Source organism: Ochotona princeps, chromosome 12, assembly GCF_030435755.1.
Source record: "Ochotona princeps isolate mOchPri1 chromosome 12, mOchPri1.hap1, whole genome shotgun sequence".
In the NCBI taxonomy this organism is placed as follows: Eukaryota; Metazoa; Chordata; class Mammalia; order Lagomorpha; family Ochotonidae; genus Ochotona; species Ochotona princeps.
In genome coordinates this window covers 35,284,627-35,428,805 of record NC_080843.1, presented here as the reverse complement: position 1 = coordinate 35,428,805, position 144,179 = coordinate 35,284,627, and positions in this window count along the sequence as shown.

Here is a 144,179-nt window from a genome sequence, read left to right as displayed (position 1 = left end):
TGTCTTGAAAGAGGGACTATGTAAAATCATGGATTTCTAAATATCTTTACACCGAAACCAATACTGGAATAGGTGGAGATAATTGGTTCAATGGGAGCATTGTTGACAGGTGAGGCTGGAGAACAATACAAAGGGATGAATGTTAGTATGTGCCTACTGATTCTATGGAAGACAAAGTTAACCTTTTTGGATAATTCCTAATATTATTAATGTATTAGTTCTGTTTTCTGAGAGATTCATTTAGGTTTTCCGAATTTCTTTTTCTGAAAGAATACATAATTTAGTAAAAAAATGTTTAAAAAGGATGGGATTGTAGGTAAGGCTGGTACTTTTTAGAGAGAGTTGAACAGGTGGTTGCTGTGTATCTCTATGTATTGTGGAGGACTGGAGTCAGAATGGGTCACTGTGATGCACACATACAGGATGGCTGGAAGCGTATTACATGAAGGAAGTGCAAGGGCAGGGGTTGTTAGAAGCTTGCCCTCCTAGAGTCAATAAACAAACTTCGTTAAATCTGTACTTGTATATAATATGGGAAATGACAATTTATATGTAGTGTTTTGTACAGATGCTTGTAACAGTCACAAAATATCATTACTTCACTTGAAATACAGTCACATACAATTTTAATAATTTCTCAGAGCTTCCTGTAAATGGTGACTCATAGGTCGTTCACATTCATACAAAGAAGTAAAGGACAAAATGTCTACCCTTTTCTGTGCCAGACACATGGCAGAAGAGGGGAGCCTTTTAAGTTCTATTGTTTTAAGTAAATGTAGGGGCATTAAAGGTATCTATTTGCTTATTTTCTTTCTTGAGGACTTTGGAAAGCCAGAAATTCCTACCTTCATAAGAAGACCATATTCAGATACATAGAGATTGAACTACAAATTTAAAAGTAACTTTCATTAAGCCCAAATACTATTTTACACAGTTTTTGCAGTTTTAGAATTTCCATGGTTAATTACACTTAGAAATACCTTTCCTCTTTAGGGAAGCAGGCTTCTTTAAACATAATTTGAATTCATCTTCAAATTTACCTTTCTATTAGAAAATTTAAAAAATATATAAAAATAAAATGTGTGCTTTAAGTCTGTATCGTGCCATAATTACTCTTCTTAACAGATAAGTATGTCTAAACCAGCATCATTAGCTATCAAGGTAAGTTGTAAACATTAAAACCAATACTTTTTTTACAATCATAATGTTAACACACTTATAGCAGGCCCCATGATGCTTACAAGAGTAACTAAATATAAAATAAATTATGATTAGTTCATAATTAAATGAATGTTAACATATTGATAAATCATTTCATGTTTATTTTCTCATTTTTTAGATGTTAAAATTAACACATATCTTGAAGTGCTAAATACTTCTAAGGTATAATAACCATTCATTTCTAATTAGAAATGTGTTAAACCACTAATAGTAAGAATTATCTTATCTCCAAATGTGATTTCACAACAGTATCAGTTCTATCCCAGCCCCTAAATGAGAAATTCTTAATGAATGATTTTTAAAATTTCAATCTCAAAGCCAAACACTGATTTTTGACTCATATTTAAACACAACGCCAATTATGAATGATGTCATAAGTGGCGAGGAGCTGTTTTCTTTTGAAAAGATTTATTTATTTGTATTTGAAAGGCAGATTTTTACAGAAAAAGAGAGATAGACTAAGAAGGTCTTCCATCTGTTCCCTTACTCCCCAAGTGGAAGAAAGGCCCAGAACTGGGCTGATCAGAGCTGAGAGCCAGGATCCTTCTCCCTGTGTCTCATCCAGATGCAGATTCCCTAGGACTTGACCCACTTTCCGCTGCTTTCCTCTCTAGCTTTAACTTGGGAGCCGGATTGGAAGTGGAGCAGCAAGAACACGAGCCATTGCCCACATGGATTGCTGGCACCACAAGGCAAAGGATTAGCGTGTGGCAGCCTCAACGAGCTGTTTGTTACTGAAATTCTTGAAGTGTTTAAAAACAGTTTCAGATATATGGATTTAGGATTGAACAAAAATGCTAACAGTATATTAAATGTACTAAAGGGAAGGTGAAAAAAATACGTACATGGGGGTTCAGGACCATGGTTCAATTGGCGAATCCTCTACCTTCAAGTGTTGGTATCCTATACGCATGCTGGTTTGTGTCCTAGCTGTTCCAATTCCCATCTGCATCCCTGCTGATGGCCTGGGAAAGCACTGGAAAATGGTGCAAGGCCTTGAAACCCTGCAGCTGCATGGGATATGTGGAAAAAAACACCTCGGTTTGAATTGGTTCATCTCAGGCAGTGTGGCCATTTGGAGAGTGATACAACTGACAGGAGCTCCTTCTCTCCATCTCTCCTCCTCTTTATAAATCTGCCTTTACAATAATTTTTTAAAGAATATTTACATGGGAGAGTCCAATATTAAATGACTCTTTCTCTTTGCAATCTAGCTGTTAGGAAGCAGTTTTTGGTGTGCTTTTGTTAATGCTTTAGATTATCAGGTAGATGTTTTCTTAATATTCATAATAGTCATACTTTGATAGTGTATGTTCACTATCATTCTGTGTGAGTACTTTGTATCGGATGCTTTTTGTCCTTGGAAACAAAATGCAATGAAATGGGTGATTTTGAATAAATATTATCCTTCCCCTGTTTACCATAAGATTTATAATTTTTTTGTATTTTATCTACTTTTATATTAGTAGTAGTTGTTCTTCTTACCAAAATTATCTATTCCATTATTGTGTATGACCTCAATAAAAATATATATTACCCATGGTGCTGCAGACATGGCACAGTAGGCAAAAGTTCAGCCTATTGTGACAACATCCCATATTAGTGCCAGTTCTTATCCTGGCTGCTCCACTTTCAGTCCAGTTCCCTGGTTGTAGACTGGGAAGGCAGCAGATATGCCTTCAAACCTCGAGCCTATCACTCATGTGATAGACCCAGAGGAAGCTCTCTCACCTGGCTTTGCACTGGCCCAACTCTGGCCTTTGTGAAACCAGGAAAATAGAAAGTGTTTAAGAAAATAAAATACATATCTCTCCCTCCCCTCCTCTCTCTCACTCCCTCTCTCTCACTTATTCCTTCTCTTTTTGTAACTCTGCTAAAATTGAAAGAAACTAAAAAAGAAGGAAAGAAAGAAAAAAGAAAGGAAGGAAGGAAGGAAGGAAGGGAGGAAGGAAGGAAGGAGAAAGAAAGACATAAAAATCATCCTTGTTATTTTAGGTACCAACTTATATTCAATATTTTAATAGTGTGCTTTAAGAATAAATGTGTTTTGGGGCAGGTGCAATGAATGACTCAATGGCTAATCTTCCACCTACAGCACTAGCACTCCGTATGTGCACAGGTTCATGTCCAGACTACCCCATTCCCCATCCAGCTCTCTGCTTGTGGCCTGCAAAGGCACTGGACGATGGCCCAAGTGCTTGGGATCCTATAACTGCTTTGGAAACCTGGCAGTAGTTCTTGCTTTCTGGCTTTGGATCAGCTCAGCTCAGGCTCTCTTTTGTGGCCACTTGAGGAAAGAGCCAGCTGATGGAAGATCCTCTGTCTTTCTTCAGTCTAATTTTACCTTTTGAACAAAAATTAATAAATCTTAAAAAGTGTATCAATTTATATATCTTCAAACAGTAAGTGCAGACTTCCATAATAAACGCATACCTATCTATATTCCTTCAGCAAGTTCAGGGTTTTCTTTAGTACTCGTGAAAAAGTGCTTCTGAGTATGGCATTGCAAATAAGCTGCCAAAATATACACCCATTTGGAACTGTATGAAAATAAAGTTCAAGTGATAAATCTTTAGAATCAGTGATTAAATTTGAACTGTATACCACCATGCTGTAGAAATTTTCACCTTTAAATTAAGGTAACTACTTCTTATTTCCTTTATTATTTTGCGTACCAAAGTCACAAACCATACAGCACAGGAAAAGATAAATGTTTGTTTCTTACTCTCTCAAATATTCAATTTATGACTATTTATAAATATGTAGTTTGGAGAAATTACTTAATTTTTGTATTTTTCTACTTTGTATAGCTTGAGTTTCCATTATATAGCTAAATAGCATGCTTAACTTTGAGAATAAAATATTCATATATAATCAAGATAAGCAATTCCTAAAGAATTATTTGTAGATGTAGAAAAAATTACAAAATTATTTAAAGAAAAATGCCACAAAACACAAATCAGTGTTTAATAATGGCTACAACAAAACTTCACATCACATCAACAGATTTCAAGACATATTATAAGGCTATCATATTCCGAGCAGTATGATATTCACACAAAGACAGGTAGATCGGTGCAGTAGGAGAGAAGCCCCAGAAATTATCCACAAATAAACAATCAATTAATCTTTCACAAGCAACATAAAGTCACATTCATAGAAAGGACAGAGTCTTCACCAAAGAAAATCGAATTTCTTTATTCAGAACTTTGCAACAAGACCACTACCTTACACCTAGAGGATCAAGGATCAACACCTAAGATTTGAAATCATTATTCTCCTTTTACGACAGGTCCACTATTCCACCTTTTTCATTAAGTAGGGCATATTTTTCCTGGCGAGTCCAAGACACTGAGACAGGTGTCCCGAGCATCACTGGATCCTTCAACCTGGGGCTCACGCACATTTGGTGCTGTAGCAGAAGTACAGAACTAGCTGGAAAACAACCCCAAACAAACGATGACAGCAAATAATTTCAGCCAGTGGAACCGATGGACATGGGGAGGGCGACATCATCCTTGGATCAGTGAAATGGACAGCATTTCAGAACTATCCAAATCACAGGGACAGAACCCTCAGACTATGCACACATTGAGACTCTGAGTTCAAAGGAGGTGGTGGTTCCTAATCCCTGGGTACTAGGATGTATGGAAGGGCGTGAGTGGCATTCCCCTTTATTTCTCCCCTTACCCTAGTAACAACAAGAAGAAATAGCAAATTTGGAAGCAGCGAATTCACCAATTTTCCCTAAACCTTGATCCTTCCCACCCTACTCAACTATGTAATCATCATTTTAAAAATAATGGTATTTTTAAAAAGATTTGAAATCATTAAATTACAAGATTAAAACATGGGAAGCACTCAATGCACTGACCTAGGCAAAAGCTTCTTGGATATTTTCCCAGCAGCAAGGCAATAGAAATAGACAAATGGCATTACACCAATCTAAGAAGCTTCTGTGTAGCAAAGGAAACAATTAGAAAATTGAAGGGGCAACAAACAGAATGGGAGCAAAGATTTGCAAACTATACATCATATAAAGTATTGATATACAGAATATGTGAGGAACTGAAGAAATTCAACAAACCCAATCTGATCAGTTTTCAAGGATGGAGATACAAGCGATCACGGGACATTAAAAAAAATTCGGATCACTAGTCATCCAGGAAACACTAACAAATATCACCAGGATCACTGTGAGTCTGATTAGAATGACTGATTCAAAAATCGAAAATAGACAAGGGCTGGTGAGAATGTGCAGAAAAAATACCGTCTTTGTACTCTATTGGTGGAAATATAAATTGCAATAACAGTTTTACAAAATAGTATGGATGTTTCTTAGAAAATTAAATGTATGTATCTGGGACCTGTCTAATCATCTGCCTGTGACACCATCATACCCTACAGGTGCTAGCTCATGTCTTGGCTGCTGCAGTTTCCATCCAGCTCCCTGCTTATGACCTGGCAAAGTAAGTAGTGGAGGGTAGCTGAAGTTTTTGGAAGACCCAGAAGAAGCTCCTGGCTCCTTGCATTAGGTCAGCTCAGCTAGCTTCAGCTACTGTGGCCATTTGAGGAGTGAACTAACAGGTAGGGAAAGACATCTCTGTGTCTCTCCTCCTTTCTATATCTTTGCAATTTTTAATAAAAATACAATCAATCTTTGTTAAACAAAAAGAAAAAATATGTGTTCATCCTATGATCCAGCTATTTCACTCCTGGGAGTGTATTCTATTTAAACAAAAAGAGCATAAGCATGAATTACCTGTACTCCCATATTTCAGGGGGCTCAATTCACAAAAGCTGCAATGAGGATTCAACCTTGATATCCACGAATTGATGCCTGCATAAAACATCACATGTGGTGACTTTAATTTCGGCATCAGAATGCCAGAATCTCATATATATATATATATATATATATATATATATATATATATATATATATGGCACAGAAAAACATTGAATAATGAACCGAGCTCTCCTTCACTGGGTTCCTGTCCAAATGTTCACAAGGCTGAAGAGCTAGAAGCTGAAACCAGGTCTCTGACATTGTTGATAGATACTCAAATATCGGAGCTTTCACCTGATGACTCAAAGGGTGCACCTTGATAGGGAATGAAAGCAGGCGCTAGAGCTGAGAATCAAGCCCAAGCACAGCATGATAAAATATGGATGTCTTAGTTATGCCAAAGACCCTGTCTGTGATCATTTTGGACTACACATGAAATAACAGCCTTTTTCTGCCTCAGTAAAATAACTGCCAAATACACACCTACTCTTGCAATCAGAGCCCAATTTTCTAAATTCTCACAATGAACTTCAAACAATATTGCAATCATAAAGATGATCATATGTAGTGTGTAGGCCAACAGGTCATACTGATTTAGATGTCAAACTGCAGAAAAGCTGTTAGGGTAAGAAACAAAAAATAAGCTCTATTATATTTCAGAAGTGATTTAAGTAGTTCCTTTCCCCAAAGAGAATAAATTGATTGAGCATTTAAAGATTATCTTAAACAACAATTGTAACAATATGCGGCAGGCCATTCAAGAATGTGCAAGCATAGCAAATGGTTGGATTTGCAGTAAAGAATAAAAAAGCCTGTCCATCTGTTAGCATTTTATATGTTTCATTGTTTTAAACATTTAGTTATTTGATTATTTGAAAGGCAGACAGAGAAGTAAATGCAAGGAGAAAGAGATTTTTCATTCACTGGTTCACTCCCCCAAAAGATATCACCACAACAGAGACCTATACCAGATAAAATCAGGATATAGGAACTTCAGTCTCCCTTGTGGGGGCAGGTGCTCAGGTGCCATATTCTGATGGCTTCTTGTGTGCATTAGCAGGAAGATGGATGGGAAATGGGGTGGTAGAAAGCTGAAGCAGCGCTGTCCTATGGGATGGCACCATCACAAGTGGCTGCTTAACATGCTGCTTCAGGACATCAGCCTCACCATGTTTGCCCTTTTAACTTCTGCAAAGAGAAAAGAGGTTACCTATTATTCCTTGCAAAAAAATTAAAATTGTATCACTAGTATCAAAAGACAATATATCTTGGATGTTCTTTTCTTCTGTTTCTTTTATTTTAAAGACAGAATTACAGAGAGAGGAGAGACAGAGATCACGCATATTCTGGCTAAATCACTGAATAGCCACAATGGTTGGATCTGGGCCTGTATGAAGCCAGGAACCCGGAGCTCCTTCAGGGCTTCCCTTGTGCATACAGAAACCCTAGGATCTAAACTGTCTTCTGCTACTTTCTCCAGGATACTACCAGGGACCTGAACTGGAAGTAGAGCGTCTGGGCTTGAACCTGCATCCATATAAGATGCACGTGTCACAGATGGAGTTTTAATGCAATGTGCTACAGCACAGGCCCTGCATCTTGGATTTTAGAGGGTAGCTATTTCATTGCTTTTATTTATTATTATAGTTTAATTTTCTCAAATATATAGCACATGTGTTCAATAATGTTATATGTATACAAAAATACAGTTACATGCATACTTGCATTAGGGGTTTTGCTACTTGTTCAGCAGTTCCTTCATTTTGTTTTACTGTCATTTCATTTTTTCAGACTGTTTTAAAACTCTGATTCAAGAAACGTTTTGATGACAAGAAAAATAAAGTATTGAACACTATTTTCAACTTGCAAAATGATATGGAACTTAAGGTAGTCTAGTGACCTTTCTTGAAATAACAATCTGTGTAACTGCAATCCTATATTACCAAATCTGCTGAATGAATTCCCAGTTCTATTTGCAATGCAGTACATTGACTTATCACAAAATATGAAGCAAATATCAAGAAGAAAATACCTTCCTGGCATTGTATGTGTAGCATTACCCTTTTTCCCTATAGAATAGCCCAGTATTACAAGAGAGAACATGAGCTATGCTTGAATAATGTATTTCTCTTACAAACTGTTTGTCTCCAATTAATGTGCAAACTCAAAAAATCCTTGAATGATACAATGAAGGTATTCACAAACAAGTTTTTAATATTTTTTTTAAGATTTTATTATTATTGGAAAGCCGGATATACAGAGAGGAGGAGAGACAGAGAGGAAGATCTTCCATCCGATGATTCACTCTCCAAGTGAGCCGCAACGGGCCGGTACGCGCCGATCCGAAGCTGGGAACCAGGAAACTCTTCCAGTCTCCCACGCGGGTGCAGTGTCCCAAAGCCTTGGGCCGTCCTTGACTGCTTTCCCAGGCCACAAGCAGGGAGCTGGATGGGAAGTGGAGCTGTCGGGATTAGAACCATATGGGATCCCGGGGCTTTCAAGGCGAGGACTTTAGCCACTAGGCCACGCCGCCGGGCCCAACAAGTTTTTAATATTAAAGTAATGATTAAGATAAGCATACAGCATGTGAAATAAAGTATCTATCCCAATACAAAACATTCACACTTTGTCATATAAAGATGATTTTACATTTCTGAATTCATAACATGAATGAATTTGAATAATATGCTGGTAACATATAAAATGAGAAATTAATCATTTTCTTTAGTCTTTGAAAATAATAGAAATTGAGCCTTTCACTATGTAAACCTTTTTATTTTTGGTTTTGTCTTTATATTTTTCTTGGTGTTCATTATAAGAAATTGTTCGGTAAGCATATAAGGCTAATCTTCCACCTGTAAGCAAGACATCCCATATGGGTGCTGGTTCATACCCAGGCTGTCCTATTTCCTATCCAGCTCCAAGCTTGTGGCCTGTGAAAACAGTGGAGGATGGCCCAAAGCTTGAGACCCTGTGCCCATGTCGAGGAACTGAAGACAATAATGGCTCTGAGCTTCTCTGAGCTTCTTGTGGCCTGGGAAAGCAGTCAAGGACTGCCCAAACCCTTGGGAACCTGAACCCACATGGAAGACCCGGAGGAGTCTCCTGGCTCCTGGATTCAGATCAGCTCAGTTCCAGCTGTTGCAGCCACTTGGGGAGTGAACCAGCGGATGGTATATGTTATTGTCAGAATCTGCTCCTCTCTATGTAATTGCCTTTTCAATAAAAACAAATTAAAATGTATGTTTAAAAAATCTATCGTGTTACTACTAAGTGCAGAAAGTATTTTGAACAGTCTCTGTGTATAAAATACGGTATGGGAGCTGTCATATACTTTACTATTCTGCTTCATCAGAACCCTGTCACATGTTTAGTGTAAATGGGGTATTTCACTATACCTGGTTAATGTTTTGATTCTTATAGTAAAAGACAATGGATCAAGTTAAAATTAAAAAGAATGAAATATCATCACTCAATTTATGAGTCATTATTATATTTTTCCAGTTATTAATATTTTTGTTAGAACTATATCTAAGGTCATCTCTAATAATTCATTCTTCAACCAGAAAGAAAACTCTGTCAGGATACTTATCGATTGTTTTTCTAATGGTATGTCATTATTTACATGAGATGTGTATGCAGTTCACACTGTAAAGACACCATGCTAACCCACAAATTTGAAAGACCAGAGATACTTCCAAATAAGGTTAAGTTTAATTCAGAATGCAAAAGGAATTTTCAGAACTTTCATGCCACTTCCAGGAGGGATTTTTTGAAAGTTTATTTTTTAAAGATTTATTTTTATGTTTTTATTGCAAAGTCAGATATACAGAGAGGAGGAAAGACAGAGAAGATCTTTTGTCTGATGATTGACTCCCCAAGTGACCGCAACGGGAACAGCTGTGCCAGTCTGAAGGCAGAAGCCAGGAACTTCCTCCAGGTCTGCCACACGAGTACAGGGTCCCAAGCCTTTGGGCCGTCCTCAACTGCTTTCTCAGGTCGCAAGCAGGGAGCTGGATGGGAAGCAGGCCTACCATGATTAGAACCAGTGCCCATATGGTATCACTGTGCATGCAAGGTGAGGACTTTAGCCACTAGGCTATAGTGCCGGGTCCTTGAACCATATTAAAAAATATGAATATTTTATTTATAATTCTAGGATGTTTACACAGCCATCACAGTGCCATTGAAATTGTAATTTTAGAGGCTCAGCACGGTGGCCTTGTGGCTAAAGTCCTCACCTTAAATGCACCAGGTTCCCATATGAGCGCCGGTTCTAATCCTACCTGCCCCGATTCCCATCTAGCTCCCTGCTTGTAGCCCGAGAAAGCAGTCGAGGATGGCCCAAAGCCTCGGGACCCTGCACCCCTGGAGGAAGTTCCTGGCTACTGGCTTTGGATCAGCGCAATACTGGCTGTTGGGGTCACTTGGGGAGTGAATCATTGGATGGAGGATCTTCTTGTCTGTCTCTCCTCCTCTCTGTATATCTGACTTTGCAATAAAAATAAAATAAATCTTTAAAAAATGGAAATTGTAATTTTGGTAAGATTGAAGTAATTTGATAGTACAATATTATAAAATATAAAAATGGACAGATGTATAAGATTGGATCTCAGTTTTTTAAATTACAGAATTATGGAGTTTAGATGTCAACTTATAAATATAAATTTTATTTTATAATGTAAAATTCACGTATTTTAGAAATATGAAACAATGCATCAGTGATGTGTAACTTTTTGGTAAACCTATATATGCCATAAATATTTTGAAAACTGTAAAGAAAATCGGGACTTTTTAGACAAATACTGACTAATGTCATCTTTAATAAAAGGAATAGTTATTTGTCAATTTAACACTTAATTGTCAAATTAAGTCCACTATCAGAACTCTTACTAGTATTATGATGACCCATGTAACATGCAATTTTACCAGGAAACTTAGTAATAGTTCCTTTTGTAAAAATAACCCCAGTGCTGTGTGACACTTTCCCTTTTTAATGAATTTTACCTCAGACATGAAAAAAATTTATACACATAGCTTTCTCTTTTGGAGGCAGTTTCCCAATGATATACTCATGGACTCTATTTGGATTCAAACACAAGAAAAATATGGCACAGCCAATGGACACTTCAAAAGGAAGAAAATCTAATCTCATTAATTTTTGTTTTAAAGTATAAATACATTCTTTCTTTTGCAAATGTTGAGTAAATGCAGTGTAAGTTCAAAACACAGGATATTGCTTCTTTTGTTGTGTTTTGTTTTTGACAAATACAATTGCTTGTGATTTATTTTTCTCCATTTTCATACAGTGTCTGCCAAACTAAAGAAGAAAAATTCAATAGCATTTTGGGGAGTTGTATTTTTCCATTCAATCTATTCAAATGCGCTATCAATGAGTTGCATGTTTTTATCCATTTTATCAAGCACACCCAAAGAAAAGTTTAATATCTAACACTTCCTTTTCTCCATTTATATTAATAGCACAGAGGAAGCAGGGGAATAAAGAAAAAGAGATGGAGATAGGGTGTCCTACACTAATAAAAGACCCACATTGTATTTGTCAGGATAGCATATATAGAAATTTTTATGGATAGGTCTGAATTGATCTCTGCTGTATGGAGGAACACAAAAATGCTAATACAGTGTGTTTCTGTAGACACAAAGTGATATAGTTCCTGTAACTGTAATATTTGAATTTAGCAGAATCAGTTGTTCCCAGAGTGTCACAGCTTAAATATTAAGAGAAAATTAACATTTTTAATGTGATGTTAAAGCATTTTGAGGTCTTCCGTGAGCATCCCTCATATTTTGATGCATTACTCATCTCACTGATGATGGAATAACATACAATAGTTCTGTACCAACTGAATAGTCCCATGAAGTTCATGCTGCCTCTCTGTGACTTAGGAGCAGTACATTTTACTATCAGTTTCTAGTGGAATCATTAATTTCTTAATTTCTATTTTTGAGTTACGATCTATAAAACAGTTTTCTGTTCGTTTCATACACTTGAAAACTGTATAATGACTCACCAGTAAAATTAAAGGTATTGGTACACGTTACAGATTAGTATTTAATATGGCAATGCACTCAAGTGTTTTTTTCAGTTTAGAACAATTTGTGCAAAATTTTGCTTCATACAGAAAAATCTTTTGATCCATTAAATGTATGTTAGCATTTGTAAATATAATGGATTATAGAATGAATCTCACATGTGAGTGAAACACTGTGTGATGCAAATACTGAACAGATTCTAGTCAAACTTTCTGATGAACATTGATGTTATTAGCATGGTGGAGTAAGCCACTACCTGAGACTCAGGTATCCCATGTTAGACTGCTGGTTTGATTTCTGGATATCCACTTCTGATCTAGCTCCCTAGTAACGCTCTTGGAACTACAGAGGCTTATTTGCTTAGTAATTGGACCATCAATCATGTGGGAAATTTAGATGAAGTTTCAGGCTCTTGGATTGTTCCTCACCCAGTCCTATACTTTGTAGCCAATTATGGAGTGAAATTGTGACATAAGATCTCTCTGTGTGCATCTGTCTCTTTATTTCTGTTTCTTCTTTTCTGTCTCTCTCACTCTGCATTTTCAATAAACAAATAAATGTTCAAAAGTAAAAGAAATCACATGCTACTTATTATTTCCCATGATATTCATCTTGCAATCAATGTGTCAAGAAGTCATTCATGATATTTGTGAAACAATACAGTGTAAAAATCATTCATAGGAATATATAAACCAAGCAGAATGGATTCTGATCAGAAAAAGAATGTGGCAAGATTTTATAAATGTGTGTCTGCTCAATGTAAGTCCTTCCTGTCCTAACTTTAAATCAATTTTGTTGAAATCTCTGCTTACTTAATTGAAAGAAGTGAAAATACATATTATACTGAAATGGTATGAGGATGAAATGCAATTCAAGCATTACTTGCTATATAAAAACATATAAATATATGGAGCTTAGTAATTTTTTAGTATTTGTGTTTGTTCAAAATCAGCAAAATGGGAGCCATTTAAGACTATGTACTCCTATTATCCACAGTTTCCATAGGTCAGGAGTAATGGCACAGCATACCTACGTCCTTCTGCTCACCTATTCAGATTGTCAAGAGAATTTATTCTCTTATAACTATGGAAAGTAAGTCTTTATTTTCTTTCTATACATTTTTAGGTAAAATCTGAAAATGTGAAATGTAATAATCATTGACTTTATATTTTGTATTATCTCCTAGATTTATACCCATATTTTACTAGTCTTTTATATTTTGTCAATTTTCCAGATGAAATTATTTTTGAAACTGAAATTTTAATTGTCCTGTGTAATTTCCTTGCAAACATTAATAATAATTTTCCTTGAAACGAAACCAAATTATGTTCACATTTATATAAAGGGCTTATGCTTATCACACCTGTAATGTAAGAGAGAAACGAAAGGCCATAGCAAATGGAGAAAATAATTTTTTTCCCACAATGATTAATGTATGTTTTTTGGAGATGAGTATACTTAAAGTACACATGAATTAATTAAAACACTGGAAGTAAGAAGAAAATGCTTGCTTGCAATGGCATCAGAAAAGTGGAAAATTCTCAATTCATTGAACATGAAGATATTTTTTAATTGATTTATTTGAAAGAAAAATACAAAGAGAGAAGGAATAGCAAAAAAAGGAAAAAAAAAAAAGAAAAAAGAAATCCATCTGATTTCTCACTCCCCAAATGGCTACAGAGCCAAGAGCTGGGCCGACATGAAGCCACTGGCCAGTGCTTTTATCTAGGTCTGTCGCATGGGTGGGGGAATACAAGTACTTGAGCTGTGTTTCATTGATTTACATCGCACATTAAAAGGAAGGTGGATGGTGCACACATTTCAGGTTTTTTTTTTCCTCTTGTTTAAGCAGGAGAGAAGGGAGAACAGGCCACTCCTTGTGTTCAAACTACATCAGAACCTAGGGATGGAGGAATGGTCATTCCATGATTACCACAGAGACCCTGATGTGGGGAAAAGTTTTCCCAGGGTGTTATTTGATCAGTTTTGATAGTTCTAAGTTGTTGGTTTCATTACTCCAGGACTAAAAATCTTTCTGAGGTCTATTAGGTGACAAAAATCTGTCTTAGCGCATCCATAGGCCAAAACACTTGCTGTAAAACTTGGCAAGGAGAATTGTCCAATCTGTTTAGCTTCTTTTTCTCTGATGAGCCACTCTGTAGCCCTGATGTAGAGTCTAGATGAGTTGGCTGTCATGTCCCCCATGTGTTTCTAGGCATGCTGTCCAATACAGAGGTATCATCTACTAAGGAGGCTCATTCCTGAAACATGCACTCCAAGATCAGAACACATATCCTGGTATTTCCTGTATGGCCAGTGTCTGAGTCCAGTAGTCTAGATAGAGAGTCCCCAAGAAATCCAAATGAAGTAACCTCAGACTTGACTCTTGCGTGCTTCAGCCAGTGCAGGATCAGTTACCGTCTATCAGCTGCACTGGGAATGCACAATCAGTGGATGCTGTTGCCTGGTCAGTTCAGCCAAATCCGTATCTCATGCCAACTGGTGGGTGCTATCACCCAGCCAGTCCACCACAGACTTAGTTGTTGGGAGCACTGCACAAGTGCCCTGCTCTAAAATAATGACTGGTTCAAGGCCAGAAGGCAGCAGGAAGACAGGAGGTCACAGGTGAGGCGGATCTGCCTCCTTTCCAGGGCCTGGCCAGTCAGGTAGCACCCAGTGGACCCACGGGAATGCAAGTGATGGGAGTGAGAGCTGAAATTGCTATGGCAATAAGTATAGTTATTGTTATTTTATAGGCTAGCCTGTTTTGCAATTTTTTGGAGCATAGAAAATGTAGCTGTTTCAGCCGCTTTTATAATTTTTAGCTAGAGGAATTAAGGATGCTTTTATTAAAGAAAAATGTTTTTGATTATTTTATTTATGGGGTTGCAGGGTCTATAGTTGTAGAGGGATTTAATATTTGTAATTTTTGCTTTTAGATTTATATTTTTTCCCTTGTAAACTATTTTCCCATTGAATAATGGGCAAGTTGTAGAAATAGAAATGTGGTAGGAATGTATTACTGATTAGCAGGTAATCGCATGTGCCTTGGCCTTGGAGTCCTGGCTGCCGCTCCATGGCTACTGTTGAAGAATCAATAATGGCTTGCTTTGAAGAATATGAATACAGTGTTTTAAAGAATTATCTCTGGGGACACCTGCTTAGCCCTGAAGTGCAGACGGAATGACTGAATGTCTGTACATGCCCCCTTAGTCTTGAAGTAAAAAAAATAGAACAATTAGTTGCTTGTGCAGAAGCTTGTGAGGTTTTAAGCAAATAAAAAGGACAGCTTTTTCTTGGGCGGTGGTGAGAACGCATCAAGTGTCAGTGTCTGTGTCTTTCTTTATCGCCGACTCCATGCACCCTTCCTGAGCTCCGAACTCTCGGCTGGAGCTGGACTCCGGCACTTAGTCCTTATGCATACAGACCAATGCCATGGCTTAGCACAGGTGACCCCAATAACTCCTGCTCCCAGAATATCACATTCAGCTTTTTGGCAAATAAGGTACTTCCTGATCGGCAAGACTCATGAAACACATCTCAACAAAGAGCAATATTCAATTTTCAGAGTCATTCCTTATGTATTTGAACCTTTCAAGTCTGTAAAAGTACCTGATTAAAAACAATTTCCAAATAGTAACCCTTATTTTCCAATCTCCATTTTTAAGATGTGACAACTAGTGTAAAATGCAATTCTTCATCTTTACGAAAAATTGCTTTCCCGTCCCTCATACTTTTAATATTTTATTAGTATCATTTTGTTCTTTAGTTTCTAAGGCTCAGAAATGAGTTTCAGAGCTGCTTTTATTATATTGGACATACAATTATTGTCTTAATTATGACAAGTATTTATGTGTAAGTTTTATAAAAATACGGGTCTTTTAAATGTTTAATGATCATAACGTATTTCAGTTACTACAACTTCTTTTCTGTGGAACTTCAATAATATCCTGCTGCTTTCCTTTCTTCCTTCTGCATCTGTATTGATTGTAAAGTCTAAATTCCTTGTCTCACATTTACCATACTGTCTATCATGGTAGTGTACATGTTTACGATTCAAAACCTGACAATTCCTTAATCATCTTTAAAAATCAAATTTGGTTTTGATTTACAATTCTTTAGCAGTTTTTTTTACTGCGGTATGCTTTTCCTCTGAAATTTCACAACTATTTTTAAGTTTCTGGTATGCTTTTCCTAAAACATTGAGGGGGTATTTATTAGACTAGTTCTATGCCAGGAACAGAGGTGACATTACATATAAATATATATTGAATAAATGAATAAAAATTAGATGGAAATATACATTTAGTGTGGTTTAGAATTTACAAACTTTTTTCACTCTTGGATGATTATTAAAATAACAGGCTTGACTTGAGGGATTCCATGCTGAGCTGGGTTCCATCTTAGATAACTCCCTGCCTGAGGGACTGTAACCCAACCAAAAACACACATCCTGCTTGGCAAGAATGCTGCAACCCCTGGCTAGGCTGTTCCAGCATGATTTGGAGAAGAAGGATTTTACCTGGTACAGCAACAAGGGCTTGCAAAGTTAGTGACTAATAATTTGTTCATCCCTAAGAGAGTTCTGTTCTGTATTAGCGCAGTGTGTTAGCACAGTCCCACTTCCATTCCCAGGTTGTGTTGCTTGCCTTTATTAACCCCACTGTTCTGCGATTTGGGTCCAGAGGTGGTCTTTGTACATGAGCCCACTCTCCATTGCCAGCAAACCTTAGCAGTGTGCGGCATTCCTCTGTATTGGTTCACTCAGAGACAACATTGTTGAACATATCCTTGGATGAGAGTTAACGATGATACAGCATAGGTTTCCTAACAATGACTAAAAAAAGTTCTACATTTCATTTATTTTATAAAAACAAACAAAAATCCATATTTTGTACATCCTTTATCTAATTATTACTTGAACATAGTAACATAATGAACTAATGGCTTACCTGTTTTCTACCTTCAAGTAATTGCATAATTTAGTTAAATTATTTAGTTAATAAACATGTCAAAATGAGTTATAAATAACTGTTAATAATATGTGAAGACAATCTAAAAGGAAACAAATTAATATACTCCTCTAACACTTAATTTTCAAAGATTTTTAGCAGTTTAAATCCATGCTTATGACTACTAGTGGCATGAAGATAAAATATAAAACTTTGAGCCACAATATAATGATGTGTACCCAGACTCAATCCAAATATTTGTGAATCAACTACTATCAGCTTCTCCCAGAAACCTACAGTGCTTTTATTGTACATGAATAGGAAATGATCTCATCTTCATGTGCCACTTCAAGACTCCTTCTGAGAACCATCTTGTCAGTATAGATTGGTGATCACATATTGTACATCACCAAGCTCTTCATTATACAACAACAGGATGTTAGTATTTAAGAAGGGTTAACACTGGGCTCAGCACAATGGCTCAATGCCGAAATTCTCACCTTCCAAGTGCCAGGATCCAAAATGGGCACACATTAATATCCTGGTTGCTCCACTTCCCCTTTGCTCCCTGCTGATGTCCTGGGAAAAGAGTAGAAAATGATCTGATTCCTTGGGACCCTGCACACACATGCGAAACTCGGAAGAAGCTCCTGGTTTCGGGTCAGCTTAGCCCTGGCTGCTGTGCTACTGTGGCCCTGTGGGGGAGTGAACCAGATAACTGAAGTGCTTTCTCACTATCTTCTCCTCTTTGTAAGTCTAATCTGCATTTCCAATAAAAACAAATAAATCTTTAAAAAGAAAAAAAAAGCAGAAGAAAAATAACATGGCCTCAAAAAATTTTACCACAGCATTTTGTAATCCTCAGTGCATTTAACAAGATTGGAATAAAATTTAGTTCACCTTTAAAAAGTAATCAGAGACAAAATAATTTCTAGACACTGAGAAAGAAGGTTATGGTGTATCAGTAACCAGCCTCAAGCGTCCATTGGTTAGAATTGGTCAAATTGGTAATTAAGGAATTTATTTTAAAAATGGGTTCCAAGTATTTTTATTCTTTTTTTTTTTTTACTTTTTAAGTTTGTTTTTATTATTATAATTTTACGATACAGTTCCATGGGCTTTGGGATTTTGTTTAAACCCTCCTCAAGCCCTCTCCTCCTCGAGTTCCCCCTTTATTATCACTATAGAATAGTTCTTCATAACACAGACATATGTCCATCATTGCAGACATGGACAATGGCAGAGAGTCCAGCATCCCATTGTCAAGATATAGTAACAGTTTCATTGGCAGTCCATTTCTGATCTGAAAGTAGAGATGCGTACTGCATTGTATCCTTACATCTGAATATGATATTCTCCTTTACACAGTTACTATAAATGCCCTTAAATGAAAAACTACAGTATCAACTACAAGAAGAAAAATAGAAATTTACAATGCTATGAAGCTAAATAACAAGCTACTGGATATCATTGTCTCCATTACAGAGTTACTGTACATCCCCTTAAATGAAAAGCCACAAACCAAAAATTTGGACTTGAAAAAAAAATCAATTGACATATAAAGGAATGCCAGTTAAATTCACAGGAGACCATTAATAGGAAACTCTACAGACCAGAAGACAATGGAGAGACATATTCCAGATTGTAAAAGCAATAAGTTGTTGGCCCAGGATAATGTACCCAGCAAAGCTTTTCTTTGTCTTTGAAAATGAAATAAAATTCTTCCACAGTTAAGAAAAGTTAAAAGAATATGCCTCTTCCAAGCCTGCCCTACAAAGTATACTTAAAGATCTTCCCTTGACAGAAGAGTAGCACCCGCCAAAACCAAAGATAAATATGAAGAACATCTCAGTAAAATAACACAAGACTAATGCAATGATCAACCCGTTGCTAAAATGACAGAACCAAATTATCACTCATTCATATTAACCCTGAATCTAAATGGTTAAACTCATCAATCCAAATTCATAGATAAGTAAACTATTAAAAAAACAAAACAAAACAAAACAAAACTCATCTGTTTGTTGCCTACAGGAGACACATCTCACCAACAAAGATCAGCGGAACTTACATCTCATAGATCTTGATTTTGTTGTTGTTTTTTTGTTTGTTTGTTTGTTTGTCTTCAAAACACTTTCTTTTTCATTTCATTACATTCTTCACTGACTGCTAGCTCATACAGCAGCATCATTTACTTCAAAAAGGTTCCTGATTTTCTTTCTCATTTCCTCAGCGACACATTAGTCATTCAGTAGCATGCTATTTAACTTCATGTGTTTTTAGTTTTTTTTCTTCCTGTTGTTTTTATTCTGTTTTTGATTAAAGATGTGGCTTTGTAGTTATAACTCTATAATATAAATGATATCCAGGGAATAGTTCAGAAAACTTAACAAAAATGCTTTTTTTTGGCCAAATAATCTATTGAAAATAATGGGTCCTGATAGTGAGGGAAATAGAATAACTGCAACACTACGTTATGGAGCAATGTATTGTGTAACTGTGCCATTTAAAAAATTTCATTTACTGGAAACTTTTTCTACTTGTTCATTCTTGACATTTGTATGAATATTTTAGTCATGAGAAAATAGGAATGATTACCATAGATACAGCTTTAAAATACAGCATATTCTACTATTGATAAATAATGGGGATTTTTATTATGCAGTGATTAAAAATCCTAAAGATGTACAGGCAATCCAACAATTTCCTTTATATTAGTGTATTTTAAAAAATATTTCCAAATTATATTCTAATATTAATTTGTTTTTTAAATTTTATTTAAGCTATTGAACTGAAAACCAGGCTGGCTGAAAGAGGTTTCTATCTATAAGTTTCTTGAAAAAAAAAATAGGGCAGGAAGTAGATTTTGGTAAAATTTTGTCTTGTCATCTCAGATGTTTGAAGTTATCTGAGAAAGCACAATACAGGAAAACTGATTTTGATCAAAAATAATATGACAAATTTTCACTTCTTTTGGCCAAATTTAAAAGCTCAGGTATTACTCATAGTTTCATCTCATTGCTCATATTCTGTATAATAATGAAAAATGTAAAAGAACAATAAACAAAATATATATATAGTGTAATTTATACCTGAAATTCACTTCATACCACACTGTTAGAGTGACCTTCTATTGGAAGTAATATAAAATCATGGACATAAATCTATATCAAAATACCACTTGGGGCAGTAAACTGGTAGATGGAAGATCTTTTTCTCTTTGTCTCTCTAACTTTTCTTTTCAAGTAAGTAAATATTTAAAAAGGCTTGAAAGTTGAAGAATCTTTGGAACTGGTGATGTAGTGGTGATGAGAGTGCAAGTTAGTCTAAATCCTTTGAAATGCTTTGACAGTTTCTGTTGTGTGAAGATATACATAAAATATGATGTGTCAATTTCATACTTTATTTCAACCAAAAAGGCGCACATATTCACATCAGAAAGCATATTAATTAAGATTTAAAGTAGATCTATAAATAATGGCTCAAGCTGAGAATCAATTTTAATTACTCTTCTCTAGCATAAATTTTCTTTAACTGTTGACTTAATTTTTACATGATGCATGAATGAAACCATTCTATAGAATATGTCATTATGACCCAAGTCATATGCCCAATGTCACATAACTTCACAGGACAAATGGATAACAATTGTTCCTGGCTGTTTAATATAGAGCCACGTTCCTCAAATTTTAAATCTTGTAAGTCAAAAAGTGTATGTTTAAATTAGAAAATATTGCAATAATGAATTATGGTCTTGTGAAACACTTTTCAAATACCACCACAATGCTAGATCAAATATCAAAAAAGAAAATATATTTTATTCTATCACATGGAGATTTTTCAGGCATTAAATAATAAGATAACTAAATGCTCATAGTTTAATTGTCTATATAGAGCTGTGAGTGCGTGATTATAAGTTTCATTTATTTATGTTTTTTTTCTCCTTCCTTTTTCATAGGAAACATTTATATCACTTAGAAGTACATTCATATCAGTGGCAACATATCAGGAAGTAAAGAGTGATAAGTTTCAAATCATGTTTGGAAATCAAGAGAGTCAAACAGCAGTGTAAGTTGGCACTAATCCTGAGTTCTAACAAATTCTGACAGCATAATAGCAGAAGGATTATGACATAAAAATTTATGAGTGTGGTATTTTAGGCATCAACAATAAACTTTGCTTATTTTTCAAATTAAAATTCATCTTATTGTTAATTATAGGATTGAATCACAAAACATTTATTTTTCTGATAAGAACAAAGCTCACCGACATAAATTACATTGAAATTTTACGTTAAAGATGTTTTTATTTAAGGTGAATTTCTGATGATAGTTTTTGTTGTTTCACTGCACAGATGATTACATGATTCATGAGGTAGCATGTTCTAGACTGTGTATATATTCAGAAGGTTTATAGCTATTAGACCCACTAGGCCTGTTGATTCTGCTTCTTCCTCTTATTTTATGATTCTCTATCTTGCTAATCAGTTTTGTGGTGACAAAAACAAATGAAGTTTGTCTTAACCCTGAGAATCAACAGGTTTTATCATACCATAGAAACTTTTCTATATTTGTTTAAATACCAGGTTCTTCTTAATTGGACATTCACTTTTTGTAATATGTTATGATAGTTATTTTCAACTAAGAAGATTAGGCTAAAATGTGGTCCTGTCTCCCCATTGGAGGTGCCATGATGAATTGATGAGTGTTGACATGATAGTAAAATGCAAATTTTATCTCCTTATGTTGGTATTAGCTTTTTCAGCTTTAGCTTAAAATTTGGTGTATATGTGTTTTAACATTGCTTCCTAAGCAATTTAAAGCTAGAAGAAACATCTCTTATTAAGGAGGACATTTGATTATTTAGAATGAATCCTGCTGGAGACAGTCCCCTGTATATGCTGAGGCAGTTGCTCTTGTAGATGATGTCTTTCCTGGTTATTCTGGAAAACGCCCTTAGGTATTGCAAGAGCTTCACGTCATAGATCTCGGTTACAGTTAGAAAATCTGACAGTAGTGGGAGCTGCCTGCAAAAAAGAGTAAAAGCTGAGCATGAAATCATGCTCGTTTCACAGCCTGGATTCTCCATGTCAAGAAATATCGCTTTATTGACTTTCAGGTTTGAAGGCCATGTCTCTGGCATAAACTTATTTTTCACAAATACAACATTATATTAATTGCTGTGAAGAAGATAGGTTTAATCTTTTTATAGGCATTTGCAAGCAAAGTATGATATTGGAATAAGAGCTCCTATTGATGAATTTGCTTTGGTTAGCTGTGGAATTATCCCATCAAACTCAATTTCTCACAGCACTTCTAGAACACCTTTGATGCAATCTAAGAGTTATTGAAATAATGTCATTGATTAAGACTTTTTGAAAGTGAAAACGTTATGGACTAAATTGTGCCCCTCTTTCTGAAATGCGCACATTGAAGTCTTAATTCCTCACAATGTGAGTGTATTATGAAGTAGCATTTTAAAAAGGGAGATTTAACTCATTTTAAGTGCAATCTCTAAACCAATGTGGCTGATGTCTTTAGGGGAAGAAGATATTTAGACATGAAACCCACACAGAGCAGGGGCTATGAAGGCATGGATGGAAGTTTTTCATGTGTAGATCAAGGAGAGACTGGAACACAACTTTTCCTCACAGTACTCAGAAGAAAATTTTGATCTGGGATTTCCATACTCTGCAGCTTTGAGAAGCAAATGACTGTGGCACCTTGTTACAAGAGCCCTTGCGGACTAGTGCAAATATTCACTATGGTAACAGCTACTGTAGACCTTAATCAAGATATTTTTAAAGAGGCATTAGCATTATAATTTGGAGTGTAATTCTGAACCACTAGCTTCTATTGCCCTAGTATGGGCAAAATTAGATAATCAAAAATGGAAAATATAAAGGAACTTTTATATCCATTCTGGAAAATATAAAAGGTCACCATAATAGTCAATCACTATTAAGGAATTTTTTGATACATAATTCAAGGTATATCAGTCTACGGGAAAGGCCAACCAACCCAATATCTTTGAGTAATGAGGACATCTGGCTGGATGAACTCTGAGATGAATTAAGGAGAATGAAGGACAATGAAGCCAATATCTAAGTAGAAATCTGTGAATCTCAGTGTGAATGTGGGCATCGGGCAGCTTACAATGATGGGGAGAGGAAATAACTTTCACTAAAAAACTTCACTTTATTTTTAAAGTGGCTTTAATGAAGAATAATTTCCATGTCACAACATTTATCTGTTTTAAGATAAACTGAATGATTTTTCCTGTGGCTATTGGACAATCTAATCCTGGAATAATGTAATCAACTCTAAGAAAGCTTTTATTAAGTGTTAGCTACTATCTTACCAATGAATGAGTTCAAAAGATGGAATATGTAAAGAATACATAGGATCAGTGTGAGTGCTTGTTCTTTGGGAATACTGGGTGACCTCACTAGCTTATACTCTCTCCAAAATTGTAAATTTGAAACATTGTTAATATACACTTTTAATAAAGGAGAAGACATTTTTCTAGAGCTTTTGTTTGGTTTTTGTGTGTCCTATTTGTGACTTCTGTTTTGCTTTATTTTTCTTTGGGGGAGCTAATGTGATTGTCAGTCATATGAATTTCCTTAACATATGACAGATGCGCTGCAGTCAGATCATAGTGCCCTTCTCCTGCACAAAGTCTTTACTTTTATTTTTGAATATTTAAATGGGACTTGTGTGTCCACTCTGCCAGCAAAAGCTTAGCAGCCAAGAAAGAGCTTTATAAGAATTAAGTAGACATATTGAAGACTGACTGAGATATAGAATCCTTTATCTGAATGAAGGCACTTTCCTGAAATCACCAGCAATGTGAACCGATGAATCTCATGGTTATGTTTGGGCATGTTTTGACTTGGCTACTCTCTGATTTAGACAATTTAAGCCATATGCCCATGACACAAATTTTGTAATAAAAAACTTTGAATCTGATTTTTAGCTACTGCATGTTACTTAATTTTCCTGTAATGATTATTCTATTAATCACTAAATATTTATCATGTGTCTTTTTTTATTAATCTGAAGTGCGATGTGTAACATTCATTATTTATTTACTCTTTAACTCTCATTTCCCTATTTAAAATTTTTCAGGTAAAATATAAGCCTAATGGGGGTAGCACTGGCTTTTCAGGTTACACATCCCCATGCTGCACTGACATCGCCCCTGAACACGGAATCCTGTGTTGGCTGCACCACTTCCTTTGGAACTCCCTAGTAATGCGCCTGGAAAAGCAACAGAAGATGGCCTGTGTACTTGAGCATGGAAATCCATGTGGGAGACCTTGAAGAAGCTCCTGGCTCAAGGCCGTTTAGACACTGAATCTACGGGTGAATGTTTTCTCTCTTTCTCTGTAGATTTGTGATAGAAATGAAATTGCAATATAACAAATGAATCTGTGTATGTGTGTGCCTTGTTGTCCTTATTCATCAACATCGGCATTAATGCTTATGGTAACAGGTAAACATTGCCTATCTCTTGGATGGTTATGAAACTAAAGTTATGTAAGCAAATGTCACCTTATTTACCATGAATACTCATAAATAGTGGATGCCACTGTGGCCAATGGGGGTAAATGATATGTATAATTCTTAACAAAGGATGAATGGAAGAAATGATTAGTTTTGTTGTCATTATTAAAAATCATTCAAAATTCAGACATATACTTATAGAATAATAAGCTACATCGTGTTCTCCATCTACTGAAACAACAGATAAACAAGTAAAAGTAATGTAAGACTGATACTAAGAATATGGCGCATGTAAATTATCCATAAGAAGAAAATTGCATTGATGTGACCTACTACCATCTCATACATATGACGGCAGGAATAACTGACCACTTTCATCCTGTGTCATGGATGGCCAAGATTATAGTTTGGATTAGTGAGTCACAGGTGTTTAGCAGTATCAGGATAACATACCCTTATCATGAGCAAAATTTTTAATGTTGGAATCAGAGCAAATAAGATATGCTTATTTTTACAGTCTTACAGAATTTAAACTGTTTCCCAAGCAGAATGCACCATTATGAGAGGGAATTCAATGCTTAGTTGAATTATGAAAGACTTGTAAGCTTTTGCCTAGTATTTATAAGAGGTGAGAGGGAGCATTTGGAAAAACAGTTGTTGTCAGAATATATCAAGAGTTGTTATTTGACGTTCCATGGAAGCACAGGAGCAACTACAAGTCATGTAGCAGCAATTATCCAGACGAAACTTGATAATTTCATTTCAAAATCCAGAAATTTGTATTTGCAAAATATATCCTCACAAATTATAATATATTCAGCTCTTCTCTGCCATTTGGTTTTTCCTCAAATTTCATGTCGTTTATTATTATTTTTCATGATACGATTTTGTAGGTACGGGGATTCTCTCCTGCATCACCTACTGCTTCCTTCCTCCCCAATCTTCTCCTCCCACGATTTTCGCCCATATTATTATAATAATATAGTCCTTTATCTACTCACAAGCCCGGCATTCTTCTATTTATTATTTTTATTTTTATTGCAAAGTCAGATATACAGAGAGGAGGAGAGACAGAGAGCAAGATCTTCCTTCTGATGGTTCACTCCCCAAGTGACAGCAATGGCTGGTACTGCACCGATCCAAAGCCAGGAGCCAGGAGCTTCTTCCAGGTCTACCACATGGGTGCAGGGTCCCAAGTCTTTGGGCCATCCTCAACTGCTTTCCCAGGCCACAAGCAAGGGAGCTGGATGAGAAGTGGAGCTGCCGGGATTAGAACCGACGCCCATATGGAATCCTGGAACTTTCAAGGTGAGGACTTTAGCCACAAGGCCATCACTCCGGGCCTGTACGTTCACTTTTGTAATGATACTCAAAATAAGTTAAGCATATTAAATTTCAATAAACTCAAAGAAAATTTTCCCATTGGGAGCTATAAAATCCAGACATATTTACAGATATTTCAGCTTGTAGCTGGCATTACATTGAATTGAACAGTTACCCAGCTCCCATAAATCATGGAGAAAAGAGCAAAAAATGGCTCAGGTATTGGGGTCTTGGCCACCCGCGTGAGATACTCTGATGAAGCTCTTGGATCCTGGTTTCAGCCTGGCCCCTTCCTAGTTGTGCAGTCTGTTGAGGACTAAAGCATAAGATAGGAAAATCCTTTCTGGTCTCCTCTCTCTCTGTGATTGTAAATGTCAAATAAAAATATAAATGATAAATGGAAAAAATAAGCAACGTAAGCTGATAAAGAAATGCGTGTATAAGCATTCAGGGGAAGATCACAGGTAATATTTTGGGTTTATCCACAAAGTGGCCTATGACTTCTCTCCAGTGATGAGGTCTCTATAAGTAAACCATGTGCCAGAAATAGATAATATACACAGATACTGCTGTGGCTGGCACCATGGTATATTAGGCTAAGCCTATGCCTGTAGCATTAGTATTTCGTGTGAATGCCATTGTTGAAAAACAAAATGTAATAAACTGAAAATCTCAAAAACTGTTATGTCTCAGCATATGTACCATTTTATATGTCATTAGTACAAATAATAATTTCACAAAATAAAATAAATGCTACTTATTTTTCCTTAGCAAAGAGAACATAAAACATTAGGGTTTATTGGCTGTCATTTATTTTCTTAAATGTTCTTAAAGAATAGTTCAGGCCTGTCCACAAATGTTCACACATAGAAAATAGGAAGGTTCCATAATGGAATTTTAGGAAAAAAAATATTTTCTTTCCATATAACTTATTTTTTAAAATCTTTTCTTTCTTCCTTTGCCTTTTTGTTTAGAATAATAAATATTCTGATTACTTATTTTTCATCTTAGTGCAGGAATTGAATGCCTATGCTCTTATATCCCTAAATTCACATAAGAAAGATCTGATCACACAACATGAATAAATGAATGATTGAATGTTAACTTCTTTTCAATCTTTTAACTACAGAAGATTCATTAAACTTACTCATAAAAGTATTTAAAGTCACTCCATCTTTGGAGAAATATCGACAGATGGACAAAATGTGTTCTGCAACTTGTACTGCCCTCAATAGAGAGACAATTTTAAATGTGTTTGAATCATGAGCAGGTAAGCTATGCAACTTCTTTGCTGATCTAAGCAAAAATTAGTAGGCAATTTTCCTATGTTAAGAGTGGAATAAAGAGAATTTTAGAATGAGTCATTTGAAGATCAGCCTGTTGTACCTTTGCGGCTTTACTAAAGTAAATCATTTTAAATTATGCTGAAGCATTAACTCTCCTCAAATCTCCTTTCAGTTCACAATATTGTAAGCTGACATAATTCAGGAAAATATATATAGTATTTTCTCTAAATGCTGAAAGTTGTTTTCAAGAATAGGTAAAGCTATTTACCTAATTTTCGAACTAAATTATATAAAAGCATTTTCCAATATTGCTGTCTACTTTGGCTGCTTTAGTGCTGGTTTTATTCCAACGTAGCATTGCCCGAAGGCTTCAAAATAGCTTTCAGTAATCTTAGAAAATGTTTGACATTTAAAAGATACGCTTACTGCACTATGAAGGCATGTTTGAAGAGCACACATTCTTGGACTGCAGTAAACATGAAGCTTGTGGAATTATAATGTAAATCATGCTTGACAGCCTCTTATTTTCTCAGAAATGAAAATTTGTTCTTGAGTAAAATATATAAGACATGAATCAGATTGTTTTAAATGCCCTCATATAGATTACATAGCTATTTGTACATTTGTTCAGTCAATGCTATGTTCAATATTCATGATCAGGCATAATAATAAAAAGAAAACATGGAGTTTAAAAGAAAATCTCTTCCATTTGGTGATCAGTTGTCAGACTTCTTATAATGAGAGTAACTTGACAAAATTCTGAAAGACTGAAAATTTCCGCTGTCTCCTAAAATTGCAGTTGTCTAGGAAATGAGTCTTATGGATAGAAAATGAATCCAGTTATGACTGATGCAACTCTCCTTTTGTCAAATTTTATTTTAGATGTTTGTCATGCTAGTGGTTATGAATGTTATGTTGCTAAGGACTGGCCTAGTGGCAGAGCAAGCTAAACCTCCTCCTGTGACTCCTGAACCCCATGAACACTCCGATTCCACTTTTGCTTAATATGAAGGAATAATCTAATGATGTGAATAATAGGATGTAGGATTAAATGAAACCACTCATAGTAACTCTTCAATCCATAGCTTTCAAATTCTTGATATTTGTAACAGCTAGCATAATACCTTTCACTGGTAGTAAAGTATCCTAACCCAGTGTCTTGGAAAATTTAGCAGTTGAACTACAACCTAATTTCAGAGAGTATCGTTACTTCATAAACACAGATCAGGGGGCTTGATCTCTGTCATGATAAATCCCAAAGCATTTCTCATACCCCGTCTTATGAAGTGTCTCCTGGTACAAAGTTACTATTTGTCAAGGAAGCATATTCTGCTATGGAAATGAAGGGCCAGGATATTTTTTCCATGGGACACCTTTTTACAATCTCATAAGAAAAAATAGAAATAAACAGATCAAACAGGGTGAAAGTGCAGCTGGAATGCCACTCTGAGAATCTCAGACTACACATGCAAATCTGAAGCTAAAAGTGCCATGTGAGGATTTTTTTTTTCTTTTTTCCTTCTCTTCTGTCAATATTGGCTTGAGTTGTCACCACAGTCAATTGATGGATTGCTATTGTAGAATTGTATACATTGAGGTGGTGCAGTTTTCCAAAACGTAGTTTGCACTTTTCTAATGCTAAAAGTTAAGCCTCCCGTACTGCTTCCTAAAAGCATTAGTACAGAGTTGAGCAACAATGTTTTCTTTGAGTTGACTGGGTGGCCCATTTTTAAGTCTCAGTCCACCACCCACTTCTTCAGAACAAGAGACTATCTAAAGCATATGTTGGTTTCTAAACAATTCCACAAGTGAATTTCCCCCCACAAATTCCCTAAGCCTAAAAGTACCTACCCATTTTGTCCAAATTTATGCTCACTTCCCTAGGGTACGAGTGATAAATGTCTGAATGAAAGGAATCATACAAAACCAACACCTCAACTGTGAAAAACCTGAAGATCCATTCTGGTTCCAGATTTCTCTATGAGACTGAAGTAACTCTTTTCACAAAACCATGTCTACTCTGTAAGTGGCAATGTAGGGACTATGTCCTATATAGCACAAAATGAATGAATGAATTAGTGGTTAAATCAATAAACAAATAAGATCCTATGTAAAAGATTCAGAGAAAAGTGGCTGTTTCCATGAAATATAACCTGATATACTTGTTCCGTGGCTAGTTTTGGGTGTTTCTGTTTGATTTCTCAGGAATCCATGTTCTTTATATACAATTTAGTAATATAGAACCTGTCATTTCTCTTTTTCCACAGGGAAATATCTTCTGACATTCTTTGTGCCTGAATAGTTTATTTATGTTTCTGTGTAACTGACTCCTCTTTATTTGGTGGGAGATGTGAAATACCCTGTAGTTCTGTGCTCAAACTTTTATTTTATGTGTTTTCATTCTTTATTTATAAACTACATATACAGAACTTCCAGTTACTGTATATACATCTAAAATCTAGATTTCGTCACTGTTAACAGTTCTACCTGGATGCATAATAGGTATTCAACTCAATATACTCAATATAATCAAAGCATGACATCAATGATATTGTTTCATTGAAATGTTCTCAAGATAAAAAACAGTTATCAACACAGCTCCAGTTTTTCACACCACAATAAAACCTGTCATTCACACTTGTGACTGTTGTCTTGATTCTCTATGCAAAATTTATTTTACATGATTATTAACTTCATTTCTAAACTCTAACCTAATTTTAACCTTTCTTTTAGCCATTAAAGCCATATTTGTTCTGAAATTCTGACTAGGTTGTATTTGTTCTTATGAATGTATTCATTCATATAAAAAACCTATCTTACATAGAAGAGCATTAAAATAACAATGACAGCTTTTAATTCTCTTGCTTACTTCAATTACTGTTTCAGTTTTGAATAAAACTCACATTTTTTATTGAATGGCGATAAGTTATCTGTTCAACTCACCAACTTTGACCTTTTTTATTTAATATTGACTCTGTTTCAGTCCTATAACCTTTTCATTTTCCAAGAAATGCAAGCTGTGATCAAGTTTCAGCCTGTGTAGAACAGAAAACAGTGTCTCAAATTCATTCTTCTCCCCTTTCTTCCTGTAATAGAACCACCTGGAATGCAGCAGTGATGTGCCTGGCAGCTACAAACTATCTTCACTATCTCTATATTGAATTGTACTGTAATGTATAGAGATACAAAGACTAATGTAATGTAAACAGAGGTAGTATACATCACTTTTACAGCTGTCTCTCTTTTACCCATCACAGTTTCCATGTAATGATGAAGGAACGAACTGACAAAGATAGGGCCAAACATTAAGATCTGGACTTATTCAAAAACAAAAAGCAAAAAACAAAGCTGACTTTACTTGAATTTACTTTGTCAAGGTCTTTTTTGTCTTGAATACTATTTCCTCAAATATTGGCATGCCACTTTTTGTTTACTTACATCTTTGAATAAATATTCTATTGCACAGAACTTTTTCTGGCCCTTCTATCTTTTACAAATATCCTTAGTCACCAATAATTGAAATTGCTTAGTTATTTCATTTTATCCTGTGGTGTAAAATAATTAACAGAGGAAATCTTACACCCCTTTTCTATCCCTGCTAATCCAGCATCTGTTGCAACTCCAGAGTAAAAACACAAGATATTATTACAGGGCAATAATCTTTTTTTTAAAATATTTTCTTAATTATGTAGTCATTTAAGCATTCATTTAGATTTTGAATTGTTTTGATTTATTCCTAAGGAATAATGGATAACTTGTTTTGAAAAACATCTACACTTGTTCCTTATCATTATTATGAATACTTCAACGTATGAAAAACCAACAAAAAATTCTTATGGAGAGTTTGTGAGTCACTTAGATTTAGTTTAATGTTTTTAATAACGTAATTATTTTGTACAGCTTAGAATATACTGTATCTTATATAAGAAAATATTAAGTATTGCTATACAATTTTTCTGTAATGCAGCACTGAAACTTCAAGGCAGAATCTATTTGTCTGAGACCTTTTGATGAAATTGCTCATTATGTCATACAGAGAATAAAATGTTCCACTATTTGCTATCACATACAAACAATAATCTGTGTAACAGAATGCTGATAATGGCAAAAAGAACACAACCAGGAAACAAAAAACAAACTAGCCTTGGCAAAATTAAATGATGAATAGGAAGCAACAACCGCAAAGTCAAATCTGATATCTAGTAATTTGTTCAGCAAGTACTTTTTCATAGGAGAATGGAGAAAAGAACTCAGTATTATGGGTTAATTTTATCCAAATTATGCCTTAAGCAAGGACCTAAATGAAGACAAAAAATTCCCATAATATTTTATGAAATTGCGCAAAATTAATCACTATCCTTTCATATATTGTATGTTATAAATAAAATATCAAAGAAGAAATGGAGAATACATCCAGAAAATAATAAAGCTAAAGGCATTAAAATTTGTCTACAATTGAGTGATTATGTCTTGTACAATTAATTCATAAAATATGTGACAGCTGAATGGCTTTCTAGGCAGTAGATGCGGACAGTAGTTACATGGAAGTTTGCAAATCTAATGACATTCGGTGCAAGAGACAACTCAAGGGCCGTTCACTTAAATGCCTGCAATCTGGTCAGACATTGGTGAAGAAATAAAAGTTTGGTCCCACAGAAGTCTTTTCTACACTTGGCTTTGCTCTGTATCTCTCTTGCACTTTTTTCAGACCCAAAATCTCAGTGTATTAAAGCACTTAATACAGGACTGTTTCCTCCTTGTGCACATTTCATAAGATTCAGATACAAATTAGCAGAATTTGTATGAGCTAGCTTCAGAAGTCTTCCAGCCTCATACCTGTTCCATTTTATTCATAGATAAACAGGACATGAATAAATTCTGTATTTTAAAGAGGAATACATTCTACAGTCATGGAGAGAAACAACAGGTGGCAAGACAATATATAGTTTATTAGCATGTATGATATTCAGTTGGCTTTAAGGTGCTTTTATGAGCTATACTCTATGTTATACTCAGATCTATTTATTAAAATGTGCTTCGCTTGGTTCACCAATCATAGTTTAGGATATGTTTTCTTCTGTGTGTTTCATTGAAAATATTTCATACTAGTATAATGATTATCTTCAGTTCAACAGAATATTCATAACATTTCTATTATCTGCAAGTAATTTCTCTTTTTTAAGATTTGTTTATTTTGGGGAGCCAAGGCGGCGAGGCCTAGCAGCTAAAGTCCTCGCCGTGAAAGTGCCGGGTTCCCATATGGGTGTTGTTCTAATCCCAGCAGCACTGCCTCCCATCCAGCTCCCTGCTTGTGGCCTGGGAAAGCAGTTGAGGACGGCCCTAAGCCTTGGGACCTTGCACCCATGTGCTAGACCTGGAAGAAGCTCCTGGATCCTGGCTTCGGATCAGCGTAGCACCAGCCATTGTGGTCACTTAGGGGGGTGATTCAATGGATGGAAGATTTTCCTGTCTCTCCTCCTCTCTGTATATCTCACTTTGAGATAAAAATAAGATAAAACACACACAAAAAGGTTCATTTATTTTATTGCAAGCTCATATTTACAAAGTGAAGGACAAACAGAGAAAGATCTTCCATCCACTGGTTCACTCCACAAATGGCTACAATGGTCACACCTAAGCCAATCCGTAGCTAGGAGCCAGCAGCTTCTTTTATGTCTTCCTCACAGCGGCGGGGTTCCAAGGCTTTGGGCCATCATCCACTGCTTTCCCAGGGCATAAGCAGTGTGCTAGAAGGGACACCGAGAAGCTGGGGTATGAACCAGTGCTTATACGGGATCCTGAAACTTGGATGTATAAGAGCAGCCTGTTAAGCCATCTCACCAGCCACTGCAAGCAACTTCTTTTACTGTAAAATCGGTTATAAACTTTATTAAATTGAGTGAAATTTAATTTTGCATCAGTTTCTACTTTTGACTGAATGAAGCTCTGCAGAATAGTGGTTCTTGATTCTAAGAGTGTTATCAAATATTTAACTGTTGCTTGAAGTTTAACTGCAACTAGTGTAATATTTGTATCTTTTTTTAAGATTAATTCATTTTTATTGCAAAGTCAGATATGCAGAGAGGAGGAGAGACAGAGAGGAAGATCTTCCATCCGATGATTCACTCCCCAAGCGGTTGCAACAGCTGGTGCTGCGCTAATAGAAGCCAGGAGCTAGGAACCTCTTCCAGGTCTCCCATGTGGGTGCAGGGTCCTGAGATTTTGGGCCATCCTCGACTGCCTTCCCAAGCCAGAAGCAGGGAGCTGAATGGGAAACAGGGCTGCCGGGTTTAGAACTGGTGCCCATATGGGAACCTGGCACATTCAAGGCGAGGACTTTAGCTGCTAGGCCACTGCACTGGGCCCGTATTTCATTTTGCTTTTTGAAACACTGTGAACAGTTGACTCCAGGCTTCCTTACATGTGTCAATCCCCTGTCAGTTTCCATAGCTAAATTTTTATATATTTAGGAGGAATTTTACTTAAACAAAGCAATTATCTGTTATAAACAAAGCAGTTATCTTCTCCATCATTGAGGAAGCCAAAAATTAATTTTCATGACAATAATAAAGAAGACACATGCTTTGGGTTATATCAATTTCAAATGTGGGTTTTTACTCATTTTCTGTATTATCTAATCATTTTTATACAATATCTGCCATGAGATTCAACATCTTCCGTATCTATTTTGGATGAAAGAGTTAAATTTAACTACAATGAATTTGATCTAAGCCAATTTTTTTGCCTAGGTTTTAAGTCTGCTATAAACCAATCTTCAAATATAATAAACAGTACCCAAGTTTGAAATGCTAATAAATTGTAAGTAGTCACCCCGTGTGCACATCAGCCGTTAGCCACCCAACAAACCCATTCTCTCAGCAACCTGTTTCTGGGTGTGTGTGCATGTTCGGCCACATATTTGTACTGGTCTTCTTTCCTTACACCTATTATAAGGAAGTAATTATTACTGCTACATAAGGAGAGAAGTGGGGAAGCTTTCTCCAGCTTGAGGAATTCAGTAGAGCGTTTTTGAGTGATTTCCTCAATTAAAAGGTGGGTATAGAAGTTGTCCTTTGTGAAGATTCAGAGTCAATGTACTTTACAGGGCATAGACTACAGACAAATGTGGGGTGTGGTGAAGAGTATAAAGAGTTGCAAAACAGGAAGATAACACATAAGTAAGTAAGATAATTTGTTCTGCTGTGATCTTCTGCTTTAAGGATGTTAAAAGCCCATTAAGTTTCTGCTTAGAAGCATCACTAACAGAGTGGATTCAGTGCCAAGAACCAACAGATGTGGATTTCTGCTTGCTGTCTGCACTGTTGACACCATGTCCTAAATCCTGTTACTCAATACACTCTAGAGGATATTTTCCAGTGCAAGGTTAGTTCCCTACCTGTTTGCTTTACTAACTTGCTGAACCACATTCAGATGCAAAATGAAAAGATTGAGATCAATACATTAGGAGCTAATATCCCCTGTGTTGATTCTCAGTCAATGCTCAATGCAGCTAGTTAGAAATGGTCCTCTTTCCTGTTCTCTTTTTAAAAGATTTAGAATAATGCCCCATGTGGCTTTGCACTAGGTCTCCAAAAAGATTAAGTGTCTGTAGCCCCCAATTGTAGTACTCAGCTAACACTCCTCTTCTGTCCTTTCTTCTTTCCATGCTTCTTCATTCATGCTTCTTCATTTATTTGAAAATTTTTCCTGACCTCGAGACCTAGCTAAATTATCTGCCTGTAGGACTTATTTGCAGAGTCTGCTCATAACTGTTTATACACACATGTATATACATGTGCATGCAATGTATATATGTATGTACATCTGCATGCACATACATGTGTTTGTATATTATAGTCTATTTAGAATATGAGCTCTGCAAGGACATCATACACATGCACACATTACATATTATATATTCTTGGATTAGTGAGAAACAGTTGCTAATAAGCCTAATTCATACAATGCTCTGCTTGTTTACATGAATATCTGATTTTATTCATAGCAAATGTTTCAGTTACAAAATTATTGTGTAAATGAAACTGTGAACCAAAAGGTGGTAATTGGGCTTTTTCTTTAAGATGTGCATATACCAGTGAAAGATTTCAGTCACAATATCAAGTACAAGACAGCTGTAAGCCAAAGCACAGTTTCTTGTGAAGATATCAATCTTGCTATATGACTGATGAGGAAAAAATTCGGAAAATGGAAATAAAAACATTTTCATTCCTATGTTGTTTAGTCTCATTGTAAGAAAAAGTTAATAATAAATAATGTGATTTAGACATTAAGCATGAGCAACACAGTTGCATTGTGAACTGTATTGATGTTACATTTCTAATTTAAATGTTTGTACATATAATCATCATTAGATTAAATTGCTTTACTTAAAATTACATCGTGCCATGGTTGCTGCACATACCGATTTTGAAACAATACTAGTAGCTCTTCAAAACATTAACATTTTATCCCAATTTACAATATTTCGCATATATTCTATATAGTTTTATAATGTATATATTTTATTGCAATGTGGTGGACTATTTTTGTTTTTTTTTCCTATTTTTGATAATGTTTATGTAGTTGATCAAGGTGGGAAGGACTGAGAATTAGGAAAAAGTGGTTATGATCATTGTTTCCAAATTTTCTATTTCTTCTTGTTTCTGAAGAAAGGAGGAAGATAAGCAGAGAAGCCATACCCAGCTTCCTGACTGCCCTGGTACCCAGGGATTGGGAATGGCCACCCAATAGCAACCCGGAGTCTGATGTATCCCAGCCATAGCCTTGTGTATGCCAACAGAGATTGCAGTTCCACAGGGGCAAGCCCACATACTCCCACATATTATGCCCCCAGACCTGATTCTCCCACGTGCTAGTTAGTATCACGGCCCAGCCTAGCATCACCCGTTCCCTGTTTCAACTCTCACTGGTGGATATTGTGATCTGGCCCCGTCAGGTAGCCCCCGAGCCCTAGTTATAGCGTGTGACAGTGAATGGAATTTGCTGATAATTGATGTTAAGTGTCGCAGCTCAGGTCTCCCATGTGTGCTGACACTTTGTTCTGACTGTTAAATGTCCTCCTGTTCCCATTCCAAGCCGCTCATTCTCAGCTCCCTCACTTACCTGCACATACAGTACCTTTGTCTAAGAAAGTCCCTCAGTAGTAATTCCTCACATGAACTCTAGCCATGAACTCTCAGGTCCCTGCTCTCTTCCCCTTGTGCCGTCCCCCAACTCCCTGTGAGCCCATACCCTGAAGTCCCCAGAGGGGTTGCCAGGGGACCCGAGGGCTTCACTGGCACCATTGGCACCTGGACTGTCCACCTGATGGCCTGGGAGAGGTCCCTGGCCACGCCAGACACAGAGACCTCCCTCAGCAGCAGCCTTATTGTGTATATCTAAAATTATCTTGTAATTTCCCATATATTTACATCAGCCTAAGAAAATTCTGGTTTAATACATAACTAAATAAAGGTTTTAGTGGAATTCAATTATATATGGAAGAAAAATAGGTTATATATCTATTTTATTCATATTCAGTATAACTTCAGATTATTTAAAAAACACATTTAATTATATCTATATATTAGTAAGTATAAATGTTGATTAGTTCATAATTTTGCTCTATTAGTTCTTGCTTCAAATTTTTTTCTTTTTTATTATTATTTTTGTTGCAAAGGCATATATACAGAATGAAAGAGAGACAGAGAAAAAGATCTTCCAACTACTGGTTGAGTTCCCAAGTGGCTGCAATAGCCAGAACTGAATTGATCTGAAGCCAGGAGCCAGGAGCCTCTTCTGAGTTTCCCATTTGTGTGTAGGGTCCCAAGGCTTTGGGCCGTCCTCTACTGCTTTTCCAGGCCACAGCAGGGAGCTGGATGGGGAGTGAAACAGCTGGGACAGGAACCGGCACCCATATGGGATCCCGGCACATGCATGGGTGAGGATTTAGCCATTAGGACTGGTGCTGGACCTTCAAAATTCTTATCATTACATTCACAGATCTTTGCAGGGTGTACAATATTCATCGCAAGTTTTTTTGGTTCATCATTTTCAAGAGCTACATAATAAACATAATAATCGTACCAACTTATATGTGAAGACAACACAATTTATTGTTATAAAAACCCTTTAACAGTTTGACATACAGAATTATTTTTGAAAAAAAGAGAATTTTTTGGATAACAATAAAACATTTACATCTATGAAATCAGGAAAGCTAATAGTACAGAAATGCATTTTTTTCACCAAGATAGAATTCTTTGTGTTGCACGAACCAAATTAGTCCAGATGTCATTTTTAAGGCAGCACTAAGATTGCTCTAAGAAATTTCGATGTATATGGGATATAAATGGTCACTGATTTCCTACGGAAATTGCTTATTTTGGAATTTCCGATGCTGCTGACATGTATTTCAGTTGCTTTCATTTTTTTTAAGGATTTATTTGTTTTTATTGCAAAGTCAGATATACAGAAAGCAGAGACAGAGAGGAAAACCTTCCTTCTGATGATTCACTCCCCAAGTGACCACAAAGGCCGGTGCTGCGCCGATTTGAAGCCAGGAGCCAGGAACCTCCTCTTCCAGGTGTCCCACACAAGTGCAGGGTCCCAAGGCTTTGGGCCATCCTCGACTGCTTTCCTAGGCCACAAGCAGGGAGCTGGATGGAAAGTGGAGCTGCTGGGATTAGAAGCGTTGCCCATATGGGATCGTGGCACGTTCAAGGCGAGGACTCTAGCTGCTAGGCCACAGCGCCAGGCCCTTCAGTTGCTTTCTTGATCTCCACTAAAATTGTATAACTTGTTCAAACTTGGACAGACAGGACCAAAAATATCGTCTTTATTACTGGAAAGTTCTAACTGAAAGGAAGTATTTTACATCAGTTAGTCAAGTGCCTTTACTAAAATTAAAAATTGGAATTAGTTACATATATACAACATGAGTTAACTTACTGGACTGGAGGCAGTAATTGCTGGGTGCTACCAGTTTTAGTGCGCCTCAACCCTGGATTAATGATAGGTCTGCATTTAATCAGAGATTTGTTTGTGCTTCTGTGATGTTTTCCCATAGGTTACGCATTTATTATATTCCATCAATCAAATGTCATCATGACTTAATAACTGATTTAAAAAAAAAGAAACTATGGTGGAAGTTTTCATTTGGACACTTTTAAGTTTATGTCAAAGAAGCAATGGAGTTTCCAGACAATCCTATAACATCTAATGATGGCTCAGAATCTCTACATAAACGCTCATTGACCTCAGTGTGAGCTGAGGCTGATTCCACAGGGCCAGGGCTGCCACCACATATAGTGTAAAATGTACAAAAGCCACCGAAGGCATTTTCTTAGCAAGTGTTCAATCAGAATATTGCATTGGCTTACTATTTTCTTTAGATGAAGAGAAATATTGATAAATAATAATTAAGATAACTTATTCAAATGTTCAAGCAGCTTATGAAATAAATGTCATGGAATTGAATAAAGCATTGGAAATTTGTTTTTACTTATTTTATTTTGACCTAAACATTCTCTTCTCATAATTAAAACCAACTTCAGAGAAAAATGATCTTAATCTTGAAGCTTTTTGGTCATGCAGGACTTTGGAAAGATTTAGGTGTGAGTCCCATTGCTATTCCCTCCTATTTGAAAGCTTAAAATAAAATGTTAAGCATGTTTCCCCTACAGTCTCTTAGTTGTGACCTCAAATCAAATCAGGAACCATTTCCAAGAGTTTTGTGGTATGTTTTGTTTTGTTGTTATTCTTTGTTTGCTTGTTTGTTTTTGATTTATGGATCAAATTGAAATAAATTCCCCAGATATTCTGTATCTTGCAAGCTGTTTTGCATTTTACAAAAGCACAGAGACAGTGAAAACTAACAGCCTCTCCCCACTCCCTGCCACATCTACACACAGATACAGGCTAGAAATACGGATTCAGTGAAAGAAGTCTATTCATTATACAAAAAGTTGACTGAAGGAGAGGTAAAAAGATTTCAAAGATTAGAGACAAGCATGGTAAAGGCTCATTCCCAGGAGTTAACCCTCAGTTTTTCAAGAAAATGGAAAAATGTTGTCAGACAAATTTCAGAATCCTGATGGATTTTTCATAGTTGTTGGAAACCAAACCCTACATTTTTTTTTAACAAGATTAACTACTGTGATCTTCTGTCTCTCACTCCTTTGTATATTGAGGGTAGAGAGGAAAACACTGGATTCTAGTTCACAGATCTTCAAGTTGGGAGGAACAACTTTGAGAAAGCAGGGATTTGTTTAAAAGTTGTGAGATCCTGATTCTTAAATCTGATTACACAATCATGTGAGACATGTTGAGGGCTTTAGGGAAGTCCGATGTTGTTTTTAAAAGGCAAGCGTTGTAAATATGCATGTTTGAGAATGTGTATGTGTGGTGGGAGAGTTTATGCTTGAGGTGTTTGTTGAAGGTGATGTTCTGCTCGGAAGATAAATGAAGGAACACAGTAAATCCTTTGCAATCCATCCTGTTGAAAAATGATCTCAGCTTCCTCTTTTATTGAATTTTGGTAAGGCTGGTTAAGTTTTTTGGTTGATGAGATATTTTCGATAAGATGTTCTCACATTTGCAGTGCAAAGACATTAGATAACTCCTTGTTCCTATGAAAGCCTCTTGAAATATTTTTCTCTGGGAATTGTGAGCCAGCATGGATGTTGCTTGACTTCTCTGAGATTGCCTTGCTGGAGGGCCATTTTAGGCACTTTATTTAACAGATTAGCAGGATGAATTATTCTCGCCAATATCATTAAGGCTACAGATATCTGAGCAAACGAGTACTGAACTTTGAAGACCATCCCATCTGGCACTACAGCCCTCTGCCCTGCAACACGTGTCAATGCCCAATAAAGCAATATACCTCAGTGATCTATCTATGCTTAATCCACAACATTCTGGAAATTAGTATAAAATGTTTTCTGTTAAGCCACAAATACAATGATGTGTAATGCCACAAAAAAACACCTGTGATACTTGTTTCTTCCTAAGTAAAAAATATATAATTTTCCTACAATCCACTGATAATGTATTACACTTGTTTTTGCACAAAGTGTTCTTGTTGTTTTCACTCTACTCTACTGATCTCATATTATAATGGTTTTAACTTTCCTTTCTTGGTCAAAATGGACCAGCATTGTGGCACAGCTGACATCTCGTATAGATATCAGTTAATGTGCCACCAGCTGCACTCCAAATCCAGCTCCAAATCCTGGACCTCGGAAAGCAACGGCGCTGGCCCAAGTCCTTGAGCACTGACCACACATTGCAGAACTAGATGAAGGTGTTGGAAACTGGTTTCAGTTTGCTTTGGCATCTATTTGAGGAGGGAACTAGTGGGAGGAAGAACTTTCTATCTCCTCTCCTTCTAGCTGTGCCTTACAAATAAAACATTTTAAAAAATCAAGTTACAATGATAAATCTGATTATATCGAATGAACATAAGAAGCACATTTCAGATATCATTGTATCATGGGATTTCTTAACTATTTTCATGGATTTAATTTGGTATGCCTTCCCTTTAATTGCTTCACTACACAGAACCTATCTCTATTCTTGCTGTCCATATATTTTATATGTAAAGTGTTTTTTTTTAATTGGAGGAGGAGAGACAGAGAGGAGGAGAGACAGCGAGCAAGATCTTCCATCTGATGGTTCACTCCCTAGCGGCCTCAATGACAAGAGCTGAGACAATCTGAAGCCAGGAGGTTTTTCGGGTTTTCTGTGCAGGGGCAATGTCCCAACACCTTGAGTTATCCTTAACTGCTTTCCTAGGCCACAAGCAGGGAGCTGGATGGGAAACAGAGCCTCCAGGATTAGAACCAGCTCCCAAATGGGATCCCAACATGTTCAACGTGAGGACTTTAGCTGCTAGGCCCTGTCCATATTTTTAATGTAGCTATTCATATTTTTTCTATTGGAATTCAATTTTAATAATGATGTCCCTATGTCCTATTGACTTCTTCTTATTCTGAAAAAAATCTGTAGTTACGAAACACTTTATCACAGTAGCAACAATAACAAGCATTAAAATGTTAGGTATATCTGATATACTGCTGGAGTAGCTTTCCATTGTGTGTCTAAATGTAATCTTTCCATTTGACCAGCAACAACTGCACTATCTATCTATCTTTGCTAGTGATCAATTCCAAGCTAGCCAACTGTAAAATAAGGCTGTCAAGCCAGAGTCAGAAAGTGTCCACTTGTAAGAACTTTCCACCAGACCCAGTGAAGACCAGAGTGCTACCTAATGGCATCTCCAGGCATGTGACTTATTGGATTAAACAATGGCTTCCAAGAATACTTTGCTACTCTTTATGCTTTAGCTATAGATATGGATTTCAGTTCTTTTGGGATTTGTTTGGTTTCTGTTGAACTACTTTAAAGGAAACACAGTCAGTTGTTAAAGTGCCATTGTGGTGGTGGATTATCTATAAGTTCTGAGTGTCCATGTGGTTGTAAGGGCTCAAGAACCTGAAAAATCTTCTGCTCTCTTCCCAAGTCATAAGCATCGAGCTGGATCAGAAGTGGAGCAATCGGGATACAACTGGTGCCTATATGGGATGCTAACAGTAACAGACAAAGGATTAGTCAATCATTCTTAAGTGAATTTTGACACCATTTCCACTTTTAGCACCACCACCAAGCATGAGTAGGATTGTGGTTTGAACACCCATACTCATTATACTCTGGAGAGTTTGATATGCACACTCTTTCCCATGTTGTCTGATAAATTCAAATGATAGATATTGGGAATTGAAACCCATCTTGAAATATTGTTCTTTGTAAAGCAGCTCAAGTCAAGAGATTGTGGTTAGGAGAGACAAGGTCCACAGAGCAAGTCAGAAAGGGTGACGTATATCCATAAACAAAGCCATCATCACTTTTTGAGTTCAAGATACCTTATTTAATCGGAAATTGTTATTTGACTTCCATCTATGGCCTGTTTTTTTCCATCATCAAAATGTAATATTTTCTTGGAAATTAAATAACAACAAAGTATCAGTTATTCAGTTCAGCTCAAATTTGCATTATGCAGCTTGTGTTCTACTCATTACATCAATTTTCATTTAACAAGAATGGCTGTGAAAGAAATTGACCTACTCCTACTCAAATAAACACACATGGCAAGCACTTGTGGAGAGCACTTAGGAATGACACTGGTGTGTCATCCTGAGTCTACAAATTTGATCTTTTCTGAGCTGCCAGAAGCTTACATTTGCATCTTTTGCAGAAAGCTGTGTCTGTCAGTATTCTATGTGTGTCACTGAAAACTGAAATCCCTAGGAAATGTTTATAATGTAATGCCACTTACACTGTACTGTTCTGGGAGTGCTTGTTCTCTTCAAATCTCATTTTGGAATTTAATTATTGTTGCATATGGTATTGTGGGGCAGGAATTTCCTAAGTGTTTAAAACAGGAAGATTTCTACCACACTGAAAGGACTTTATTTTTAGTATGGGAATAAACTTGTTCTTTCTCTCATGCTATGACATCACAGAATTCCATGCCTTCCACCAGAGAGAGAGAGAGAGAGAGAGAGAGAGAGAGATGCTGTTTTACTCCCTGGGTGGCTGCAAAGGCCAGTACCATGACAGCTTAAAGCCAGGGCAAAGAACTTCTTCAGCATGTCCCACAGGAATTCAGGGGCTAACACACTTGATCATCTTTCTTTGCTTTCTTAGGCACAATAACAAGAAGCTAGATTGTGAATATACCCGGCATTCATATGGAATGGTGGTGCTGGTGAGGACACATATCAATAAATCCAGCATATTACTGCTCAATTAATATTCTCAGAAGACATGAAATTTCTGGGGATTTGCAAATATTAAAGGAAATTATTGCTATGCCACAGAAAGTGTCAGAAACATGATATCCCCAGGTAAGCTATGCAGACCTGGTAAGTTAATATAGCAGAAGTGGAGCCCTGGATTGGCATATCTCTTCCCACACTTTCATATAAGCATGGATTCTATTGGCCCAGATGGAGTTGTCACCATGTTTGTCAAAGGCACTAAAAGCATAAACTACTCTGAGAAATGGTAAAGTTGAACAAATAGCCAACGTTTGATTTGGACCACCTAAGAAAACACACAAAATTGAAAACAAGAGGATACTTGTGTAATGTTCTATTTGCTGGGTCCAGTTCCGTGACATAGTGACTAAAATCCTAGCCTTGAATGCACTGGGGTCCCTTATGGGTGCTAGTTCACAATACAGTTGTTCCACTTCCTATCCAGCTCCTTGCTTGTGGCCTAGGAGATCAGTGGATAATGGGTCAAAAGTTTGGGACATTGACTGCTGCTTACACAGGAGGCCTGGAGGAAGCTTTGGCTCCTGGCTTCACATCAGTTCAGCTCCAGTCATTGCAGCCACTTGGGGAGTGAACCAATGAATTGAAAATCTTCATTCTGTCTCTCTTTCTCTCTGTAAATCTACCTTTCCAATAAAAAATAAAATAAAATAAAAATGTATATTTGATGTCCTGTGTTTTATAATATGTTTTTACTCTGGGTGATAAGAAAATGAATACTTCCTCATTGCCAATGAGCTGAACTTTTGTTGTTGTTTTTGTTTGCTTGTTTTTGCCTGTTGCTTTTTCCTGAATACGTTTATTTCAAATATATGTAGATCACTCAAAAAGTTGACATAGCTTCCAGATTGTGCAAAGTTTCCCCTGTGTAATATGGCATCCCTTATGTTCCACTTCTCTTGGCTTGGCTGAATTCTGGTTTCACATCAGTTCAGTAGTTCTTCCAAGCATTGTTTGGATTTTCTTATGTAACATCATACACTGTAATTTGCTTCAGACAACGGCCAGGGCAGGAGTGGCATTCACAGTACCTCTTTTTCTTCTTGTACAGCTTACATTTGTATTTCCAACGTGTGATAATACCATTTCATCTATACACTTATCTTGTTTATCTATTTCTTCTCTAATAACTTCTTGCCTCTATTAAAGGTGAGAATTAAACCCATGCTTAGGAAACGATCTTTTTCCTTAAACTAGGGAATGTGCATCCAAGCAAGTGACTGGGCAGAAGAATCATAGAACAACCTTTCAATTCTTGACTTAATCACCTACAGTTAACACGAATTAAGTGCAGATAGAGAAACTATTATGAAGAGTGCGCACTAAATAAACATTGCATTCCCTTAGAAAATACATAAAAGTTGTTGATAAACCAGTTTTTCAGAATTAAATGAATGACATATTCTGAAGTTTAAATTGAAGAATGTTTTCAGGAAATACTTTGTTTAATATACAGAAGGAGGAGGAGGAGGAGGAGGAGGAGGAAAAGAAGGAGAAGAAGAAGAAGACCTATATAGAGGGCCTAGCATGACAGCCTAGTGGCTAAATCCTCCCCTTGCACTTACTTGGATCCCATATGTACACCAGTTCCTGTTATGATTGTTCCATTTCCCATCCAGCTCCCTGCTTGTGACCTGGAAAACACAGAGGATGGCCCAGAGTCTTGGGGCCATGCACCTGCGTAAGAGACTTGGAGGAAGCTCAAGCTCCTGGCTTAGGATCGGCTCAGTTCTAGCCATTGCAGCCACATGGGGGAGTGAACCAGTGGACGGAAGATCTTTCACTGTTATCTCCTTCTCTCTGTAGATTTTCCTTTCCCATAAGATAACTAAATAATAAAAAAAGAAAAAGAATCTATATGGAAAGTGAGGATAAGTCCGGATACCAACATGTCAGCTCAAAAAATAGTGAATATAACTGTAAGAATGATGGCCAATTAGAGTAGGAAGGTGTAACAGAGTGCAAAGTCAGATGGAGCATAGAGCTGAAAAGAGAAAATTCCATGAATAGATGACTAAAGCCCCCTGGAGGACACTGGATAGAAGCAGAGCTGTGCATGAGGCTGCAGCCAGAAGCCCAGGAAGAACTTGAGCCAAGGTACGTTATGGGAGGGCACCCCAACCCACAAAGGACTTGTGAGTTTGAACACAGCACAAAGGGAACTGCCAGGGGAGATGCTGGATGCCTCAGGAGCAGAGACTGAGTTAGGATCAACTCCACGAATCCCAGAGTGAAACTCAAGGAAAGTCAGACTCCTTCATCTGGGCAAGCATTGTGACCCTGCAGTTAAGACCCCATAGCTGGACATGAAGATCCTCAGTGGCACGCACACCTGCAACAGGAACCACCTGGTGGCGCGCTTGAGCATCCACCGGTAACTGCAGATGGGGAACTACTGGCAGAGTTAAATTTCTGAGCAGAACAGAAGTCTTAGCGGAGACATCAGCAACAAATCTGCAGCTCCACATGCTCCACAGATTGCTGGCGGGACTAGACAGAGAGGAACACTTCCCAAGCGGGTAGGCAGCAGTGACTGCAGAGGCTGTGGCTGAAGCCTGCATACTCACAAACATACAAGCCATAAACACAACACAGACAAAAATTAGCTTGGAAAGAACACCCACAGATCTGAAAGATCATGAGAATGGGAAACAGAAAAGCAAGCAATATACATGAGAAAACCAATGTTTTCCTCAAAAACGAAAAAAAAAGACCATCTCAATCTTGGAGCGACAGGATGAAGACATTGAGGATCTCCCAGGAAAGGGATTAAGAAAAGTATAGAATATCATGGTAATTTATTAAGAAAAATTTGCTTGTTTTTTAGACCGCAGAGAATCTTGAAAGGCAACAAATACCCTTCCTACCATATTAATTAATTGAATAAAGTGTTTAACATATATATATTGCTTACTTGCACCAAGCAGAATTATAAAATTCAACCACATTAGGTAATAAGAAAATTGCTATCTTTACTTTGGAACCTAAATTAATAAGGTATCAATTTTTTCTGTTACACTGCAGCATAGATATTGAATATGAAATGGTAACTGGTGGAAATCCAGTTCCACTGTCTGTTCATGTTACTAGTTAACTGTACTACTACAAGCTTCTATGGCAACCTTTAACCATTCTTCGATCATGCAAAGATATGATCATATTCAGAGGTTTTTAAAGAGGACCACTATAATTTTCCAGACATACTGCATATATAATATTGCTAAATAAGGCAGCTAATGGAATATTTCACTGACTTTATTTGAATAAAGGAGACTATACAGAAAACAAGCCTATAAAACGGTCATATATTTTTAGTAACCTGTTTTTTCAGGAGCTGAAATAAATTTTATCCTGGATTTCTGCATTATTTACAATGTATCAATATAATTGTCTTGATACTTCATAAACGTTTGAAATATAGCTATGGTCCTTATTGCTGTGCAATTTGGAATCATCACAGAAACATTTTATCTTCACAGCAATGATGAACACAGAAGGCTGGACTCAAACAAGTGATTATCTTTGTTGAATGCCGTACTTCTCTATGAACCTCTGCTTCTAAAGTGCTTTGGATATTTGCTGTTATATTTTTCTACATTGACAGGTGGACTGTTTTGCCTACTGAAACACTTAACATGCATATCGCCCCCTGCATTCTCAGTTAACACCAGAGTGTCATATTGAATGTGTCAGCATGGAACAAGAAATCAATGAAAGAAAGCCTGACATACTGCTAAAGATTTGTCATTGAAATTTATGATATTGGTGCTTAAACAGAGAGAATGATATTTCCAGGAAATTACACTGATCCAAAACATAAGCCCGTTTTCCACTGACTTCCCACCAGCATTGGTTTATTTGTTTGTTCTGTTCCATATTGCATTTTACCACTTATTTTTTTCTTGCTTCTGGCCTTTGCAGTAGTTTCCAATTCTGATGAGATTCTCATCACTTTCCTGGACAAACTCTACCCTTGGTAGTTTCTTTGGCAACCATATATTTTCTCGAAGTTTACTGGTTCAGAGGAGTAATGTATATAAATAAAAAATACCTCACAAACCCATTCATATTTTTGTTTGTGTGTGTGCGTGTCAGTGAGAGAGAGATTGGTTTTACATACATATTCTCACTTTTCTACCCTGTAAGTTTTAAAATATCGTACATTTTTTGAACCTTGAACTGCAGTTTGTAATATACAAATATGCACCTTATACGGTTAGACATAAACAAAATAAATTATTCTGCTTGTCCTTTTCCATATCTGAATAAGATAATAAATGAAACAGATGCAATATTTAGATTGATATATCAACCATTTTGTACATAAAAATGATATGGAGCATGTTGCTCATTTTTTTCAACCTGTTTGCAGAAACAGAACAGCTAGATCATTCAGTCACAGGCAGCCTTGCGTGACTGGGTGAGCCTTGTTGGTGTCACTATGCACTCGGGGAAACCTTACGACATGGAGTTAGCGAGGGGGAAGCCCTGAACTGATCTCCTCTTAAAAGGAAGAAAACACCAGCTGAGCATAGCATGTTCAGTTAGTTTTGTTGATTCTTCAGTTAAGTAAGAAATTGGTTTTCTGTGTCCTTAATGAAGCTGTTTCCCAGACTTTACCTCTTTCAGATGTTCCTGAGATCTCTGAAAACTGGTCCATACTTTATAACAGATGGGAGTTCTATTCAAATTGAGTCCATTCCAAAGCCTATTTATGAGACTTTGTCTTCTTATTTTCATCCCCCCACTGCCTAACATAAAAGGACACAAGGAGAACGTACACTATTTGTATGTATTTAGAAAAAAAAAAAAAGCCTGGCAAACTGTTCTGTGGTCAGAGCAATGCATATAAATCCATCCGTTTTTTAAAAGTTGCCAGGAAAAGCTGAATTTGCAAAGGAAATGATTCAGTTAAAATTTGAAAGATGAAGCTGCCTAGAAATTCAGGACTGAAGCTTGTCAGAGTTATCTTGATATTCTGTATGATTTGAAACAGTAGTGTCCACCCTTTCCAAGTTGGGCACCATACTGCCTGGGCAACAATAGAATCCAGGACTCACTATGTAAATATGATCTAAAGCTCTTGTTGCTCATGCAATTTTAAGTAAAATCTTGCATTAATCTTAGAGTAAAATATTACATTAAAACAAAGCTATGAGAATACTTTAATAATCACATACAAATAATGGACTAAATTTGAATGTGAATATCTCTTTATAAGTTTGCAAGGAATAAGTAAAAATAGTAAATCCTTTTGAAAATTAAAATCCTGACTTCAAAGGAATTTAAGCCTATTATCCTTTGCTTTAAAACTTAAATCTCAAACATATCTACAATCCTAAATTAAATAAAATTCAAAACAATAGCACCCCATTTCTGCTCTGGATTACAGTCAGTCTGTCAGGGGCTTACTGATTAGATGGCTGGGACAACCAAGTGTTGCATTAGGTCTACCAGGTCTTTCCCACTGAGTAGCTAAAGCTCTTCAGGCATACTGAGATTAGTTTAATTGCAAACTCCTCAGTAGGTCCCCTTTGCAAATATAATGTTTTAAAAGGACAAACCAGATTTTCATAGGATTTCCCTAAGACATATGCAAAAAAAGACAACTCAATTCTTGGATTCTAAGAATCCTATAACTGGCAGAATTTTGTAAAATCTCGGCAGTGTCTGCTATTTTCAGAGTCTGCAGCAGACTATTAATGATATTAATTATAATAGGTTACCAGATGGTCTGCATCTGCTATCCAGAAGCCAAGCTCTAGGCCAAAAATGTTCAGTTGAAACTGTTTGAGTGTGATGTTCATGTAGGTATTCCAATTGCTTTTTAGAATCACAGTGTTGGTCTAAAACCAGTTACCACAAACTTACTGGCTTACAAGAAAACAACTGAACTTAAATGTTCTGGTGGTCTTTGGTCAGAAATAGGTATTAGGATCCCAAAATGAATGTCTCAGTCCATTGCTGTATTGCTTTTGAAGTTGCCATGAAGAACCTCAAATTCCCCAGTGTCTGGAGACTGCGTATAATGCTTGCATGGTCCCCTGCCACCTTCAAATCCTACAATCTTATAATTCTAATCTTTGCTACCAATATCACATCTCCATTCCCGGCCATAATTTTCCCATATGCATCTTGTACTCATGAAATACAATCCAATTATTTCATTTCTATCAAAACACTTTCTAAAAACTAAAAACTAAAAATTAAAAATTGTATTGGCATCCTCTCCTGTTTATTATGAATTGATACTTTTGTTCAGTCTGTGGAATGATGTCTGTTCTATTTCCCTCTAGAAATATTGCTTATATTTGTAGTGTATATATGTTTGTTTATTTATCTATTTCTGTAATGCATTTTTAGAGAGAAGGGACATATAGAGAAAGCTTTTCCATCTCTTCGTTCACCCGCTACACAGCTGCAATCCTGGAGCTGAGTAAATCTGAAACCAAAATCTAGGAGCCTCTCCTGGGATTTCCACATGAATGCAGGGACCAAAGAACTTGGACTGTCCTCCACGCTTTCCCAGACCAAGAGCAATGAGCTGGATTTAAAGTGGAATAGCCAGGTCACAAATGGGCACCCTTAAAGGATACTGATACCTACAGCATAACGGTTACCTGTTGAACCACCTCACTGGCCTTCATTATACAACTTTTCCTTACAAATATTATTACAGAGATGAAGTCCTGATTTTATTAAATGCTTTTCACAGTCTTTTGGCATGATCATAATTGTCTCCTTTTAATTGTTGCTGTAACAAGTATTTACAGTTTTTGATGACACTGTCGTTACATTAAGGTCGTTCTTTGGTTTTACAGTATGGTTTCTATACAAATTTGTTTTGTAGGCATTCACTGTTGTGTTCTTTTATTAGTATTATTATTTTACTATGTGGTTCCGTAGGCTCTGGGCTTTCCCCTCCCCAAGTCTCTTTCCTTTGCCGATTTCTCCCATTTATTACAGTAGTATGCTTTCATACAGTCGCATGTCCGTCATTCTGTTACTTAAGTGTAACCTTACATTATAGGTATGGACAATGGCAGAGATAGATTTAACAGTTTCTTTGGGAGTTTATTTTTGGTTTGAAAGTAGAGATAAATACTGCATTGCGACTTCACAACTAGTTTTGATAATTTCTAACACCTTGTTACCGTACCTCCCCTTAAATTAAAAGCCATAAACCAAAATCAACAACAGAACCAGTAATAAACAATTTACAAGTAAGTTAAATAGCATGCTATTGAATGACCAATATGTCACTGAAGAAATGAAAATCAAAAACTTTCCTGAGGAAAAAAAATGCTACTGTATGTATCTGTTGCTCAAGAAATTAGTAACAAAAAAAAATAACTTTTTTGAAGAAATGAAATTAAAAACAAAAATATCAGGTCTTAAAACAGGCAGCAAAAATAATATTTAAAAGGACATTTATAAAATATCCCCTTCAGTGCCCCTGTGTTGTGTAGTAAAATAGTCCACCAAGCAGGGCCTTGACTACAACTCTGTAAGTGGTTCATGACATTATTGGCATAGGCAATGTTAGAGAATTTAATATTCTGTTGTCTAGGTATACTTAGAAGTTCCGTTGATGGGGGGTCTATTTTTATTCAGTTGTGGAGATGCATTCTGTTGATTTTCTTTGATTCCTTAGTTTTCTTTGATACCTTAGTTTTTGTTTTGCATTCTCTATGGAGGTTGCCTTGTATTAGAGCAAACATGATAGTTGTCATTTTGGGATTGGCTCATTTCACTGAGAATAATGGTCTCCAATTGGGATCATTTGTTTGCAAGCAGGAAAATTTCATTATTTTTAGTAGCTGAGAGGTATTCCATAGAGCAGATGTACCATGGTTTCTTTATCCAGTCCTCCTTTGAAGGGCATCTAGAATGTTTCCATGTCTTTGCAATTATTGGTTGTGCTTCAATGAATACAGGGGTGCATGTTGCTTTCTTATGTGTATGTATCAACTCTTTTGGATACATTACCAGGAGTGGGATTGCTTGGTCATATGGTAGATGAGTTTTCAGTTGCCTGAGTTTTCTCCATAACAACTTCCATAGTGGCTGCACCAGTATACAATCCCACCAACAGAAGAACAGGCTACATTTCCCCTTACATCCTTGCCAGAAGGTGTTGTTGGGAGTCTTTTGTAACATTTTCATGGGAGTTAAAAAGAACTTCACTGTGGTTTTAATTTAAATTTTAATTATTGCTAAGATGCTTAAGCATTTTTTCAGGTCTATTAGCCATTTGGATTTGTTCCTTTGAAAAATGTCTGTTTATTTCCTTTACCCATTTTTAACTTGTTTATTTTGTTGTTAATTTGTTTCCGGAGTTCTTTGTATATCCTGGATATTAGCCTTTGATCTGTTGTGTTTGTGCAAAGATTTTTCTCACACTGTTGTTGCTTCTTTACTTCGCTGAGTGTTTCCTTTGCTGTGCAGAAGGTTCTTAGTTTGATTTAGTCCCATGTCTTTATTTTGGTATTGACTGCCTGTACTTTGATGATTTTTCTAGGAAGACTTTGCTTACATCTATATCTTGTAGAGTAGTTTCTATGTTTTCATCTAAAGGTTTGATGGTTTCTGGATGTAGATATAGATCTTACATCCATGTAAATTTGATCTCTGTGTATGGTGAAAGGTCTTAACTTCTGCAGGCTGCTATCCAATTGTCTTGACAGCATTTGTTGAAGAGACAATGTTTTTTTTTTCCTTGGCTGTTTTCTGTTCTCTTGTCAAGGATTAAGTGGCTATAAATGCATGGGCCTCTTCTGATGTTTCCATTCTGCTCCATTGATCTTGCTTTCTGTCTCTGTACCAGTACCAAATTATTTTGGTTACTACTATCCTATATTATGTCCTAAGTTCTGGAATGGTGATCCCTCCAGTTGGATTCTTATTTTCTAATACATTTTTATGAATAGTGCTTTTTAAATTAACACTCCAAAAATTGAACCTAACATAGAGTATCTCAGGTATTTCCTGGATTATTGAAGCTGTTGTATGTTTTTAGAGAAATACTGTGGTGTTCTACTGAAGAACAGTGAGTTCAGAATGAGGATCCTATTGAAAGAAAGTGCATCAAATTTGTGTCGTTAAGGTTAAGGGAAGCTGATTTCTTTAACCTGCTGCAAGTAATAATCTCCTTATAGAGGTTTTAATTCCAGTTTCCTTAGAAAGGATTATCTGAACTCCTGGGAATTATTTTTAAAAGATGTCCTTATGTGCTCAAGTAGTTTAAATTAGAAAAAAGAACCCACAGCTATCATCTTTCTGGGTTATAACCCAGTGCAGCTTTCTTCACAGCTTTGTGTACATAAATGCTATGTCAGGTTAGCAGGACAGGAAAAATAACAAAAAAACAAAACAAAACAGAACAAAACCATGTAAATATAATTTTATATTAGTGCGTACTTTTATTTCAAACAACTTTCAATTTTTATTCTTTAAAATTTTAACACTGATATGAAAATTGTATGCATTTATAAAATACTCTAAGTCATTTTCATACATGTATGTGTTGCATGATATCCAATAGGATCAATTTTTCTATCTATCTATGTCTATTCAAGCAGCTAGCAAATTTTTATGCTTAAAAGTTTCAAAATTGAATTTAGTGCAGTGACACAGCAGGCTAATTCTCTGTTCTGCAGTGCTGGTATCCCATGTAGCCAATAGTTTGTGGTCCTGCTGCTCCACTTCCTATGCAGCTCCCTGCTAATATCCACGAAAAGCAGTAGAGGATGGCTCAAGTTGTTGAGCCCGTACATCCATATGAGAGGCCTGAAAGAAGTTCCTAGATCCCCAGCTTCAGATCATACCAGCTCTGGCCATTTTGACAAATTGGAGAGTGAACCAGGAGATAGAAGACCTCTCTCTCTCTCTCTCTCTCTCTCTCTCTCTCTCTCCCTCTCTCTCTCATTCTCTCTCCTTTTAATTTTATTTTTGATGATGTTTGCATAGTTGATTAGAGTGGGAAGTGTCCAGGATCAGGGGAAAGTGGGTGAAATAATTATTTCTATGTTTTTTCTTTTCCTTTTTCCTGTATCTGGAGGAAGGCGATAGACAAGGGGAGAAGCCACACCAAGCCTCCCAAATGCCTCAGTACCTGGGGATGGGGAATGTTCCCCCAAGGCCATCCCAAAGTCCACAGTGTATAGTAGCAATTGCTCCAAGGGTTCTGCTAAAGTGGTTTTGATAGTTCTGAAATGCTGTCAGTCTCACAGATGCAAAGATGAGGATATCCTTCCAAGGTCCATTGATCAATACAATCCACCTACAAGTCTCTTTTCATTCAGACATTTGCCATAATGCTTCACTGGGGTAGTTGACCAATTTGTTCTACTCTCCTTCTGGTGCTATGGTACCAGGTGTCCTCTGCAGGCTAAAATATCTGACATATCCTCCATGTGCTTCTGGGTATGCTGTCCACCGCTCTGCCAAAGACACTGAGGAGGCCCAGTTTTGACACATGTACTTCATTGTCAAAATACAGGTCCTGCCACTCTCCGTATGGCTGGAGTTATAAGACACAGTTTAGTTGGGGAACCCTCAAAGAAATCTCAGCTGAGTTGATCTCGCTTTCCCCAAATCCATTTGACATGCAGACCAATAGGTGTAGTACTGCCTGATTTATTTGCATTTGGATATACATAACTGGAACTGGTATTATTAGATCATTTGATAGTTTTTAGGGCTTTTTCTTCCCTGATGTGTTCTTTAATACATTGATTTCTTAGGTGTAAACTGTTTCATTTCCATGTATCTTTGTATTATCCATTTTTTTCTTGATTTTAACTTTTATTCTATTGTGCTCAGGAAAAAAGGTGATTTCATCTTTTATTTGTTGGGATGTACAATGTGACCTAACATACGATCCATTCTAGAAAATGTTTCAAGTGTATTTGGAAAGCATGTTGATGCTGGAACTGTGGAAAACAAAGTTCTGTTTTCATGTGCAAAATCCGTTCTATCAAGGATACCATTTAACTTCTGTTTTCTAGTTGATTTTATGCACGATCATTCCATTTCCCAGAAGTCAATTCTTCTGATATTTTTGACATATAATTTCTCAAATACCATTACATTGGCATGTATTTCTCCCTTTAGACTGATTAATATTTGCTATTTGTGTTTGGGTACTCTGATGCATAAATATTTACAATTCCTATTTCCTGGAATCCCTTTTCATCATGCAATGACTTTCTGTGCTAGACAATTATGATGCTTGAATGAGTATTTCATTCCAAGCTCAAAATTATTTCCATTTAATGAAGATGCTGTCATATTTCTTTTATATTTCACTCATGTATATATATATATACACACATGAGTGAAATATATAATCATGAATTGAACATTAAATGTCAATTGGGAATGGGGCATTTACTTGATCTTCAAGCAATTTCACCGAAGCATGGAAAAAAGGATTGAGGATATATTCCTAAATAAATTTTCCAAATCTTTCTCATAGGAAATTTGGATTTCTCCCTCTTCAGTCCTCGAAAGTACTTCTGAATCAGTCAGTCACATTAAACAATTGACCTTCACTGTGAGAACTTCAGGAGGATAATACACGTTTATTATTCTTGCCATTTTAGGAACAAACTCAATGACTAAACAACCATTGAAACTAATGAGCCTTTGTTAGCTTGCTATTTCCATGATATAAAGAAGAAAATGGGTTTGTCATCAATATATTGAAATAGACTATACATATTTTCTTGTGAGAGTGCACCTGCAAATACATATTTTTCTTTTGAAATGGAGAATAAACATGTCAGAGTAAATATTCACAGATTTAAAGCTAACAACATAATCAACCTAAAGTGTGAAAACAAATTAAATATGCAACAGACATGTTAATATTTAATCACCTCACACATTTCTGTCTTTTCTATTCTGATAAAGCAAGGAACAAACAATTATTTTGAAGTTTTTTTTTTTTAATTTTACTTTTAGCTTCCAGTTTTTGAATCTGCATACACCTGGGCTATGTACCAAAATACAAGGCTGAACTTGTTTTGTTTGCTTTTGTTCTTCATGACTTTCGATGAATAAACCTGTGTAACGCACTATTGGTTTTTTTGTTATGGACATTTTCACTGCATTTATATAGTTTTTTTTCCCTCAACACACTGAGTTTCTTTGTATTTATTATCATCATTGATGTACTATTTTATTTCACAAATGAGGAAATAATCTAAATGACTCCTTTAGGATCATGGATATAAGAAGTAGTATGCTTGGGCGTTATAGGTGGCATTCTAAAGTGGATGTGTAGCACAAAAGTTAAGACTCCAAATGGGACACATGAATTCAAAATGAGAATGATTGGATTCAATTCCTGCTTCCAATCATAGCTTCCTACTAAAGGACATCCTTTTGAGAATCAATAGATAACTCAAGTACTTAAATCCCTGTCATCCGAGGAATGCAAGTTGAGTTCTGGAATCTTAGATTTGCCTTGCAACAGTGCAGTGTTTTGGGATCTCTCTTCCCTCCCCCCTCTCTCTTCTTTCCTTTCCCTCCCTCTTTCTTTCCCCTGTCCTCCACTCCTCACATCACCTTTCAGGAAGATTAAAAAATGAAAAATAAAAACAGAATGCACACAGAGAGACAGTCTAATTTCAGATCTCTTTAAGAGAATGCATTTTATTATCTTTGGGAAATATTTATATGTAGTCATTAATTAGAAATATTGAAGGAAAGAGACAGACTAAACTGCAGGGTTTTTATTCTAGCTATTTGGATGATCTGTTTTAAAAGAAGGTTGATGTTTTGCTCCCTCCTCAAGATGCTTTGTAAAATGTTTGTGTTTGTTTGTAACAAAGAACAATGGGCATGCACAATAGAGAGATGTTTCTTCCACTGATTCATTTCCCAAGTGCCCACATCAGCCAGGGCTGGGGAAGGCTGAAGCCAGAGATCAGAATTCAGTATAGCTCTCTCATGTTGAAATCAGGGATCTGTGTCTTTGAGGTGACATCTGCTACAATCAGAAATGCATCCCACTGGCATTCTGATACACAACACCACTTCACAAGTAGCACTTTAGCTTGTTGCATCACTGTGTCTGTCTCACACATTTCTGAGCTCATCAGAGCCAACCCTTTAATGAAACAACTTATTGGAAAAAGTGGTAGTTTTTTTATCAGAGCTCTCATAATTCCTGAAGTTCTATTTCACTGAAATCAAATTATGCATGTAATTTAGTTTGAATTAATCATAGTTAATCATTGGATTTAACTAATGTTACTGAAGTAAGTTCTTTCAAAAGTGAATTGAAATGAGCTATGTTGTGAACTTCTAACAAGCAAGGCATTGATAGATATATCAGGATATAGTTATTTTTTATTGCAAGAAAGAATTGTAGGGTCTAACTCATGTCTCTAGGAGAGCACCTTGATATCTTTTGTCTTGTTTTATGATATCATGGTCTTTTATGTCTGATGTTTTCTGAAAAGATTACTAGCTCAGCATTTATATATATTCATATAAGCAACAAATGGTAAACTATTTTAATGGTTTCTGGGCACTTCTACAACCTTTCCTTTGCTAACTTTAATAGACATTCATTCTTAGCAAAAGAATCATAATTATCTATAGAAAATCCAGGTTTCTAAAATGTTTCAGGAATACAAAATGAGCCAGTCTATTTTAAGAGAAGAAATTGGAAATTCTCTGCATTCCTTTCAGAATGTAGAAAAAGCTGCAAAACCAAAAAGTTCCACCCTGTGATTCCCTTGTATGAAAGAATAATTGCTGTGCCTGAAATTAACAATTTTCTTTGAAGTATGTTATTATAGACTGCAGCCAAATTATGTAAGTGTATTTAGAAAATTTAGAGTTGCATCAATCTCTATAGGAGTATCTTAAATTTGTCTTTAAACTAAGTTCAAGATAAAATTCATGTCTTCAGAAAGTCCCTGTTTTAACCCAGAAGTCAAACATTATCTCATATCAATAATACTATTCCAATCCTAGACTCCAAACTTTTGATGTAAGGACATCTGCAGATTTGTATAATCTGGTCTTAAAAGAAAACTTACCTCCAAATCCTCTCTGTAAAAATGATATGACCATGGATAGCAAATCTTAGCAGAACATGATCCATCTTTATGCCACTCACCATTCAGCCTATAGCTCTCGCTGTCTTTATGGAATGTTGTAAAGCACACTAAGTCTCAGTGTCTGAAATAGATATAGCAGTGTACATTTGAAAGAGAAGTCATTCACTCTTCCAGGTTGACTGAAAGAGAATTAGAAGACGTTTTTAATGTAACTTATATTAATCAAAGGTATAAATTACAGTTACTATATGCATATTTTTGTTACCTCTATATACATCTAAAAATATATCTTTGTCTTGGAATATGAAAAATAGTCAATTGCATATGTTTTAACCAGTATGTAGTGTAACTTCTGTAACTAAAATATGATGCTTGTAATTATTTTTGAGACACAGTTACTGATTCATTTTTTCTGTCTCTTCTTCAGGATTTTTTTAAAATTAAAATTTCTATCCTTGGAGATGTGTCTCTGGGGTGCAGTGGACTTTCTTAGACTTATACTTCAGTTGTGTGGTTCCAAGAAGTTCATAATGCACCTTGTTGGTGGAGATACAATACAGAATGACTTACAAGACAGAGGTTGTGGGGCACTTCTGGGAATGATGGTGTGGTAGGAGGTAGTGTTCAGACTAATTTTCTTATTTTAATTTTTCTCTGCCATAGGCTATACTAGGTGATTCTCACTTAGAGTGAGTTTGTAGTATCAACGTATTTCACCCACCCAGTTGTGTGCACCAAGCAGAGCATTAATTCACTCCATAATGTGTCCCTGATCCATACTACACAATTCATTGTCAGTGTACAGAGATCCGATTCCCTGGGTGCTGATATAGCAAGTTATCAGGTTTGCGGGAACCTAGTCACAGCGAGTGTGCCTCATTTACAGAGTATCAGTGGTTACTCCAGCTTCCTTAACTACACAGACTCCTACTGCACCAAGTGCTATATGACCATAGGGTTTGGGTTGTCACTACCTTGCTGGCCCCAGCTGGACACATGGGGCTCAGTCTGCCCTGAGACAATGCAGGAGTGCCAATGGGACCCATGGAAAGCAGGTAGGCAAGAACTTCTTGTGAGCAGCTTCTCTCACAATCCCCAAAGAAGCCCCTGATCTGCAGAGTGGAGGAGGGAAATATGTGAGTTCCTTTTCTCAAATATAGCATGCCGAAGTTTTCAAGGGAGCCTTCCTCACTGAGCTGATACCTGTGATGGCAGTGGTCCTCTACACAGAAGTTGACCCATGTGTAAGGCCTGTGTACATGAGCTCCTCCTATGCCCTCAGCTTGCCACTCTGTCCCCACAACAAGGAATCCCCTGATGTAGAGGCCTCACGAGCTGTCTTGTTCTTTTCACTTTCTGTTTTGCCTGTTGCATATGTCCCTTTATTTTCTCTTCTGTTCTATTTCCTCTGGTAGTCTTCCTTTGACATGGATAGATAGACAGAGATGCTTTGGAGTATCAGTGGACAAGGTAGCAAACACTGGGTTTCTCTAAACAGACCTCTTGAGTTGGTACACATTGCTGTTATTTAATTCTTAATTACCTTTGTAATTCATATTTGTGCTTCACTGAGATAAGAAAGCTTTGTGTGAGTTAATTATTAAGTAAACCATGATAGAAATAAGATAATTCACTAATTTAACTTGAATATGGGCAATTATAATTTATTTCCCTAAGTACTGTCACCTATTTTTAACTAGACTCTTTTAAAAAATCTATGTGATATTAGACTTCCAAAATGTTAATGATTTTATTGTGAAGATGAGTGACCCTAGCAAATTATAGGAAGTGAAGAGAATAGAAACAAATTATTAAATTTTATGCAAAGGTTTAGACAACTTTTTTAGCAATCTTTAAAAGGCAGTTTTTCAGGAAACCTGGTAAGAAAAAAATTTTCATCAATTTGTAATCAATTTGCTTTCAGAAAAATTTGCTAAAATTATAAGTAGGTGGATGATTATTAATCATGCAAAATACATGTAAAGGTAATTCATCTGAGAAAGCAATTCAAAGATTTCATATACTGTTCTACTAGGGTTACATTTTTATCCGTTTGTAAATCTGTTAGAATATTATTGCCAGTTTAAAACACTTGTTAAACTGTTATATTCAAATAGCTGAAATACTACTGACACTTAAAATTGAACCATTGGTGATCTCTGCAGCACATTTTCTAAGAACTTGAGTAATATTCTTAAATCCCCTCAGACTCACCAGTTAAAGGTCAAGTAGGATTTTTATATACTTCTTTGAATTTATTTAGTTGGTGTTGATAAATACATATCAAAATTATTGGTAAGTTTTTGAATCCCAAGGAGTCCATTACCAAAATGGATGTTAAAATACATTCCTTCATGCTGAGATATAATTAGACCTAATTACTTTAGATGAAAAACACACATGTAAATATCCTATTTTTAATAACACATACATATTTGTATTGATTGAAAATCTAAAAGTTCAGCAAAGTCAACAGTACTGAACCTTAAGTAATGAAGATTTTTCAGGGTTGTTCTCTACTAGGAACTTTTAAATGAAATTGTAAAAGAAGGATTTCTAGGGTGTATTATGAATAGTGGTTAAGATGCCTTCTAGGATACACAGTTACTATATGAGTGGCTGCATACTGAGTCCCCATTCCTATTTCCAAATCCCTGCTACTACACCCTCAGGAACACAGAAATAGTCATTGAATTAGCTTTATCTATGTCACTAACATGAGAGATTTGGAATGAATTCTAGGTTTCTGATTTCAGCCCTGGCAAGACTTGGTTGCTCAGAGCATTAGATAGAGAATCAACGTGTGGAAGAACTCTGCCTGGAGGTGGAAGGGATGGGAACAGATTCTCTGCCGCCCAGATCCAGTTTGTGTCGCAGGCAGGACCCTCAGCAATTGATCACAGAGTTATGACTTTCAGTCAGGTTACCAGCTGCCTACAGCTTGAAGTTCACAATTGTCAAGTCCTAGAATTATTACCTTTTCTGCCTCAGATACAAAAACATATTTTTTACCTTTCTCTTAGGTGCCTTTCTCTTAGGCGCATTTTTACTCTGATTTTGCTACAGAAGTTTGGGACTTCGCTTTTTAAGGAAAAAAAAAGAAAAGTGAAATTACTCTTCTAAATCTGGTTCTAAGCAGGATATCATGTACTTCTTCAAGACCCACCACTGCTAACAGAACTTTGCTGTAGTGGTTTATCCTACCCGTGATTTCCACTTGGAGCCCAGTGATACTTCTGGAAAAGAGTCAGAGAGCATGTGTTAGCTCACCTTGTAAGAGTGGTTGAATCTGTTGGAATAAGTCAGGCTTGTTTTACTTGTTAACAACCTATAAATAGCTATAAGCCCCATGCCACATTGCATACAGTTATTCAGTAAATAACATTCTAAATGTGAAAGTCATAATATAGCATTTCAAGCACATTCACAATATGAAATGTTTATATATTATAAATGAGTTCTTTTTCAGCATCATCCTTCCTGATTTTCTCAAATTGCAAGATTGAAAAATAAAAACATTTTTTGAACTGCATACTCCCTTAAAAAGAATAGAGGACACATCTAAAGACCCTTGTGAATATCTGGGGTATTAGTTGGCAATGGCAAACAGGCAGGAGCCAACAGTTTATTATATATCATATAACACAGAGTCGAGGTGTCATGTTCATACTGAGCCTGTCAATATCTGTTTAAAATCTCATTCACTCCTGATTCCCCCATATGCCTTTGTAGTTTTACTATTGTCTAATGCTAATTTGAATCTGTTGTCTATGAGTTACCAGTTATGATCCTGATAGGTTATATTTCCCGTCTGCCTCACACCTTCTAGGGTGATGTAAGATTTCTCTGCTCTCCCTCCCCTTTTCCAAGTATCATGGGGTCTTACAAGTACATTAGGTTTAATTTTCTTTTTCTTTTTTTTTTCTTACCCTAGTGTTTATGTTTACTATTGCTGGGAATCACCAGAAATTCATCTCTGACCTACACAAAGGCTGGCCTTATTCAAGAGGGTCCCTAAGCAGCTTTTTCTGATCGTAAAAACTCCATAGCTCGCCACCGGGTGGCCAGCAGGTAGAGCCTGGCACCATTTGGTGCACTGGCTGCCCAAAGCCAGGGACCCCCTCACTGTCTTGTGGCGGTGGTCTTGGCATGCTGAGTCCTCATTCTTGGGGCGGCCCTGGTTGGGCCGCCCCCCCAGGGCCACCCCGAGACCTGGGGGGCAGCCAGCTGCCTCTAGGCCAGCCAAGGTTCCAAACCCTTCTCCACTCTCCCCACCTCTAGCTTATGGCCGAGGAGCGGAGCTAGCCCTGTAGCCCCAGTCCGGAGGTTCCCTCCTGGAAGGCTTTCCCATGGGGAGGTGGTAGCTCTTGGGCCTGGGAAATAGCCAGGGACCCCCTCACTGCCTTGCGCTGGTGGTCTTGGCATGCTGAGTCCTCGTTCTCAGATCCGGCCTGGCTGGGCCGCTCCCCCAGGGTTGCCCCGAGCCCTGGGGGGCAGCCAGCCACCTCTAGGCCAGCCAAGGTTCCTCTTAACAGGAGGTCATATACAAAGAGCAGGGGGGACCCCAGAGTGGAGCAGGCGACAGAATGAGGCTTTTATCCCAACCCTGAAGACTCCCAGATACTCACCAAGGACTATCAGTACCAGGGAGCACCAAGGACTACATCCCTACTGCCAAGGAGACCATGAGGAAATGGAGTGTCTTTGGAGACCAAGAACTCTGAGGTCAACCACCCCCATTTGGATCTACCACATGGGATGAAAGAAGCTCAAGTCCTGCCTTGCAGGATCCAAGGTCATCGGAACAACAACCAGGAAACCTGAGTGGTCCACAGAAACAGAAGAACAGTAAACTTCCTTCGGGACTAGGGAGAGGAGCTTTCTCTGGTCCTTGCCTGCTTCCAACTTTGGGTCCCCACCTGCTCTCGTAATAACCATCAGGAGCGCTCCAGAAACCCCTCAAAACAAACAAACAAACAAACCAAACTAGAATAGATAGAGAACAACAAGGAAAGCTTAGAAACAAACAGGAAACGGTCAGCGGGGATGCACTTATACCTCACTGGGTGGGACACAAAGATTAGTTACTCCTCACTGGGGTATGGAATATTTCTCTGCACACCCCTCCTAAACATGCTCACCTAAACTGTTGACATATATCCTGTTAGAATTATAGAGTTAGACCACCTGAAAAACAGTCAGGTTCAGCGAAATCATGCTTCAATGCTATAAACTGCTAAAGACTAAAATTAAAATAGGCATGAGACAGCTGAATAGCAATCTAAGTCATTTTAAGGTGTATAGAACATGGTTGAATGTAAACCAAAATTGAAATATCTATGAAGAAGTCACAGGTTGTGGTAGAAAACCTGCATTTTCCTATTAACATATTGGTTAATCAATACCATGTCAATTAATGCCATAATGTTGTAAATGGTTGGAAATATTATGTTGGGGCTCTTAATTGATTGGGATGATACTCTGCCAGCTCTGCCTTCAGACCAGAGATGGTCTCACCAAGAAACCATTGAACTTACCAGGACAATAAGATGCTGGATTTTATGCTTGGTAAATATCTCCAATGAAAGAATCTCAACTGAATTTGAACTATGGAAATGCAACAAGGTGGAGCAATCCACCGTGGGGGGAGGGTTTGGGGAGGGGTGGGGGGAATCCCAGTGCATAAAAAAATGTATCACATAATGCAATGTGATTAATTTTTTAAAAAGGAAATGCAATAAAAATATATATTTAAAAAATAAAATAAAATAAAATCTCATTCACAATGAGAGCATAATATGGCTAAAAGTACCACAAAGTAATCTAAGTTGTCAACTATCCTAGGTTACATTAGTGAAGTACACTAATAAACTTGTTATGCTATTTTGAGTAAATCGACATGTAAGCTTTTTCGGTTTACAAAAATGAGGAATATCATTTAATCGTATCTTAATGCTTTGAATTAATTTAACTAAATTCTCATCAACTGTGAAACATCCAAGGCACTGATTTTCTGAGATAAGCCATGCATTTTCTGCACTACAGCACTCATTTCAAGCAAATTTAGTTTTGCTTCATGATCTTCAATATATGTGGTCATGTTTATTATTCCTGAAACTTTGGTGGTGGAGAAAATAGACAGACCTCATTCCAGAACTAAAGGTCTTGGAGGGGAGGACTTTAGCTACTAGACTACTGTTCGGGCTCAACTTCATTCTTAATAGTTTATTTATTTATTTATTTTGGATAGCATATTTTAGTTTACAGTACACTCAAGGCTTAGTGACATTAGTAAATGCAGAATTCAATAAACACACAAAAAACATTTTTGAAATGTAAATGTAAATTTTGAAATGAGGAAAAATTATACTGTTACATTTTCTGGGCGTATTTTGGTTTTGTAAATCATTGCATAAAGTTATCTATACATAGGGATATCTAATTGTAGCTACATGGCACATTGAAGAGTAAATATCTTACTTTAAAGTTATTGTAATTTTGCCTATATATGTGAGTGTTTTCTGAGTGATAACCATGAAATCTTGGATGAAAGATCAAAGGCTAATTTGGGTATTCGATAGTTAATTTGGATAATTCTCATTGGACATCTTAACAACTGATTGCATAGGCTACATTTGTTTTTACATGGATAAAATGAAATTTTACTCCTTGGTTAGTAATACAATTTTGAAAACTATTGAATGGATTTTCTTTAGTGGTGAATTACTATTTACCCAAATTGTTAGCAGTCATATAGGCAATGAATCACAAGTTTTAATCTTTATTTTCTTTTTAATGGATAGTAAGATAGAAAGGAAATAATTAGATTAGAACTGGCTTCAGAACATGCCTTTTTATATGATTTTGTAATATTTGCACATATCTTTCAGTCATTCCATTAATAAAACTGATAAACCAATTTTGTTTATTATTTTTATTAATATAGATTTATGTGAATCTCAGATAAATTGAATGTGGCTAAAAATGTAGAGTGAGTGTTTTAACCCAGTTTTTCAGCTTTCTTTTTTTCCAGCAATATCTTTTGTTTCTTTAAGCACTTCTTTGTTTTTGACTAAATAACACATGATTCACTTAAACTTTACAATGTCTTCTGATAGTTTTGCTATTTTAACTGTCATATAGGATAAAGAGAGGAACTTATATGTTGTTATAGTTTTATGCAGGAATATATAAAGAAAAATCATTAATAAGAAATATCCAGGCTAATATGATAGTTTTATAAAAATGTAAACAAGCATAAATTTCAATACATTTACAGACAGAATATGACAATACCACTTATTATATTTGTATATATAGACAAGCAATTAAATGTAAATGAGCACAATACTTATTCATGTTGTCAATGAAAATTTTAAACTAAAAAAACCCCTAATTATTATGATCCAAAAGAAGACAACCGATTTTTGTCTTCAGTGTAATATCTACTTTCTGTTATGTTTTGGAACAAATTTGTAAGAAAAATGTATCTGATTTACAGCATAAGGAGTACTAATAAAAATTACAACCTAGCAGTTACTTTCATGTAAACAGATTTTGCCTAACATTTTTTTTTAAGATTTATTTATTTTTATTGTAAAGTCAGATATAAAGAGAGGAGGAGAGACAGAGAGGAAGATTTTCCGTCCGATGACTCACTCCCCAAGTGACCACAAAGGATGGTGCTGAGCTGATCTGAAGCCAGGAGCCAGGAACTTCCTCCAGGTTTCCCACACAGGGGCAGGGTCCCAAGGCTTTGGGCCATCCTTGACTGCTTTCCCAGGCCACAAGCAGGGAGCTGGATGGGAAGTGGAGCTGCTGGGATCAGAACCAGCGCCCATATGGGATCCTGGTGCACTCAAGGTGAGGGCTTTAGCCACTAGGCTATTGCGCTGGGCCCTTAATATTTTTTAAAATATGTTTTAATGTATAACATCCATATCCACAAAATAACGTGAATTAGGAGCTAGTTTAAGAGCCAATCAAATTAGAGCACATGAAAATAAAGTAAATTCAAAATAAAGTGAATTTTTCATAGTAATAAACAATGTAAGTTTATTACACAAAACATAATTTCAAAATGCACAAAACATAATTTGAAGTACACACATTGCTTTTAGAATTGTAAAGGCTATACAGTAAAAGTCTTTGCAAAGCCTAGTATAGTGTATCCCTCAATATTGCAATGACAAAAACTGAAACCAAGCCAACCAAGTAGAATATATCATCAAAGAAGCAACAAGTGGAAAACAAAGTTGGGCCACAAACCTCTTAACTATAACTCATTTTTTGTTTTATTATAACACTTTCATTATCCTACGATAAATGCCTACGTCCTTTGTGCACATTATATTTATGGATTTCAATATAATTTTAAGAGGTCTTGTCCAGTGTAGCATAAAGCATGATTTATTGATGGCCGTGACAGGGTTATTCCTCCCTAATCACTTTTATTTGATGATCATGGAAATTAATTGACTCAGTATTATTTGTAGACAGTGTAGTATAGAAAACCTGTAAATTATTTTAATAACTTTATTGTGGCCATAAAGCTCTTTATGGTCCTCAAAAACCAGTATTTAAGTGAACCAAAGAGTGCTGTGATTCATATGGGCAAAATCAGCAGTACTGTAAGTAAACACTGTGCTTGTTAACATTGGTGTAAAACAGAAGTCATCAGCAAATCAAAAGAATCAATGCTTTTTTTAATAACCCTATGAAATAGATGCCTGGTACCCTGAAAATAAAATTTGCCTATTTGGGTATATTTTTGCATAGTTATATTTGATGCCTATTGTAATTCATCCAATGAAAAAGCTAATGCAAAGCCTTACTAAATTTTAGATAATTTTATTGCTATTGGCTATGTTGTAATTTAGTCAATATAATACGTGAATCTGTTAATGTTCTGTAATAATTGTTGATTATAATATTATGATTCAAAAGTGATGAGTTCACTTGAGATTCATTTGTTTACCTTTTTCTGAAATACGTACATACACATTGTCTTACCTATCCCATATATATGAGAAGCTTTACTAAATAAGACTAAATATTTCTAAGATATTTGGACACATTTTTGTCTTAAGAAGTAAGGGTAATTAAAAATGTGGAAAGGCCACATTAAGACAAAACACTTCAGTAATTATCTTATCTGCCTATTTATATTACAGTTTATATGTAGGGGACTGGCTGACAATCCATCTGTGGCAATGGATCCCATAGTGATGCAAGTTCATGTATGTCATGGCTGTTCTGCGTCTGATCCATTTCCCTTCTTATGGTCTGGGAAAGTAGCAGAAGATGGCCCAAGTCCTTGGGGCTCTGTACCCATGTGGGAAACCCCAAAAACGGCTCTTGGCTCCTGACTTCGGATAGGCTCAGCTCTGGTCGTTTTGGCCACTAATGTGTGCACTGGCAGATGGACAAGCTTTTTCTTTCTCTTTGTCATTCTGTTTCTCTTCTCACAAATCTGCTTTCAAATAAAAATTAATGAATCTTTTAAAAATGACACGCTAAATGTCAGTTTAAAATTTAAAAGTGCATTATTGAATTGATTTTAAAAGTAACATATATACTGTGAATTATCCAAAAGCACATGTGATATAGTTTCAAAAATTGCTAGGAATCCATTTTAAGATAATTTCTAGTTCTATTGTTCTTACTATTGCTGTGTATATTTCTTTCTTGTTACAAAAGTACGATTCCTTTTTCAAGGATACAATATAAATTTACACTAAAACCATTTAAGAACATCAAAGATTTTTGTTTGGTGGGTTGTTTGCCTGGGGATTTCCTGATGTTCTTTGTACCAGGCGGCGCAGAAGGAAGGGATGGAAGAGTTTTAGGTTAGTAAGTCTGGCCTGGGGTGCTGGCATACCAGGGTTGGGAAAGGTCCTGGGCCAGCACATATACCTGCAGCCTAGGACCCTAGTGGGCAGCAGAGATCCATTCCCACATACTACCTCACCGCTCCACTAGAAGACTGGAGTTTGGAAGGCTAGCTTGATGAACCCATGAGCTTCAGAGCAGAGGGACTGTGAATTTAGCAGGGAAGGGAGTAAAGGGATGTGTTGGAGGGAGGACTGCTGAGGGATTATGTTGCAGGTGAGGAATGACTTCTGAGGGACTTCCATCAACAAGGCCACTGGAATTTGCAGGGAAGTAAGGGGGCTGAGACAGCAGTTTGGAGGGGGATACTAGAGGACCTTCATGGGTCAGACTGATGCACCACTTCATGTGGGAGACCTGAGTTAGTTAGCATGGATCACTGTGGATCTCCACTCACCAGTGTACACTAAAGCTATGGCTGGAGATTCACCTGGTAGGGCTGGATCACAGCAAATGTCAGTGAGAGTTGGAACAGGAGACAAGTGATGTTAGGCTGGGCCATGACACTAACCAAGTCTGGGGACAGATTCTGTGGGGAATAGGTGGTTCCACATCTTTGGAACTGTACTGAGTGGTAATTTAAGAGCTAGGGGTGGTGACAGATTGAGCTATGTATGACCATGGAAAACCAAGGTACTTATGGGTACTGGGGTTGGGAATAGGCCAGGCTCCTCCATAATGCAGTACCCCAAAGCACACCCAAGAGGAAAATGTGGGGCAGGCAGGTCACAACATTCACCGGCTCATACAAAGGCTGGGACAGAAGGGGAAGACTTTGCTGGGTAAGGGCCTAGGACCCACAAACACATGACCAGCACCTGAGAGATCTGGGTTGGGGCCTGATTAGGGACCTTGGGAAACTCTCCTGGATGGACATAGATCCCACCAGTGAGCAAATGATTCAGGCCTGGGTATTGGTCAGACAGGACAATGTAGCTCCACCCAATCAGTAAGTGCATGGGTTGGTTATGGAAGGGGTGGGCTGGGCAGGGCTGGGTCAAATATATCCCACTGGCAATCACAGGAGGTGAGCTAGGGTATCACATTTACTGGTTTGTATGAGCCAGAGATGGGAGCAGATTGGGCAGAGCTAGGCTGCAGTACCTGCCAGGGAGAGCTGGGATTAGGGTTGGGCTTGGACAAGCCAGGCTACGGCATCAAGTGGCAAAAGCCAAGATGGGGGATGGGCTATGCCAAGCTGGGTCAGAGAAATCATTGGCACATGCAAGATCTATGGTAGGGAACAGACTTGTCTGGGGAGTTAAGGGGATGATCTGGTTGGGTTGTGGTTCCCACTGGTGAGTGCAAGAGCCAGAATGGAGACAGCAATCTGAGCTGGACATGACAGCAGTGTCCCTCGGCTTGGGTGTGGACTGGGTCTGGGGTGTGCTAAATCTGGCCAGGCTCCATCAACCACTGGTGCTTGTGAAAGTCAGAATGGGTACACAAAAAGCTGGCCTAGGTCTTGACAATTAGCCACTGAACCACATGAGAGCTGTGTCTTGGTGTAGTCCAGGTATGGTTAGGTTGTAGTTCCCAATCGTAAGAACTGGGATGGGTGTGGGCTTGTTGGGTAAAGATACAGTTCCTGCCAGGACAGGAGATAGATTAAGTTAGTCTGTGCCAAGGACCCACCAGTGTACATGAAATCTGCCACTGGGAAGTGACCTGGTAGAAAAACTTGGGGAACTCCTTGACAGAAGCAGTCCATGCAGGTGAGTTCAAGAACCAAGGCTGGGAGCAGCCTAGACCGGACCAGGTTATGGTACCTGCAGGCATATGTGTGGGTCAGGACTGGCAACAGGCCAATCTGGGCCAGTTCATAACACACATGTTTGATCCCAGAACCTGGACAGGGTACAGGACAAGTTGGATCAGGGCAAGACCAGCCAGTTCACATTAGGGCTGCGACTGGAGGATAGGTGGTCTGGGCTAGGCTGAAGCCCCTGCCAACATGAGCTGAAACTGCAGGCAGGCTGGGGCAGGTCTACCAGCACCTACCAGCAAATGATGAGGTGAGTAAGGTCATGCCAAACTGAGCCGGAACACCCACCCGCACACATGAGACCTGAGAGGGGACTGGACTGTGTGAGCCAGGAAGGGGGAGGAGGGGCACTTAAGGGACCCCCTACAGCGCCACTGCTCCAGCTTCTGAATATGAGAACTGAGATCGGGGGCAGACCAGGCCAGGCAAGGTCACAACACCTATTGGTCTGCGTGTGAACTGGACTATGTGGAGAGCCATTCTGGGCTAATCCGCTGTATCCACTGCTACATGCATGATCATGTTGGGCTTTGTCACAGCATCAGCCGGGAAGTGCTGGGACTGGAGGCAAATCCTGGCAAGCTAGACTGCAGATACACCTCTAAAGTACAAGATCTAGAACTGGGAGTGCGTATAGCAGGGGAGTAGTGGGCACCCCTCTGAAGGTGTGCAACTCCCACTGATGAACATGAGAACGAGGACTGGAGGCAGACCTGGCTAGAAAGGTGGTATGATCTGCTGGCATGAGTGTGAGCAGATAGTGGCATTCATTGGGTTGAGCTAGGCTTCAATGCCCATTGATGTACCCTAGAGCTGAATGGGGAAAGACTGGATCAATCTGCTGTACATACTGGCAAACGCAGGAATCAGGGCTAGGGGTAGACCTAGTGGAGGTTTTTGGGTGTCACTCCTACTAGGCAGCAGTTCTCACTGGTGTGTGTGTGAAGACCAAGTACGTGGTGGGCAGGATTGGGCCAGGCTTCAGCACCCATTGGTTTATGTAAGATTTACGGCTGGAGACAGAATCAGCCCAGCAACTACCAGTGTGTGCATAAGCTGATGCAGGTAATAAACTCTGCTGGATCCCATACTGGCACACACACACAAGAGTCAGGTCTAGGATCACATCAGATGAGATTTGTTTGGGGATCCCCCCTGCCCCCCAACTAAACTGCTGGACTCAGAACTCCAAACAGGAGGCAAATTGTAGGATCTGTGGTCTGACCATTGAATGCATGTGTCAGAACTCAATGGCTTAGATGGAGCAGTAGATGGTATACCCAAATGCACATGGAGGATATGTCAGTCTATTGTGGCCTGTAGAGAACATCTGGTACCATAGCTGAGTAAGGACGGCAGAACAAATCAGTCAACTACCCCAGCCAAGCATTGACAGCAAATTTCCAGGCAACTGGGGACTCTAAGTTATACTGTGTCAGTCAATAGACCTTGGAAGGATTTCCTCATCCTTGGAGTAGTGAAATAGATACCATTTCAGAACTATCAATACTGCTTTGGAGGAACCTTTGGAACATGCCCCACATTGGGGACCCTTGGACTACAAAGGGTAGCCATTCTTCATCCCCAGGTACTGGGGTATTTGGGAGGCTGAGTGCGGCTTCTCTCCATTTTTCTCTGTTCATTATGATACAGGAGAAAGAAAGGAAAATTATGGTCTCACCCATTATGCCCTAATCCTCGACACTTCCCACCCTAATCAGCTATGGAAACATCATCAAAAATTAAATCAAAAAAATTATTGTACAATAAGTGTTTTAAATTCCACAAGATGAATCCACAACTGATGATGATGCTTTATCTCTCAAAAATTGTACTATTGTGATATTTCCATGAGCATACTTGGCAACTTAATGGCAAGAATTGTCAATTTTTCTAGTGCAAAGTAGATTAGAATAGATTATGTTCCAAAATTCAAATTGAAACATTTCATTGTAGTGATATTTATTTTATTTTTATAATATTTGCTACATTCAGTGAAATTGTCAATATTTCATTCATAATTTATTTTTAAAAGATTTATTTTAGTTTTATTGAAAAGCCAGATATACAGAGAAGAGAGACAGGGAGGAAGATCTTCTGTCCGATGATTCACTCCCCAAGCAGCCAGAACAGCCGGACCTGGGTAAATCCGAAGCCAGGAGCCAGGAACCTCTTCCAGGTCTCCCATGTAGGTGCAGGGTCCCAAGGCTTTGGGCTTTTGTTCTCAATTGCTTTTCCAGGTCACAGTCATGGAGTGAGATGGGAAGCATGGCTGCTGAAATTAGAATCAGCACCCATATGGGATCCCAGCACATGCAAGGCAAGGACTTTAGCCACTAGGCTACTGCGCCGGACCCCATAATGTCGTCTTAATTTCAAGATGTTTATATGCGCGGTATAGTTTGTTTAATTCAATTTGAATGCTTTTACAAAGACCAAGTTCTATTTCATTAACTCCGTCTCCAAATTACCTGAATGATATTAGTTCACAGCAAGACTTGCCAATATAAGTTAGTAAAATCTCTCCTTTTGAGGTGTACTTGTTCAATATACTTACCCTAGCTTAAATGTTTTCTTTGCTTGCCTTTTTTGCTTGCCGCATGCTTTATCGAGTAGATTTGCAGTCAGCTTTTTTTTTGTATCTATTCCCAGTTTTGTGAAGCCCTGAATGGCTTCATTTAGTGAAAAAGAGGGTCCACCGTACAATGAATCTGGTTTTGAACTCCAGCTACATTGCAAACCCCTGAAGTGAGGAATAATAGGTATTTGTCTCTCTGTGCCTCCGTGTCTCTTTTCATTTTTTTCTTAATCTTGCCCCTTCCTTTTCTGTTTTCTTACTTTTAGTTTTGTAGATATTAAAGAGAGAAGAGAAAGTGAAAAGTGAAAATTGCCTCATTTTTCTCAGAATCTGTGTTGAATTAGTGTGTCTCTGTCAATTAATACAGGTATATCTGTAAACATGCATGAAGCCTAACTAGATAGATACATTGTACAAAATTTTAATATTTTGTTACAATTTTCATAGATTAAATTTTTATCTGAGATATAAGTCTGTACACTGTTAACATGAAATCCAATAGTAACAAAACCAGAAATGAGAAGAAATAAAGTAACATAATAACCTTTTATGGTCTTGCAATAATTACTAAGATGATGGATGAAGTGAAGGGATAAGATTCTGTATTACTGGATTACATCTGCCATTTTTTTTAATCTATTTTATTGTATTGTTGACAATCTTTACATAGTTAATTACGGTTAAAGAACAAAAAAAAAAAGGTTCAGGGGGATAGGGAAGTGGGTAATACTATTATATCCATATTGTTTCCATCATGTATCTGAGGTAAAGGGGGATATTGAGGGAGAAGCTCCACCCGTTTTCCCACCCACCCCAAGTCCCGGATGTGGGGCATGATCTGAGATATTTGCTCAAGTGGTTTTAATAGTTCTCCAGTTATGAATCGCTGCCAGTTTCGCTCGATGAGATCGTCCACTGATTGATATGGTCCATCATAAAGTCTCTGTTTGCCCAGTATTTCGCTGCCAACATATAGCTGAGATGAATGATTGACCTGTTCTGTCTTCTGTCTTTTCTTGGTTAGAATTCTGAGTCCAGCAGTTCGATTGGGGAGATCTCCAAAGAAACTTTGAGGTATTCCCAGACTAGTTTCTTGTATGTTCTAGCAAGCACAGGGCCTGGCACAGTCCATCACCCCGATCAGCTGGTGGTTGCAATTGCTGGGTTGGTTCTGTTTTCGGTCCCGAGTTGCACTGGAACCAATGGGTGTTGCAGTCCAGTCTGGTTCGGCCCTTACATCAACCAGTGGGAGCTGCAGCCTAGTCGGGGTGACCCACAATAACCCCCACCAGGCCCGCCCCCTACCCTGGTTTGCCAGTATGTGTAGCAGAAGACCAGTCTGTCCCCCATCCCATTTGGCTCTGGTACTTGTCAATGGGTATTAAAGCTTAGTTCTAGCTAACCAACTCAACCATCCAGCTCTCACAGTACATCTGCCATTTAATTAATAACGTCAATTTAATCGATGTAAAACAATTTGTAGACTGCTTGTTTTCCCCACCCTATCATCCCAATTTAGGTACCACTTTACTTAAATGTATCTTCCATAATCTAAGCACATGCATAACTATATTATTTTATAGTGTCTTGTTTTTAATTGATATGTATCACTGCAAATGTGGAGCCTGGGATAAAAGGAACTAGAGTAAAGTAGAAGTATTGTAAATAAAATAATCAGCATCTCACATTCTGTACTCTATGTGAAATCATTTCTAAAACGAAATGTGCAAAAATATTGAGGACCATATGTCAAAACCACTGAAAATTTTATCATCTCAAATCAATCAGGCAAAGATCTTTGCTCACCAGCTCAGTACTTAAAGATCGCATCTCCATGGCTGGGCTGAGCAGAAAGGTGGTGTCCAGAACAATATACTGCTCTCCAAATGGGCGTCACAACAGTCCTCTGCTGCCTTTTGGGCTTATTATCACATAGCTGGAGCAGAATGAACTCAGACTTTCTCACATGGGATGCAGGTGACACAGCCAGTGGCTTAACCTAGAGCCCTGCTTCTCTATACATCACTTTGAGGAGGAAAACATCAAATAGATTATTATTAATTTGTTGCTCTTGATATTTAGACTTCTTCATAGATGTTTTCATTTTCCATAATCTTCACTTCAAATTGAGGCTTTTACCACTTTACGAATCCAATAAGGAGATACTGAATTATTGAATGGTTAATTTATGAACCAGAGAGCACCTAATCATGCACTAGGAGAAGCAGAAACACTCCTTGGTTCTTACGATATTTCCAAGGACAGAGAAATGAGTCACCGTGGATTACACTCTTTGGCATTTTCAAATCAATCAGATCAATTAGTGTTTGTATAAGCCAATCCAAAGAACATCTATTAGTAATACCATAACAATCAATTACATATATTGAAAACCCTTACACTTAGTGAAATAAGCAGTCTACAAAAAATTATGTTTTTTCTGACTGTACTAATAAACATCACAAAAATGTGATTTGGGCCCAGCAAAGTACCCCAATGGCTAAAGTCCTCACCTTGCATGCAACGGGATCCCATACAGATGCCAGTTCTTGTCCTGGCTGCTCTTACTGCTCATCCAGCTCCCTGCTCGTGGCCTGGAAAGCAGCAGTGGATGGCTCACGTTAGACACCTCCCAGAATCTCCTGGCTCCTCGCTTTGGACCGGCCTGGCTCGGGCTGTTGTGGCCACTTGCAGAATGAACTAGCAGATGGAAGATCTTCCTGTCTCTCCTTCTCTCTATAAATTTGAGTTTTTGGTAAAAAATAAATTCATCTTTAAAAAATGTAATCTGTATGGCTAAGACTGGAATTTGAGATTTAATTATTGTTGACAGGCTGTGTCTATACTCTTAAAGTACAACAGGAATTTTAAGTGGGGGTGTTTATTCGTTTGTTGTTTACTACTTGCTATGCATTGAAGTATTTATCTAGTGGAGTGTTAAACATGTGATTACAAAGTGAAATAAAAATTTTCCACTGTGGGGCCCAGCATTCTGCCATAGTTTAGCAGCTAAAGTCCTTGCCTTGTATGCACTGGGATCCCATATGGACGCTGATTCTAATCCTGACTGCCCCGCTCCCATCCAGCTCCCTGCTTGTGGCCTGGAAAGCAGTCAAGGACAGCCCAAAGCCTTGGGACCCAGCACTCACATGGCAGATCTGGAAGAAGCTCCAGGCTCTTGGTTTCGGATCGGCTTAGCTCCAGCCTTTTTGGCCACTTGGGGAATGAATCATTGCACCAAAGATCTTTCTCTTTTTCTCTTCTCCTCTCTGTATATCTGCCTTTCCAATAAAAATAAATGAATCTTTTAAAAATAGAGCTCAATAGTTTTGGGAAGCATCACTATTGTCCTAAATCTATATTGTGACATGTATGTTCTGCTTATATAAATATAAAAAAGTTATTAAAATAAAATGCAATCCAGTTGAAATTTTATTCAGTAGACCATTATTCTGCTAAAATCTGAGTATGTATCTCCCAGAATTAATTCAAATTCTACCTGTGTATGTTATCCCTGACTCTCATTGCATGCTACCTTGGAACGTGAACATTTTTCTTTATAGTATTTGTAATATCTAGATTTTGCATTTCAGGGTTTGTGGTTCCCATTTAAAACATGAGAAACTATATCACATCAGATTCTTTGTACTTCTGGATTGAATGAGGCTTTGATATAGAATATGCTAAAATAGAAGTTTGGGCAAGGAATAGAAATGCAGTCTCTACCCTGCTTACAGCTCTGCCAAAGATATAAGAGATGTAAGATTCTGTGGGAAGACTCAGTGGACAATTGAGTTTCTAGAAGTTATCCCAATTCTGAGTCCCATGGTCACATCCATGTGAGGGGAGGCAATTACTCTTCATACCTATCTTGCCTCTGGCATGTTGAGAGAATTTTTCATAAAATCACCCAGAATTGTGAAATATATCTCCTGCACCTGGGATAAAGCAGAAAGCTCAGAGGACAGGTTGGATTTTAATTCTGAGCAGAGAATGCTGAATGTAAACAAGGATGGCTTAATGAGTTCCCTGGTCAATCTGTTGCTTTGGGACTGATTTTGCTTCTGGAACTCTCAGGATCAACATGTATTTCTAAAAGGGCAGATAGGAAATCTTGTCTCCCCCAAAAGGGCCAAGAGCACGGATGAGGAGAGGCCAGCAGATAGGTGGAAGGTGTGCTTCCCACACACAGGTGCTAGGAAAAGAGCCAAATGTCTAGGAGGCCATTGGGGAAGAGGGTTGCACCGTTCTGAGTGAAGGAAAATGAAAATGATGCCATCTATCAGAACCAACAGGAAGTGAATTGAGGAAACTTGCAAGTTTCATGATCCATCAGAGTCTAAGCTTTTTGCTCTTGCTACCTGTACTCTCACTTCATGCTCAAATACGAAACAGCATCCAAGCAGTTTTTCTCCGAAGTCTTCACAGCATCTTCTATTCACTAATACCAGCAATAGTGAAGTGCTCCCTTCACTCATTCATCTGTCCGAACATCATGTGCCCGCACATTCTGTTTGCAGCAGTTAGTCAGAGGCATATACACATGAGAAAGAAACGTTAAAGAAATAAGATTAAAAAATCAATGAAACCATCAACTATCGAGATTTTGAAAGTTTTCACAGAAAGTTATTTTGTTTTTTCTCTTTAGCTTGTGGATTTCAGTAAAGAAATGAAGACACATATGCAGGCACTAGAGGTTTGTTACATTTGTATGCAAATCTCAATGCTAAGGTATTTCCTTGTTCAATTATTTGAAGAAATCTTTGCAGAATAAATAAACTTGCATAACGTGGAACCATGCTATGCTCTACTTTTATCTAATTCACGTAAATCATTGCCAAAAGTGATGTGCTTTGAAGACTTGTGCTGACTATGGAAATCATGTTGGCCCTTATTATCATTAATTTCATGATTTTTATAATATAAATCACTTTCACATCCCTTTAAAATGAAAGTTCTGAATTTGGGTGACTGACCTATTTGAAGGATATCTTCAATTATTCACAATATTAGCCACGATATTTTAGATTTTTGAAGGAAAATGTGACTTTGAAGCAGCAGACATATGTTTGCAAGTACTATTCTATATTTTAGTTGAGTGTCTACTATAATTATCTGAGTTGGTTAAATGCAGATAGCTTGCCAAGTAGATTCTATGTGAAAGATCAATGGGTTATAAAACATGATCTCGGATGTGAAGATGGTTTTCAGAATAGGAGTTAGGAAAAAACTGAATTGATAGCAGTCATTTCAAGACTTACTTTGATATTTAAAATCATCACTACTTTATTCCTGGTGCTTGCTGATAGGACAGTATAGGGTTATACTTGCATATGTATCAAGCTGGAGAGTTGGGACTTTAAAGTATTTGATTAACCCTTAGTGTATCATCACTTTTTCTATCTAAAATTCTGAATTAATATGAGGATAATTAGGTTTATTGGGAAATTTTTATTTATAGTGTTTGCAATATTAGCCCAATAAAAATAACCCCATATTTTCTCTATTTATTTTTAAATATTGTTACGACACCCAGCTGAATAATGTTTTCTAAGATATTTTACTGTTTCAAGTTTTTTGGCCTCTTGACAGAAACTCATTTACATTACTTGATAAATATTGGTATTTCCAATCTTTTGTGTCCAACTATACTTCATGGGTTGTTTTTTTGTTTTTGGTAGCTTTGCTATTTCATGTGTCAGAATCCTCTCTCATTGCTGCTTTGTTTCAGTATTATATTTCAACCACTTACATTCTCACCACACAACAGGGTGTATGCAACAATAGTTTGCCTATTATTTATGATATTGAGATGGGTCATAGCACTAGTGGAGAAATGATTTATTTCCATTAAACATGCACATTATACTCGTCTTTTTGTGGTCCCTAGGGAATAGAGAGGAAGTGGTGTTGTAGGACAAACCAACATCCTGTTTGTCATCATTTTTTACAGTTACAACTTGTCATAACATTATTCAGTATTATTATTACCTAGTATTTTTCTTATAGTCATTCTTATGGGTATGAAATAATATTTAATTGTGAGTTTAAGTTGCACTGTCATATATATTACACTATAATCCACTGTTAATTATATTGCATTTTTTAATTTCATAGACATTGGAATAATCAGGTAATTTACTTCAAAAAAGAAAGCCACAATATCTCCTTCTTCCACTATCCCTGCAAATACCAAACTCAATTGCCTACATGGAGTCCTATAACTAATACTTGCTTCACTGCTACCAGAAACAACAGAGCAGAATAAGGGAAGTTTAGAGGGTTAGAAGCAAACCCCACGGCATATTACATCCATAGGAGTTGTAAATTGAGCCACGGAATTATGATCACTAGATATGGTTTAAGCTTCTTAAGGCTGGCAGCAGTGGTTGCTTAGAGAACTCCAGACACAGCCTGAGGAAGCTTCCGCTACACCTCCTGGCTCAGAACGCCGAAAATAACCAGTTCAAACCCCAGGAACACCTGCGTATCCCTTCTGAGCCTTGAGGAATTAGAATTCTTGATATTAATATTACAGTATCTGGGTGCCAGTTCAGTAAACCTGCATGAACCATCAACACTAGGAAGATCTTGGTAAACAAGTCCACTGAGCCCTGCAATATGAGGACTGTAACATTCAGTATTAATTTTTTCAAACCTACTGGGATCTATCTGATGGGATTTGTTTCATCTGTTGAACTGAGGACCTCTGCTTGAAAATAAATTGAACACTGTAAAGATTTACTTCTGGAGTCTTATTTAGGTCAAAATGTGTGTTATAGCATTACATTAAGCTCTAAATTACTGCAGACTTACAGTGAGGTTTAAAATCAGGAAATGTCTATCGCTCTCCTAATGGTTTGTAACTGTTATTCTGAAATGTTAATTTGATTGCATTAAAATCCTTAGCCTTCATTTCTTTGTGAGTAACTCAATTATGTTTCTCCACTTTTTCTTGTGTAAAGTTCTATTGCAGAAAATGCATGGTTGAAATCCTATTTTGTTTCTAAACTACATGATTTCTGACTAGCTACCTTAGGAACTCTTTTTTGTGAATTGTCCCGACATTCCTAGAATACTGATTTTATTGCTTGAGTTGAGTCAGTGTTGCCTCCTATGGTACATACTCCTGAAGTATGCACATTCAAGTCATTTCTAACTAAAGAGAAATTAACATCACCTTTCACATTCAGTATTTGCTGAACATTCTTCCTTTTTTTTTCCTGACCTAAAAATTTCTTATTTTTTTGTTGCCTTAGTTACTATGTTCTGATTCAAAAATTGAGGAACAAACGTTAAGCATTTCTTTATTTTCTTCTAGAAAAAAAAAGCTTCATTCATTATTATGAATTTATTTGTCGCACATGAATTATAAAGCCTAATTGTATCAAATATTCTTTGACCTAATTTCCAAATTTCTAAATTTTAGTACACAGTTTTGTTATCTTTGATTTCTGAGTGATAAACATATATATATATATCTGTACAAATACGGTATTTTCAAAATACTCGTTTTAGAGCTTCAAGATAAAGGTTTTATTTAATTTACCTAATGTTCTTAGTGTTTTTTTTTTAAGATTTTTATTTTATTTTTATTACAAAGTCAGATATACTGAGAGGAGGAGAGATAGAGAGGAAGTGGAGCTGCCAGGATTAGAACCAGCGGCCATATGGGATCAAGGCGAGGACCTTAGCCACTAGGCCATGCTGCCAAGCCCTCTTAGTGTTGTTTTGAAGAAAATCAAGTTACATTCTATATCTCTTTGACAATACGAATTGCTTTTGCGTTTTGCAATGATGTGATATGTTTCTTAATTGTCTTTTATTCCTTACAATATTACATGACATTTTCCCATACTGTTTTGGCAGCTGGCTTTTGTGAGAGTAAGCTTTTAGAGCAGATTTCTACACAATTAAATTTGGCATGTATTAAGGGTCATGCCCTTTACTTTCTTGATTGTCTTTTATGAGAAAGTTTCCAAATTTAATTACTGCAACCAGATAGATTCATCAGTTTTCACAAATTTATTATTAATGGGATATTAGTATTGAAGTGTCAAGTAAATAGGCAATCTGTAAACAATTAACTTTCAAAAAACACATTTGAATTAGAAAATGTTAAGTAGAGGAAGCTGGAAATAATTTGTATAACTCAAATTTTGTGATAAATGTATGTACAGTTGTGAATTTTTGTGTGTATTGTCTACATTTTAGTGATTCACTTCTATTTAATTATACCACTGAGAACATAAAACATCTATTTACAAAAAAATGTCTTTACATCAGTAATTCTTTATTGCTCTCATTCTCAAAGTATCAATTAACCTAATCTTGAGTCAGAAAATGTCGTATATGTAGTATGACAGAGTGCTGTCACTCCCGCGGGACAGAGTGGTGATTTCTGGGTTTCCAGGAATAACCTATTGTTAGTGGAGATCTACTGTCATAGATATTTCTCCTGCCCTCTTACAGTTCCTTATTTATATTTCAGGATTTGCAGTACTGACTGTGAGTTTTATGAATACTCCCTCCATAAGAATTAGAATAATTAAGATAGAGAATCATTTATAACAATCAAAACATCTGGAAACCCGTCTTAATTATTTAATGATTAAAAAATGTTTTTAGCTAGTAATGCTGAAAACTATTATTTATATTTCTTTTAAGAGGACGTAATGATTAAAATGTTCATTGGAAAGATAACCTTGAAAAATAAAATCCATCGGAATTATTCAACCTGAGTCTTAAGGCCTTGTTCAGTTCTGGCCATCAGCTAATATTGCAGGTTGTATTTTTTGTTTCCTTGATGAAATTTATGAAATTACTTTAAACATCAGTGAATTTTCATTTTGATTTTAGCCACAATGATATGTTGAATATATGCAATTATTTTATGAAAAAAATGTAAGAATATTTAATCAAAATTGTAATGAAAACTTTTCCAGGGTTTGAGCTTTTAACCAATATTAATAAATTTTTCTCCCTAAGTTAAAATCAAAATAAGCCATAACCAATAGTGAAAATCACTTTCCATTACTGAATGATTTTAAGTGGGGGTAGGAAGATCAACATGAAAACACATCTCCTTCTTTCTTCACACCTGCTGCACAGAACAAAAGTTGCAGGATCAAAGACAAATGAAAACAGACAAATGTCTGAAAATTTTTCACTTTTCAAATTAGTATTAATATAAAAAGAGTCACATATTTCATGGGTACAATAATAAAGTAACCATTTTTCTTGCATTCTTTCCTGCCTTAATCACCTCCTTTTAAATTTGCAAACCACAATTTAAGATCAAAGGCCCATCACACAAGTAGCAAAGCCTTGGGATCCTGCACCCACATGGGAGACCTAGAAGAATCTCCTGGCTCCTGGCTTCAGATGGGCTCAGCTCTGGCCATTGTGGCCACCTGGGGAATGAAGCAGCAAATGGAAGATCTTTCACTCTGCCTCTCCTCCCCTGACTTTCCAATAAAAAATCTTAAAAGAAAAACTTCTGCTTAAAATGTCCCCTGTTGATTTTACTGCTCCATACTAAACATAAGTTATCATTTGCAAGTTCCTTACATAGTATTTTTTTATTCTTATTTACAGTTTTACAATTTTATGATTTATACGACTTCCTCCCTCCGTTGCTCCCCCTTCCAACCCTATTCCCTTCTGCTTGTTGTCGCCTGGGTTTCATAGTAATATAGTCCTTCTGCTATAGTCTTAACTCCAGCATTCTGCCCCTTTTAGTGGGCCACAACTTTGCTTACATAGTATTCTTATCATTCTGCTATTCCAACATTCTCTTCTAAGTAATCCCGTAACAGGAGCTGCTGAGCCCCTTAATCTATTTAAGAGATAACTTTCCCACAAATGTCTAGCAAGCACTTTCAGTACTATGGGATCTCACAGGTGTGCTTAAGGTATATTTTAATAAAAGGTGCCTGAAAACCAAAGGTGTTTAACAGTTGTTGGGTAATGAATAGGAATAAAGATGAAATGACTCTGGGTAAATAAAAATGTCAACATAGTGTTTTATGGGATTTAGAATGCTCTTTTGAGCTCTAAATTTCAGATGAATCATTATTTCAATAACTACTTACATATGATACCAATTTATATCTTTAGATTTCAATCAAATATTTTCATTCATTTTATCACCTTTATGTCCGAATTCCTTCACTATGCTACACTAAGAATTATAGCTCAGAGAAATGTTAATTTCTATGGAACATTGATTGATCTAGTCTAATTTCAAATTAGGATAGAGGTACAAACTGATTTCTCTAATATTTCTAATAAAAGATGTTTGCTGAAGCAATTTAGGAAGACAAATAAAATAGATTTGTTATTTTAAAAGCAATCATTAATTAAAAGCTCTCAATTATCTGTAAACTTTTTGTGATTAGTAACCAGCTTGTAACGTTTTATTAGAGTTGTTGGCTGTAAAAAAACAAAATCACTATTATATAAGTCTTTACATCTCTATCAAGCAGTAAACCATAAACCATATTTTTCATTAAATGTCAAGATAAATTTTGATTGGGTTTTTTGCTAGAACTTGTGTCATCTTAAGCTAAAGAATGTGTCTGCATCATAGCTACAGTGTAACATAAAAACTAGTGTTCAAAGTCAGATTAAATAGCATCTTTATTATTGTCTATGATCATGATATTTTAGATACTGATATCAATTAATCAGTAAATATGCATTATTTCCTACAATGGGTTATTTATATTTTGATCAATGAAACATAGTCTGTGAACCCAACCAAAACTTTGTCTTCAACGATCTTATTTTTCATCCTCAGAGTAGACCTAATGGATTTGTGATTGGTCATCTTCCTCTGGAACTGTATCAGACACAGCACTGGATTTCTCTTCTTCCTTCAATGTCCTGCTCCCAAGATAACAATAACTCCCTGTTGCCTTAATTTTTATGCTGAATTCATTCCCCAGATCACATTGACCTGGCTGTGCATATTTTTAAAACAAATTATGTATTTGCTTTTGTTTGTTTACCTACTTATCTATTAATTTATATTGGAAAAGCAGACTTTTAGAAAGAAGGAGACACTTAGATGAAGAGTTTTTGTCCGATGATTCACTCCTCAAATAGCCGAACCAATCTGAAGCCAGGAGCCAGCACCTTCTTCTGAGTCTCCCATGCGGGTGTAGGGCCCCAAGGCTTTGGGCTGTACTCCACTGCTTTCCCAGGCCACAAGCAGGGAGCTGGATGAGAAGTAGAACATCAAAGACATCAACCGTTGCCCATATGAAATCCAGGAAGTTGCAAGGCAAGGTTTTAGCCACTAGGCTACCGCACAGGGCCCTAGCTTTGTATCAATAATGAAAAGATTGATCATTATTATTTCTAAAGATTTATTTATTTTTATTTGAAAGGCAATATTTACAAAGAGAATAAGGCAAGAGAGAGGGAGATCTTGCATCCATCTATCAGCGGATTCACTCCCCAACTGAATGCAATGGCTGGAGATGAGCCGATCTGATGCCAGGGACTTCCTCCACTTCTCTCACATGTGTTCAGGGGCCCAAGGACTTGGAACAGGCTCTGATGCTTTCCTGGGCCAGAAACAGGGAGTTGGACCCAAAGTCGAGTATTGGATAGGCCCCGCCGATCAGTGTTAATGAATTTCCAAACATGATTACCAATGAAAAGTGTTATGATGTGGATAGAATGTCCTTCTTTGTTTAACACTACTTACTATGCATCTTTGTAAGTGATGCTTCATTTTATTGTTATTTCACGATAACTCAAACGATAGATTGCATAGTATACAGGAAATTGACCAAAAAAATAAAGTGTATTTGAAAGGCAGAGATACACATGTAATGGTAAGATATTCTGTCTGCTGGTTCACTTCCTGGATGATCTCAATGGCCAAGGCTGAGCCAATCTGAAGTGGAGAGCCAGGAATGGGTTATTTTTCCAGGCCACTAATAGTGGAGCAGCTGGGACAAGAATCAACACCCACATGAGATGTCGGTGTCATGAGCAGTGGCTTCATCTGCTCTGCCGTCATGCGAGCCACCTGCAGTCTTTTAAAATATCTGAATAATCAGTTTCGGACAAGTATTCAAAAATCATGCACAACAACGATGTGATAAATAAGGGCGCAGAATTCATTTTACTGGTGATAGAGCTGCCTGCCAATAAAAGCTTATCTCTAGTTTGCCCAAGAATTTTGGAGAATAAGCTTAGCAAATGTGCATGTTCACTTCCTCTGTCGCCTAACGTGGGCTAATAAATGCACTTAATGTCTATGATTAAAATGCATGAGTTCCTTCATTATTAAACCATTCTTAGTAACAGCTAGATTCAAATTTTAATTATTTTAACTACTTGCTAAAAACGTCTAGTTTCTATTTTATTTTGAAATCTTATTCCAGATTTCATTCTAGGGGCAGAGGGTGCACTGGGGGAAAAAAAAACAACAAAAATGTAAGCTCTAAGCTAGTCACAAGGGACTTTGGCGCCATCTTGTGGCGCATGGTGCTATGTTTCTGGTTTGTCTTTTCCGGAATGAAAACGACTACATAAATATCTTGGATTCATAAATTTATTATGAAAGTTTAAAAATCCACAAATATGTTTAAATTGAAATGCTATTTGGTTATTCGGTGCAATAATGCCATGTTAACTCCTGTTTTCATTTCTTCACTAATAGTGCCTAAATTTTAAAATCTTTGCTCCTTCATTCACCATAACCAAATTCTACTCACTCATTTACACATGGCTCAAAATAATACCTCCTCTATGAAAATTTCTTGAACCACTCTAGGTCTCAAGAGCTAATCACTTAAATCACTTAAATTTAAGTTACACTTAAATGTCAGTTAATACAAATCGGGACTTTGCTGTGCCAGTGGCAAAGGTATCTGTCCACACGACATTAGAAATCACTTTAAAGTCCTGTTGTAGGACGGGCTCATGTTGGTCCTCATCTCTTTGTCAGAGGTCCAAGAACTTCATGACCATGTGCTCATCCGGATCCTTCCTCCGGGGAACCAGACTGGCACCCTTGCCGACGTCCCACTTGGGAGGGTTTTGTCTGAGCGTGCTGTGGTACAAGATTCCTGCTGATTCTTGGCCCTGTCACAAATGGAGCCTCCTCAGTCGATGATGCAGCCCTTTTCCTACCATTATCGTATCTGGTTTTACATCTTTCCACTTCACTGCGTTTGTTACATATATAGAAACTGTAAATGTTTAACCAATTTCAATTTTTTTTGTAAAATTTTTAGTTGTTTATATATGTAGTTATATTATCATCCCACAGTAACTTCTTGGATTTCTATTTGGATACCATTTATCTCTTTCTCTCCCTTCTCTCTCTCTCTCTCTCTCTCTCTCTCTCTCTCTCTCTCTCTCTGTCAGCTTAGCTGTTCTGGCAAGAATTTCTAATGTTAGTGTTGAACTGAAATATTGTAAATATGGATAACATTATCATCTTCCAGATTGAAGAAGAAACGGCCTATGTTGTTCCCACACAGTGCATTGCTATCTGTGGACGTATCATTTAGAGCCTTTTCCCCACTCATAACTGGTTCAAGGTTTTTAACCAGGAAAGGATGATGAATTGTGTTAGCTGTCTTCACTTCATCTAATAAAATATTGAAAATAAAGCAAAACACACAGTAGAACTTAAATTGATTTGCAGGATGCACTCATAAGCCACTAATTAAAAGCAAATTTTCTGTAGCAAAATTTCCAATTAATTGTTGTGCTATTTTTGGATCATTATAAAGAAACTCTATATTCAATAATGTACTGATATTATATATATTTTAAGATGTATTGATTTTTTTTCATGTGACAAGCAGTTATGCAGAAAGGAGAGAAAATAGACACAGACCTTCCATCCACCACATCTCCTAGCTGCAACGGCCAAAGATGAGCCCATCTGACAGAAGGAAGCTGCAACTTCTCGTTTCCCATGTGGGTCCAGGGTCCCAGATCTCAAGGGTTTGAGAAATCAGATGCTTTCCCAGGCCAGAGGATTAGCCTATGGAGCCATGGGACCAATTTCTAAATATACTGTTCTTTTGCCTTGGTTTTCTAAAGAGAATTTTGTATTCTGTTTTTCTAAAGGTAACTTTATGTCTTCATTAAACCCCCCTGGGAACTTAATTCTTAATAAAGAGAAGAAATCGTCTTACTAACAGGATTCCTGAAATTCTATCAAACAGAATTCAAAGGGAGAATTGATCATGTTTTCCTCATTTTAAATACAGTATATGAAATCAGTATTAAAGACCGAATTCCATTTTCACGTGGTGTATCTAATATGTATATGTTACTTAACATGACACTTATATTCTATAATGCATAAAGGCATAAATTTTCTGAACTTACCTCAACATGTTTTTAAACCTTTTATGTGAATTACAAAGGCAATTTTTTTGTTTTTTTAAATCTTTTATTTATTATTACTATTACCATTTTAGGATGCAGTTCCATAGGCCCCTGGGATTTTCCTTATCCCCTCCCAAATTCCAACCCCCCCCCCCCCGTTGAGTTCCCCGTGTATCGTTACTCTAGTATAGTTCTTCATACTTAGTCTTTTTTTTGTTGTTGTTAAAGATTTTATTGTTATTGGAAAGCCGGATACACAGAGAGGAGGAGAGACAGAGAGGAAGATCTTCCATCCGATGATTCACTCCCCAAGTGAGCCACAACGGCCAGTGCTGCGCCGATCTGAAGCCGGGAACCTGGAACCTCTTCCAGGTCTCCCACACGGGTGCAGGGTCCCAAGGCTTTGGGCCGTCCTCGACTGCTTTCCCAGGCCACAAGCAGGGAGCTGGATGGGAAGTGGAGCTGCCGGGATTAGAACCGGCGCCCATATGGGATCCCGGGGCTGTCAAGGCGAGGACTTTAGCCGCTAGGCCACGCCGCCGGGCCCCATACATAGTCTTACGTACCTGGCAGAGCGATTATACCTGGCATAGTGCCTCTTTTTCCAATTCAGAAGCTGAGTTTGATGCTTGTGGAGTGTGGTTCATTGTTTCACATCTGGCGGCTCGTTGTGAATGTACCTGTGATGCAGAATTGTTGGTGACTTTGTTGATACACATTCCAAGGAGTCTCTTCTGCAGGGTGTCTTTGTTTCTGGTTTTGGTAGAGAGCAATTCTTGTTTATGTTAAAGGATATGAGTTGACTGCTCAGGCTCAGCAAGCATTGGCAAGACAACCGCACTTGCTATTTCCATCCTATAGCAATGAAATACTGAGTTCAAGAGGCCCAAGCAATAGTATCAAACCTCCACCAGGGAAATGGCTCCCAAGTGTCATTCTAGCCTTTGGAGCAGTATGCCTGCGTGCAACATGCCTTAGATTGTTTTTGTCATCTAATAACATACCTAGACTAGAAAATATAAGTGTTGAATACAAAAAAATCAATTACGTTAAATGAATATATTATCCTTACTGTGCTTGTCCTAAGTTTAAATAGAAAGGTCTTTAAAACTGGTGTTTCAGAAAGAATGTGAATACATTCAACTTGACTATTTATTCAATTTATTCAATGAAGTATTTAGTTACTGCTAAGTACGAACTAGAACATATTTCCGTGATCTAGCAAGCAATTACCTCCTAGATAGCAAACATTCATAGATAAGCCTAGATCCTTAATAAAATTGGCATATTCAATGCATCTTAATAAAATTTGAAAGTTAAATAAATTGCATTTTTTCTTAAAAAGTAGAACAGTGCTTAACAACGTAGTGAAGGACTTCAGATAATATCCTAATTTAAAAACAATTTATAGTTGAGGCAGTATTTCATATAGCTAGCATATCTTATTAAATCAGTTTTGAGAAATAATGGCGGGCCCGGCGGCGTGGCCTAGCGGCTAAAGTCCTCGCCTTGAACGCCCCGGGATCCCATATGGGCACCGGTTCTATTCCCGGCAGCTCCACTTCCCATCCAGCTCCCTGCTTGTGGCCTGGGAAAGCAGTCGAGGATGGCCCAAAGCTTTGGGACCCTGCACCCGCATGGGAGACCTGGAAGAGGTTCCAGGTTCCTGGCTTCGGTTCGGTGCGCACCGGCCGTTGTGGCTCACTTGGGGAGTGAATCATCGGATGGAAGATCATCCTCTCTGTCTCTCCTCCTCTCTGTATATCTGACTTTGTAATACAATAAATAAATCTTCAAAAAAAAAAAAAGAAAGAAAGAATGGCAATTTAATTAGGAAGGTGAAATTTCCTTTTTTGCAATCAGCTGAAAATAAAGTTCAGCAATGATTAAAAAGCACCAGGAACAAAACTATTTGTTTTGACAAAACAGAGCAAAATCATTAATCTTCATTAATACTCTAGTTCCAAAATAACAACTGTATACATTATATAAATAAATAATGAATATAAATGTTTAATTTTGTCCTCTGGTGGATAATGCTTGGAATTGAAGATAATACCCAGAAATTTTTCGAAGTCCCAAAACATATTTATATACATGTTTTCATAAATTTTTTGAGGTAGATATATGCAATGACTTCATGGTCAATTAAATTTTGTAGAAAAGTATTGGTCAACTACTTGGGTTAGAAACTTTAGAGTGTTAGCAATTAATCAGATACAACTTTTGTTTATTTCACTTACTTGATAAGTAGCCTTGACTGTTAGTTAACTTTCTGGGGTTCAAGCCTGAAGTCTTGGACTTCTAAAGAACTTGAGCAGTTTTTTCTTTTTATTTCTTTCCTCTTTTCATCTCTGCTCTTCTTTTCCTTTCTTTTTCTTTCTCTGTGTGTGTGTGCATGCCTGTGTGAGTGTGTGGAGTGTAATGAATAAGGAAAAGTTGCAAGAATAAGGCATTTACATAGCATTAATTTTTTTTTAAATCCCACTTTCTAATCCTTTGACTTGCTAAACCACTGAATACTTCTTCCCTTTCTGCAGGACAAATCTTGAATAAGGATACATAGGCTAATGAGTGGAATGATTCTGTCTCTTAATTCATTTTATTTTCCATATAAGTGGAACCCACTTGTGCACATCAAAGTCACAGTCTAGGAACTCCAGATCAAAGAGGAGCAAGATAAGAGAATAAATCACATGACCATGAATCTCTTTAAGTGGTATTCATGTGTAAACATTGTTATTAAATAAAAACCCGATGAAATCCATTGTAGCTTCAAGTAATCCTTTGTTTTTCTTACTTGATCAAGAAAAACTGCTCATATTACTTGAATATTGTTGCATTTTTGTTTGATGAGTTGTGCTGCAAACCTATTTCTGGAAGAAAATTGACTCTTTTCTCATGAGGAAGATAACTTTTTTTCTCAGATTCATTTATTTGTATATTTGATACTACATTAGGTACTGGTGTTTCCTAGAAGCGAAAGAAGTGTAAATTAAAAACCACAAAGGGGCTTCTCACCTCACTGCAGTTAGAATGGCTGTAATTTGAAAATGGGGAAATAGTAAATGGTGCCAAGACTGTTGAAAAGGCACTGCAATGCAGTTGGTGGGGATAGGGGGTTCTTGGGAGGGATATATATATATGTATATATATTTTCTTTTCACCAAGTAAATAATCTTATAAGTGAAGTTCCTCTAAAAATAGGAAAGTAGTTTAGATGTTTTAATTATTCAGCATTACAGCTAATGTAAGATTAATGTTTGATTTTTAAGTTAATAATTAGTGAGAGTTTTGCCTCTGCTGTATTTCAAGTACGTTGTAAACATTCCTGCACCCAAAAGATCAATTTAAATACATTTGCTAAATACTCTTGTTGGATAAAAGTGTATTGTTAATATCTTACCCAAGTATTACATTGACAGTTTTAATCATAACCAATTGAAGGTCTACAGAAAATGTTTTCTTTTAAAATTGGAGTTTATTTAGTTTCCTATTTCCTACTTCAATGATGCTTAGCATAGGAGCTTCTGAAGCCTGAGGTGCACGAATCATTTTTGGCTTGGTCTTCACTTGATGTTTGTTTCTCATCAATACTGTCCTCATGATCAGACCATGTCCATTTCAATACCAAATTAATAACTTGGAAAAGCAAAAAATAAAATCACTTCCAGAGTTAATCTTATGCTTCTGGCAGATAAAGATTTTTGTTATTTGATCTTTCGGTTGAGGATCTTATTTGAGGCATCTCAATAAAATGAGCAAATCAAATTTCAAGTGAATAAATAAGACATATGAATAAGAAGTAGGGCTGTTTTCACAAAAGTTAGATGTCACAATCAGTAGAATATAATAAAATAAATAAGAATTGTACAATTTATTCAATAGATAGAAACAACATGGTTTAAAGACTGCATATCTCAAATACTATGATTGAGATTTCTGCATGGTATCACATAAATAAATATTCTAGTTCACTACGAAGTTGTCATTAGCCTTGCCTGATATTATCTAACCTTTTGCCAATCATTAAACTCAAGGAATGTTCATTTGCAAAATTGCACCAATTATTTTGAACTTCAATTGTGTATCCTTACTTGAACATAAGGTTCTTGAAAGCAAGCCTCATTTCATGCATTTAGGACAATACCTAGAGTGTAATGGACTCACACATTTTTTAGTAAAAAAGTAACTAAAATCTGTATTATTTCAGAAACTTTCCTATTCAGCATAATCTGTCCTGACCCATTCACTTAGTAAACAGCACTCCTGGGCACTCTAACAACTTTGACTTTAATGTGCTCATTTTGAATTCCAATATGCTTTTTTGTTTTAAGATTTTATTTTTATTGGAAAGTCAGATATACATAGAGGAGTAGAGCCGGAAAGGAAGATCTTCATCTGTTGATTCACTTCCCAAGTGAATGCAATGGACAGAGCTGTGCCAATCTGAAGCCACGTGCCCAGAGTCTCTTCCAGGTCTCCCGTGCTGGCACAGGGTCTCAAGAATGCTTGAATCCTTGAATGCTTTCCCAGGCCACAAGCAGGGAACTAAATGGGAAATGGGCCAGTAGGATGAGAACAGATGCCCATATGAGATCCTGGAATGTGCAAGGCGAGGACTTTCGCAGCTAGGCTATGGTGCCAGGTCCTGAATTCCTAACGCTTTTAATTGTACTTTATTTCTTATTGCACTTACGTGTTTGTATGTATATATTTTCTAAGCTTTGTAGGTAGTCGACTGATGTTCAAATGCATTTAATGCTTCCAAGTATAAAATTTAGGTTTGAGTTCTATAAATTAAGCAGTGATAACTAATTACTTGACTGAAGTGAGAAGCATGAATACATCATTTACTTGCAGACCTCCCTTAGGTGTTAGCCTTCCGCTTCTAATAAAGAGGAAACGTTGTAAAGACACTGAAGATGAAGTCAGTTAGAATCAAATACGTCATTACCAATGGGATAGCTGGCTGAGAATGGAAAACCAACTCAATGATAGACATACTTTATAACCATCAGTAGATTTTGCTAGTTTTAATTTCTTTTACACCAGTGAAGGCAGAAGTTTTCGCAACATTTTTTAATAATTTTTAAGAGACTTTGATGTATTAGGCACAGAGAGAAAGAGGCTGAAACAGCAAGAAAGAAATCTTCCGCCTGTAAATACGCTTCTTCAATACTCACGGTATGCAGATCTGGGAGGAACTGAAGCTCAGAGCTAGGAATGCCATACTGCTCCTCTACATGTGTGTCAGGGACCCGTGTACTTGGACCGTCGTCCAATCCCTGCTGAGGACCTTTAGCATAGGATGTGTTGACAGTGGAACAGCCGCGGCTTGAGCCAGTACTCTTACATGAAATGCTGTCATATACAGAGGTTTAATCCACTGCTCTGCCACAGTAGTCCCTTTCATGTAAATTTTCAGGATTTTGGTATGCATGATTTAAAAATATTTTCTTTTTAAAAAATATTTATTTATTGTTATTGCAAAGTCAGATACAGAGAGAGGAGGACAGACAGAGAGGAAGATCTTCCGTCCGAAGACTCACTCCCCAAGTGATCACAACGGCCAGTGCTGGGCCAATACGAAGCCCAGAGCCAGGAATTTACTCCAGGTCTCCCACGTGGGTGCAGGGTCCTAATGCTTTTGGGCCATCCTGGTCTGCTTTCCCAGGCCACAAGCAGGGAACTGGATGGGAAGCAGAGCTGCCGGGATTAGAACCGCTGCCCATAGGGGATCCTGGTGCATTCAAGATGAGGACTTTAGTTGCTAGGTCATGGCGTCAGACCTTTTTTTTTTTTTTAAGATTTACTTATTTTTAATTAAAAAATATTTTTTAGCAAAATCAAAACATTTTAATTTTGTTTTTCTACTGATTCTTTGCAATGCCACTATAACCACAACTTCTTAAAAAGACATTTCTTTGTCTTTTAATACAAATGTAAAGACAAAGTATAAAATGAAAGAATAATTGAACTACTGATGTCCTGCTATATAGTATATTTAGAAAAAAAGTATATTGGTAAGAACTACGTGACTTTTGAGCAATAAAGTATATATATATTTTTAGATGTTAAGTTATCTCTAGTTTATTTATTTATATATTTATTTATTTTGCTTTTTTTATTAATTCTTTTCTCCTCCTTCGACCACTCTATCCATCCAACCATCCTCTCCACTCCTCCTCCAACCCTCTCTCTCTATCCATCCATCCTCTCCACTCCTCCTTCGACCTCTATCCATCCATCCTCTCCACTCCTCCTCCGAACCTCTCCCTCTATCCATCCATCCATCCTCTCCACTCCTCCTCCGAACCTCTCCCTCTATCCATCCATCCATCCTCTCCACTCCTCCTCTGACCTCTCTCTATCCATCCATCCATCCTCTCCACTCCTCCTCCTCTGACCTCTCTCTGTCCATCCATCCATCCATCCATCCTCTCCACCCCTCCACCTCTGACCTCTCTCTATCCATCCATCCATCCTCTCCACCCCTCCTCCTCTGACCTCGCTATCCATCCATCCATCCTCTCCACTCAGGTTATCTCTGGTTTAAATTCAGTGTTTTCTACAGTTGTTTTATTCATGGTAAGCAATATAAGTGAGGATAATAATATACATTAATTTGTATTTCTGTGTCCTTTTAGAGACATAACAGTATTTTGATCAATAACTTTCCTTTCTATTAACAATATGTAATTGCTAACATCACAATATTTTAGCTTAAAAATACTGTAGCCTATATAGATTCCAGCGGCATTTCATATTTAGGGTGGTTTAAGTTACAGCCAGATCATTTTAAAATTTAATCCATTACAATTCAACTTGCTAACAATGCTTCTAGCTATTAGTAAAGACAGAAAATAAATGAGGTCAAGCTGAATATCATGTGAAATTTAATTGGGATCTTTCTCCTGAGCCAATACCAAATTAATATTCTCTCAATCTTTTATAATTGAATGTAATATTCTGTTGAGCAATGCAATTAAACATCAAAGCAGATGGTAATAAAGAAGATAAAAATTCTTAACCACTTGTTGAATCACAGGTAGTATTTGCAAATGTACAGGAAGCATTATAACAGAACACCTGGTTAATTATTGGACTAGAGTCCTCTCAAAGGCTAATATGGATTGAAAACATTTATTGGACACGGTGCAGTAGCCTAGTGGCAAAAGTCCTTGCCTTGCATGTGCTAGGATCCTATATGGGTGCTGGTTTGTGTCCCGGCTGCTCCACCTCACATCCCGTTCCCGTGGACTGGGAAAGAAGTCAAGGACGACCCAAAGACTTGGGCCTCTGCTCCTGTGTGGGAGACCCACAACAAGCTCCTGGCGCTTGGCTTTAGCTTGGCTCAGGCCCAACTGTTACAGCCACTTGAAGAATAAACCAGCGGCTGAATGCTCTTTCTCTCTGTTTCTCCTTGTCTCTTTTAAAAAGAAAAACAAAGCAAAACAAAAAGGACAACATTTATTATTTTACTCATCAAGTTTGATGAAAACTAAAAAACACTATACTGAATGTTTATATAAGTCGTATCGCATGCAGTGATATATCTACCATCACAGGGTATTCCAAGAGCACATTTTATTAATTTACTCCACATTTTAGTTTTCAAATTTTCAGTAGAAAATTTTCAAATTTTGTAACCAGCACAAACATGAATGAAATGCACTACCCTATATCAATGCAAACGATTCATAACTGAACTTACCTCAGCCTAATATATGTGACATCATAGCTCCTTTCACTTGTCAGCATTGCAAACATGAAGTTCATGAAAACACTAACTTTCATTTGTAAGGTATAGACTCTGCTAGAGGATGTAACATTGAGTGAAGATTTGAATTTGTAATTTTTAGATTGATATTAACTCTATCCAAAATTAATATCACTATATAAGATGTGCATAAAGATGAAAATGTCCAAAATACGTGTTTTAGACAGTGTCATTATTTCATATTTATGTTTTCTCATTAAAATTTTCTAGCTTTTAAGAATCCATATTGTTTTGTTATTTCCAAAGTCCATTATGCACAAGGAATCAGGTAGCTGATAAAAATAAAATTATCTTCTCGTTGCAGGACTAAGAAAGTTCAAGCAATATTCAGCATAATATTTTCAGTTGCATGTTTATTTATGCTTTCCCATGTGAAATAAATTATTTCTTTTTAAGGATAAAATATAATGCATTGTATTTCAGTGTAGAGAATATATGGGAGTTCATTCCATGTGAGAGTATAAATCACCTTTATATTTGTTTCTGTTGATAGACATTTAAGCTATTTCCATATCTCCACTGTAGAAGGAAGATGATAATCAAAGGGTAAAAGTTTCAATTGTGAAAGTTGAATGGGCACAAAGATCTAAAGGCTGTCCTAATGATCTTTGACTACACTGCAGGTTTCAGGATATTGTGCTTTTATCCATACTTATCTTATATCTTATAATTTTCCATGTGAATTCTGTGGCTATAAGACTATAAATTGTTTAGAAGCAGTTGATGCATTTTCTGCATTTGTAAGTGTGACATACACACAGAGATGGACAAACACACACACAAACGGGGTTAGGGAGATAGAGAAAGCTTCATAGGCTAGTTCACATTTCCAATGGGCTTCAACAGCTGGGTCTGGTTCAGGCCAGAGTTATGGGACCAGAGACCCATCTAGGTTTGGCATTTAGCAAGCAGGTGCCTCAGTATTGAAGCCACCTTCTATTGCCTTTCAGGTGAATTAGCAGGCAACCTTATAGAAAGCAGAGCAGCTGGGGCAGCTTACCTCTATTGTCACAATTCTATTCCCTCCCCATACTTTTACTTTACCCAAATTTTTGTCTGTTGCTAATTTCTTATTCAGACCCCTTTACATAAAACTACAGTTTGCAATTTTAAAAATTCTTTTTCAATGTTTTGAGATGTCTTTATGTCTGGTATGAAGGCATTCTACAGAATTCCCTTGGTTCTAATCAGCTGACAGTGTTTACAATATATTTTGTTTTCTTATTAATCTTCCTCTTACCTTACCCATAAAGGAAATTGGGGCACCACAAAATGTGACTGCTATGACTGCTGTCTTTGTTCTTTATGACATTTTTGAAAATTGTAATTATTCCTGAACATTGTTGTTGCATGGATGTGGCTTTATATCTTAGATAATTTCTGGTATTTATATTTTGTTGTTATAAATGCATGTATATAGAATAGAATAGAATAGAATAGAATAGAATAGAATAGAATAGAATAGAATAGAATATATAGTTTGTGGACTCTAGCAACAATAACTTTCTACATTAGTAAAGCACTTCCAGCCTCCTCTTGCTTATTTCTAGCCTGGTATATATTTTTGCATCATTTTACTTTCAGGATTTAAAGCAGTTATTTCAGGTAAAATATAGTTGCATTGTTTTCCTTCCAATCTACCTTCTGTCTTTTGATCTGAATGTTTTAAAGTTTAAATTCATTTTTAATATTTATGTCTGTTGCTTTGCTTTCTGCATGTCATTTCTAGTGCTGTTTGTCTATTTTTATTTTATAGACTTTGCTTTAGATATTTTCTAACGCTTTTGACTAGCTTGTCACTTTATTTAGTATAGTGATGTCTCAGCTGCTTTTTTATATTAAAAGCGATTGCTTTTCAAGACAACAGTAGCACTGGAACAAGGGGGAGTGGGGTTGGAGCAAGATTAAACAGCACAAAGTTCAAAATTCTTGCTGAGATTGAGGATTTCTTTTAAATTCTAAAAGCAAATGAATCTATTAATTCTACAAAACTGATGAAGAGCAAGTAGGATTGGGGAGACCAGGTGATTTAAGAAAGAATGGGTATATGGCTGGAACTGTACCTTTCTAATAGATTAAATCTGTCCCCTTTATATTAATAAAAATAAAGGTAAAAGCAGAATGACCTTGCATTGCATGTGCCAGCATCGGAGATTGATGCTGGTTCATGTCCTAGCTGTCCCACTTCCCCTCCAGCTCCCTGCTTGTGACCTGCGGACCTCGGGACCTTACATCCACCAGGGAGACCCAGAAAACGCTCCTAGTTACTGGCACTGCATCTGCTCAGCTCCAGCCGTTGTGGCCACTTGGAGAGTGAACCAGTGGATGTAGGATTTTTCTCTCTGTCTGTCCTTCTCTCTGTGCATCTGTCTTTCCAATAAATAAATTGATTAACAATAAATATATCTGAGAGAGAGTGGGAGAGAAAGAAAGAAAGAATGATCAGGTCCCCTTCTGATTCAGATCTAGAAATCACATTTTCCACTACATTATGTGGTTATAATTAAATCCCAGGACCAACTCATATACAAAGGAAGGAAAACTATAGTTACCTCTTGATGTGTTGGCAAGTCACAAAGGACCATAAATAATGGACAAAATAGTTGCCTCTTTCTTTTACAGTAGTCTAACACCGCTGATGGTCAGTGTCAATTTTGGCTATTTATTTGTTATTCCATAATAGAAGTAGCCAGGAATCATTGGATAAATGTTAAACAGTAGCTGTAGACAGAAAATAAAAATGGCATTTTGAGCTATCCTTTTTCTTAGTTTGCATACAATGGAATTTATTTGAATAGTTAATAATTGTGGGCTTGGTGCAATACCCTAGCAGCTAAAGTCCTCTCTTTAAATGCCCCGGAACCTCATATGGATGCTGGTTTTAATTGGGGCAGCTCCACTTTCCATCCAGCTCCCTGCTTGTGACCAGGGAAAGCAGTCGAGGATGGCCCAAAGCCTTGGGACCCTGCACCTACATGGGAGACCCGGAGGAAGCTCTGGGCTCCTGGCTTCGTATTGGCTTAGCTCCAGCCATTGCAGTGCTTGGGGAGTGAACAATTGGATGGAAGAGCTTCCTCTCTGTCTCTCCTCCTTTCTGTATATCTGCCTTTCCAATAAAAATAAATAAATATTTAAAAAAATAAGTGATACTTTGCAATCATCTACACCATATATTTAGAATTAACATAGTTTCCATAAGGTCACAAAACTTATGCATGTTGGAATTATTGTATGTTTCTGTAAAGGTCATTTATGTGATTTAAGTAAAGACTTAACCCAAGTGTAGATATGAACAGAGATTGCCAGGAAAGAAACAAAATTGTACTTTCAAAAAATGGTTGCTTGTTGAAAAATTTCAAAGAAACTGCAGCACTGAATCAACTCCAAGTAACAAAAATATAGCTAGAAATATGCCAGGAGACAAAACTAATACACCCAGTTTAAGATTGTCCACAAGCTAGCAATTAATAAGCAGAAAAATCACATTTTACAACATTCTTTCAGGAAATGCTTCTGTTTTATTTTTATGTTTAGTTTCAAAATCTCAGAGGGAACATGAAATTTCTTATTTTGTCTGAAATATCTTACTGTATTGTAAAAACAATGAGATAATCAAAGAGTTCAAAGAGAGATGTGTACATATTATCTATGCCATATAATTTCATGCTTTTGAAAATACAGTATAGTGATGTACAAAATATTTTTCCTTTTAAAATTGACTATGAATCTGTTCTAGAACAGGTAATAATTCTGTTCTAATTATAGAATTATAGATTCTATAGAATCTATAGAATAGATTGTAAATTAGAATTCTATAAATAGAATCTGTTCTGACTATAAAAATGAATTTTCATGAAACTCAAGATTCAAAGGATTGTATAAAACTACAAATGCTAATATTATACTCACACCTAACTAGTTGAAGTTTCACATTTTAATAGCCCCCACATTTTGAGTCAACTATATCAAAGACTTACCCTTTGTCAACATAATGGAGATACTGTTTTTGAACCTAAGTGATATGCAAAATAAAAATTGTAATAGATGGTGACTGGCATAAAACAAGTTCTCTGTTTTTCCTGATACCCTGTGTTGATATGCCAAGTATGCCAGTAGTCCATTTTCCTTTGAGTTAACTGTTTCCAGCAAAAATCTACCCCTGCTTTCTTTTGTTTTTTGGTTTCTCCTTTAGTAAGTTATGTATTTTGTATTCTCATCTCTTTTCCAGGAAATGGTAATGGTTTTCTTTCTTGTGTCATTTCCACTTTTGCTTTTCTAGTCTTTTGTCAACATAAGCTCCAGAAAAGTCTTTCAGAACACAGGACAGACCATATGATTTTCCACCCAGAATATTCCAAAGATTCCCAAGTTATTCATGTTGAATTAATAAGTACCTCAGTTTACCTAGAAAATATCTGAGTTTATTTGGACTCCTTGTACTGCTCTACGCTGTTTGGTGAGCACCAATAAGGGCTGCATTCCAGCACCCAATGGTGCTTGTGAGGGCTGCAGTGGGTGTAGAACAGGCTGGGCTAGAATTGTAACTGAGCATGGACTGGGTGTGTCTGGGCTGTAATATCCAACAGTAAGAACTGGAATGGGTGTAGACTGACTGGGCAAGGAAACTCTTCCTGCCAGGACAAGAGGTGGACAAATTCATTCTGGGCCAAGGACCCACCATTGTGTGCCATATCTGCCTCTGGGAGGAGACATGATAAAGGAGTTTGGGAAACTTTTTCGTCAGGATTCAGCTCCTGCAGGTGAACTCAAGATCCAAGACAAGGAGCAGCACAGACCAGGCCAGATTACAGTACTCACTGGCATACATATGGGTCATGTTTGGAGGCAGGCCATGCTGGGCCAGTTCATAACATCCACTGGCAGATCTGAGAAACAGCACAGGGTGCATTTGGGGCTGGATTGGGCCTCAACACCAGCCAGTTCACAATAAAGCCAGGACTAGGCACCGTCCAGACTGGGCTAGGCTGCAGCACCCACCAGCAAGAGCTGAAACTTGGGCAGACTACAACGAACCAAGCAGTAGCATCTGCTGGTGGATACCAAGTCATATCAGTCTGGGGTGCTGTGTGCCAGTCCATAAGCCACATTGGTGAGGGTCTTGTGGGGCCGGGGTCACCTGGCCTTGTTCCTTGGGCCCTGCTGAGAGAACTGGTCCTCCTCAGTGCAAAAGATGGAGAAGTGGACAGCAGTCCCTGATACACTCGGAGCATATGGCAGCTCACTGGGGCCTGAAGAGGACATATGCCACCATTGCAAAAGAAGAAGAGCAGAACAAAGTGGACAGCCACACCAGCCATGACAGCATAAATCTGGGCAAATTGAGAATGTAAAGCCAACTATGTCAACCAGTGGACATTGGGTTTCCTCATCCTTGGATTGCTGAGATCGACAGCATTTCAGAACTCTGAGAACAACCTGGGCAGAACCCTTGGGGTGTGAACCACATTAGGACAATAGGTTGGTATCAGGTGGCCATTCCCTATACCTGGGTACTGGGGCAGTGTGAAGGCTGGGTGTGGCTTCATCCCTTAGCGCTCCCCTTGCCCCAGAAACAGGAATAATAGAAAATTTGGAAACCATGATCACACCCACATTTCCCTAATCCTTGCTCTTTCCCATCCTGATCAACTATGTACACATGATCTAAAATAAACATTTTAAAAAATAGTGTCAAAAGCATTTTAGTGTTTAGACAAGATATACAACCATTTAGAGAACATTCACAATGATCCTATTAGTATATGAAGCTAAATGATATTGATCAACTCATTATCTGTCTGAAGCGATCTTTTATTGAATTAAATGAAAAACGTGAGTAGAAAAATCAGAAATATAAAAAATTCTAATGTTGGGGCCTTATAAGCTATATGGACACTTGTTTGTGTTCGATTCACTGCATTTCCAATCCAACTCTGCTTATGGCCTGGGAAGGCAATAGAGGATGGCCCAAGTCCTTGGACCCAAGCACCCAAATGACAGCAAGAAAAAAGCCCAGGTTTCCAACTTTTGATCAGCTCAGCTCTAGAAATCATTCTATTTCTTGAGAAAAATGGGAAACTAATTCAGTGTTTACAAGTAGCAAAGTTTGTGGGAAGTGAACCAGTGCATGAAAAAAATCTGTATCTCCCTGCTTCTCTATAACTGTTTTTCAAATAAAGAAAATAAATATTGCTAAAAATAAAGTAGTAAAGGATAAATTCCCTGAAGATTTCATAGGTAAAGCCTTCATTCTCTCGGTCTACTTTCTGCTGCTATCACAAAACCACAGAAGTTTCATTTGGCTCACAGATATAGTCTAAGTTCAAGGATACATATCTGGTGATGGATTTCTGCTGGCAGAATTCCACAATGTCACAAGGATTCACATGGCCAGACACATAACGTACCCAAAGCACACCTAACTAAGCTCATTTTTAAGTAACTTGTTAACCCTTTATGGCACAGATCAGATGACTGGATAAAGGATAGAGCCTACTTATAAGGATAGAGCCTTTATCACTGATTAAAGCCCCACTTTATAAAACTATTAATATCTCATAATGGTGATTCAATTTCTGCAGGAGTCTCAAAGGGCAAAAACACATTCAGACCGTTGCAATAAAGAAAAATAGTAGTGCATCAGGGACACCATTGATATATCCACATGTGCATAGTAATAAGGTGATTATTACTGCAGTAATAATTCCAGACCTCTCATGACATCTCTCCTCTAGAAAAAAAGGTTCTGTTTCTCTGTGCTGTATCCCAAGTGCAGCTAGAAATCTGGAGCTGTCCTAATTTAATTTCACACAATGAGCTGATCCTGTAAGTTCCAAAAGAGCTACTCTACTTAAATCTTATTCTTATCTATGTGGAAGTGTTCTCAGTCCTAACCAAAAATAAAAAAAAAATAGCACATAAGCTGTATTTTTTTGTCCTGAGAAGCTTAGATTCCTGCTGTAAATGTCTGGGTACTTTGAGGTGGTCAGCCTCACATGTACTCAGTGCTCATTCAGAGAATGGGGCAAGCAATGTGCAATCCTAGGTTTGTATTGTCTGTTAAATGTTGATTCGGCCATTTGCCTTGAGCTTTTAATTGTCAGGCGATTAAAGAAAATGTTTTCAATTTTTAAATATTTGGACTACATTTTTGACTAAACAGATAACCTATGAAAGAAACACTGATACTTCTAGATCAATTTTTATTGACTAAAGAGGAATGATTAAAAAGATTGGAAATGAAGTATGTGGTTATGAATGCATTTTATTATTTAAATTATTTTACCTCAAAAAATTCACTGTATTTTTTCATTTTATGAGTATCCCAATTTGGTATTACACTCTACACATTATGATCAACTATCTCAAATATAACAACCCCAATAACAACAACAAATTTTGTTAAAAACTGCATTGGACAGTAAAGAGAAGTAATGACGTAAAAAGGAATTACATCAAGCTGCTAAACTGCATTTGCAGGTTAGATTACACATAAGGAAGTGTGGCCTTTAAAGGTGACATCTTTTAATGATCAAAGAGATGAGTTTGTGTATAAATCTGAACATAATATAAAATAATATAAATCCCATAACATCTTGGAATTTATACAAAATCTCATTGAATTAATGGTGATTAATATTACCCAGGAAGGGGACATAGATATAAAATTAATCCTTTTTAAATTAATAATAAAATATGCTAGAGAAGAAAGAATATGGGGGCAAAAGGAACTTTGATGTGTTGTACATGGGAACAAAAAGGCTGCAAATATTATGGAAAACAATATGGAGATTCCTCAGAAATCCAAATAGATCTACCATATAAACCACTTGTTCTGGTTATAGAAATTACTTAAAGAAAATGAAATAAGCATATTTGTAGACCCATGTTTACAGTTATTCAACTCTCAATAAGTAAAATATTGAATTGATCCAGATGTCCACCAACTGATGACTGAGTAAGGAAATTACTCAGTTCATCTTGCAGTTTTCTGACCGTTTCAGCATTATTGTAGCAACTGCCAGTTTTGAGATTCTTCTGCCTCATTCACTCTATTAATGCAGATTTCCACTGATTTTTTCAATGTTACCCTGCATTTTTCATCTACAATAATTCAATTTAATTTTATTTCAACGCTGCTATTTCCTGTGTAACATATTCCTTAAATGACTTGAATTCCTGCATAATAATTTTTTTAACATTCTTTTCTGGCGTTTCATGGATGTCATCTTTGGTTAACTGAGGTAGACACAGTCTTTCCATGCAAATAACCTCATTGTGCCTGTGCCTCTCCTTTTGTCCTTGGCCACTGCAACTTTGATTCCAGATTCTTCTCCTTAGGGCTGATCTTTAAACTGTTTCCTCCAATATCTACAGGTCCATTTTACTGATACCATTCAGTGCCTAATCTTTGGGTACCATCATTTACATCCCTTTCTCTAGCGAGTTTCAGTTCCAGGCTGCTGTGTTAAGTTTCTGCTACGGCCTGCACAGCCACAGCTCCTGAGTTGCCACTCTTTGTCCTATGTGTTCCCATGCTGTGGCTGCACCACTGGCTGCTCAGCCTTTCTCCTGCTCCTGGTTTCAGCAGGGCCTCGTATTAGGGAAACACAAGCTGTGACTTTAAACTGGTTCACAGATCTGTCTGTGATGAACAAATCTGTCCATCACAAGGAATTTTTTTTTTTAATCTTGTTTTCTTTCCAGAACCTGCTGGACCTATTTTGGATGGAACCCATGAGATGTCAAATTATTATTTTCCTGATGAGACCAACTTAATACATTGAACTGGAAGTCTGAATTCTCTTTTGACACAGCTCTAGCTATAATTCCACACCAGCTCATTACTACAGCAAAGTTTTCTTATAACATGTATTGGTTTCCGACATCAACTAAATGGCAATCTCCACTAAGCAATGTAGGTGAATGAGCCACACCTTAAGAAGGTAGTAACATCATATTTTTTGAAATTATAAATAAATTACTTTCAAAATTGACAAAATGCCACTTGTAGATATTTTTCCTAGGCCTTTCCATAGTGCTTGGGTCCAGACACATTGCTTTGCTTACTGTTTAAAGAATCAATGGTGTAGGAGAATGAAGAAATTTTTAGAGAAATCTCCTTATATAAAAGTTATAAACAAAAAAACTTACAACTCATTGTAATTGTTAATTTTTTTAACTCATGGAATTTACTGGTATATAGTTGCTATATTTTTGTAGTGATAGAGACATTCATTTTAATATCTTTAATTTCCCTCTTCTCATTCTATTTTTATCTTTCCTTTTTAAATTTGCAAACAATTTTAGTTGAAATCCATGTGCTACATGTAATATAGCTTTGTAAGAAACAGTGGTTCATTTAGAAGGATAGTTCAGCCAGAGTAAACATCCAATGAGACAAATAGGGCATCTCTCAAATACTCAAGTGAGTATTGAACAGAAGAGACACGTCAGGATAACACGTGATTCCTGGGAAAGCACCACACTAAATGACTAAGGATGGCAGTATCGCTGCCTTGTCGTCAATCTTTGTCAAATAGCTTTGAAAACGACATGATTCTCAGCATAAGAAGTTCAGTTCACAGGAGGATATTATCTCAATAGCAGGGAACAATTACCCTTGCGTTGAGTATTGCTCTGGTCATAAGCACAACTGTTATAAAATCAGATCAGTCATCCCACCAATATGACCATGAAATCTGGAAGCCAATTGTAACTTCACTTCCCACAGGTATCCACAACTACACGAGCATTGCATTGTCCACCACTGATATTTCCACAACACCAAAGGCTTCTTTAATACTACCGTATAAGTCATCAAGTTTTCAATAAGGAAGTGTTTTACTTACTGTCCTCAGGCTACAAACATGCTCGCTCTCTTTTTTTTAAATTGCAAAGTCAGAAATACAGAGAAGAGGAGAGGCAGAGAAGAACTTCCGTCTGATGATTCACTCCCCAAGTGACCACAATGGTCGATGTTGCACCATCCAAAGCCAGGAGCCTCTTTCAGGTCTCCCATGCGGGTGCAGGGTCCCAAGGCTGTGGGTTGTCCTCCACTGCCCTCCCAGGCCACAAGCAAGGGAGCTGGATGGGAAGTGGAGCTGCTGGGATTAGAACTGGTGCCCGTATGGGATCCTGGCACATTCAAGGCAAAGACTTTAGCCACTAGGCCACCGTGCCAGGCCCTCTATTGTGTTTTCACATGTGCCTAGAAAAGAAAAGTTAAAGCTGCACATATGTGCTTGTAAGATCCAACAATCAGTAGGTAAAGATTGACACTGTGGTCCATCATTAACTTGGTTGTTAAAAGTTTTCATATTTCAGTTTGAACAATTCTGCTTAGTGTTTGTTTTCAAGGGCTGCCTGAGGACAGTTAAAGCTACAGGTCATGTCCATGTTAGCAGCCAGGTAACAATTATTCACCGTAGGGAATGGCAAGTGACAGTTACAGAAATAGAGATATGGAATCTATCCAGAGGAGTTGGCAGGTGTTTTGTGTAAGAGACAGAGGAGTGGGAGACTGCTCCTGTTGTTTTTGATAGGTCAGAGTCATATGGCAGAAAAGACAGATTCAAGACAATGTCAAATTTAATGGGTTTTCAACAGTGCACAAAGCTTCCCCTGGGTTGTTTCCTTCATTGGAAATGATTCAAAGGTGGTTTCAATAGACAGGAGTCATTAATGTCCCTCCCAATCACATATGTTCTGTGTTCTGTGGTAAAAGACAGCCTATTCTCAGGTCATCAAATAGTTGCCGTGTCTCCATCGTAACAAAATGACTATTATAGTTGTTGAAAATGTTTCTTTTGCTCATGTTTCCCTTCTTGCTTTGTTCTTTTGGAATGTATGATACAAGAAATGTAAGCTTAAATATAGAAAAGTTCTAAAGACTCATTTTGTTTCTCATTTACCCATATGAGAGTCAGTTTGTTCAGTGCAAATTAAAAAAAAATGGTGATCACCTTCTTGTTATAGAACCCTGTTCACCTTTGTGTAATAGAACCCTTTGAAGCTGATAAGAAAATTCAAGTACCTAAAGGATAACTATGTTTGAATCATTTATGTTGCCTTTTTTATTAGTCTTTTTGAGGGTAGTAGTAGACTCAGAAAAGTTTAACAGAACATTTAGATTCCCTATATACCTTCCTGCCCCTACACACGCATGTCCTGTTCCATGACCAGTATGCCAATTATAGTGATACATTTTATAATTAGTGAATTTGCACATACACATCATAATTATCCAATGGTGATGGTTTACATTAGGATTCACTGTTGATTTTATACATCCAAATGGTTTGAAGAGTTTTACGGTTGTATGCTTCCCCAGTTATTGAGAAGCATTTACTGTCTTAAAAACAAAATATACAGTTTTCTGTCATCTCTTGCCCTACCAACCCAACTCCTAGCTAACATTGGTCTTTTTTTAAACTACCTTCATTGTTTTACCTATTATAAAGTGTCAAGTAGTTCAAGCCATATAACATGCAACGGTTTCATGTTAGCCTTAGGACTTCTTATACTAATACATAGATTTTCTACCAACCACTTCAGCCTACATTTTTATGGAGGAGTTCAGAAAGCATCATGTCCAGGAATAGTCTGCATTTTATTCCACATTAAAAAAAAACCTGCACATTCCCTCAAGTCTTTAGCATGAACTAGAAGCAGGACATTCAATGAACAGAAAACTTAACAATGTCAAGGAATTTAGATACATGAAGTCAGAATTCTTGAATGTATTCTTTTTTTTATTATATTTTGGCAATCTTTACATTGCTAATTAGGGTAAAAAGGTACAAGGGTAAGACCGCCATTTCCCTATTGTTTCCTTCATATATCCAAGATAAAAGGAATATTGAGGGAGAAGCCCCACCCAGTCTCCCACCAACCCCAGGTCCCAGATGTAGGGCACGCTCCGAGATCCTTGCTCAAGTGGTTCTAATCATAAATCACTGCCAATCTCACCACTCCAGGTACGATGAGGCTGTTGAAGAATCCACTGATTGCCATAGTCCATCATAGAGTCTCCCCTTGTCCAGTATTTCGCTACCAACATATAGCTCAGGTGGTTGATTGACCTGCTCCATCTTCCATGTTTTCCTGGTTTATGTTCTGAGTCCGCCATTTCGATTGAGGGGAACCCCAAAGAAACTTGGAGGTGTTCCCAGACCAGATTCTTATATGTACTAGCAAGTACAGGGCCCGCCACAGTCCATCACCCCGATCAGCTGGTGGTTGCAACTGCTGGATTGGTTGTGTTCTCAGCCCCGACCTTCACCAGAACCAATGAATATTCTTAAGCAAATCTCAGTGCCCCACAATACCCCTAGATAGTGGTGAGTAAAGGAAATTCTTAAACAACTTCACAAGAACTCAATATGCATTAGCTCAATTGGTTCTGTAAAAATAAATAAATAAATAAATAAATAAAACAAAACAAAACAAAATGTATTCCACTGTTAGTTCAGAAACCATTTTCAATTTGGAGGGATGACAGATTGATTCAAGGACCGGTAAGATGTAATAAAAGTCTGCTAGTCAGACTCTAACAACATCACCAGCAACTGAAGGAGTATTCATTGTGAGGCATCACTAGCAGTCCTGAGAAGGGACTCAAAATCTGATCAAACGAAATCTTCCAGGAGCATGTGGGCATTAAATCTTCCTCAACGGTAGGTACGGATGTCAGTAATATGGTAAGGCATTAGAAGAATATATTTATTTATTTAAAGCCCAGTCTGTGTTGATAATTTGTCCTGCTTGAAAAAGAATCTGGACAGAAATGATGGGAATATGGTTCCATTTGATTGCACATTTAATTTCAATCATCCTTGTTTAAAGTGTTCCTTTATAATAGCTATCTACACTTGTGATTTTCCAGATTTTGTTGCTTCTGTTGTTCGATGGCTTCAATTTATTTCTACACTCAGTGATCCTAAAGATGAACTTCTTAAATCTACCAGAGCAGAGTTTTCCAGGTATCAAGAAAACAGAAAAAACATTAACAATGACACAATAATCAATAGAATTACATATAATTTGGCAGACCTATAAAATGGTCATGAGTTTTTTCCACTGATAAAATCAACCATTTCTGATTCTGCTTATCTAATTTTTTGGTTGCAAAGCTTTCACCACTTAGTAGACACTGAAAACTTTCAGATCATGTGACTAACATTTGAATCATAGCAGAGAGTTAGGAGAATCTGTAATTGAGTATAATTGAGGTAATGCAGCAATCTCACTTTAGGTGGCAAGCAAAGGTAAATTTCCACCAGCACCAATAGCTGCCATTGTGTGTGTATGTAGCATATTAGAATCCTATTATCTATTGTTGAATATTCTTTTTTTTCTTAAAATTATTTACGTAGTTGAGAGAGATGCATACCCATGTCAGTCTCCAATTAGGTTGGGGTGGGTACAGGTATGGTACAAGTTGGGTGGAATAAATATTTCACTTTTTATTTTCTCCTATGTTCACAAGTAGAGTATAGCAAGGGGCCAGTCTTTGCTATAAAAATACATGAGCACCCATGGATGGGGGATAATCATTTGATGACATCTTAAAATTCCAGTGTAGGGAATAGTGTTCTGAGGGTGTTACTTGAATAGTTTGGAGAGTTCTGAAATGTTGGCTTATTTTTATAAGATAGCTTTGCTGATCAAGTCGACTGCAGTGCATTGACAGATCCAGGAACATGTTGCAAAGCTTGGCAAGGATAGTGGTTCAACCTGTTTTGCTTTCCACCTTTCAATGAGTCACTCAACATATGTAGTCCAACGTTGGAGTAAATGTTTCACATTTGGGTCTTCTCAGTTACTAATGTTCATGCAGTAGTCAGCATGCCCAGATGCACATGGGGAACATGACAGGCAGCTCATCCAGGCCAGCAAAGCATGTTGAATTGTTGAGTAGTCTACACTTGATTAACACGTAAGCATTGTTGGATTTTTCTCAGCTTGCTAACCATGAGGTTACGAGATTTAGGCATTGTCTGCAGAGGCAGACAATGCCTAAATAAATTACAGAAATCTCAGTGGGATAGTCCAGTGTCCATGCAAAGGGAAGCGTGGCTGCATTCAGGTGGTCAAAGTGACATCTGGACATCTGCTGGAGCCCTGCCCAGCGGGGAGTTCATTGCGGCCCTGCCTGCAATAAAACAATGCTCTTCACACCTTCCTGTCTTCCACATCCACCACACGGACCCTGGCAGTCACTAATCTAGCTTCTGCTAAAGACGCTTTCTTATCTTTTTGGAATAATTTGACAAATCATAATTATTTGTGTTTATAATACACAATGCTATTATTAGGCAAATATATTTTACCTTTTTAGTTTTTCATTCAGAACACTTGCTTCAGAAGAGAAAAAAATTGATGCAACTGAAATAATGGTCCAAAGATGCATTAGAAATCTTCCTCTTTCTGCCTGCCAATGTTACAGCATAAACTGATATCCAGTCCCAGAAACATCTTAAAAATCCCCTCTTAAATGTTCCTAGACAAGATCTAAAATTTGTCAGAAACATGATTCATTTGAGACATGATTTAGAAAACATCGGGGAGTCTTTTCTTTTATGGCAGAAAGTTATTTTTGCTTGATCCAAATAAGCATGATTAAGATACTAGTTGGAAATCAGCTCTACAAGGTGGATGTTTATCATTAATATCTGGCTTTTAAACTTCTATATTAATTCTTTTTATTTAATCATCATTTGACAAAATCATCCTGGGATAGTATGTGTAACAAGGTCATATGTGTTTCACATGCTTCTAAAAGGCCATTCATATTGATTGGCCTAATACTTGAAACACAGACCATATTTCCAATACATTATCTACTGATAATGGCAAAAAGTAGAATACCCTTACATTTTAGTTATCTGCAATGCTTAAAATACCTGATGGTACTAGTGTTTACACTCCCAATTGCATATTTGCTTATAACAAAGTTAAAGCCTAGGGCCCTGGCACTTTGCACCTGGTAATTTGATACAATTTTAATGCCACACATTTCTTGCCATTGCTTATAATGTGAAAATGACATATTATATAGATTAATATTTTATTTTATGTTACATGGCATTTGCAAAATATGCAATAGAAGTATCAGACACAAACATATGGAATCTATAATTGCTTTAAAGATTAATTCATTTTCTCCTTTTTAAAGATGTATTTTATTTGAAAGGCATGTTTTTATAGTGAAAGATAGAAACAGAGAGAAATTGAGATCTACTGTCCTCTTGTCCAAGTTACAAATGGTCACAATAGCTGGAGTTGATCCGACCCGTTGCAAGAAGCCATGTGCCTCTTCCTTTTCTCCCATGTGGGTGCAGGGACCCAAGAATTTGTGCTTTGTTTTGCTGCTTTCGCAAGCCACAAGTGGTGAGCTAGATCAGAAATGCAGCAGATGGAACACAAATTGAGTCTTGTATGGGGTGCAGGTTCTAGCAGACAGATAATTATTCTTCCATGCCACCATATGTGCCATAAGAATTATTCATTATAAGGCAAAGCTACACAGAGAGAGTGAGGGCCAGAGATGGAAAAAGAAAAACAACATTTCATTCTTCGTTTCTTTCTCTGAATGACTGGATTGATCGTGGATGGGCCCAGCAGAAGCCAGAAGTCAGAAGCTTCATCCAGGTTTTCCAAGGGGTGTCAGGCTCCCACAAACTTGTACCGTCTTCCACTGTTATTTCCAATGCCATTACCCGAGAGCTGGATCTGAAGTGGGTTAGCTGAACACAAACAATGAACCGTAAGAGATGGCAATGTTGCAGGCAATTGTTAACCTGCTATGTCAACATATCAAACTTAAAATCTGTAAGTTTTAAATATTTTTTACAAATGTTATGTGTGCACCATGGTATCAGCAATAAGTAAATATCGCATTGTTTATTTTATCATGAAGCTCAATAGTTTTCTTGTGTGAGTTTATTTAAGCTTTGCCTTGACCATTCATTCAATGTTTCACTCAAAGTGAAGATGTTTAAATGATAGGCATCTGGTTACTTTTCAGGTTTTTATCAGAAAATCAAATAATATCAGTTTTATATCACTGATAAAAATGGAAAACTTGTTGAGCAAAAAAATATATACTGCAGCAATAAATATGTATTTGGGAGACAAAATAGGAATAATAAACTACATATAAATGTATGTGTACATATATATATATATATATATATATATATATATAGTTAATCCAGTTTGTTCATTGATATAGTAAAGGATTTTCACCATCCATCAGCTCTTTGATAAAGCCTGTGAATTCTATGACATGTCTTTTCTTTGACACATTTCTGAAGCTTTATTTACCCTAATAGCAACTGATATCCAAATATTCTTTTTCCTTTAAATGTTCAGCATAGAAAAAAAAACAAAAGTGACCACTGGGTGGTGCTGGTGGATAGTATAAAATACAAACTGTGTCTGGTCCTTATGCTGCGAGCTGGCGATGGTGAGTTAAATAAAATTCGCAGAAAGACAGCTTCATTCACCTCTGTCATTCCCTGCTTTTCATGTCTCCTTTTGACACAAAGACTATAAATTAGCCAGAATAGTTGCCACTGATGACTTGGGTCCTTGCTAACCAACAAAAGAAACACAAATTTCATGGCATTAGAGAATGACGATTAATGAGATTATTATTTTCCTTTTTTAATTCCTTCTGTCTCAGCATGAAAGATTGTTTCATTAACGCTCTAGTTTCCTCTTCTCAGTAGGATAAAATTTTGTATAAACTCTGATAGTTTTATCTGGCATGATGACCAGTAGATCATGTTATTCTGTATTATGGGAATGCAAGTATTTTAACATACAATTGAATATATTTATACCAAAATGAATGGTAAACATATTGACAAAATGAAATAACTGCTCAGTGACAGAATATAACCAGAAAGAAAATGAGCAACAATAATTCAATGTTCTATATTAGGATCATAGTTATGAGAATTCCCCTTCAGAAACAATGTTTTCTGAAAAGCAAATCTCATAGGCAGGAATTATTTTTTCCTACTAATTTGTCCTTATTTTTGCATAGTTCACCCTCAGGTTTCCAATTTGGGAAAATGAGGACTTACAATTTTCACAAACTGTTCAAGCACATATTCTTTTTTTTTTTTAAGATTTATTTGTTTTTATTGGCAAGTCAGATATACAAAGCTGTTTTTTTCCCTAAGTGGCCACAATGGCTGGAACTCAGCTGATCCGAAGCTAGGAGCCAGGAGCTTCTTCTGTGTCTCCCATATAGGTGCAGTGTCCCGAGGCTTTTGGGCTGTCATTGACTGCTTTCCCAGGCCACAAGCAGGGAACTCGATAGGAAGCAGGGTCACTGGGACATGAACTGGCACCCGCACGGGATCTCGGCACATGCAAGGTGAGCACTCTAGCCATGAAGCTACTGCGGCAGGCCTCAAGCATATATTCTTTTTTTTTTCTAAAGATTTATTTTATTTTCATTACAAAGTCAGATATACACAGGGGAGGAGAAACAGAGAGGAAGATCTTCCGTCCGATGATTCACTCCCCAAGTGAGCCGCAACGGCCGGTGGGCGCTGATCCGAAGCCTGGAACCTGGAACCTCTTCCAGGTCTCCCACGCGGGTGCAGGGTCCCAATGCATTGGGCCGTCCTCAACTGCCTTCCCAGGCCACAAGCAGGGAGCTGGATGGAAAGTGGAGCTGCCGGGATTAGAACCGGCGCCCATATGGGATCCTGGCGTGTTCAAGGCAAGGACTTTAGCCACTAGGCCACGCCGCCGGGCCCACAAGCATATATTCTTTAAAACATGCGTACTTGAGCAAAGAATTACTCCCCAATGTAGATATTTTTGTGTTATGTCATACATCAGGGCGAGTCCATGAATTTTTTTTTTTTTTTTTTTAGGATTTATTGATTTTTTTACGAAGTCAGATATACAGAGAGGAGGAGAGACAGAGAGGAAGAGCTTCTGTCTGATGATTCACTCCCAAAGTGAGCGTAACGGCCAGTGCTGTGATGATCCGAAGCCAGGAGCCAGGAACCTCCTCCAGGTCTCCCATGCAGGTGCAGGATCCCAAGGCTGTGGGCCGTCCTCGACTGCTTTCCCAGGCCACAAGCAGGGAGGTGGATGGGAAATGGAGCTGCTGGGATCAGAACCAGCGCCCATATGGGATCCCGGCGCGTTCAAGGGGAGGACTTTAGCCACTAGGCCACTGTGCAGGGCCCAAGTCCATGAATTTGTTACACACAGAGTTAACCTGGCCTGTAGTGCTATGCAGGGGTTATGAAAAGGAAGACCCACATGGAAAAGATTTTTAATGACAAAATGAAAATTTTTAGGTTTGATTTCACTTCAAAGAATAGAACCCAACTGTTACACAGTCTTTGTCACCTTGGCAGGCAGATGTATTATTAACATCTTTGACATGGATGAATAGGCAGCCTGAAGGCCCTAAATTTTGCTGCTGTATAGATAAAAGAATAATCACTTAACCTAATTCCTACACAACTCTTTTAAAGATAAAGGAAAGGTTGACCACCAAGCTAACTTGTAAGCGTACATGCCCATCCAACCTGAGTGTCATGCACTGCTTGATTTAACTTTCCATGAATGTTTTTAGTTATTTTAAACATATTGGATGATACTGAGGATAGGTAGTGAACTTATTACAAAATTTGTGCAAAAAACAGCTACAACTGACCACAGTTCTAAAAATGTCTCCTAAATAAATAGAACTACTTTATTCATTTTCCCTAACATAATATTTAATATGTGCAGGCAGATTTGTTAACAAGATTATTTTCAATGAACTACTACAAATTTGTTCAGGCAACTTAATAAAGAAACATAAATTTCATCATTCTATTGATGTTAAATATTTTTAGTTCCAGTGTATTTTTTTCATTGATAGTATTTTATTTTTATTCTTTATCTTTGAAGATTGAGGAAATTATTTTCATTTGCTCAATTATTCAGCTTTTTCCTCTTTAGAAAATTTTTTTACTTACAATCTTCTTAATCATTATAAGCATGGTAAACAACAGGAAAAAACAACAGATGAAGCAAAACAGATAAAACGAACACAAAACAAATCATTTTCCCCATTTTCCCTACCTAGCACCAGTACACTATTTTATGTGCATGCTAAGTAAAAAAAAAAATCAACAGTGGGCTAATTGCAAATGAAGTCAAATCTGTATTGAAACAATTACCATTACACTCTATGTCTCTTCTTCACATCTATGACTTGCAACTTTTTAGGAAAATGGAACAAATTACCTATTGTAAATATCAAATAGGACTAGTATAAACTAAAGTGCAAATTTGTAAAAAAAAACAAGCATGTGATTTTGTATTGATACCATGCTAAAATTTTATACAATAAGTGTGTTTAAATGAGACATTGTTGAAATTGTTTTATTCTGTTTCTTTTTTGAGGTTTAATGTATCTATTAAAATTCAACATTAGGTATCTTCACAGTTTTGATATAATCTTTGTGTAGGAAAATACTACATATTATTTGCTTCCATATTAATACTTGAGCAGGCTATCCATTGTCTTTTTAATGAAGGACAACATTTTAATTCAAAATTTTCACTACTATTTGGGTACTGTACGTTGAGAATCCAACCATGACAGTTTTTTTTCAAGTAAAATCAATGTTTATCTATGTAGTTGACCCTACACAAAACTGAGGTCACAAAACTGAGGTGAATTCTGACAACTGTGAGGAAGAAGGGCACGCACTTAATCAGTCATGGCAGCCACATCAAATGACCTCTCAATCACACAGCATCCTTACAGGCAGCATCCTGTCAATCATGTAAAAGTAGTTCAGATGCCGATACCACCTTACCAGGTTCTGAAAACGAGCCAAAATGTTTTGGCACTCAGACATGTCAACAAAGTGTACAGCAGTGTTTTCTTTATTTGGCCTATATGTTTCAATTATTTTTTTCATTAAAGAGTTTGCAGCACTGTGAGTTAAACTGTCTGTCCTTTAGCAAGAGCATGTCATGGAAATGCTTTGGAGTTTTCCCTGGACTGTTGCTTTATGAAGACAAGTGATTACCTTAATAGGATATCTAGCTCTCATGTGACAAAAATGTCCTATTTCATTCTTTACCTAGAAATAGCTAGCTGTGTGTGCAATATTCCTTTTTCTCACTAAGATTAAAGTAAGATTCTTTTAAAATTAATTTTGTGTGTTTGTTTGTGTGAAGCATGTATTCTCTAAGAAAAGCTCCCTTTGTTATAGGGGTAGCAATCCTTCTATCTTGTTAAAGTGATAATTTGATTTGTTAATGCATGTATTAATTCAAACCTTATTTTGCTCTACAAGGTATAAACGATATACAAATAGAAACAGAAAATAAGTAAAATTCTAAATATTGCAGAAAATTTTCATAAGTATAACTCTTCCAGATGATACATTTTGAAGAAATACAGCTCAATTTAATATCTATTAGGGGCCAGTGTCATGGTGCAGAACTAATGTGGTTCTGTTGCTCTACTGTTCCTTCTTCCTTCTTTTTTTATATTTATTATTATTGTAAAGTCAGATACACAGAGAGGAGCAGAGACAAAAAGATCTTCTATCCGATGATTCACTCCCCAAGTGGCCACGGCCAGAGCTGAGCCAGTCCAAAGGCAGGACAGGTCTCCCACGCTGGTGCAGGAACCCAAAGCTTTGGGCCACCCTCTATTGCTTTCCCAGGTCATGGACAGGGAGCTGGATAGGAAGTGGAGCTGCGGGGGTTAGAACTTGTGCCCATATGGGATCCCGGCGCATTCAAGACAAGGACGTTAGTCACTAAGGATACCATGCCAGGCCCCCATCTTCTTTCTTAATGATCAAGCGAAGCATAGATGTAAACTTAATCCCTTGGGTCCCCATTACCTGTGGAGAAGACCAGAACAGTCTCGAAGATGTTCAGCTTTGACTGAACACAAGCGATTGCAGGCTTCTGGGGGAAGGAAACAGCAGGATACAAACCTATCATTTTTCTGTCTCTTTCTCTTGCCCAACTTTCTCTCTGCCTTATGCATGAATGAATGAATAGAGAATAATTATACTTATATAAATATAATATATGTATGTTAATATACTTAGTTTCTGTTGAAGAAAGGAAAACTTCTAAAAACTGAAAAAAGACATTAACATAATCTGGTTTTGAAACTGAATTATTTGTTTAAACATACACTGGTTGATAAACACGTGGTGACAATGGAGGATGACAAATAGAACATTGTTCATTATTGTAATATTCACAGTTGAACATGCCATACATTGGAAACATATCTGCACTCTTCATGATAGAAGAGAAATAACAAATATTTAATATGTCACACATTTCAGAATGGCCACAGCAATTCTAATTTTTTATTGTTTGTAAGAAGCAGTCATTATTTCTGATTGAACTTTATGATGTTATGCTCAAATAACAAACCCATTGCCAGAAAGATACTCATTTGCATGTTTGTGAGTTATTAACTTTGATTTTATAAGACATCATCAGTAGAGAGAAACTACTCTTTTAGTCCAGCAGACGTTGGTCTGCAGATCACATTGTACTTCATATTCTGGGTAGGAAGTTATATTCCTAGAGTGGGGTCCTGGGTTATAGATCCTTTCGTCATGTGGCATTCTTATTTTCTTCTTCTCAGCAGTGACTAGGGGAAAGTGGAAAAGTGTCTGGGGAAGTATGGGAGTGAGAAACAGAATTGCAGAAATGTAAGGCTTTTCACTGCCAGGTTTAGCAGTTGAATCCATCAATTATTCTCATTAGTCAGCTTCCAGTCACTTGTCCCTGTTAGAATTGAAAAAGAGGTTAGAAACGTGAGGCTTTGCTACATGCTCAGAACAAAAATGAGATTGTCCACCGTGTAACAAGGTTCTAACATACACTTATTTCACCAGATGTTTACGTTTCCTCTTAATCTACATTTAATTCATGAAGGCAGAAGTGTTATGTAGTTTTTCCTGTTTTACTGTCTATTTCAGAACATTGAACATGATAATTTCTCAGCAAACATTTGTTAAAGTGAAATATATATATATAGCATTGTACATTACAGTGTTTCATAGGCTGTTAATACACACTAGAGCCAAAAAAATCTGCTAGCATGCAAGAGTTATGTTAACTGGCATGAGCAGAAGTGTAGTTAAAGACAGTACCTTCTTGTTACATGTTGAGGATTTTACTTGCTTCGTTTTGTTCACATAATGATAGCGGATGGTTGCATACATAAAATAGTGTAACTTTTTGAAGCCCTGGTTAAAAAGGCCTGGTGTAATATATTACATATGATTTTATTAAAACTTTTGGATTTTTATGTTTTTTTATGCACTGGAAAGTGGGCTATTATAATGACTATTTAGAGTATTAGATCCTTTAATAGTATTTATATAGCACTTATCAAACACTTCATACATTCTTTTTAATTTCTACAATAATGCAAAAGGAAAGTTAGTGTCGTGATTCTGTTTGCTTATTTCCCCTGCCCCGTCTCCAAATCTCATCCCCTGCCCCCTCAACCGAATTCTCCTATGTCATTACTATAGCATAGCTCTTCATAGACAGTCATGGACAATGGCAGAGAGTTCAGCTTCCTATTGTCAAGATACAGCTAATAGTTTCATTCGTAGTCCAGCTTTGAGCTGGAAGTAGAGATACACACTGCACTGCATCCTCACATCTGGACATGATAGTCTCCATTACACGGTCACCTCACATCCATCTTAAATGAAAAGCCACAATACAAAATTAACAACAGGAAGAAAAATAAAAATTTACAACTGTGAATTTCTCAAGAGCTTTTGGTAATTCAACAGTCCTGAGTTTCTGGTGAACCTGCCACCCCAATCACGATGAAATCTCTCCTGAATCTACTGGCTGCTATCGACCACCTTAGAGTTTCCGTCTGCCCAGATCTTCACTGGCAATGGTTGGCTGGGTTAGTTGATTGTTTTGTTCTGCCCTCCATCCTCTGCCATGGTACCAAGTGTCCTCTGGAGGCTCTGATGTATGACCATATCTTCCATGTACATTTGGAAATGCTGCCCTCTGCTCCATCTGAGCCACTGAGGAGGCCCAGCTCTGGACACATCCATTCCTACAGTCAGCCCATGGAACCTGCAATTCTCTCCATAGTTAGGGCTCTGAGTCCAGCAGTTCAGTTGGTACTTAATCGCCCAAGAAACCTCATCTGAGGCCATCCCAGACCTGCTTCTTTTGTGTATTTGCCTATTTAGGGTCTGGCACAGTGTGTCACCCAAATCAGCCTACACACACTGGTAGTTGCAATTGCTGGGTCAGCTCTGTTTTATGAAACCCTATGGGTGTTGGAACCCAGCCTGATCCTGCTCACCACATATTCATTCTTTTTTTATTATTTATTATTTTTAATTCATTAATTACATTGTATTATGTGACACAGTTTCATAGGTACTTGGATTCTCCCCACCCCTCCCCAAACCCTCCCACCATGGTGGATTCCTCCACCTTGTTGCATAACCACAGTTCAAGTTCAGTTGAGATTCCCCCATTGCAAGCATATACCAAACATAGAGTCCAGCATCTTATTGTCCAGTCAAGTTCAACGGCTTCTTAGGTATACCCTCTCTGGTCTGAAGACAGAGCCAGCAGAGTATCATCCAGATCAATTAAAAGCTCCAACATACCATCAGCAAAAATTTACATCATTATGGAATTAATTGACATAGTAATGCACATACTCATTCTTCATGTAAACCAGTGGGAGCTGCAGTCTAGTAGGAGTGACCCACAAAACTCATCAGGCCTGCACCTGCCCTGGTTCTGCCAGTATGTATAGCAGACTGGTCCCATCTGTCCTACTTCCCATTCAGCTCTCATACATGTTGATGAGTACTGAAGTCCAGTTCATCCCAACCAGCCCCACTATCCAATCCACACTGGTGCCAGTGGGTGCCACCACCTGTCTAAGCCATGCATGCCCTGGTTCTCAAACCTGCCAGTGGGTGTTATGTGCTGGCCCAGACTTGTCTGTCCCAAGACATGAACCACATATATGCCAGTGGGTATTATAACCTGGCATGGTCTGGGCTGCTCCTTGCCTTTCTTCCCGCACTTATCTGCAGGGACTGCGTCCCAATGAAGGGGTTTCCATGAGATGTGTATGTAAGTAGGGGAATGACACCAATTGGTTTGGAGGGGAGAACAAAAGTGAGAAGTGGGTTTGATAACAGAATCTTGGGGGCAATGTGGGCTCACTCCTGTGAAACTGAAGTATCTGCTTACTTGCGTAAGTACTGCAGATGGGGTCAGGCCTTGCTGGGGAGCTAAGGGAACACCCCAGCTGGGTTGGGTTTCCCACTTCTGAGAGTGAGAGTAGGATTGAGGGCAGCAGGTGTGACTGTATATGGCTACAGACTGCACCAGCATGGGTGTGCACTGGGACTGTGGAGTGACAGATTGGACTTGACTCCAGCCCCCACTGGTACTCATGAGAGGCAAGTTGGGTGTAGAACAGGTAAGACTATGTCTTGACTCCTGCTGAACTATGTGAAAGCTATGTCTGGGAGCAGACCAGGTGTCAATGGGCTGCAACACCCAACAACAAGAACCAGAATGGGTGTGGCCAGTTGAGCAAGGCCACTGTTCTAATCAAGACAGGAGGTGGACAAAGTCAGTCTGGGCCAATGACCCACTGGTGTGCATGAGAACTGCCACTGGGATGAGACTCGATGGAGGAGTTTGGAAAATCTGAAATTTTTAAGTTCATGCTTAGTTTTTATTGAAAGACAAGGGTAACTTTTAAAGATTTTGCTTTGCTCTCTTTGTTTAATGATATACTTTGCTATTATTATAAAGTAATGTTTTACTGCTAAGGGAAAATCCTTGGTATAAGAAAACATAAGAGAATCCTTAAATAGCAACAAATGCTATTTCAGTGATATCTTTCATTCAGGTTAAATGCCATAGCAAGCCATTCTTTTATGTTTATCTAACACATTGTATTCTTGTTCTCTTTTTACTCTTTCCCAGAAATACAGACAATTTTAATCTCTTTGTCACATGACATTGTTTTTTCTTCTGGTACATTAAACTCAACTGAATATTATTTTCCCTTTAACCTGAAGTTTTGTCTTCACTGACCATAAAGTGTAACTGAATGGCAGTGACACTGGATGGTATTTTCAGAGCCATCAGAATCTTCCTCCAGCTCCTTGCATTTTCACTCTCCATTATTAGATAACCTGCTTCAACTGCTATTTCTTCTTCAGCCTAAGTTCCAAAAAGAACCTTGTTGGAGTGGGTTTATGTTGGCCTAAGTCTTATTCTACTTCCAAGAAAAAACAAGAGGACAGATTTGCAAAATAACATTTCCTGAGACAGAACATGTGAGTTCAACATTACAATATACTGTAAAAATTATTTTCCTTGCTTTATTCAAGAGACATTTCTAAGGTAGCAGGTAGCATCAACAACTAAAACAGCTGCATTCACAAGTATATTTATACTGTGACTTCTAATTATGAGAACACCTCTTTCAAATCATTGGGAATAATGAACATAACTATAAGTAAGATTAGAAATTCCAATTTTAGAAACCACTTTATTTATACTAGGTCAACAAATTTCCTGGGTTTCACAATACAGGTTTAAGGAGCATAGTGATATTTTCAACTTTTACCTCCTTCATTCCAGCCCATGTTTTCCACTCCTCCTCCTCCTCTTTCTTTGTTAGAAATCCCACTTTTTCAAGCTTTCTATTCTCTTGACTCCATGAATCAAAATAGAGCATGCGTCTGTAGATTTCTGTATGAACACAGATAGGAACACTTGGATAAAACAGGAAGTTTCTAGGCTGATGCATACAATGTTATTTTATGTGTACATGATTTGCATTACAATTGTCTTTTAAATGATGCTTTCATGTTATTATAAATTGAGTCCAAATGTCAGTTGTGCCAAAAGAATAAAGGAACACAACGTGGTATATTTCTAAACAGAGATCTATTCAATGACAAGGAGAACTGTCAGATGATGAAGAAAAACAAGAGGGAAAAAGAGGGCTTACATAAAAGCTAGTATTTCTCTAGAAAAAGGCACTTGGCTGAAGTGGAACACTGAGCATTATATTTAGGTACTGATATTTGTGCTTAGAGAGAAAGCACAGAAGGAGAAAATAGAAACTATTGGGGCTGATACATGTGTGATAAATTCTAGTTCTAAAGTTACAGATATTCAAGAAACAACCTAGATTGACTTGAAAAGGTAAATTTAGGACATTCAGATATTTCCTATGTGCTTTTGTTCTAAAAACTACATACAGACACAATGACATACCATACATACAAGCATATATACTAACACCCATGCCTAACATATACACTTACATATGCATGTGACACAGGAAGCCTTAACAACTGCATTAGTATTCACAAGATAAGTAAATTGTTATTCAAACTCAATGTGTTCATCAACATATTTTCCTTACAGATATTATAATCTGAAATATATTACTTAAAGATTTATTTATTTTTATTGGAAGGATAGATATACAGAGAGGAGGAGAGACAGAGAGGAAGATCTTCCAACCAATGATTCACTCCCCAAGTGAGTGCAACAGCTGGCTGGAGCTGAGCTGATCCAAAGCCAGGAGCCCAGAGCCTCTATAAATACTCTCATAGTATGGAGATCTTTTTGTTCCTGGGCTTTAAACTCATCATCCAAAATGCCTTGAGTAACTCAACATACTGTAAATTGGTCCTTGTCCTTCACTGATCCGCTTCCGCCTTAGGGAACTATTCCACTTCTTTGAAGAAATTACATTGATGGTATTTTGAATTCCGGATGATACTGAGAATGCCATGTAAACATTTCTGGTTATAATATTTCAAAGAAATCCTTCAGGATCTTGATCTCACTTATTTAATATTTCCAATGAAAACTGCTTCATTATGCAGCAGATCAGTGTGCTACAGTTTCAAACCCTTCGACCAGAGAGTTTGTTCCAGTTGAAGTTTTCAGTTAAAATTGTGTAAATGAAACCAACTACAGTATCTTCGGTATTGCCTATTGGCTCTGTTAATTATTATTATTTTTTCTTTCTGTTGGGGCTGGAATAAGACTATTCCTTACTTTGCAAAGTGGTGGATCACCTACCGCTTGGACTTCCATTTTCCACTTTATCTCTTTCCTTCTTAAAATGGTGTGTCCATTTGTAAACTGATGATTTCTTTAGGACGTTGTCTCCTTGGCTTGGTCTGGATCATCAGTGATATCGCCATTCCTCCTTACAATTTTCCCCCAGAACATGATGTATATTCTTGCTTTACCTTAGCAGGAATCATGTTCTGAGTGAGCCTTTTTATCATCTTCTACAAGCTTTTTTTTTTAAAGATTTATTTTATTTTTATTACAAAGTCAGATATACTGAGAGGAGGAGAGATAGAGAGGAAGTGGAGCTGCCAGGATTAGAACCAGTGGCCATATGGGATCAAGGCTAGGACCTTAGCCACTAGGCCACGCTGCTGAGCCCTTCCACAAGCTTTTGAAAGTTAACACATACAATTAGAATATTGTAGAAAGCTGGAAAGAGGGTAGTTTTAATTCATGTTTAAAGTGATGAGCAATGTTAAATACACTGTTTGTTAAGCTGTAGAGATAATTCAAAACATTCTTCAATAATTTGTTAAGCCATTTTTTGTGATATTTGAAATCATACTTATATGCAAATGATTCAAATATATGAGAACACATTCCTATTACTGTAGGGAATGCTAGAGCTTGGCGAGATCAGTTACTAAATGTCACAAAGTTATGAAAATTGAGAGTAGAACTCGTCAGAACTTGACTCCAGATCTCATGTTCTTTTCTCTAATCTGGACCTGTTTTTTTAACAACATCTATGTATTTATTTATTGGTTCATTTCTAACTCTCAAGGTTTTGCCCTAGTACCCACAGAGTTAATTCATCTTTTTGGCCAGCCTATCATTATTTTGCTTTAAAATTTCTGGATAGAATTAGATGTGCTGTTAGGAGTCTGAAGCCAGATTCCATATTAACCAGACGCCTAACCTTGACTGACTACCTTAACCTTCTTGAGGCTGAACAAAGCTGTTAATGAGCTCACAAAATGAATTGTCTATAGCAGTCTTCACAAACTGCAATTAGGAAAAGGAAACGGGCCAATTAGTAACTGTAAATAGGCATTGATTCAGATAGGAAACAGGAATGTATAGTGCTGGGCGTGTGAACAAAATACTCAATCCGGTTATGAAGGAAAATGAATTGTGATAGACCTTTGCAGATATAGACATATCTCCAAATTATATATTCATAATCCTAACAATTCTAATGTCTTCCATATCTCAAGTTCATGTCACATGTTTTTTATGGGATGCTCACCTGATTAGCAATAAGGAATTTTAAAGACTAGAACACTGAGTACAAGTATATAGCAATAGAATATTTGTTCATTCTCAGAATTATGTTTTCATTTTTAGAAATAAGAGGTGATTCTCACTACAACAATTGCAATTCCTGTGGTTTTCTATTGTGAACATAATATTGATATTTACCTATTGCCAGTCTTATTGTCTTTGAAATTTGGTAATTACTCTATGGAATGAGGGTGAGATAAACATGTTCTGATGACAGCACTGATTTGAAGTTCAGACTCTCCCATTTGAGGCCAAAACAAAAGTGATAGAATGGAAAGCTTGAAAAATGGTCTCATTCAGAAAATTATTTTAAATTAATATATCCTATAATCAGTTGTTCTATTGGAGTTATGGTTCACATTAAAATACATGTGTGAAGATATGAAATAATGCAAAGAAGCCAAAATATGATAAATATTTGAAATAATTGTTGGATAAATGTAAGCGTTCTTCAAGAAACAATTTGTAAATTTGTCCTAATAAGAAAAAAAATGAAGACAGATACTATCCTCCAAATCAGTGAATGAAATGAGGTAACTATAACTTAAGTGATAATAGTTAAACATCAGTATATTTATTATGTATGTTATATATGCATATGACATCTTATTTAATTAAGATGAGAATGCTTGTGATTAATAACAGGAAGGAAAAACTAAATCAGGGATTTAAGATGTAAATACTTGGTGAAATCCCATCAAACTTCCCAATTTATTTAAAACTTCCCAATTCTTCTGTGATGAGTTTACGAATTAAAGTAGTCATCCATTGCAATTTGTTTTAATCCATTTTTTCTGAATATTAGATCAATTAAATGAGGCCCAGACACTGTAGCCACTTTATATTCTGGTGTTGGAAGATGTTGACAATGAATCTTCTGGCCACCTGCTCCTGATGCCTTTATCCAGTGACTTTTTATTTGCCAAATATGAGACTTTTCTGTCCTCTTTATGTAATTCAACCCGAAAGGGCTGTTAAAAGTGCAGTGCTTGTTGTTAATGTATCTTACCAGCATGGCTGGCCCTGAGACATGGTTTGAAATTGAATTTCATTAATAGCTCAGCAGCCTATTAGTATCCCCTCAGTATAAAGTCATGTTGTGCTCATAGAGAACAAGAAGAGAACTTAGTTTGATCTCATAGACACTATTCCATCTGAAATAAGGTAAAATAGTTAATCAAACCATGGCCCTTGATGCATCTTCATTCCTAAGACCCATACCCCAGGCATTTGGGTTGGTCTCATTTTTAGATACACATAATAAAATGGTCATTCTATAAGTTCATTCATGTGTGCCTGATACAACTGCTGACACAGTGGGCTTGTATTCTTTCAGAATGTCTGGCACAGTGGGTGTTTTCAATAGGTTCTATTTGCTAGTCAGCTCTCACAATGGATCACAGTCGAAATCCTTTCCCTCCAGGGTTCAAAACTGAAACACGGACCCTCTGAGCAGTCTTTCATGTATTACTTTGAAGCTGGGCTGCAAAAATAATGAGCAATTAGTTCTTGTAATGATGTACTGCTGTTTAGATGAACGACTTGTGGATATTTCAAGTAGGCCGTTTGGATCCTGGAGAAAAGAAAAGAAGTCTACCTAGGATGTGCCTTCCTATTTAGTCTTCAAAGTCGTAGGTTGCTCACCATCAAGCTGAGCTTCTGAATAGAGTTATTGCTTTTAGTCTCTGTGAAATGTTAGCACCCTGTCTGAATCATGTTTTTCAAGTTACATTTCCTAGGACCAAATTTTCATGCAATGTAACTCTTTAGGTAGCCTCCAAGAAAAAGTAAAGCTTTAATACAGAAAAATACATATATATATACACATATACCTTTCTACAGATTTTGTTCAATTAAATATTTTGTTTGTAGCTTTTGATACATAAAGGGATTTCATTATATAAACCAAAGTTAATATTTGACCCCATTCCTTGAAAGCTGGTTAAGAACACATCTGTTATCTGATGTTGTTTTTGTTTTGTTTCCTACCAGCGCAACAATAACCCATAATGAATTTAGACTATGTTACTTGTAATATATTTGAAATGCTTTACTCCCATTTATACAGTTTGGTAATCCATAATTAACAAATCAATTGAACTTTTTTAAATTCATAGATATGAATACCTCTAAAGAGCTCCAAAATGTTATATTATTATTTATTTTAGATTAGTAGAGTCACAGAGGATAATTATTTTTCACAGGCATGAATACTTGTACTGTGTTGATTGTATTATATTGTGTCACACTGCACTGTGCTGTTTTTTGACAGGCATGCATGAATGTTTGGCATTGTATTAATAGCAACTAATCCCTCCTTGAGAATAATGCTGTTCCATTTCGGATGGTAGGTAGAGGTGAATGGTGCTTCAAAATAACATTGTGACAAAAGACAAAGACCTTAGAAATGCTTTCTTTATTGATTCTGGCATTCCATCAATCACATTCTTTATTTTTATATTTTAAAAATAAGAATAACTTATGGGGCAAATATCTGTACTATCATTAACACAGTAAGTCTAATTAGTTTGTCAAATAATAGGAAATTAATGGGAAAATTGAAAGAAAAAAGGAAAGTGATGTTTAGAACATAGGACTTAAAGGACCAATTTTGAGTGTGTTCTAGTCAGTTACCGGTAGTGAAGGTACCTAAGAAATGTTAAATTCCTTGACATTAGACTCTGCTTTTCATCTTTATCTAGCATAAATTATACCACTGAATTTCCAGCATCTAATATTTAACAAAAGCTCTAACTTCACTAAATTATTATTTGTGGTGTTTTATTTACTATATAAACTTCTGGTAATGTGTACTGAGTGTGGATGGGGCACAGATATTAGACTAGGGTAATATAAAAATATTTCTTATGATAGTATTCCACAGGAAAAGAGCTTGCATGTTCTTTCCTTTGGTATGAAAAGAACTATATTGTTTTGTTGCAACTCCTTTCCAGAATCTTATTCTGTTTGAACCAGAAAGTATTTTAATACTTCCTTTTTGAGTCAATTATGATAGCAGAAATTCAATACAAAAAGTCTTGCTTGAAGCCATGCATGCCCTTAGGATGGTGTGGAATTTGATTGGAGCTAAAATTGTTATAATGCTGCAGAGTAGGAAGTGGGACGGGGGAGAAGCTCTTTACACATCAAGCTGTATGTTTTCTACGAATCAATTTGAATCTCTCCAGAGAAGGGTTCACTATGAATGACATAACTTGGATTTGTGTAACACAAGAATAACATAAGACCAGAAAATTTGAACTACTCCAGGAGCTGGAAAGGGTGGGAAATTAATAGATGGTTAGTACCAGGAGATCAGAACAAAGGGTCTGGCAGATTAGGAGGCAAAAGTCCACCTCATCACAAATGTGACATGAGCAAAGCCTATTCATGTAGGAATGCCATGGATCCGTTTATCAGCTCAAAAAAGCCTTTGGAAGGTTGTTTTTAGAGACTTTCTAAGTAAGAAGAAAAAAAACTTGTAGAGAGGACACAGCAAAAACTGTGCTCATGGAGAATCAAACAGAATTGTAAATGCACCATTTTTCTGCATGGTCGGGCTTTAATGTTGGAAAATATCCTGACAGAGAGGATACAAGACCCAGTTTCTTTTCTCTGCCCCTAGTAACGATCTCATATATTCCAGAGCTATGGGCACTTAGCATCACAAAGTGCTTACACCTGGAAAACGAGTTTCTGGGTTCTCAAAAATTGCAGGAGTGTGTATCTTTCTTATTTTAGATGTTCCTTTGTGTCGACATATTCATTTTCAGTGCCAAGATCCATTACAAGGTTCAGTGCCATTTGCATCAAACTGCTTACCAAACGAAACAAAAAAAATTGTTGCTTACAAGTTCACCATAGTGGCTTCTTGAATTTGCTACATGTAAACCTGCAGCTCTTAGAGGAGATGTTCTGTTGAGGATGGGAAGGAGTTTGGGGACACATTGCCCCACCTCTACCAAATGTGGTTTTCCGAACTTTGATTCTCTTGGGCAGTGTTCCCATCCCTCCCTCTTGCCCAAGCGAATTTCTAACTGTAATTAAAAGTTTTAATTTCATAACAATGGAAGTATTTGGAGAAGATATAAAGGACAAAGCCTGTCACTTGACTTGCAAAATGCTCTTCCACAGATTCTCAGATAATCAAATCAGTAAGATGAAATGAACATTATTTTGTATAATTCTTTTCTTGAATGAAAAACTAGATATTACTTTGGGTAATAAGAGGGTAAAAGCAGCTATACCTTCATTTTATTTTATCTTTTGTTTTATCATATCATCACTTTCCAAGAAAAGTCTTGTAGGTATAGGGATTGCCCCCTCTGCCTCCTCTCCATGCTTCCTATTTTGTGCTCCTACCATGTCCCCCCATGTTATTACAGCAGTACTGTTCCTTATCAACAGTTAGTAGTTTAATATTCTGTTATTTAGGCATATCATAGCATTGTAAGTATAGACAGTGATAGAAAATCTAGCGTCAGTTTTTCAATATCGACTTAACTGTTGGGAATCCTTTTACTCAGGAGTAGAGATGCGTAATGCATATCTCTTGCATTTTTTTAAAGGCAAAGAAAGCATCAGAAATGGGGAAGCAAAGAGAGATGTGGGTTGAAGGGATGGGAGTGAGCCCCATCTGTTGTTACTCTCCATATGGCCACAACAGCCTGATCTTGGCCAAGTCATGCCAGGAGACAGGAAATATGTCTTAGGGTCACAAATATAACAGTTGCCCAAACACATGGACTGCCTTGCAATATTTTTTCATGTGCATTAGCAAATAGCTGAATGAGAAGCAGAGTAGCACAGACTCAGACCAACACTCTAATACGAGATGTCAGTATTGCAGGCACTAACCTGATACATCGTAACCATAAACCCATCTTATAACTTACCTTTTAGTCCAGTTCATGCTGATTTTTGATGCTCTAGTTTTCATCTACTTTGTGCAAGTACTTTCAAATGTGGAATACAGTCACAAAATCGCGTCATTTTTGTTCAGGCCTGCAAAGACTTGCTCAGCTGCTGTTCCTACATTTATACAAAATGTTCTGCCACCTTCCTGCTTTTTGGACCAAAGCACAAGGTGCAACATGCCTTGCAGGTATCCCTCGGTTTCAAGAACTAATATTGTATGTTTTGCTACATTCTGGTTCTCCTGGTTGCCCAACTCACCTGGTTCCCACGACTGCCTAAATTACTCTTTCTATAAAAGCCCTGTAAACATCATTCCTGGGTCACTCTCTGAAGGAAAGGAGAGCTGACCCCAACTGGGTGGTCTGTTTACCTGCCTCCTCAATAAATTTTGTTGCTTAGCAGAGTTTTCTGGGCTGCAATTCTTGGGGAGAAACTCGTGTTAGATGCAACAGAAGGTCCTATTTTCTTATTTCATCTGCTATGAAAAGGTGGATATTTGACAACTCAAAGATGGGTAACTTTGCCTGATAGCTAAGCCAAACATCATTTTCTATTTTTGTTTTACATTAATTTTTTTTGTTAGAAAATCAGAGACAAAGCAAAAGTTTTACCACCTGCTAGATCACTCCTTAAATGGCCACATTGGCCAGGACAGGAGCTTCCTCTGGGTCTCCCACACAGGTGCAGGGTCCCAAGGCTATGGGCTGTCCTCGACTGCCTTTCCAGGCCCACAAGCAGGGAGCTGGAGTAGAAGTGGAGCAGCCAGGACAGGAACTGGCACCTATATGGGATTCTTTTGCTTGCAATGAGAGGACTGTAGACATTAGGCTACAGTACAGGGCCCTCTTTTTTCTTAATATGAAAAAAATGCATTAATGATTTGATAAGTGTATTGTCATTCAAGACATACAAATCAATGAATTTGCTACGTTAAAGATCCCCAATAAGCTTATGTTACATTTTTAAACTGTACCAGATACAATCATTTATTTGTAATTTCCATGACTCTTCATTTGTATAAATATGTTAGTGAATTATAATACATGTTGCAACCAATTAAAACAAAATAGCATTGGGTCCAGAGCAAAAGCCAGGTGGCCAAATCCTTGCCTTACATCCACCAGGATCTCATATGGGTCCTAGTGTGTATCCCTGCTGCTGCACTTCTCTTCCAGCTCCCTGTTTGTGGCATGGGAAAGTAGTAGAGAGGATGGCCCAAAGCCTTAGGACTCAGCACCCAAATAGGAAACATCGAGGAATCTCCTGGCTCCTGGCTTCAGATTGGCTTATCGCTCGCTGTTGTGGCCACTTGGGGAGTGAAACAGTGGATGGAAGATCTTTCTGTATTTCTCTGCCTTTGTCTGTGTATTTTCCTTTCCAATAAAATAAATAAATCTTAGAAATAATAGAATGAATCCTCAAATAAAAGACTGATTTTAATACAAATGGCTGTAAAATAAGACATGGTAGAAATAAAATTAGTGACTTATTCTGCCATACAAATTGTCCTACATTTTTACACAATGTCAAGTAGAATTTATGCACCATGTTTTAAGAGAGATATTGCTATCTTTCCCATAATAAAGTGAGACTTGGAGTAGCTAAGTAACTTAACAGCAGCCAGCCATATACTTTATAAAATATGAATTTGCATAAACTCAAAGCTTGATGTTTTTCACCTTTTGTAAATTACTTACTGGGAGAAGTTATAATTTTCACAATTATTTATTGTTATTGTTATTTATTTAGTTTCAGGCATATTCTCAGATATGTCAACTATGCATTGATGATGTATAGATTTGTTTAGAAATTATGTTTTCCTCTTATGTTAGCTCTGTAAATAATAATCTACACATCTCAGGCTCAAGTTTATTTTTAACATGATTATCTGTAATTAGAACCATTTGTCACATTAGTGCCATTCTTAAAATATTGCAGTCCACATTCTGTTAAACGGGAAGTATTGTACTGATATTTCTTCAGTATTTTAATAAACATTTTTCATGCATATACATTCATTTGTACACAAGTTAAATTGACATAAATCATTGATGTTAGTTTTCCATGCAGACGATCATATCCTACATTTTTCTCTTTGCCCATTCATAAAAATTACATGCTGTTTAAGCCCTGAGTTCACCATTTAAAATAGCTAATGTAATCAATAAAAAAATAGCTAGTGCAAGATTTGCCTAAATTAAAAAGCATATCTATCTACCTATTTGCTTAAATTGAAGAGCATATATATCATGCATTTCTCCCTGATACATACTTATAAAATACAAATATTTATTATTTTATGTCAATGTCACATAGATTCTTTTTAAAAGATCTACCTATTTTTATTGGAAAGGAGGATAAACAGAGAGGAGGAGAGAGAGAGGAAGATCTTCCTTCCGATGGTTCACTCTCCAAGTGACCGCAACAGCCGGTGCTGCGCCAATCCAAAACCAGGTGCCAGGAGCTCTTCCAGGTCTCCCAGATGGGTGCAGGATCCCAAGGCCTAGGGCTATCCTTGACTGTCTTCCCAGGCCACAAGCAGGGAGCTGGATGGGAAGCAGGGCCACTGGGATTAGAACCGGCGCCAAAGCGAGGACTTTAACCACTATGCTATCACGTTGGGCCCAATGTCACATAGATTTTCTGACCAGATGAATTGCTTTTTCATTTTTTTCTAAAACATTTATTTATTTTTATTTAAAAGGCAATGTTATAGAGAGAAAAAGATAGATAGATTTTCCATCTGCTCTTTCATCCCCCACATTGTCTCAATGGCCAGAGGTAGGCTGGACTAAGGCCAAGATTCTGGGGCTTATTCTGGGTCTCCAACTGGGTGCAGTGGTCCAAGGACTTGGACTTCTGATACTTTCAAAAGCACATTAACAGAGAGCTGGGACCGAAGCAAAACAGCCATGCCTTGGACTGGCTCCTGAACGGAATGCTAACACTGCAGCTAAAGGCTTCACCTACATGAATGCCATGGTGTTGGGTTCTGAATTTGTTTTCAAACTCATTTTCATGACTCGCATTTTCTCAGAGACACAGACTTTTTCAGAAGACTCTTCTACATAGTTGGACATCAAAAATTTTGTACAATGAACTGGAGATCAATACACAACACTTTCGTATATTTTTTGGTCTTAGCATTGTTGTTTCTGACTTAATTCAGCCTGAACTTATGTGATAAAATTTTTAGATGATAATGAAATATGCATTTGATAATGAGAACTATTTTAATTTTGATTAGTACACATTCACTTCTGAGTAATTAAGAAAGCAAAAGGAAATTATACTTTATTATTTATGAAATTATGTCAACCTTGGAAATAGCTAGGAATACAATTTTAATTATACTTGGGATTTTATTCTGTTTGTTTATTTGTGATGACATTATGATCTCAGGTGGTTGTGCATCTTTCCTTATGTGTTTTTAGTTCTTTGGTTAAGGAGGAAATGAAATTATTTTGTTTTCAATATCCTTTCTGATGACTCCTGGATTGGGACATAAATTATCACAGATCATGTCATATTCCTATACTTCGGATCGGTATCATTGTTGTGGAAGTATCATATATTGACCTTGTGATAGGAACACAAATATAGTGTGTAGATAATGTGTGAATATGAAAATATGTTAAGTCAAAGTTTTATAATTCACTATTTATTTCACAATTAATTAGAAGAATGGCATTGATAAGTTCCAAAAAGAAAAAAATGACGATTTTTAAGTTTTGCAAATGCTAGTGATCTTGTTTTGTTCATCATACATTGTATCTAACTACTACATCATCTCACAGTAGCCCTTAAAATGCACAGGTATCAAGTATCAATTAAAATAAATTAAAAGTGGGATCCTAGGCTTTAAACATACTAGTAACAGAAATAACTAACCAGGGCAAATGCCAAACAACAGAATTTGAAATATCCTTGCAAAAACTTTCTATGCCTAATATCTAAAATTTTTTTTATCAAGAATTAACATTTCATGTATTACCACTGTCAATTACAAATAAAATAACACTACCACTGAGTAATATAAATGCCATGGGCTAACTTCATTAGATTAATGAGCCCGTGATTCCAACCTTGATATCTCTACTAATTATGGAAGATGCACTATTTCTTTCTAAAGGAAGGCATCTAATTAGTGAGATACAAATGTCATCTATAGGTCATTGACAGCTGAGATGATCACTCATAATTCAGTTTTCTCCAAGAAAACTTAATACTCCTATGATATTCTCAGCAAAAATAAATATCATCTGTATTGAAAATGTCTTATCTAACTGAAGTTTAAAGAAATGAAAAGAAATCTTTTTTTTGCCATCATATAAGATAAGGTTTCATCCATTCTAAGCAAAGAAAATGCAACCTTTGCAGGAAATACACAAGTGAAGATTTCCTGTTGGTTTTGTACCCCTCATTAAATTAGAAATGAAGCATATACTTTAAAATTGAATGATTTCTCATTATCAATACATGAAATGTAATTGGGGGGAGAGCAGGCATTTAATGTATTGGTTAAGCCATTCATGTCCCATATCAGAGTGCCTCTGTTTGAATCTATATTTCAGCTTCTGACACCTCTTTGCTGCTAATGGAGCCCATGTGAAACAGCAGGGAGGATTCCAGTGATCAGGTTCCTGCCGACTCTCTGGGCAACGTGTATGGCCATCCAATTTCTGCCTCCAGTCCCACACAAGCGTTAGCCATCGCACGCGTTTGAGTTCTTTCTGTTTTTCTCTCTCTCCCAGTCTCTTTTGGCTCTCAAATATATATTTACATATGTATACATTTAAAATGTTAATAAATTTACTTCTTAGGATCATATTTGGACCAGAAAATAATTATAACAAAATAATCCTACACCTGTTTTTATTATGTTAATCTGTAAACATATTAAAGTGAATTAATTCTAGACATATTGCTGGATGCTTCTGGAACGCCACTAAGTATGTGCTTATTTAGAGTAGCTGCATCTGATAACATTTCAATGAGCTCATTGGAAGCATTCCAAATATTGTGAACAAATAACCAAGCTCCTGCAAACTTTGTGTTATCTCAGAGAGTAAAATGACAATTTTGAAAGTAGAAACAAAAAAGACTTAATCTTTCTTATTTTTATGCAAATTTCACAAATAGGATGGCTTTAACATTAATATGTATGATTACCAATGTTATAAAACATTTTACATGTACTGATCATCCAGAGAATCATTTTTGTTTTTAAGCATAGATTTTGTAAGTCTTGACAAGTAAATTACTTTCTAAAAATGAGATTGTAACTAAACAAAGAATTATGAAGTCCAAAACACCAGGCATGTAGTTTTGAATGCTATATTCACTTTATTACAGAGATCATTGGTTGTCCAAAGGGTTTTAATAATCTGTAAAAGTAAAATACATTCGCTTTACTTGAACACTTTCAGATTTAAAATCAGAAAAGGGAAAACATTGCTGAAAAATGTTTTACTTTAATATTTCTTTTAAGATGAATTCTAAATGAAATTATTTTTTTTTTCTTTAAGAAATGCTCAGGTTTCTTTTTCTAATCACTGTCCATCAAAATTTTAATCTTACTGCTTTTCTAGGAATTTAAAATGTATGATTTCAACTGGAAAAGATTCCACAAGAAAGTATTGCTTTTTGTGTCTTAGCACTGTGGAGATATGAAGAATTATGTAGCATTTATTGCTGATACAGATGTGGTAAGCTCCTATGTATTTAACAGACAGTGGGATACATTCTCTTAAAAGTATCGTGAAAGTTATAAGAATTGTTTCAAACTTTCTTTCATAGAAGCCACAATACATAAAGGTCCCTGGAATACATTTTTAAAAAGAAAAATAAGCAAATAAATAAATATGAAGTTTTTAAAAAATATCTTGTATACTGCTAACTCATAAAGTGGGTAAGATACAGTACAGAAGTAAAATGAAATTTGTCTTAAACCTTGGAGAGAAATTGCTATCAGAGTCACAGTGTTTGGGCAAGAATCTAGTTAGAGATTTAGAACCTGAGATAAAGAAATAATACAGGAAATAAAAACACTAGAAAGATTACTTTGGTCTACATAGCATTAAATGTGAGAACGCAAAGAAAATTTTGTAAAATGCATTTAAGATAAGCCACTTTACTTTTTAAATATCTCTTTATGAATATAACTTTTTTTTATTAGAGGAGTTTTCAGTGACCCTCATATTAGATACACTGAATAAAAAATACATACAGTGATACTCAATTTATTTTGTATATACATTTTATTTTTATTATTTAAAAAGATTTATTTTTATTGGAAAGGCAGATTTGCAGAGAGAGAGAGAAAGATCTTCCATCCACTGGTTCTCTCCTCAAGTGGCTACCATGGCCAGAATTGAGCCTACCCAAACCCAGGAGGCAGGAGTACTTTCCGGGTCTCCATGTGGGTGCAGGGTCCTAAGGCTTGGGACTACCTTCTACTGTCTTTCCAGGCTACAACCAGGGAGCTGGATGTGACGTGGAGTAATAACACTAGCGTTCATTATGTTGTAATAGATACAGATACTATTAAAATATATTTTAAATTTATAAGATTTTTATTCACTTGAATATTTAAGGTTTCATAATTAAATTTTGCCAATATATATTTCAGTTTTTATCTGAAATTCATCTCTGAAAAATATCAGATAGGAAGCTATTTGGTAAGAACACTAACAAATCAATTAATGTCATAAGTCACATTAGCAGACTGATGAAAAAAATTAAAGTCATCAGTAAAAATGGGCACAGCATTTGGAAGGATTTAACATCCCTTTATTTCAAAACCCACCACAAATTAGGTATAGAAGGACTAAATTTCAAAATTATGAAAGCTGTATATAGGATATATTCAAAGGCAATATCATGCTGAGTGGAGAAGATATGAAAGCATTTCCAACAATTCTGAAAAAAGATAAGGCAGTCCACCTTGTCAATGTACCATTTGAAGTAGCAGCAAGAATAATTAGAGATAGAAAGAAATGATTGGCAATAATATTAGAAAGGAGAAACTTGAAATATCCTTGTTTATAGATGACATGGTACTGTATATGAAAAAAAATTCTCCAAAAAAGATGTTAGAACTGGTAAATCCATTAGGAAAAGTTACTGGTTGAAAATAAACATGCAAAAACCAATAGTTTCCTTTTTTTCAGATTTATGTTATTTTTATTGAAAAGTTTGATATACGGAGAGGAGGAGAGACAGAGAGGAAGAACTTCCATCTGCTGATTCTCTCCCCAAGTGGCTACAATGGCCACTGCTGCGCTGATCCAAAGCCAGGAGCCAGGAGCCTCTTCCAAGTTTTCCACATGGGTGCCGGGTTCCAAAGGCTTCGGGCTGTTCTTGACTGCTTTCCCAGGCTACTAGCAGGGAGCTGGATGTGAAGTGGAGCAGCCTGGGTTAGAACCAGTGCCCATATGGGATCTGGTGCAGGTAAGGTGAAGACTTTAGCTGCTAGGCAACTGTGTCAGGCCCCCAACAGTCTTTTCATATGCTAATAGTGGATTCCCTAAAAGAGTACTACAGAAAGAAAGAAATTCAATACTTAATAGTCACAGAGAAATCTAATATTTATGAATACATTTAACCAATTAAGAGCAAGACCTCTCTATAAGGAAAGCTATCCAACATCTATGTAAGCCATCATCCCTTGTAAGTGCTAGCTAAATTAAAAAAGAAAAAAATCAAAAAAGCAAGATCAAAATACTTGTGTGTAGCAGTATTACAGTAAATAAAGATTTGTCAACCTTTATTTTCTATCTTTACCAAGTCTATGGTTAAGAACATATAGTGTTAACAATCTGTGATGTTTTTAAAATTTATTCTATGTTCCTGAAATGGATATCTTATTTGTCTGTTTTTGTGGTGCTTTCCAATATTCCTGCTAATCTATGCTTTGTTTTTAATCTTTTGCTACTCTTTTAACTCTATTTGGTGTAGCATTGAGCCTTTGATTACAACACAAATTAAAAATAAGTCATATAAAAGTTAACAAAGAAAGAAAAAAAGAAGATATAGATTATATAGATGAACTACAAGGCATATGTTGTCTTTGTATTGACATCGAAATAACATGTGCTTGATAAATATTTTATTGAAATTGTCATACTTTTACTGCGACTTTGAGACTCTATTAATGAATTCCCTAAAAATGTAGGTAATGCATTCAAAAATGTTAATTAATGTTCTGTTTATATTTGCAACCAATAATTTTTAAATTACGCTTTTGATTTTGCTAATGGATTACTAATTTTATAATTAATAAAAATCAATAGATTCATCAGTAATTAATATGGATAAAGAAGCATAAAGAGTCCTGGAAAATTCATAATTGAGTATTTTAATCTAGTCTACATAACCAGGGAATGCTTCTTGGATGAAGTTTCATTTAAACTACAATCTGAATAGTTCTCAAAAAACTATGCTTTCCCAGTCGCTGCTTTCCAGTAGCATTACCAGGGAACTGGATTGAAGCAGAGCAAGTAGGACATGAACTGGAATCCAAATGGGGTGCTGGTGTTACAGATGTTTGCTGAACTATTATGCCACAATGCTAGCAGTTTTGAGACACTTTTCCATTTATATTGCTAAAATAATCATTTATCTCATTTGTGAGATATGCTTAAAATGATAGATCTTGTAAGATTTAAGACTCCATATTAAGTAACATTTATGCTTCAGCATAAATCCCGTAAAAGTGAATATTTTGTTTCTGTTGCTTGTGTCCCAACCTAAGTCCCAGAGGTAGACATGAATCATGATAGGCACTTGATGAACATATTGCTTGAAGGAGGGAGTTTCACTAGGTGGTTCAGTCAGGATAGCATTATTAGCTATTAATGTTTCAAGTTTTTATATGACAAAAATATTTCTGTTCATATAATACTAATTTCATCCCTTAAACTACATAAATATATGTAGAATAATTATTATAAGCACATTCTTCATAGAAATAGATATATGAAGCAAGTGTCCAGTTTTCCCATTTCTTATTATCTGACCTTCACAGAAGATTTTGCTGGTAGAGGTGAAATAACACTCAAATTTTCCTTAATAGCTACTTTGTATGAGTATATATACATAGGATTATATCAATCTGGCTTGTTTGGTGCAGTCATGCAGAGTGAAAGAACTGTCTATCTTATGCATAAAAATCAAGCAGTGGGTAGTCACTGTGACAATGCATAGAGACAGCTTTTTGTTCATTCTTTCAGCCATGGCAAAGCAAAGAATTAAAACGAGAAGAGCAAAGCTGCACATTTTTCCATCATGTTTTTATATTGCCTCGGATAAGCTTGTTATAGCTAGAAGTCTAAAAGGAACGTATTTTTCCAATATACTTCCTTTACATTAAAATGCATGACTGCCTGGCCACCTTCTACATATGTATAACCCACTTCTGCTGGGTTCACAAAATACAGGTTAAAAAAATAAAATGCTGCAGTACATTGGATGATACCAGTGAAAGAAAGCAATTTTCCAAGTGTGCATCATATGAGGGATGTTTTTATATGGTTTATTTTTTTCTGTTATAAAAGAAAATGTATACATTTCACTGGAAACAATGATCTATAAGAAATGGGTAGAACAAATACACAGGGAAATTAGTTGAAAAATAAATTTCCTTTAATAATAAATCTCATAAATATTAAGCAGGCAAACTTTCTAGCTCTTCTTGTTACATCCACATTTTCAACTATATCCTTCCACACAAATGCACACATCTCCAGAGAAGGCCCAGATATCTTTGTCCCAAAATAAAGTTTACTTTATGAAAAAAAATTAATACTGCTATAAAAAATTGCAACTCACACTCATTATTTTCACAATTGGTTTCATTAAATCCCTTAAGTGTATGTTTCCTTCTTTTTATCCATGGCTAAACTAAATCAAATTCATTGTTATCATTATTATTTTTATAATAAGTAAAATTTTAGTAGCAAGATAAGTTTGTGGATTATTTAGTTAATGATTGTGGAAATACAGTAGTGTAAATATGCATCAAATATCTCATATGTCTAATATGTAATTATTCTGTTTATTCTGACTTACCTGTCTTGTGAAAAAGAAACAGTAATTTTTTGAAAAATATCACAAGATTCAAATCTTCTTAAATTTACAATACTAATTCTGCAACACTGCGACCACTTGGGCCAGTGTCATGGCACCTCAGGCTGTCTCTGCCTGTGGTGTGGGCATCCCATCTAGTGCTCATTGCCGATAGCCTGGGACAACGAAGGAATATAGTTCAAGTCTTGGTCACCTGTAACCCTTATAGCAGATCAGGAACGTCCAAGCTCCTTTCTGGTTTCCGATTGGCCTAGCTCCAGCCATCATCATCACCATTCAGTGAGTGAAACACATGGAAGATCTGTCTCTCCTTTTCTCTGCGATTCTTCCCTTAATATAGTAAAATAGAGTAAAATACATCTTAAAAAAAAAAACCCTATGACTTATATAGAGAAGAATGGAAACTATAAAACCCATAACGCGCAAAATATATAATGTTTTAGCCAATTGGAAGCTATCATGGTCATTAAAATCTATTTAAATGTTAAGTGTAATGATTATAGATGTATTTCATTTATCTTTTTCTCACTGCTGTAGTCCAATAGTTGTTTTCCACAATCTTATGTGTTTATCTATGCATTTTTCTCTCCTCCGAAATTTTACTTCTGCTTTTATGTTCTTTTGTTTCTGGTCACATATGTGCCTGATTAATCATGTAACCCTTGCAAATTTCTTTTATGATCACACACTTTGTTTCTCTAGGGAGTATTTTGTAATACTGCATAATTTTAAAGGAAAACTCATTGTGTTGTAAAGAGATACATGTATGGTAAGTAAAGGCAACTGTCTGAGATACAGATACTGTTCTGGTGATCTGTATGACATTTTCTAAACACGGATTCATTTTGCGAAGTTTATTGATTCAGTTCAAGTGAGATCCATGAGCACGTAAGAAACACCCTTCATATTTTATAATCTTTGAATTGGATGCGCCAAACAATTTGAAGGTTTAGAAGAAAAGAATCAGAAATGAGGCAGCATTTGTTTAGAAATGTGCAGAGTGTGTTAGCTAAACCAATCAATACCTAATTACTAGTCTGCAACATTCTCTTCTTAATGCTCAGGCATTCACAGAGAGAAACTTCCTGCTGTGTGACCTGATGTATTTGTTGTGACAGCACTTTTAAAGGGACTGCTCATCACCTGGCAAGAATTACATTATTTCAAGAGAAGTAATTATTCCAAGAGACTTATTCCTACACGTGTTCAAATAAATATATAAAGCCAAAGAATTTCATGATCAAATAAAACACCTCTTTCTGTGAATAAGATAATTAAAATAACATTTTGCCATCCCTACTATAATTACTTGAGAAAACCCAAGGATGTTAAATATCATATACACTTCTATCTATGGCCATATGTATGATAGACTAAGATAAATCTCACCAAAATTTCTCAAATGTCAGCACTGTTTCAGCAGAATTAAGGGCACACATTGCATACTGATTCCTTCAAAACACATTAAGTACCTAAAAATCTTAAATACATTAGTTTTACGTGGTCATTCATTACAATCAAGACCTTGTACTTTCTTAGTCATCTCTCTCTTTTTCTCTTACTTTTAGCCTATTTAAAAAGTCAAATATTTACCCAGAGTGTCTTCCCTGTCTTTGAAATTCTAAAAAAGTAAGGATGCTTTGAGCAAATGGGCTTTCATATGTAGAGAAATTATGATGAAAGTAATATTTTTAGAGTCACTTAAACACTTAAGAAATTAGTTGATGTAACGAAGATTCATTTCCTGTACAATCCTAAAGTTAGAAACTGGACAATAAGATGCTGGACTCTGTTTGGTATATGCTTGCAATGGGGGAATCTCAACTGAACTTGAGCTGTGGTTATGCAACAAGGTGGAGGAATCCACCATGGTGGGAGGGTTTGGGGAGGGGTGGGGAGAATCCAAGTACCTATGAAACTGTGTCACATAATACAATGTAATTAATGAATTAAAAATAATAAATAAATTAATTTAAAAAATTTAAAAAAGAATACATTATATTCCATATCCAAATTTAAGAAAGAATTTTATCGTCCTTAAATAACCGTGTTTTGGACATTGTGACACAACATTTTCGGTCAGTGCTTTAGTTGTCTGCATTTCATATTGCAGTTCTTGTTTCAGTCCCTGATGCTCTGCTTCTACATTAGCTTCTGTGCTAATGAAGCTGGGAGCCACTGGATGATGGTGCAATCTACTGGATTCCTTCTACTGACAGTGGAGACCAAGCAGGACTTCAAAATTTTGTCACTACTTTATCCCAGCCCTGGCTGTTGCAGGCATTTTGGGAAAGGAAAACAAATGGGAAATCTCTCTTTCTCTGTTCCCTGATTGCTTTCCAAGTAGGTGAACGGTGTGAATATATAGGGAAAAAACAACCTGGAAGTGGAGATGCATTCTGAATGGTAAATGATGCAAGAATGCTCATTATCTATGTTCTGTACATCGTCTTGATAATCAATATTGTCTACTTTAGCTTTAAATGTTATCAATCAATTACATCTTTAAAAAGCTTTCCATTTCTATCTTTTCCTTTTTCCCCCTCATTTACCATGTTGTCATTTTATTTCTCACAGGTTACAATTCTTAGCATAAATTACAGCAATCTTTTCATTGTAACATCTGTCTGTTTTTCAAATATGCAATCCAATTGCATTGCATTTTATTTCTACAGATAACATTTTTTTCAAAAACTTATATAATATTTTAATTCAACCAATTTTAGATTTTTCTGTAGTTAGCACATTGTGGAACTATGAAAATTCACAATTTAATATCTATGAAGACTAAGAAAATACATTTTCTCTGCGATTTGTTTTATAACATAAAGTTATTCTGTTGAATTGTCTTTTTCATTTGAGCAATGTTCAAGATGCAAAGTGTTCCATAATAGCATGTTGCTGCTTGGTTTCCCTTTCCTTGTTTTGTAATTGAAGAGAGACTTTCTTGATCTGCTATTTAAATACTTGAAGGTGATGAGAAAGCTACTTATTTGGTGCACTTATATTTTATTTTCAAGAGTGTGAACTGCATTCTAGATTGTATTCTTCAGTTTCCAAAAGTTTACAGGATTCACAGAAATCAGATTCATGTAGACAAATAATCTGGTCCTTTTTTCAACAACAAATTTTGGAAGGGATAAGTAGATATTTACTTGCATTGCTTCCGTATACATATACACGATTTATATATTTAACTTGCACATACGTACATATATAGGAAACAACGTAGCAAAGTGATTGTTCCGTTTAAATTCTTCCCCAAATCATTAATATCTGAATTTTACCCTAAGGCAAGAAGAGTGCCTGTCTAATGTTTAGATACTGGAGTTTAGAACATGTGCACTATTAGATCACAGCTACTTCTAGTCCTCTCAGTTACAGAGGCATATTTTCAATATTTAGAAGATATATGAAAGTACAGAATCAATTAAAATGTTTTACTATTCCCTTAAGATTTATGTGTGTGTGTGTTTCGGCATATCTTATACTTCTTATACTCCTGAGGATGTTGTTGTGGCAATTAAGAGGTTGTTTGGGGCACCCCATCCCATTTATGAGTGCCTAAATTTGAGTATTGACTCAACTCCTGACACCAGCTATCCTGTAACTGCTCACCCTGAAAAGCAGTATTGATGGTCCGTGCAGCTGGAGACCTGACACACTTCAGGAGAACAGGATGGAGTTCCTGTTACTGGCTTTCGGGTGGTCCTGTTCTTTCAATTTTTCAGCATGGAAGCCCAGGGAATGATAGGTATCAATATGTAAAAACATTACCTCTATCAAGAGTAACACCCTTTCTATATTCCATGACACCATCCCTAAAGAACTGACAGTCCTAGAAATATCAATGTTGATAATTTCATTTAAAAGATTTATTTATTTATTTATTTATTTATTTATTTATTGGAAAGTCAGATATACAGAGAGGAGGAGAGACTGAGAGGAAGATATTCTGTCCAATGGTTCGCTCCTCAAGTGACCCCAACGACTGGAGCTGAGCCAATGCGAAGCCAGGAGCTTCTTCCGGATCTTCCACGCGGGTGCAGGGTCCCAAGGCCTTGGGCTGTTCTGGACTGTCTTCCCAGGCCACAAGCAGGGTGGGAAGAGGGGCGCCGGGATTAGAACCTGCGCCCATATGGAATCCTAGGTGTGCAAGGTGAGGGCCTTAACCACTACGCTATCGCACCGGGCCCGAGTGTTGATAATTTTTATAATAATTATTGTAACTGAATTAAAATGAGTGTCCTCCTTAAGAAAACAAAAACAAACCAAAAAAAAAAAATCCAAACTACTTACTTATTTATTTACTTATTTGAAAGGCAGTGTCACAAACAGCGATAGAGAGAGATTCCTTTAGGCTGGTTCATTCCCCCAAAGGAGTGCAATGACAGGGGCTGAATCAATGCGAAGCCCCTGGCCAGGAGCATCTTATGGACCACCCACACAGGTGGCAGAGGCACAAGGACTTGAACCCTCTTCAGATGCTTTTCTGAGCACTTTAACAGAGAGCTAACTGGAAAGCAGAGCATCCAGGAACTGGACAGGAGCCCATGTGGATGCCAGTGTTTCAGGCAATGACTTTTCCAGGTACCATGCAGCACTGTTCCTTATGTATGCCCTTTAACAACATTTTTCTGGAAACAAAAGAAAGTCAGACTTGTTTGGTGATGTGTAAGGATTTTTTTGTTTTGTTGTTCAAATATTGTTGTTCTTTGATGGCAGGAATGAATGGCAATACTGCTGTGGTAGAGAAGCAGAACGTGGGAGGGTTTTCCCAGGCAATTTTCTGCTACAGATTGGTAAAATTTTTTCCAAATCCTCTGACCATCACTATAGGTTATTATTCTGTGACCTTCCCAAATGTCAAAAAGCAGAATACTTTGAACATTCAAAGAGAACGAATGAATAAACTGTAGTCATGACCTTGCCTCTGATTCCCTCTTGCTGTGACTGGACCACATTTATGGCCTAGTAGCTTACGCTTTGATTCTGTTTGTCTTGAGGATTCTGTTGGGAGAGATGTGTTTCATCATGTCTCACAGTTCTAAGCAATGCTGCTCTATGTTGATGGCACCTGCTGAAAAGTGTCACTGAAGCATCTGCTTTTGTCTGCACTTGACATAAACACAATGGTGTTTCAACCCTGGGGAAAAAAAAATATTTGTTCCATTATAATTTTCATTCAGAATTACGTTAACTGAGGCAGTTGAAATGCCATGGTGTTGGCTGTTTTATTTTATTTTATTTTTTTCTGTAAATAAGGAGAATTCAATGGAATTTTGAATGGTATCTTGCTGGTTAGATCTTTTTCCAACTTGGGGCTGTTTGCATACATTATAGCTGTTGATTTTTATTCATGAATTTTGTACCCTGCCACTTTACCATCTTCTCCTTGGAATGTAGTTATGAAATGTATTACTATTTGTGCTTACTTTTAATAAAATCTTAAGTCTTCTGTAACAACAACAACAACAACAACAACAAAGTCCATGACAGCACAAGCTGTGCCAGACATTCCTTCTAGATCTCCCAGATCAGCAGTGGGAACCCAAGTAGAGTTATGTAACATTTTAAAAATCTTTAAAAATCTAAACCCTGGTCCCATTCTTAAAAATGAAAGCTCAATTTTAGTTTATATACAGGACCGGCTGCTATATACCTTAAAATGGCTATAAGGTACCATTCAGCTGTCTCGTGTCGATTTCATTTTAGTATTTAGCCATTTGTTGTGTTGAAGTATAATTTTGCTGATCTTGGCAGATTTTAGGAGAATCTAGACTGGCTTGTAACTCTAACAAGACATTTGTCGACAATTAAGGTGCAGAACATTTTTTTTTGGGGGGGGGTGTGCAGGAAAATCCCCAACACCATGGTGAGGAGTGACTAATCTTTGTGTCCCACCCAGCGAGGCATGAGCCAATCCACGCCAGCTCTTTCCTGTCAGATTCCAAGCTCTACTTTTTGTTGTACCCATTTGGACAATAAGTAGCTGGACTCTATGCTTGGTATACGTTTGCAAGGAAAGAATCTTGATTGAATTTGAACTGTAATACTGCATCAACGTGGAGGAATCCACCAGGGGGAGGGGCGTGGGGAGGGGTGGGGGGATTCCCAGAGCCTATGAAACTGTCACATAATGCAAAATAATTAATAAAAAAAAAATGAAAGCTCAAATAAACACATAAGCACTATATTTCTTCCACAAAGTTGTGCTTGTGTTTTGTTCCAAATATACTTACATACAGTACAATGGACATTCAATAAGTGGTGTTTTTCCATAGCACTGAGTGTATATTCAAGTATAACACTCCCAGTTTAAGTGTTGCTAGTTTAAGGTTAATTCAAAACCAACATTGCTGTGAAGCAGTGAAGTCTGTTCCTTACGGAAATATCATCCCACCCAGGCAAGGTACTTGACTTCTAAACTTGAGCATGCGAATGTCCTGGGAAAAACAGTGCAAAATGACCTAAATGTTTGGGCCCCTGCCACATATTTGGAAGATCCAGATGATGCGCTTGGCTTTGGACTGGCCTATCCCTGGCCATTTCAGACATCTGTAAACTAAACCAGTGGATGGACACTCGCTCTCTCTCTTTCGCTCTCTTCCTATCTCTTCAAGTCTGACTTTCCAATGAATCTTTTATTTTCTTTTAATTTTTTTCACCATGCATTTTTGTAGATACAGGAATTCTCCCCTTTGCCTTCCCTTTCTCCCTTTCCATGTTCCCCTCCACCATTTCCACCCACCCCCACATTGTTGTAGTAACATATTTCTTTTGTAATAGTTACAAGTTTTTTATTCTGTCTTTAAGTACCTTTTGTAATACATACAAGTTTTTACTCCGTTTTTTATATCAAAAGGGTATTGTAGACACAGAGAAAAATTGAGTTAAAACAGAAAGAGTTCAAGGCAGATAGATATAGAAAAAGGATTCACGATTAGAATGCAAACACCATGTGCCATTTATTATAAAGTTAAACAAACAGAAGTAGTGCATATGAGGCAAGTTTCAGTATATTATTGTAATGACCAAATAGAGTGTTTTAAAATTGAAAACTTTTATAAGATGAAAGTTGCATACAATGTTTGTTTCAGTTTTTCTTAAAGTGGGGCTTCTATTAATAAATAAACAAAATCATCATCTCAAGTTTTTAAGTAGAACAATCTGAACAAAAAATCATAAACTCTAAGTAGATTACATGCTGCTTATAAATAAGATGCCACCTAACATGAAGAAAACAACATCTATCAGCAGTTCAGAATATCAGGAACCAAGAATATATGGTGTCTAACCTCCAGGTAT